This window comes from Neltuma alba, unplaced genomic scaffold (assembly GCF_004799145.2).
Source record: "Neltuma alba isolate B1F8T4 unplaced genomic scaffold, ASM479914v2 tig00012617_pilon, whole genome shotgun sequence".
Classification (NCBI taxonomy): Eukaryota; Viridiplantae; Streptophyta; class Magnoliopsida; order Fabales; family Fabaceae; genus Neltuma; species Neltuma alba.
In genome coordinates this window covers 111760-233655 of record NW_021637059.1, presented here as the reverse complement: position 1 = coordinate 233655, position 121896 = coordinate 111760, and the positions used below count along the sequence as shown (strand labels likewise).

The following is a 121896-nucleotide window of genomic DNA, read 5'->3' as shown; positions in this document are numbered from 1 at the left end:
GGTGCAGAAAACAAAATAATAATAATAATAATAATAATAATAATAATAATAATAATAATAATAATAATAATAATAATAATAAGGATTTGAGGGTGTTAATCGGTCTTACCTCAGTCAGAAAACACCATTGCATGTAAACTTCTCCCCTCCAATCACCACTTCACTGGCGATGTACTTCTGTCTAACTCCAACGTTTTCGCTCAGCCTCTCTCTGATTTTCTCTCGGCTTGCAGATAAAAATAGGGAAGGAGACCTTTTGTTAGTCCCGAGGGATGGAGGAGGATAGGTTAGCCAAAAGATGGTTATCGGTTCAAAAGGAGACAAGGTGCCCCTGCTATTTTAGGGTTGTAACATCCTAAATTGTTATGCCTGGAATTTAATTAAATTTATAAATAAATATTTTTTAGCAAAAAGTTAATAAAGGTTAAAATATAAGCAAATTTAATTAATCATGACTTTGTGTGTGAGAATATGTATGTGTAATGTTATAGAAATAAATAGCACAACATGATATAAAAATCCCACATCGACTGAATACTAAAATGAGGGAGTTCTAGGAGCCTATATATAGGAGGTAGTAGGTAGAGTTAAGAGTAAACAAATAATTTGCGCAGATATCTGAAGCAGTCTCAAACAAGTGTTAGTTTTGAGTTTGTGAACTGTTGGATTAGTTTGAAATTTGGTTAGCTAGTTTGGGACATCCAACTAGTCAATTTTAATGGTTGGATTGTCAATCTGATTCTAATGAGTTACAAGTTATTATGTACATTCTTAAAAAAATTTTCCAGATTTGATAGATAGAATCCTAAATAGTAAATTAGTGTTTTTAAATTTGTTCACTGTTGGATTGACCCAAAATTTTAAGAGTAGACTTATGACATGTAAGACATTAAATTAAATGGTTGGATCAATAATTAAACTTTTATAGTGAGAATAAATTAACTCAAATTAAATATATTTGTCTAAGTTCTTTAAAGATAGAACATAAGCTATAAATTGGGGGTTTTCTATCTAGATTACAAAGTTGGTGATTCTAATGATATAACCTAATAATTAAAGGATAATATAAGTTAAGAGAGCCTAGGATTTGAATCTAAGTCATTATACATACATATATATATATATATATATATATATGTTTTCTTACTACAAACCTTAGAAAAAGCCTCTTGAGCTAAAATTCTGAGTAACAGTGAATGGGTCAGAGGGGGAGTTAAAGGCTAGAATTTTATGAGTAACTTACTCTGCTACTATAAAGATAATATTTTAATTCCATTTGTAGATATGAACCCTATTGTGGCATGTTTGAGTACGAGTCTCGTTTATAATTGATTGTTAACAAGGAGACTAGGTAACTAAATTTCTATCTGTTTCATGTTCTGGTATGTATTAGTGCGTGGCTTTTATAATTGAATTCTTTTATATGAAGTTTTTATTTACATAAACCGTCTTGTGGAATATATTTCTTTTAAAAGGGAACTGAATAAAATGAGTATGGAAATAATCAATCATTGGAATATGATGTGTGATTTAAAGTTTTAATGAGTTATGTTCCTGTATATATGTATATTCTCCATTTGAATGTTTTGAATCATGTGCATTTGGTATGGGTTGTGGAGGAGATAACTGAAGTTATTGAAATATATATACTTGCCACGTAGTATTGGCCTCCATACGGAGCTCCATAGTTAGCCACTATTATTATTCCACTAGTTCTTCGAGCAACAATGACACTCCACTAGTTCTTTGAGAAGGGATCTATGGTCCACCAAGTGCTCTGTGATCTTTGACCAGTTCATATCACTCATGTGGTGTGCTTGTAAGAGTAATAAGTCAAATGAAAAGAGCTAAGCCCATGGATTAAATCAACGGAAATAAGGAAGATATAAGGATGGATTTGGGCTCATGGATTGCATATGACATGAAATCTTCATTGATATTTATATCTTTTAAATAAATGAAAAGTATGTTATCTCTTCTAAAATTATCAACTGCATGAGACTAGTAGAAATATTTGACTTATATGGTCATTGTGAGTTTAGCTGTTAAATAAATGTCTATTGACTGTTATTAACTCTTTATATCCCACTCGACACCTCGCTAGTCCATGCTAATGTGTGTGATAAGTAGGTATTTAGTTATTGAGATATTGTCTCACCCCTATTATTTAACATTTTCCAAGTAAAAGCTTTAGGGTGTGTTTGGTATGAGGGATTTGGAAGGGAGGGAAGGGAAGGGGAAGGATTTTAATTATTTTCCCTTATTTGGCAACACACAAATTTTAGGAGGGGAGAAAAAATTTTAAAAATTTTTTCCTCCCTTCCCCTCCTCAACCTCCCCTCCAAAATTGGGAGGATTTGGAGGGAAAGGGCAATATTTTGCCATGCGTTGACTATTATGCCCATATTTTGCCATGTTATGACCATTATGCCCATATCTTAAACAAAATAAGGGCAAAATTGTCCCTGTTAAAATATTTTCCCTCCCCTCCCCTCATAAACCAAACAAGGTAATATTAAAACTCCTCCTCTCCCCTCCCTTTTTATAAATCCAAATAAAGTAATATTAAAATCCTTCCACTCTCCTCCCCTCTACTACCCTCCATTAAAATCCCTCCCCTCCCCTTCTACTCATTGAGCCAAATAGACTCTTAGAGGAGGGACATCAAGGAAGGCCTAGCAGGAGTAAAGCTACAATAATGACTTGTGGCACCTCCTCGATCTATAAGTTATGTTGTTTCCTATATATTGCCATCACAGGACAATTTGTGTTTAATTGATTTATGCATTATCATATTTTTGTGTTCTTTTATTTGTTATGTTGTGATATGCATGTTGGTAGTTGGCTAGAAGCCTAGGATCGCTTATTAATTTATTAGTCTTACTATTTTGATTTATGAGCTATACAATATATTATTTTATAACCATATTAGATGAGACTGATCTTTTCTAATGTTGTTTGCTCTTGAATGAGTTAAGAAAAGTTTTTTTTATTTGTAAGAGGATGGATAATTAAGTGCTACTCTTTTCTATCACGGATAATCTTATTATATAATAAGTTACTTTATATGATTGTATAGATTTGAGTTTGTTGTTAGCATAGTTTGGTTATAAAAAATATATTTCTTGAACTTCTCTAAAAAAGTTAAATTTATTAATTTATTTAGGAAGGTTGTTTCAAGGGTAAGAAGGGATACCACACACTATAGTGCTGAAGTAACCCATGCCAGACTCCCAAGAAAAGCTTAAATGACCTTCAAAAAAAAGGTGCCTATACCCGAAACCAATATAGGTGGGTAGGTAAAGGATACCTAGGGTCACGAGAAGGTGTGATGGCATAATATAAGGGTGAGGGGTGAGGAAAGTACCATTTTGCACTTCTATGTTTTACTTGTTTTCAGTTTCATCCTTTTTCTCTTTTTCTAAAATTATAAGATAAATTCAGAAATTACTCCATAATGTTTAGTATGGATTTTCCTTCTCCAATAGCTCTCTTGACCCATAAAATAATTTCTCTAAAAATTTTGGGTGAAAAATCAACTCCTACTTATTTTCTTGAATTTTTCAAGAAAGTAGGTCCTAAATCCCCAAAATTATCTTTATAATTATTTGGGCTATATTTTGAGGGATTTAAATCTTGAAAATTTCTCCAAAATATTTCCTCAATCATGTCTTAATTATATTCACAAAATTTGGGACATTACAATTGTTGATTAGATTATATTGTTTGTGTGGACAAACTTGAGAGAAGGCTGCAACCAGTTGGTGGAGTGTGATTTCATGACTGCACATATTTGCAAAGGCTTGCTAGTATTTCTTAACATTACTACCTCTGATCATTAATATCAAAACTACTTTGATATTTAATTTGGTCTTTAATATAAGACTTTATTCCACTTTGTCTCTCATATTTATTTATTTTCTCACAGTAGTCCTTATAGTAGTTACACATATTAAATATTTCATTAAATGGTTGTTCTAGCTAGCTCTAATACTAAGGACTGAAGTAGTACATTTCAATATAAGCACTCAATATATAAAATATATATATGTAAGGTGGGTGATATGATCGTAAGATGAAACGGGGTGGGGAGATTCTAAAGTTTGCTTAAACAAAAAGAGAAATAGAATAGCACGTAGGCATATAGCTCTCGTATTTTTGACATATGGTTCCCATAAAAGTAGAGTTTTTTTTTTTGGGCGAGCACCAAGGGTATCCCCTAGTAGGCAAGAGACTAATCCCCTGGGGTGTCAAGCAATTCAATGACTGTGCGCCCCTTCCGAGTAGATTTTCTCTATACACGTCGTCCCAAAGATCGAAACTAGGACTAAAGACATTTAAGGGAACACATGCACTTTACCACTTGCTCCAACCCGTGTTGGTAAAAGTAGGGTTTACTACTACTAATATATCTATTTCTTCATAGATCATATATGGGTAGGTTCCCCACTCGTTTGCTATGCTGGAATTGATTTTAATGCAAATAAAAATAGATTTGGAGAATTAAAATTGCAATTCATGATTTTCATCGTTACCCTAAATATGGAAAGAGACAATACACACACACATGTATATTGTGTGTGTGAAGGTAGGCCTGCTTTTGTGTTATACCCCATGTGATTGACAACAAAAACTTGATGACATTGATGGCAAAGACCCACGACATTGATGGCGACGATGAAGATCTCGAATGGAACGAGCATGAGTATTAGGATTTAGACAAATCGCTTAGGGCAAAAACAAAACGATGACAATGTTACTTACGACAAGAATAGAATGATGACAAAAATAGGGATAGATGACAACAGCACGTCAACAGAAGGGATGTCATAAACACTCAACAATGTCCCACCACAACTCAAGAGGAGAGAGTACAGGCAAAGAGTGTTTCTTAAGGTCAGGAAATTGAGCGCGGGAGAGCCCTTATATAGCTAGGTTAAAAGATTTACCCAATTATACCTAAAGATCAGTGTCACATTGACATATTACATCAGACACGATAGAGCCATGTAATGTTCATTACTAAATCAGTTTTCATCACAATTGGTGTAAATTTCAGTCAAGCAAAACCGAGGAAATTAATAGTTCGCTTCTTACCATCAGGAAAGTTTTAGAGTTCGCTATTACCAGAGTTAAACATTAGTAAAATGCAAAAAAAAAAAAAAGACCATAAAATAAAACAAAATGGACACATCAGGTCACAAGATAGCCATATATATATATATATATATATATATAATATGAGGTTGGGGCAAGTAGGCCCTTACAAAATATTTCAAAACAAAAAAAGATTACATTTTTTTACAAGAAAAGATTACATTTTCATCGAAGGAGGAGGAGGCAGCAAGAGAGTCATCCAAAAGTCATACTGAATGTCCCAGTCATCAAGTAGGAAGTTGACTTTCTTATTAAGGGTGTAAAAGTGAGAGACCAAGCGGTAGAGGCTACACTCAATCGTAGTTACTTTTGTCAGTAGCTAGTTAAATAAGGGAGGTGAGGAGGGGGGGAGGGAATGGAAGATGCACTAAGAGAGGTTTTTGCCACTTCACCATTGGGGTTGCCAGCAGTTGAATACAATGACGATGGTGGGAAGAAAAGTTTAGTTCTGACTTTCAATAGATAGTGACAAGACATTGTGACCTTTGAAGTTCAAACACATTACTTCAGGGGAAAGAAAATGAAAGAGGCTCGTTTGTTCAGTTCAAGCAATGATTGTTTATAATAACCATTGTTTTGAAAGATAAGTTGCATTAATGTCCACTGGAAATGATAAAGATTACATCGATTGCTCTTATAATAACTGGTGTAAATATTGTAATCATTTCTTACAAAAGTGTCACCACTTCGTTTGTATCGCTGGTGCAAAAATCGGGAAAGATAAGGTGGTGTGAAAAGGGGTTTTTCTAGCGGTGTATGGATAGGTCCATTGATTTATAAAAATTTGATTTTACTCCCCTAACTTTAAAGAGTATATTTTTAATCATTTAATCCTAAAATCATTAGTCTTAAATGATGATTTTTTGTAACAATTATGGTTTTTTGAAAATTAAACTCAATATTTTAGCATTTGATAAAGTCTTATCAATATTTAAGATCTCAATATCATCATTATTTGTTAACAATCTTTGAGTTAAAGGACTTAATATACTTTTTAAAGATAACAGATCAAACCAAAATCTTGTGTAAACTTAAAGAACTAAAAATATACTTTAGCCTCTATATATTCACTAATGATAGCTAAGGATAAGAATACAATGGTATTTTTACAGGGTAATATATAAGTATATAATTAAAAAAATCATAAAAAATTATAAAAGAAATTAAAAACCACACATGAATACTCCTTGAAGTCATCACATAGAAAATAATATACCATCGTGGTGTCTTTTTCCGATTATAGATTTTCAATTTCTTCAACGCTCTTAAATCGTGTAACAAGCTCAAACAAGGATACAATTACAAGTTGCATGAAATTTATATGAATTCATATATATGTTTGTGGTTGAACAATCATTCAGATATGTGCACTACTTACATATATATATATATATATATATTAAGTTCTTTAATCATATATGATGATGTATCTTATTTTTGAAATATTAAGTATTTAATAGCATTTAATTATAAATCTACATAAAATTGAAAAAAAAAAAAGATACATAGTCATATATGATTGGAGAACTTGACATAATGAATATATAAAACTTGACCTAAGTTTTTTCCTTCAGGTATGCACATGTATGGAATGGAATAATCATGCATATAATTAATATAATATTAATTAACTATTTCATTAATTGTGTCATTGGTAGGCGTGTATATGATGAGTTTCTCTTGTCAAATGAAAGATGACACCAATAAAAAATGTGTGGGTCATCTAGACAAGTGAAAAATGAGTTTTTAGACCACTGAAGAAAACGGTAAGACCGATTTACAAAGTCATTTTCCTTCCCCGCCCCCCCTGAATTTATGTTTTTTTTTTTGTTGCATTTTTGGGTGAATTTTCATAATTACACTGGAGATTGAAATTTTTAGAAATTAAACTTTTGACCTTGGCATAATTTGTCATTCATGTAATCCTCTTCAATATCTCCTAAGGGTTTAAAAATAACTTATAAGTCCTTTTCAATTTAAAATATCCACTAAATCACCTATTATTCTACAATATCATAATATTTATTTGCATTTAAGTACCCTAAACATTTATAATTATAATTTAGGTTTTGTACACTTTTCATCTTTTTCCCCCTAAATTATACCTTTGTCTTTTACATTTAAATCCCTATTTCCTTTTATTTTGACCCTTATGCTTTCCCAAAGTCTCTGAAAATATATATACTCTATCCCAGAATATTTTTAATTTGCGAGTTGTCCCTGAGGGCCATTTTATCACTCGTGGGGCTTCTTTAATTGGACTTGATAGCACACTTAACTCAGTCTCGTTTCTTAAATTATAAACCTACAATTTAGAATATGACACAAGGACTCTTTTTTGGTCATAAGAAAGAGAATCATAACTAGATGCTCATTACCAAAGGGATCGGACTCATAATTGATCTAAAATTTTGGCTAGTGCACAGGGAAGGAACGAATATGTATAAAGGAATAGGAGTGCTTCCATCAAGACACATTAAAGTATAATGCCCCTCTTGCTTGGACTTCGCTTCTCACCATCAGATTAAAAACTTCTACTTCCTCTTATTCTAATTATAAGACCTTGTTTGTAGACTACAAACGAGGTCTTCTAATTAGGACCGGGGGTAATATTATTTAAGTTAAATTATACAAAACTCTGTGAATTTTGGACTGTGAACAAAAACCCCCTCTAATCTTTATAACTTGATAATGAATATTTCCCTGAGCTATCAAATTTGCACATATAGTGCCCATTCATTAACTATATACCCGCTTAAACTTTAAGCTGTAAGTGATCAAGAAAACTAGTTGTAAGGGAATTGTTGGTATAAATATAAGACTTTAGAGGAGTTCATAATAAAGTTTCAAAAGCTAGGGAGATTATTTGTGTTCATGAGTTACATATACGTTAGGCTATTATTTATTCAACTTTAGAAAGCTATATATGTAACTCGTTTCCGATATTCAGCCAGAGCCCAAAGTGGAAAAACATTTCTGTACATTGGATAATGGAGCATGCAATTCCTGTTGAATACGCCAGTGATTTCCTGAAAATATAAGTCACAAATTAACATTTAATTCTACCATTGATTGATTCATAAGTTTAATTAAAAAATTATTCCAGATTAAATGAGTCACCGGAAGGTACTAACTTGTTGTGGCCAATCCCCACTCTCCAACTGAGCATTGATTAAGAGTCTTGCTCCACAATGAAGAGGAGATGGATCTCTCTCAACCTTCCAATAAAATTTGATTTTAGTTTATTTTTTATTTTTAAAAATTACAAATAAACATAAATTGCTATTCACAATAAAGAATTAATAGAATAACCTGTCCAGCATATATTAGACCCATCATAGCCCATGCTGTTTGTACCACATTTGTTCTATTACCTTCAAGGGGAACATATTTCTGCATCATTTATTAGAATTCATAAGATGAGGTAACTAAAAGGGCACACAGTTATAAGTATATAAAATAGCTAAACATGTTTCTCTCCTATTTCTCCTACCAAGTAACTGGTTATAAATTTTAAAGGAAAAATTAATATTTTTATTATTATAGTTGTAGGTCAATTGTAATTTTTTTCCCCTTAAAATTTGATACGGTACAACTTAGTTATTATCGTTTTGACTTGGTTGTAACTTAATTCATAATTTTGACTCAATGTAACTTAATTCCTATAATTTACTATTTAAAAAATCAGTCCCTATATTTTAGAATATAAAATTATATATGTCATGAATTCTAGGGATTAAGATTTCAAATTGTTAAAACTATTGGAACTGAGTTAAAGTTTAGGGATCAAGTTTAGCTGAGTCAGACTATATAAACATTGAGTTGTATAAAATGAATTTTTAAGGATTAATTAACAACAGAGTCAAAACCTAGGGACTAAAATTAATATTGATTGTTCTCATTTTATATATTATATTGATAATTAAATTATATTTATGTACCTTTTTCGGACATGAAAGATAGCTCTCACCCCACCCACCATCATCCCTTTGCGATGTGAGAAGAAAGTTCACAGCTTTGCGAATGGCAAGACAATTATTGTAAGTCTTACCAGCAGCAGCAAGGCCACCTAATGCAAACCAAGTGCCATAAGTGAAGCAAACGCCCCATTTCCCATACCATCCACCATCCTCAGTTTGTGTATCTTCAAGGAATTTCACAGCTTTCTCAATACAATTCTCAATCTCCCTTGTTCTATGCCCTGGATATAGCATTGAGAATAAAACCAAAGCTTGAATTGTTGATCCAGTGCATTCTACATATTCATGTTCCACCACGATGTCTTGAAAGAATTCCGTAGGATTTAGCACCTGATCCCAAAAACAAACTAATCAAATTATTGCCAACTATATTACTCCCTCCAATCCTAAACGTAGGAGTTAAATATACAACTAATTAATAAATATTAAGAAAAATAGTTTAGTTAATTATTTGTAAAGAGTTTTAAATTTGTGAGATAAAATAGATTAGAGTCTTACATTTATGAACAAAATAAATCCCTCAACCAACCTCAACATTTAGGACTAGAGGTAGTATTTTATTTTGTTCACATAAGTTCTAATTCAAATGACATGATTCTTACTTCTAACCAATCTTGACCTTTCACTGGTTCCCATGCTGCAAATCCACCATTTTTGCTCTGTAAATATATGAATTTTAAAGTTTATATAATGAATCAATGCACAAAGGGGAAAAAACATATATAATTGTAATGTGAAATACTTGCCTGAAGTGACAAAAGAAGATTAATGGAATCATAAAGCCTTTCTACTTCCATAGTTTCACCCACAATCTCTTGTGGTAGCATTGACAAAAGAAGACAACACTAAAATAGACCAAAGCATATAACAATCAAAAGGAAACATCATAAAAGGTGAAGAGGAACAACCAAAGTGAGTTGTTTAAGTATAGCAAGTTATTTTTTGACCAAAAAAAAATGTATGGCAAGTTATTAACCTTCAAAGCCTCTGCAGTACAATCAGAAACTTGCCATCCATGGTCCTGATCAGAGAAGGTCCATGCCCCTTTTGTAATGTGACGATACATACTTTTAAAGTCACCCAAAGGGTTGTCCTTAACCTAATAAGATCATCATAATCAATATCAATTACTTAGGGGAGAAATAAAGAAAATGAGATTTAATTTGTAGCAGATTGGCGTTTCGTCGCTAATATATCAAGTATAATCCATCTCAAATTTGTTCAATTCATGAAATTTCTCTCAAAATCTACTGCAGATTACAAAATAGTCGCAATAATGGATTTGTGAAAATTTGTCCCTTTTTTTTGTTACACATTCCTTTCTGTGTAGTTGGTATGATATAAAATATGAAAATTAATTATTTAGTCCTCGTAATTTTGTCTTGGTTATAACTCAAATTGTTAGAGTCTAACTTGATGCGACTTAATTTGTCAAATTTGAGCTATTTAATCCGTTTGTCCATTACAACTTAATTAGTTCCAGAAAGATCAGATGATTTTTAAAAAGTGTGAATAAAAAATTGAATAGCTAAAACTTGGGGGTTGAGTTGAAGAAGTTAAACATTAGAGTTTGAGCTACAATTATGTAAAAACTATATAAATTAATAAGTAATTTTTCTTAAAATATAGTAAGTCACATTGTTTATAAGCCATAAATGTTGGCTCATTCCTTAAATCTTACGCAATGCGGCATTGGACTCACATCTATTCTTTTAGATATTATTGCAAAAGCATTTAAAAATGATCATATATAAGATGCCAAAAAAAACATCACATAAAAAAATTTTAAAAAAAAACTCTCATATAATTACAAGCCAATCAATTAATGTTTCTTAATTAATAAGAATGAAAAGTTGACCTGAGATTTCTTTATGAAGTCATGCCCTCTTGCAAGAGTAAAAGCAATTTCGCCAGTTTGGTTTGTGGCAAGTAAAGCTTGCACAGCAAAACCAGCATCCCATTGTTGGCTTCCAAAACTCTGCAGATAGTTAATAGCATATATGGATTAAACCCAAAATATTTCATGGAAAAAACCTAAAAAATACCTCTAAAATTTGAAAATCCTAAATCAGGAATTATTATAAAAATGTGGTGTCATCTGCTTTTCTAATATAATTAATTACCATTAAAGTGCAGTAAATAAGATTGATTTGGAATTTTGAAATCTAAGAGGCATTTTTTTTTTGGAATTTTCCATATTTATTTTCACTAAATAAATTAGTCTTGCTAAAATAATAAACTTGAAGATATATATGAGCCAATAATTTGTTTACCTGCATGGTAATTCCATCTTCAGAAACCCATATGTAATCAGGAATCCTAGCAAGATGCTTCTTAAAGGCATCTCCATTCGGATCTTCAACCCAACAAGCTAGCATACACAAAACCTGTGGCAAATGACGTAAAAGGGAAATTAAATACTGATTAATTAAAAGCATGTTCACGCCACAAGCAATAATCATATCAAAGTGCTTGGCATTAATTGAGTCATCGTAATTAATATTACCTTTTCAACGCCGCCAATAGTTATGTATCGACTAGTTTCATCTTCATAGTGAATATGCTTTATTGTTACTTGAAGAGCTTTCTTTCTTACCAACTTATTGAAGGGCCAACGAGTAAGAAGTGGCTCAGTGAATGTATATAAACTATCCCATATCAAATCTTGTATCAAGGGATGTGGATAGTAAAGATCTTCCTGTAATGATATATATATTCGACATTAATTATCCGTGATATACAATTTATTGTTCCTTAATTAGGAGAAATCAACAAGCTAACTTGTTTGTGTCAATATATATATATATAGGGATGAATTATCAGAGACTAAAGTAAAATTAAACTCACCTTTGCACAAAGGCGACGAGCTTCATTCCAATGAATTTGATGGTAAGGTTGAAGGTAGAGTTCTTGTCTGAGCTGAAGAATAAGAGGTGTGATGGGACCCACAAACCTTTTCCCATACAAATACGACATAGGCATGTAAACCAAGCGGCAATAACACCACATTTTAGCTGCATTAATTACAATATCGTGGAAGATATTATTATTAGATAATGCAATAGAATTAGTATTGAAGTTTTTTAACTTTAACACACTAATTGTCACTTACACTGAAATAACTTAACTTACCTTTGGTGGCACTCGCCACGTCCACTTATAGAGTTATGATTAGTTTTTTAGTCGCACAATATATATATATATATATATATATATATAAGATCTTATCATATATCTTTGGACTGACTCACAAAAACCTCTAATGATTAGAAAGCAAAAAACCATATATAGCATGAAAAATTACAATATAATAAAATTAAAATGATGAATAGAAAATATCAACAGAAAATTAAGGGACTCTATCTCTGATCTTTAATATAAGAATTAGCTAACTAGTTTTAGGAGATTAAAAAATTTTAGTTATTTGCAACAAATGTGTGTTGACTTCCTTAAATTGCCCTTATTCAATCATGTATATTGAAAATACACTTACATAGAAATACTTTACAATTAACAAGAAAGTTTTTGAAAATACATTATAAATTTAGGAGACAGAATGATTAAGTTCTTATATTTAGTACCAGAGATAGTAGATATCACATGAAATTAAAACACGATTAAACCTCCAAATCTAAAATTGATATTAGAAATGTATGTCCACCATTGAATTACATACCTGGATGCATAGGAAGGAACGGTGGAAGGAGCCAGAACTCTGGTGGCATTGGATTTGTTCCACTCCACTCAAACAATCCAAGTATCTACAACAACATATATATGAGACGTACCTACATACATGCCTACATACGTACGTACGTATATATATACATGCATAAAACCAAACATGGAGGGAATGAACAAAATAGAACGTACTGAGAGCCAAGTCTTTCCCCAAGAGGGTATGTAGGTGGCACCACCATGATCAAGAATCCATTTTTGAGCTCTGAAACAAGCATTGTCTTTGCCTCCGTTGGGTCCTTCTCCAAGCATTCGCATGCATATATAACTCAGAGCAGTACAGAACATGGTACTGTGTCCCTCTATGTGTAGGCCCCACCCTCCATCCTCATTCTTTTAAAACACACACACACACACATGAAAACTTAAAACCGTAACATATGACCGATACAATAAAGCAGGTTTTGATGCTTAACTATGTATATATGTCATATATACCTGGTGATTATATAGGTATCGAAGGATTTCTTTACGATATTCTTCCGGGAACACAGCATCAAGATGACCAGTAATATACATGCAAAATACCTGTACCATTGATGCCCATTTGATCTCGTTTAATATTTATTTAATATGAAAATGAAGTAGGATTAATTGGAACTTGTGACATAAATTTGATAATTCTTTATTCTTATTACAATACATATATAGCACACCCATGCGCGCGCGCGCACCTTCTAAAATTTCTAGAATCCAAAGTATTATAGAATTGTGATTAGCGTGGAAATTATGCTGATTCTTTATTACAATAGTATGATTATCTAAGGAGAAAGGAAGAAAGACATTTGCTATTGGTGGGCCCACTAAGATGTGGACCCCAGTCCCGTGCTTTTTTTTTTTTTTCCTTTTAAATTTTTATAGCATTGTACTTCTATACTCCCTTTGGTTATGAATATAGAATACAAATAATGGGATCATGTAAATTAAAAAATCAGTTAAAACCGGATAAATGCAATGTGTGTGTAAAAAAATATATTCTTTTAAAAAAATCTTATTATTTGTGAAGAGTGAAAAAAACAGGTAAAAAATTAATACAATAATGTAAGAGGTTATTAATGAGAACAAAACTTTAAAAAAAATTAAAATTTCATACATCATTTATGTAAATTTTATAAATAAGACTTCTAACTCCAAAGACCTATTTGTTGTATTTCTTATAGCACAGTAAAATATGCATATGCGTGTACATGATGGGTATATATACCAGAGGTTGCATGAAATAGAGACATCCAGCAATTTGAGCAGGCCAGTGACCATCTTTTGACTGCAATGCACTTAGATAATGACTTGCCCTTCTCACAGTGTTACCAACCTTTTCATCACTTATTTCCTCTCCTTTCTCTATCTTCACCCTTGGTATCGTTTGCTTAAAATTCTTTTCCCTCAAGAACTGCATAAAGTCAATCACCATTAATAGTTAATATATATATAGAGAGAGAGAGAGTAACAAATTAAAGTACTATTTCATGTACTTAATATAATATCTACTTAATTAAGTTGGATAGATTAAAAAAACTAGTTAAATTAATTATTTGTAAAAAATATATTTTGTTTACTCTCGAATACCTTTTTAAATTATTTGCATTGAAACTATATTCATACAAACTCTCTTATCATGTGCAATCAATTAGGATAGTTTAGGAAAAATAATAATAATTATGGGGAGCAAAATAAATTGAGATATTATATTTAGGAATGTCTGAAAACTCTGACTGGCCAGGTTGACTCAAAAACTGATGACCCGGCTTCTTGGCCTATCCGAGCAAGCAAGCAACTAACTCTGGGAAGAAGCAAACCAGTATGACTCAGGAAAACAGTGAAACTATACTCCTCAATTCAAACAATCTTAATATGTGCAACCAATAGAAATAATTTTAAAAAACTAATCACGGGAAACAATATTTATCAAACTCAACCCTTAACTAGTTTTTATTTGAGACTGGAGGAGGTAGTACAAGGCGGAAATACAATATTTGTCAATGCATCAGCTCGATTTGCCAAATATATAATTAGTTCACGGAATTGGCTGTTTCGTTAGCGTACGTAATCTACAATGTTGTGATACTTATTTGGAGAGGAAATCAAAATCAAAATATATAACTATACAAGTAAAGTAGAAGAATACACGTTAAAAAAGAAAGAGAGAACAGTTAGAGAGTTATTAACCTAAGAGAAAACAGTACTTGTACGACTCTTGGAACAAATGAAGGAAAGAGCCCCCGAAATGCCATGGAAAGCTAGCTAGGTACGTACATGAAAAGATTTATTGATAATTACGTGAACAAAATAGCGTACCTTCGCCTTGAGGTTTAAGCGATTATAGCAAATAATTAATGCATGAAAGTGGCTGCTTTGATTGAGGAAATAATCGAAATCAAAATATGCAAATACAAGTGCATATGAAAATGTGTATAATAACTAATAGTGGTAAAAAGTTGGAAACTTAATTTTTCAGATAGGTTTCATAGTTTTTCACTTGTTTCATTGAAATATGCTAAAGATAACATATAAATAAAATAAAATCAAAGTGGTATTTTAATAAGAGTATTCTTGAGGACAAGAGGAATCTAATATAATTGACTTTTCACAAAATTAGGATCATAAAAACCTTTTACAAGACATTTTATATTAAAGACAGGAGCTGAGTGTTAAAGAGAAGAGAGTCCAAGAAGTGAAAGAGTGAGGGGGGGGGGGGGAATAGAAACGTCATAGATAAAATGCGTAAAAACTTTTGTCTGAAAAAACTATCAATGGCATGCATACATACTACCTTTGGTCTTTAATATGTATATATGATTAGATAACTAAAAATGATTAAGAAAATTAGTTAAGTTGGTTATTTGTATCAAATATATATTTATTTTCTTAAACTACTCTCTTAGTTATATGCATCAAAACTACCCCTTGATGAGAACTCCTTGCTATCAATATATATATTATGGAGAAAAAAAATTATAGATTTGAGTGACAAAGTAAATTAAGATATTATATTTATAACCAAATTTAATCCTCTAAGTAACTCTTATATTAGAAAGAGCAGGGAGTACATAATGATGAGTATGTATTCATCATATAGATGCTCGAGATAGAACATATGTGGACGTAAAAAGTGAAGAAGAAATGGAAGAGAGAGACCTGAAAACGCCATAGAAGGTCTCCACAGGGCTTAAGGTTGAATCGATTGTTGTAGAAGTTTTGACGAGCAGCTTCAACTTCAGCTTGTTCTTCTGGAATTCCTTCATCAGCATGAAACTCCCATATTTGCCTTCCACTAAAGTTGTTTGTACTAAATATATAAGGATCTTTCCCTCCCTCTCCTATCTTCAGCCTCCACATTTTGATCTCTCTCACCCTCTCTTTCTGATCTGCAATTAAAAAAAATTTGGTTTATTATAAACACTAGCCAATCGCTCTTATATATGCGTGTGTGTGTCTACACACGCGTAGATTTATATATTAATAAAATATGATTGTGAATGTCAAATTGTACGTGGTGGAAATTTCTATTATTAGGGAGGCTAATATCAATGTCATAGTGAAAAGACAATTTATTATTTCATGCTAAGCATAAATACCATCAATAAAATTAAACTAAATGGGGGATACTTATGTTGAGAGAACTTTAAACTAAATATTGGGAAGAAAATTATATTTTCAGCATACTTTGATGAGTGTATGTACATATACACATATATATATCCACTATAAAGAGAAAGTTATTCAGTGATGACTTTCAGTGGCGACATTAAGAGTCGCCCTAAAAATCTTATTTTTAGTGGTGATCATAAATGTCATCATTGAAAGTGTACTTTTATTGGCAACTTTTTAGTTTTAGAGTCACCACTAAAAGTCAATTTTCAAAAGTGATACTTTTAGTGGTGATTTCTAATATCGCAATTGAAAAGGAATTTAGTGGCGATAGTTATTGTTGCCGCTAAAAGAAGCTTTTAGCGCAACTCAACATGCCACCACTAAAAGCACCTTTCACCAGTGACATTTTTGGTCATCGCTAAACGGCGGTTTCAGTGGTGACTTTTTGTTGCCATTGAAAGTTTATTTTAACTTCTTATTATTATTTTAAGTTCTTTTATAAAAAAATTATATTTAGACAATAAGTTTGTTCATTAATGTGATTTGTTATGACAAAATAAAGTATTTTTACATATTGTTATGTCGAGAGAGAGAGAGAAAGAGAAGGTTAGAGAGATAATATGGTATGTGTGAGAGTGAGAGGGAAGGAGGAAGGAATAAGTGTGTGTATGAATTGAAGGTGAGATATTATAATTGTGTGCGTGTGATAGAGTTAAATAATCATAATAAAATTTCATTATCTATTATATATATACTATTTTCACATTTCATAATTATAAATATAAATATTAAAATAAATAATATAATGGCTTAAATAATAAGAAATAAAAAATATAAAAAATAATATTGTATGAATTATATTTTCTTATACAAATTGGATATTATAAATAAATATTTTAATCAAATAAGAAAATTAAATATAATTATCTAATAATACTATTATTATTTAACAATATTTAATTTAATGGTCTTTAGCAGCAGCATTTTTAGTCGCCGCTAAAAGTAGATTCAATGGCAACTTTTTATCACCGCGGAAAGTCTATTTATTATATATTATTATTATTATTATTATTATTATTATTTGATTTTACAATAATAATCACCAACTTCATTCCAACTCAATGACAAAACGAAGGGATGCAAAAGGAGAAGCTTAGAAGTTCAAACCATGGAAGGACCATATTTATGGTGATAATATCCAGTTGATGACGTGGTGCGTCAAGGTGTGGACACGTGGCATAGGCAAAGTGGCAAGTGACGTGGTGACATCTGGCAGCCAACGATGAGGTGGTGACAGTTGATTGCCAGCAAGTGATGATGTGGCGATGGCTGACAGTGGTCCTATTTTCTCTTGTGACATTTTCAACTACGACACAAAAGGGTCTTTCAGTATAGCAACTCTTTTTATCGCCACTAATAAGTTTCAGTGATAGTTGCTACAATAATGATTTGACTATCACTGCTGAAAACTTTCAATGATGACTTTTTGGCTTTTAGTCGTCACTAAAAGTCAATCTTTTTATAGTGATCAAAATAAGCTGAAAACAAATTTTATAGCACATGGCTTAGGTTTAGCTTAAGGTTCTTCTAACGACTCTATCATACACTACCTCCGATTCTAGAAAATTCCCAAAAAAATGGGAAAAGTGTAGAGTAAAGGTTTTGGAAACTTGGTTGAGGCCTGAAAGATGGAATTTCGGTGAAAATGAACTATTATGGAATTTCCCATAAACGGAGGTTTTTCGGGAAATTATTAGGAAATTGAAGGAAAATAATTATTTTAATGAGTTAGAGGCCTCAATAAATTTGGGAGATTGATGAAAAATTCATATAAATGTTTATTTAAATTTATAAAATTGATTTTAGGTCTTGAAAGATCAGGAATTAATTTTAGGAGATTTATTTTCCCTCAGATTTACCGATAAAGGCCTAATCAGAGAAAATTCAAAATAAATACCTAGAGGTGACCAAAAATTATGAAAATTTCCAGATAATATTTTCATATTAAAAGGTGAATTATCATGGAGAGAAATGAATTTTTGGAGGTCTGAAAAAATTATAGAATGTTACTAGTAAATAGTAACCGATAAAGTTTCCAATTGGTTTGAGATAGTGATTTGGTTTGTGGGCCAGCCCAAACCATTTGTGGGTCCCACAGTGGACCTATTAAAGGCCCAATTTCGTGCACCTTCCAGGTTCCTCTATTTTTATTAAATAAAATGCAAAATTAAAGGATATTTGTGTGGAAAAATCTAGAGAAATGCCACATGGTGAGATCTAAAGGTTTGAGACACTTGATGGCTGCCACATACACCTCCTTAGGTGTCTAATTTCGTCTAAATCAGGGGGCAAGAGGGCAGATGGAATTTTTCTATAAATACCCTTAAAAATACAAAGAAAATGTTAGAAAATTGGGAAAACTAAGAGGAAACTCTACCACTGTTCATCCAGCCATTTTACACGAAATTCTTGAGGAGTTTTAGGTAAGAAATCATCCAACTTACTTCAAGGAAACACTAAGGTATGTCCAAGAATCAATATCTCTAAGTTTTACATTGATTAAACAAGGATTTTTGGTTGGGAAAATGCTAACAAATTCTGAGAAATTTGGTTGAGATGTGTGATGCTTAGGGAAGGATAGAAACCTTAATAATCAAGTGGAATAAGGAAGATTAAGTGGTGTATGGATTGATTTTTGGATGAAATCAAGGTTAGGGTTCAAAGGGAAATTTTCATCCAGCACTGTTCATGCAGAAGCAATTTGATTTTGCTTGATTTGATGATTCCAATGGCTTTAAAACATGTTTTTGTGTAGGGATATGTTGTTGGAAAGTGTTTAAAATCATTGGAATCAAAAATGGAATTTTTGGAAGTTAAGAACCCCCTATTTGGCCAAGTGATCTTCATGGGGAAGGAGTATGAATTTTTAAAATCTGATTTCACCATTGGATTCCTCATGAAAAATTATGTAGGATTGAGCCATGAGATGATTGATTCTAAAGGAGGAATCATATTGTTAAAAATCAAGGAAAAAGGGGGAAAATTGTTGAGTTAATGTTCAAGTATTGGAATTAAGTTGTTTTGTGATTAATATGGCCTATGTTTATGCTTGGTTTAATAGGCATTGAGAGGAGGAATTAAGGAGAAGCATTGCTCCTTGGAGGAATTAATTGGACAAGCTTTACAAAGGTAGCTTTGAATTATAATTTGATTGTTTATCTTGCTTGTTTAATGTGATTATGTTTGTTGCATGAATTAAGGAACTTGTGTTGTGATCTTTGTGGATTGGATGACATTGATTTATACTTTGGCCAAATGCATTGAATTGTGTTAATGTGGAAGTGGTGATGTTCCTCTCTTAGCATGATATTGGATATAATTTTATGTGGCTTGAGAATGTCTTGAAGTTATACAACATGTCGCATTTTAACTTGTTTGATTTACATGATCATTATAATTCATATGCTACTGGGATTTCTTTGAAATCTCATTCTCCCTATGTTAAATTATGTCTCAAATAGGGAATGATTCATCCGATGGCAAGGGCAAGGAAATGATTTTGGAATAGAGGAGCATTATGGAAGTGATGCTATTATGTTATGTTGTGTAATATATTAATGAACTTTATGTTGAAAATGTAATGGATTATGAATGATATGTGATGTAAATTATGCTTGTATGACATGCCCTTATGCTAAAATTATGGATGGTGCAATGTTAAAGGAGTGTAGGAAAGAAGAAAATGGGAGATAAATTAAAGAAAGTGACATTAGGGGATAGAAATTCCCTAAAAAGTACCAAACTTGTGGCACATAAAATAATAGGCAATTGTTGAAATTTGGGCATGAAATTTTACAGGAAAATAGATCTCATTTTTAGCTTTAAAACATGTAGTAATTCATTAAATTTGGAGTTGTGTGCTAAGAGTTATGCCCTTCCAAAGTTGGGCAAAAATACTAGAAATTCAAAAATTTACGAAATGAACAGTATAATTTGACAAATTTTCTGGAATTATTCTGGATGGAATTGGACCTAATGGCTATTTTTCCTCCATAGAACTCTTAGCAAGCTTTGCATAAAAATTGAAACCACATCGTTTTGATTTTTCTAGATTTAGTTATGAATTTTCAAAATTAGCTTATTTCGGATGAACAGTGTACTGATAGGATGAACAGTAAAATCCTAAATTTCAAATTTTTCATCCGGAAACGCTGCGAAACACGTTATAATGGTTCTAGTTGCCATATTATGGGTTATAAAGAGAGGTGTGACAATAATGGTCCTATATAGTTTTAGTACTTTTAACTTGAACGTTGATAAAACATTAGAAAAATTGTAATAAGGTGTTATCTAAAAGAATTAAATATAAAAAGATCATTTAAAATTATCAAATTAATCTGAAGTCTCAAATGACCTCATTATAAGATATTTTATTTGTTCAATTACCAAATTGTCCTTATTTTTTTAAGTATGCATTGACAATTGAAAGAGCAATTGTTAACAACTCAAGATGTAACGATTAACAACTATCGCAGCAAGTATTAATAACACATTTTCTCTGCAAGTCACAAAAATATAATATATGAGTTGTCAATATCTGTCATAATAGTTATTAATCATTATACCTTAAGTTGTTAATGACTACCCTTTCAGTTGTCAATGCATGCTTAAAAAAAAGATAAGAACAATTTGCTAATCAAATAAATAAAATCTCTTGCAATGAGATCCCTTAATACTTTAGATTAATTTAATGATTTCAAGGGACTTTTTTGTATTTAATTCTCTTAGGTCCTCATTGCAATTTTCCCAATGTTTTATCAACATTCAAGTTAAAAAAATACCTCTTGAATTTTAAAATTTTAAATCAATCTTGTTAATATACTTTAATAGCAATTGATTACATCTAAAAAGCAAATAACAAGAAGTTTTTGTAATAATCCCTTATTTGGGATATTGAAATTTTAGAGGCATTTTTAAAATTTTTTTTCATGAAATATTTTGGGTTTAATCAATATATGCTGTTAACTATTTGCAGAGTTTTGAAAGGCAACAATGGGATGCTGGTTTTGCTGTGCAAGCTTTACTTGCCACAAGCCAAATTGACGAAATTGCTTCTACTCTTACAAGAGGACGACTTCATAAAGAAATCGCCGGTCAACACCGCATTGCGTTAGATTTAAGGAATGAGCCACCGTTTATGTTATTTATTTAATTTATATAGTTTTTACATAATTATAACTCAAATTCTAATGTTTAACTTCTTCAACTCAACCCCTGAGTTTTGGCTATTTAAATTTTTTTTCATACTTTTTAAAAATCATGCGGTCTTTCTGGAACTAAGTTGTAATAATGGATAAAGGGATTAAATGGCTCATATTTGAGAAATTAAGTTTCATCAAGTTAAACTTTAGGAATTCGAGTTACAACCAAGACAAAATTACAAGGACTGAATGATTAACTTTCATATTTGTATATTAGACTAACTTCACAAAAAGGAATTTGTAACAAAAAAAAGGACAAATTATCACAAATCCATTATTGCAATTACTTTTTAATCTGCAGTAGATATATAAGCGACAAAACACCAATCTGCTGCAAATTAAATCTCCTTTTTTTTTTTTTTGAGTAATGATATTGATTATGATGATCTTACTAGGTAAAGGACAACCCTTCAGGTGACTTTAAAAGTACGTATCGTCACATTACAGAAAGGGTATGGACCTTTTCTGATCAGGACTATGGATGGCAAGTTTCTGATTGTACTGCAGAGGCTTTGAAGGTTAATAGCTTGTTATACTTAAACAACTCAATTTGCATGTTGATCTTCACCTTTTATGATGTTTCCTTTTAATTTTATGCTTTGATTTGTTTTAGTGTTGTCTTCTTTCGTCAATGCTACCACAAGAGATTGTAGGTGAAACTATGAAAGTAGAAAGGGCTTTATGATTCCATTAACATTCTTTTGTCGCTTCAGGCAAGTCCTTCACATTATAAGTATATATGTTTTTTTTCCTTTGTGAATTGATTCACTATATAAACTTTAAAATTCATATATTTACAGAGTAAAAATGGTGGATTTGCAGCATGGGAACCAGTCAAAGGTCAAGATTAGTTACAAGTAAGAATCGTGTCATTTGAATTCGAATTTATATGAACAAAATAAAATACTCCCTCTATTCCTAGATGTTGAGGTTGGTTGAGGGATTTATTTGCTCTTAAGTATAAGACTTCAATCAATTTCATCTAACAAATTTATAACTCTTTGCAAATAATTAACTGAACTATTTTTCTTAATATTTGTTAATTAGTTATCCATTTAACTCCTACGTTTAGGATCGGAGGGAGCGAGGTAATTGGCAATAATTTGGTTAGTTTGTTTTTGGGATCAGATGCTAAATCGTACAGAATCTTTCCAAGACTTCGTGGTGGAACATGAATATGTAGAGTGCACTAGATCAACAATTTAAGCTTTGATTTTATCAACACTCTATTAACCCCAAATGTTTATATTTCTTGTGAATCACTGAATTTAAGTTGTAAATCGTCAAATTTTTGTTGTAAATATCCAAACTTTACTTGCTCACTTACACCTAAACACTTATATTTGGTATTATAAATTTCCTTATGTTTCTTATAAATTGTTGAATTTTTATTGTAAATTACTAAATTTTACTTTTAAATTGTCAAATTTCACTTGTTCATTTATATTTGAACATTTGCGTTTGTTTTGTTTTATATATATATATATATATATCCATATATTTTCTTTGCATTACATGAATAAGTGGGTGGATACATTGGCTTAGGGTCACTTTTTTTTTTGTGTGTACCAAGGAATCATGAGTTCAAATCTTCATTGGCCATCTTATTTTAAAAAAGAAACCCTCTGGCCACTAGAAGTCGAAACTCCAACCATCAAAGGTTAGATGTTCGGCCACTAGCACTTAGGTGGCTAGGGTCAGAGGTCAACCATTCAAGCTTTGGTTTTCTCAACATTCTATTAACCCCAAATGCTTATGTTCCTTGTGAATCACTGGATTTGGGTTATAAATCACCAAATTTTTGTTGTAAATCTTTGAATTTTACTTGCTCATTCATGTTAGATTTAAGGTTTTGATGATAACAATTTAAGTAAGTTCTGGCTTAGTATGTTGATCGATCACTTGACCGATCAAAGGTTAATCGATGTTGTGTCAGATAAATTGTCATTATTTGCTAGTAAGTTGCCAGTAGGTTTGATCAATAAACTAATAGATAATTCAAATTTTATGAGTTGATCGATCATCGTTAATACTGATTTATATAGAAGCTTGTAGAAAATTATCAATCAGTTAATCGATAATCAAATGTTTGATCAGCAGTTAGAAAAATCTATACAATTCTGGTAAGCTTTTATTGATCATATGATCGATCAACGTGTTATCAATGAAAGCATAGATAAATAGTAAAGTCTTCGTACTCACTTAGTATTCTGGTTAATTCACCATTTACCGATCACTTTATCTATCAATAATTAATTGATAACCTGTTCTGACATTGCTTGATAACTTACTGGTTTATCAATATTTTTTTCTCTGTCTAAGTATGTTGTCAAGTTCCTTAATCAATCAATTGATCGATCAGTGCTTTACCGATCAAATGATCAATCATCATCATCTCACTATACTAAACTATTTTAAGTCATTTTTGGATCACTTGATCGATCATTGAGTTATCGATCACATGATCGATCATCCAAACTTCTGAAACTTCTGTCTTCACATAACATGATCGATCAAGTCTTTTCCTAACCTGCTTAAACTAAGTTCTTCAATGATATTTTATCGATCACTTAATCGATTAATCCTTAATCGATCATTTAATCGATCATCGAATATTCTGTAACTTATCTGAGAAAATCTATTTTAAACATTTTATCGATCGGTTTATCTATTATTCATTTATTAATAAAGTGTTTGATCAATGACGTTCAAAATCTTTTTCCCTCATACTTAGCTTTATCGATAATATGATCGATCAAACAATTTTTAATCACTTGTTCGATCATTGTACCAGTTCATTTCATAACAAGCTTTTCACGATCATTTCAAAATCTTTTATCCTTTTTATCTTTAAGCTTTTCTCAGCCTTTCTTTTATACATAATTCTCTTTGAAAGGATTCAAAGGCATAGATGAATTTAAAAGTTTTATTCTTGAAAAATTTCTTCTGAAGTCACTGTATTCATTTCTCATCGTTTATCGATCACTTATACGATCATCTGTTGATCCATAAGCTTATCGATAAATGTATATATATGTAACTAAAGCTTTCTCTGTATTTAATCAAAAACTTGATTGATCAACTACTTATCGATCAAGTATGTTCAGTTCATATTTAAAGAACCTAATGTTTGATTCATTGCTTTTCTAATTGGTATATGAATATCAATGATCATTATTTGTTTAGTTATCTTCACAAGTTTCCTTTTGAAAGAGAACTTACTTGTTTCAAGTATTGTTACAGATCACAAAGCAAGCTTAACAGTCACTTAGTAGCTTGTAACCTACCGTGTCAGAAACATTAATGGTGAAATATCGTTGTAACTGCTGAACACACGCAACTGATTTTTCAACAACTAGAAGCTCTCCAGCCTAACGGTTAATTAAACGTCTCCAACTATAAAAGGCACGAAGAGCATTGAATGAAGTATTGAATACGCGAGCTACCATCTGCTAAAATACTTACTGTTGCATTCAATACTCTGTTTTCTTTCACCGACCTTCAGTATTTATTACTCATTTACTCTGTAAGAGAGTTTGATATACCTTTTACTCATTTTCTGAGAGTAACTCAAGAGTGTGAACTCTTGAGAGGGATTGTAACCTTACAGGTAGTAAGGGGGAGTAATTGAGAAAATCAATTACTGTACTGAGGCGCCAAGAGCTCGTTTAATCTTGGGATCATAGTGAAAATCTTAGAGGTGTTTTGATGACTGGACGTAGGTCAAGTGGTTGAGACTGAACCAGTATAAATCTTATGTCTTTGATCTGCAGTGAAATCCTTCTAACTCAACCTTTTATATTTTATTTATAGCTCTGTTTCATTACGTAAAAATTTTTATAACTCACCCAATTCACCCCCCTCTTGGGTGAAGCTGCCATTAACATTTGATATCAGAGCAGGTCTCTTCAGTAAAGATTTAACAGTTCGAAGAGAGATCCTATGGCAGGTTTCAGAGATAGTGTGCTACCTGAAGGATGTTCGACATCAAAGCCACCTGGCTTCAACGGAGAGAACTCCACCTTTTAGAAGATGAGGATGAAGATCTTCATCAAAGCTACTAAGTATGGATTATGGGACGTAATCGAGCATGGCAACTATATTCCAATGAAAATGGTACACGGTCAACAAGTTCGTAAGGGTCCCAGGGAGTTTGATGAAGAAGATAAGAGGCTGGTGACATTGAACGATAAAGCTATCAACATACTAACCTTTGCCTTAAGTCAAAAAGAATATTTCTGAGTTTCTAGTTTGGAAACTGCAAAGGAAATGTGGGAGGCACTGGAGATTGCCCATGTAACATCACCACTTACTAAACAGAACTAACCATGATAGAAAAGATTAAAACTAGTAAACATACCCTATCATGGTTATTTAAGAGCAATCACATCATTAAAGGGCTAACCATGATAGAAAAACATTCGACCTTAATTAAGACTATCATGGTTAGAAAAAGAATAACCTATATTTGTAATCATGGCAAACATGGTTATAAAACAATACACCTTTGAATGATAAATTATAATAGCAGTTTAGACTTGACTATTTTAGTCAACACTAGCAACAACTAAACTTGCCAAAATTGTCATTATCACATCGTGGATCCACAGTAATTCAATCACATGCAATCTAAGGGCCTCAGGCCCACTACCAGCACTCTAGTCCAATGTCCAGACAAAATAAACCAAAGGTAGAAAGTATAATACGTCCACTAAGTCAAACGACATGAAAATATAAGGAGGTAAAATAAGTTCCAAATGAATGTAGTCCTGATACGTGGCAATATACGAAAAGATTACATAAAATAAGGTCCAGAAGCTCTACACTGTTAGCTACAGCTATTGAGCCTCAGGAGTCTTCCCCGAAGGTCCCGCTAACGTATTGTTTCCTGAAAATGGTAAAGCAACAGGAGTGAGACAACGTCTTAGTAACTAAATCCCTACCTATCTCACACCCTAGCATGGGCTAGCGAGGTGTCAGGTGGGATACACAGAGTTAATAATAGTTGATAAACATTTATTTAACATTTAAACTCACAATAATCATACAAGACAAATATTTCCATCAGTCTCATGCAATGGATACATTTCAAAAGAGATAACATACTTGTCATTTATTTAAAAGATGTAAATATCAATGAATATCTCATGTCATATGCAATTCCTGAACCCAAATCCATCCTTATATCCTCCTTATTTCCGCCGACTGGACCCATGGGCTAAGTTCTTTCCATTTGACTGGCAACTCTGACAAGCTCACCACACGAATGATGTGGACCGGCCAAAGACCACAGAGCACTCGGTGGACCATGGATCCCCCCTCGAAGAACTAGTGGGGTGTCGCAGTCCCTCGAAGAACTAGTAGGACAATAATAACAGCCAACCATAGAGCTCCGTATGGAGGCTAATACCATGTGGCAAGTATATGAATCTCAATAACTCCAATTACCTCCTTTCCCCACTCAAAATAGATGCACAGGGTTCAAAATGACACATTTATATGCATAATCAACAGGATTTCATAATAACACATCATAATCATGATCACCAATTTCTTGCAATACAAACTATGTCAATCCTTTTTAAAATAGCATCCCACAAGACAGTTCATACAAAACATAATATACTTTTATAGAATTAGTTCTAAAGTCGCTCACTAACTTCATACTAGAGCATGCAACAGATAGAAATTTAGTTACCTGGTCTCCTAACTATCAGTCAACTACAACCAGAGTCCAACCTCGAAAATGCCACAATAGATTTTATATCTACAAAAAAAATTAAAATATTATCTCTATAGTATTAGAGTAGGCTACTCACAAAATTCTAGCCTCTAACTCCTTCTCTAAAAGCTTAAATTTTACTCAGAACTCTAGCCTAAAAGACATTTCTCTAAGGTTTGGAATGAGAACATATATATATGTGATTTAGACTCAATTCCTAAATTTCCTTACTTAAATATCCTTTAATTATTAGATTATTTTATTAGAATCATCAAATTCATAATGGAAATAGACAAACTATAAATTTATAACTTATATTCCATCTTCGAAAGACTTAGACAAATAGACTTAGTACGAACCAAGTTATTCTCACTACAGAAGTTAAACCTATAATCTAACCGTTGAATTTAATTTCCTATCCATCATGATACTATCCTCCAAATTATAGCTCAATCTAACGGTGAATAAACTTTAAAATGCTAATTTACTATTCAGGACTCTATCTGCTAAATCCAAAAGATATAAGTTAAAAACGTACCTAATAACTTGTAACTCGGAGATCAAAAGGGTGATCCAACCGTTGAAATTAACGATTTGGATGTCCCAAATGGACTGACCAAATTTCAGTCCGATCCAACGGTTAATAAAATCAAAACTAGCACTTTTCTGAGACTACCTCAGATATGTGCGAAAATTATTTACTTACTCCAAGCTCCACTCACTAGCTCCTATATATAGGCTTCTCAAACTCCTTCACTCTAAAAATTAGTCGATGTGAGACTTCTATACCATGGTTTAATTTTCTAGAATATCATCCACACATACACACAATCACATACAAAAACATTATTAAAATAATAATAATAATAATTTGTCTATATCTAACTTCTTTTTTTTTTTACTTAATACTAAAATATATTTATTTATAAATTTAATTAAATACTAGATAAAAATAAGGATGCTACAGCCCATGAAGGAAGAACCGATGTGAAACAGAGCAAAATCAACACTCTCACCACAGAGTTCGAATTGTTTAGAATGAAGGATAGAGAAAGCATTCGAGACATGGAAGTTAGATTCTCACACCTCATCAATCACCTCACTGCACTTGGCAAGAAGTACAGTCAAGAAGATCAAGTAAGGAAAATCTTAAGCAGCCTCACGAAGAAATGGGAGCTGAAAGTAACAGTCATTGAGGAAACAAAGGGACAATCAATTGGCTCTGTTGTAGCACTATTCGAAAGCCTAGCAGAGTATGAGAGAAAACAGAAATACAAGAAGGAGATGAACAAGAAAAATCATAAGGGCATCTCTCTCAAAACTCAAGAAAGTGAAGATGACGACGAAGAAGATCTGGAGGAAGATAAAATGGGTCTTATAGTCAGAAGATTCAAAAAGTTCTATAGAAACAAAGCTGGAAGGAGGTTTCAATCAAAATGCAAGGCCTCCATTTCTCAAAATGAGCCCAAGGATCCAATCATCTGCTTTGAGTGTAAAAAACCAGGACGTATCAAAGCAGAGTGTCCTCAGCTGTCCAAGATGAAGGATAAAGAGAAGAAGAAAAAAAAAGTTCAGAAAGAAGAAGGCCCTTGTGACATCAATTTGGGGAGATAGTTCTTCAGAAGAAGAAGAGAGCGATGTTGAAGAGATAGCTAACATCTGTCTCGTGGCCCAAGAAGATGAAGATTCAAAGATAGATGAGGTAATCACTTTTGAACCCTCTTATGATAAATTACAATCTGAATACAACGTATTATATTTAGAATTAGTAAGAATTGCAAAGGAGTTGGTAAGCACTAAGAAAAAGATAAAAATTTTGGAGGAACAGCAAGTGAAGTAAACAGACACCATACCTCCAGTATGCACAGAATGTGAGCAAAACAAAAAGAAAGTCGAGGAGCTCACAAAAACCTTAGAAAAATTCACTAGGGTCAGTGAAATGCTTAAAGTAATTCTGGGAGGCCAACAGTGCTCGATGGATAAAATAGGAATGGGATATAATGCTACTCAAGATAAGACGAAAGGAAAGAAGAAAAGTGGTGGTCGCTCGTATCTTACATTTTTTAGAAATGCTGTTCATTCCTCTAATCCTTTTGCATTATGTTCTTATTACAACTGTAAAGGTCATACAACCTTTTCTTGTCATCACAAGAAGAAAGGGACTTACGGGATATTAAAATGGGTGCCCAAAGGTACTTATATATCCAGGACAAACCATACTAACCAAAAAGGACCTAAGAAGGTATGGGTACCTAAAACATGATTGTTCTGTTGCAGGTATGTCTTAAAGCATCTAGGACAAACAAGTGGTACATCAACAATGGATGCTCCAAACACATGACAAGTGATACTGAGAAATTCTCTTCACTCAAACCAAGAGAAGGAGGCAAAGTGAGCTTTACTAGAAATCAACCCAGAAAAATTGCGGGAATTGGAGAAATAAGAAGTGACAAAGGGACGAAGGTGGAAGATGTCTACTAAGTAGAAGGACTATGTCACAACCTGGTCAGTGTCAGTCAGAGTATCAACAAAAACAACTGGGTGATCTTCGATTCAGAGGAATGCCTAGTCATAAACAAAGATGACTTGCCACTAAAAAAGGAAGAATTGAACATAAAACTGAGAGCTCTAAGGGACAGTAACTGCTATACTATTCAAATTGATTCAAAACTTTCTGAAAATTGTCTTGTTAGCAAAAATGAGGAAAGTTGGCTTTGGCATAAATGTGCTTATGTTAATATGAATCAAATTTCAAAATTAACAAAAAGGGACTTAGTAATTGTTTTGCCTAAAATTCAATTTGAACATGATATTGTTTGCGATGCTCATCAAAAGGGTAAACAAACAAAGTTCTTATTTAAATCAAAGAAGACAGTCTCAACTAAAAGACCACTCCAAATGCTCCACATAGATTTAGTTGGTCCGTCTAGAGTCAAAAGTTTCGGTGGAAACTTATATATTCTTGTGATAGTTGACAACTATTCAAGATTTACCTGGACTCTGTTTCTTTCCTCTAAAGATGAGACATTTAGTGCGTTTATCATATTTGCCAAAAAGATCCAAAATGAGAAAGGTATTTCTATTGTGTCAATCAGGACTGATTATGGAGGAGAATTCGAGAACAACAAATTCACGGACTACTGTGACGAGCATGGAATTGACCACAATTTCTCAGCACCAAGACCTCCTCAACCGTATAGAGTTGTGGAAAGAAAAAATAGAGTGCTAATAGAAATGGCAAGAACAATATTGAATGAAAAAGGGATTTCTCAAGTGTTCTGGGCTGAAGCGATAAGCACGGCCTGCTATATTTCCAACAGAGCTTACATCAGAACATTGTTCGAGAAAACTCCGTATGAGCTGTACAAAGGAAGGAAGCCTAACCTGGCTCATCTAAAGATTTTCAGAAGCAAGTGCTATATTCATAACAACAACAAAGAAAATCTTGGTAAATTTGACCCTAAAGCTGATGAAGGTTTATTTCTTGGCTACTCTAACTGTAGTAAAGCCTATAGAGTTTTCAACAAACGCACCTTTACTGTTGAAGAGTCAATACATATCGTGTTTGCTGAAACTGGGTCAATTTCAAAACCTCTAGATGATGACACTGAGATAGTTCGAGTTTTGAGAAACTGAATTTAAACAAACCTTCTAACAAAGTATTCTAGAAGAAAGTTTAGAAAACAAGGATGATTTCAATGAATTCCCTTCTCAAGAAAATTTAAAACAGCCTAAAGCTTGGAGGCATAATAGAAACCATCCTCTGGAACAAGTCATTGGTAAAGTCAATGAAGGGGTTAAAACCTAGAGACACATGTTTAATGAAGTGCATTTTTCTGTATTTATTTCACAGATTGAACCAACCAACGTTGATGAGGCTTTATCCGATGAATTCTGGATAGTAGCAATGCAGGAAGAGCTAAACCAATTTAAGAGAAATCAAGTTTGGGAATTAGTACCCAGACCTAATGACCATCCAGTCATAGGCACCAAATGGGTATTCAGAAACAAGCTCAATGAATCTGCAGAAATCGTCAGCAACAAAGCCAGATTGGTAGCTAAGGGCTATAATCAGGAAGAAGGTATTGATTATGAGGAAATATATGCTCCAATAACTAGATTGGAAGCCATACGAGTACTCTTAGCTTTTGCTTGCATAAAAGATTTTAAATTATATCAAATGGATGTTAAAAGTACATTTTTAAATGGTTATATTCTAAAAGAAGTTTTTATCAAACAACCTCCTGGTTTTGAAGATCCAAATCTCCCTAATCATGTTTACAAACTGAAAAAGGCTCTATATGGTTTAAAACAAGTACCCAGAGCTTGGTATGAACAACTTAGCAATTTCCTGATAGAAAAAGGTTTTGAAAGAGGCAAAGTGGATGCTACACTTTTTATTAAAAAAAGTAGAAAGGAACTGTTAATTGTTCATCTATGTGGATGATATTATATTCAGAGCTACTAATGAGAATCTTTGCCAAGAGTTTGCTAAGTTAATACAGGGTGAATTTGAAATGTCAATGATGGGAGAATTAAACTTCTCCCTGGGATTGCAAATCAAGCAGAAGAAAAATGGTATATTCATATCCCAGACAAAGTATCTCAAGGAGTTACTAAAGAAATATGGTTTAGAGAATGCAAAAAGTGTAAAGACTCCTATGAGATGAACCATCTCACTAGACGCAGACGAAAAAGGGAAAGACGTGAATCTGACCAAGTATAGAGGAATGATTGGATCAATACTCTACCTCACAGCAAGCAGACCAAATATTCAATTCAATATAGGAATGTGTGTAAGATACCAATCAGCTCTTAAGAAATCACATGAAGAAGTCATCAAGAGAATCCTTAGATATCTTGTCAAAATGCAAACTTAGGAATCTGGTATCCAAAGAAAGGAGCAGAATATCTAATGGGATACTCAGATGCTAATCATGGAGGCTATAAGACGGATAGAATGAGTACCAGTGGACAATGTAAATTCCTAGGAGGATTCCTTGTCTCCTGGTCGAGCAAAAAGCAGAATATTGTGGCAATATCCTCTACAGAAACAGAATATATTGCCACCGCTAGTTGTTGTGCCCAAATTCTATGGTTAAAGTAACAACTATGAGATTTGGGAATCAATTTGAAGGAGATACCATCCTGTGTGACAACACGAGTACCATAAGCTTGTCCAAAAATCCAATTCATCATGCCCGAACCAAGCATATTGATGTTCGACATCATTTCATTCAAGACCATGTTCAAAAGAAAGATGTGACAATAGAATTCATTCCCAGTGAGTACCAGGTAGCAGACATATTCACAGAGCCTCTTGATCAATAAAACTTTAATTACTTTAGAGGAGAATTGGGAATGGTAAACCCTAATAAGTTGTAAGAAATCTCACATTACTCCTTTAATTTAAGCATTTAGATTTAAAGTCTTGATGATTTAAAGACTAACTTAAGCATCAGAGTGTGTAGAAAATTGTTTTGTAGGGAACTATGTTTAGACGTCAAAAAACAGAGGTAAACAGAGTATGGAATGATCGATGAAGATATCGATAATTATGCTATGAATATGGCCTCAATTATCGATTAACTGATCGATAAATAAGGCATATGGTATGGAACAGAAAAGATGGAAGGAGCATTATTGATAACCTGATCGATCACTCCATTATCGAACAACTCATCGATCAATACTAATAAGGAATGTTAGACAAGCCAGTTAAAATAGGTAACAATTATCAATAAGCTGATCGATAAACTGCAAATCGATCAAATGATCGATAAACCAAACCAAGTACGCATTTTTACTTAACATTTATTGATAACATGATTGATTATTCATTGTTCGATAACTTGATCGATAATTGCCTTCAGTGTTCTTGAATGTTCTTCTTAATTATTGAACACATGATCAATCATGCATTGATTGATAACTTGATCGATCAATCTTATACTTACAACGTTCAGATTTTGAAAAACCCCGTCAATTTCAGAACCCTAGCTCGATAAATGCTTCCCATGTTTTCTCTCAACGGTCAATATTTCACTATTCCATTAAATGACTCACTTCACTTCACTTCACTCAAAATCACTCCTTAGGCCCTCTCGATCACTACCAAACCCTTCAAACACTCAATTCACCAATCAATCTCTCAAAATCCTTTTGTGTAGCAAAAAATGGTGAGGGTTAAACAAACTTGAAGTGATCGAGAAGAGAACACTGAAAAGTATCAATCCAAAGAGATTACTCCTTCAACCACGAAAAAGAGATATAGAACCAAAGTGAGGCAAGAGCCTTTGAAGAAAAAGGGAGTACTTAAAATCAGAGAGAGCCAAGTCGAGGGCATTGAACAACCTACACCACAGAGGAGGTCTCCATGCTCAAAATCCAAGTTGCCAGTAGTAACTGAAGAATCTAAGACAGAATCTGATGAAGAATTCTCAGTTCAAAAAGTTGTGGATTCAGCATTGAACATTCCCATACCTAGACAACCACGGTAAAAGAAACAAAGAACAAGTGAAGGTGTATCTCAACAGTCTCCTGCCCAAGGTATACCATCCGAATCACCATCTGAATTCTTGGTTAGAAATCTAGATCAAGAGGTAAGCGTGATAAAGTTTAAAGCTGATTTTGCAACTCAAAAATTTTGTCCTATGGTCTCCGTGAATCTAGATATTTTGAAAAAGAATGAGAAAATTAAATTTGATTTGAGTAACCCTCTTGAACACTACTCTAACTGGCTGAGTATTGGTGGCGAATACTGCCTGAAGTAGTCAAAAGATTTTATTGCAACATGGAATCTGTTAAAGAGTATGATGAACAAGATAATTTGGGGAGTAATTATCTCACAACAAAACTCAGAGGCAGAACCATTACTCTTACTTCTGCTAAGATAAATGAACTTCGGGGAATCTAGAATATGTCAGAGGAGGGGACATGAATGACATAAAGGCATAAAAAATTCTGATGAAGAGTGATAACTACCCAGGAGAGCTAAACTTTCCACCGAAGCAAATGTGTGATTATTACCGAATAATTCACTACATTTATTCGAGGAACATGGTGAACAAGTCTGGCAATTTTTCACACTTAAACCAGGATGACTACCTCCTGTTGGCCAAAATAATCAGTGGAGATAAAATTAATATTAGAGCCTTGATCTATAGTGAGATAAAGGATTTCACTCTTAAAAAGTCCAAATCCACACCCATTCCCTATCCTGAGCTGGTCACATACTTTCTCCAAGTAAACAACATTGCACCATTTGAGCCTGGAGAAGTCAAAGTAAAGGTTCCTACATTTGGAATTAATTAGCACAATAAAATGAGAATTCTAGTACCCTTTCGACCTTTACAAAAACTGGTAAGGAAAGAGAAAGGAAAACAGTCAGTGACTAGTGCTTCAAAGGGCCAGGATGAGGCTGAGTCTTCTATAGAACCATCTTAAACCTCTAATCCCTGATTTTATGGCAACACCATCCAGAATATGTTCCAAGCTAAATTATAAGAGTTTAAGAAAAGGGTGTATGCCACTGTAAAAGATTATGGGGAAATCTCGGATAGAAAATTTGAAGGATTACACACTATCTTGGACCTCCACACAAAAGGAGGTATCCCTGAGATTTGATCTTGTGGAGAAATAGCTCAAAGAGCTCAAGGGCATGGTTGCCTCCCTCTGTACAAACTTCTCGGCCCCTAGTACTTCCTTCAGCCTTAAAAACCTCCTATCTCATCCACCCTCTCCTCCTTACCCTAATTCTGCACCACCTTCTTCACCTGTCTCTATCTCTCCTACTTCTACCTCCCCTTCTGTCCCTTCCACATTCGCTCCTCCGACTACCTTAGCCATTATCACAGTTCCTCAACTTGATCCCTCTCTTCCTCTTCCACCTATTTCTTAGACCCTGTCTCTAATTTCTCAACTTCCCCCTCTCCCTATTCCCATTACCTTGCCTACTATCTCTTCTCCTTCCCCATCTTTTGACGCCGACAAAAAGGGGGAGAAGAAGTCTGCTTAGTCCTTCTGCATTTTAGTTGTGCTTTTTATTATATTTTTTTGTGTATTATGTTTTTCTGTTTTCTGTAATTTAAATTCTGATATTTTTTTAATTTACTTGTGCTTTCTGTTATGTCTGTATTATGATAGTACTTAAATGCTATCAGTGATGCATTTCTACTAAACTTTGACAGTTTGATGGTTATTGATAAATATTTCTATCTGTCATGTGTTTTTGCTCAATTCTGGTCTTAAGGTAAGTATTTATCTGATAAAATTTGATTATTCTTACACTTATGTTTTATCATCATCAAAAAGGGAAAGAATGTTAGATTTAACGTTTTGATGATAACAATTTAAGTAAGTTCTGGTTTAGTATGTTGATCAATCACCTGATCGATCAAAGGTTAATCGATGTTGTGTCAGATAAATTGTCACTGTTTGCTAGTAAGTTGCCAGTAGGTTTGATCAATAGACTAATAGATAATTCAAATTTTATAAGTTGATCAATCAATTGATCGATCATCGTTAACACTGATTTCTATAAAAGCTTACAGAAAATTATCGATCAATTAATTGATAATCAAATGTTCGATCATATGATCGATGAACGTGTTATCGATGAAAGCACAGATAAATGGTAAAGTCTTCGTACTCACTTAGTATTCTAGTTAATTCACCATTTATTGATCACTTTATCAATCAATAATTAATCAATAACCTGTTCTGACATTGCTTGATAACTTACTGGTTTATCGATTTTTTTTTTCTCTCTCTAAGTATGTTGTCAGGTTCCTTAATCGATCAATTGATCGATCAGTGCTTCATTGATCAAATGATCAATCATCATCATCTCACTGCATTAAACTATTTTAAGTCATTTTTGGATCACCTGATCGATCATTGAGTTATCGATCAAATGATCGATCATCCAAACTTCTGAAACCTCTGTGTTCACATAACGTGATCAATCAAGCCTTTTCCTGACCTGCTTAAACTAAGTTCTTCAATGATATTTTATCGATCACTTAATCGATTAATCCTTAATCGATCATTTACTCGATCATCAAATATTCTGTAACTTATCTGAGAAAATCTATTTTAAACCTTTTATCAATTAGTTTATTTATTATTCATTTATCGATAAAATGTTCGATCAATTATGTTCAAAATCTTTTCCCCTCATACTTAGCTTTATCGATAATATAATCGATCAAACAATTTTTGATCACTTGTTCGATCATTGTACTAGTTCATTTCATAGCAAACTTTTCACGATCATTTAAAAATCTTTTATCCTTTTTATCTTTAAGCTTTTCTTAGCCTTCCTTTTACACATAATTCTCTTTGAAAGGATTCAAAGGCATAGATGAATTTAAAAGTTTTATTCTTGAAAAATTTCTTCCAAAATCACCGTATTCATTTTTCATCGTTTATTGATCACTTATCCGATCATCTGTTGATCTATAAGCTTATCGATAAATGTATATATATGTGACTAAAGCTTTCTCTGTATTTAATCAAAAACTTGATCGATCAACTACTTATCAATCAAGACATCGATCAAGTACGTTCAGTTCATATTTAAAGAACCTGATGTTTGATTCAATGCTTTCTAACTAGTATATGAATATCAATGATCATTATTTGTTCAGTTATCTTCACAAGTTTCCTTCTGAAAGAGAACTTACTTGTTTTATGTATTGTTACAAATCACGAAGCAAGCTCAACAGTTACTTAGTAGCATGTAACCTACCATGCTAGAAACATTAGTGGCGAAATATCATTGTAACTGCCGAGCACACGCAACGGATTTTTCAACGACTAGAAGCTCTCCAGCCTAATGGTTAATTAATCGTCTCCAACTATAAAAGGCGCGAAGAGCATTGAATGAAGTATTGAATACGTGAGCTATCATTTGCTGAAATACTTACTGTTGCATTCAATACTCTGTTTTCTTCCGAGCTTCAGTGTTTATTACTCATTTACTCTGTAAGAGAGTTTGATATACTTTTTACTCATTTTCTGAGAGTAACTCAAGAGTGTGGACTCTTAAAAAGGATTGTAACCTTACGGGTAGTAAGGAGGAGTGATTGAGAAAATCAATTACTGTACTAAAGCGCCAAGAGCCCGTTTAATCTTGGGATCATAGTGGAAATCTCATAGGTGCTCTGAGGATTGGACGTAGGTCAAGTGGTTGAGACCGAGCTAGTATAAATCTTGTGTCTTCGCTCTGTGATGAAATCCTTCTAACTCAACCTTCTATGTTTTATTTACAGCTCTGTTTCATTACGTTAAAATTTTTATAACTCACCCAATTCACCCCCTCTTAGGTAAAGCTACCACTAACAATTCACACCTAAACACTTGTATTTAGGATTGTGAATTATTCCTGTAAATCGCCGAATTTTTATTGTAAATGCTAAATTTCACTCGTAAATTATTAAATTTCACTTGTTCATTTGCAATTAGACATTTACATTTATTTTGTTATATATATATATATATTTCTTTGTATTGTATGACTAAGTGGGTGGATTTGTTGGCTTGTTGGTCTTTTTTTTTTGTGCCAAGAAATTATAGGTTCAAACCCCATCAACAACCTTGTTTCAAAAAAAAAAAATCTTTGGCCATTGGAGGTCACAAATCCGACCACTAGTGCTCAAGTGGCCAGTGTCAGAGGTCAAAGCTCTAGTGGCCAAAACTCCGATGATAATTAATATTTGTTTTTGAAAAACAAATAAAAGGTGGGTATTATTATATTTTAACCCTTAAATTTTAACTTCATTTTGGTTGAAAGGGAGTGAATAAAATTTTGAAATATTTTGAAGATTGACTGATATTAATTAGCTACAAAGGGAGTTTCTTGAAATTCTTCCTAGTTTTTTAATCATTTTTTCTGATAGAAAAAGGATACTCATATGAAAAATGGGTTTACATGCACTAAAAAGATAGAGTGAGAGAGGCATAAGGTACTACGCAAGCAAGCTTTTCCCCTTAACATTAAAATGGCTCCTTCATTGAAATAACAACGCCCAAACACCCCCCTACAAAAACAGCTTTTTTCCCTCTTGAAGTTAACTTGGTACAAGACCCCCCAGCTGGTATCAAATGCCTTTTTCTGGACCTGGCCTTCTAACATGATCCGGTATCTAAGCAACCAACCAGGTGAGGCTCAAGAAGTGAAAGTGCATTGTTTGACAGGTTACCTCAACTGCTCTTTTAACATTGCATCAAAACCACCCAAAAAAAAAAAGACAGAGAGAGAGAACTGCTTTTGTACAAAACAGCAACACTCCATTAAGTGAATTCTTTTCAGTCTACAAATTTGGTGAACGGTGTCGATTAGGGGAGAAGGACCGTAAAGGAAGTAGGGTCGTTCAGATAACTGCACCTCTCATTTCCAACATACCAAACAGAGCCTAGTATTAAAACATGTCATCATTTTGTCCCTAGTTGGGATAGTTGGGTACATTGCGTTGAAAACTTTCTCAAGCTACATAACATGAGGGGATTAATAAAATAAAATCTCATAGACAACTTTAGAATACTCAACCGGCGCTTCTTTTTTTTTTTTGTGTGGCCAAAACTCCACTGGCTTTTCACATCCTTAAAAGAAACTGATAAGCTAATGATAACACACACATTGTTGATGAATAAGGATATAGAATCCTCGGTCCATCTCTTAGATCAATTTTTTAAATAGATTTATTTTTTTTTATAAATAAGATTTTTTTTTTGTCTGAACATTTATTATATTATTATCTATTTTATTACTAGTTTAATATATTTAATATATTTTTTTTCTTTATTCATCTCACTATTATTCTCTCATATCTACATACCTATCTATTTATATATAGAGGTATATTTAAAAAAATTATATTTATTACATATTAATTACTTTTAATTAATTTTAACTGTTTTTTTAAATCACCTGATTAAAATGCGCATAATGCCGAGTATTATCCTTTTGTCAACGCCCATTCAACAATGGAAGTAACTGAAAATCTTATCCGAATAATGAAGCACAATTTTCATACTAGTTTCTACTTAAGAATAATGGAATCTGGAATTAGAACCTGAAAAAGAAAGCAGAGGCTTGGGGTGGGGTGGGGTGGGGTGGGGTGGGCTGGAGGGGGGGGGAACTACCTTAGTTCATTATTGACGAATACATTAAACATGTCTGGCGGGATGGAGAATCAAGAAGAAGAAGAATCGGTAACAGAGGCAACAGATTTCCAGATTTGATTAAGACTTCCAAGAATTTGAGGCATTACAGCTCCGATTCCATTAATAGCGGCGCCGGAAGCGATTCCCATGGCGAAGGTTTCGGCATATCCAGGCTTGGAGTCAAGCTTAAGGTCGAGGATGGTGAGGCCGCTGTTAAGAGCATCAATCTTTCGGGAAGAATCGGCCAATAGTCTGTCCTTTTTGCCGCGGCCGGAAGATATGACTCCGAAAAACGCCCTCTGGAGATCGTCAATGACCTTCGCGGTGGCGGCGTTGGAGTCGAGGCCTTGCGATTCGTAGTGAGCTATCAGCTCTTGTGGCGTCGGCGGCTTCTTCTTAGAAGGTGCTTTAGGTTTCGATGAGGCAGCATTTTTGGTTTTCTGCGGCTCCTCCATTTTCGCCTCTGGATTCGCCAAACCCTTATCGGAGTGGAACTGTTGAAGTTGAACTGAACTGAGAACCGTCATCATATTCGTCACTTGGCTCTATTTATCAGATTGGATTTTTTTCCCCCCCGGCCGGGTTGGATATTAAGATTCTGGTTTAATTATAATAAAATCAAAGTTAAAGTATATATTTATTCCTTTAATTTTATATAAGGTTTATTTTGATCCCTTAACTTTAAAACATATATTTTTAGTCTTTTAATCCCAAAATTATTAGTCTTAAATAATATTTTTTGTGACAGTTATGATTGTTTTGAATATTAAACTTAATATGTTAACATTTAGTAATTTTTTATTAGCACTCAAGAGCTTAATATTATTATTTTTTGTCAACAGTTTTAGGGTTAGACGACTAAAAGTTTACTTTTTAAATTTAAGATATCAAAATAAAACCTTATGTAAAGTTAAAAAAACTAAAATTATATTTTAGCCTTAAATTAAATTAAATGTCTTTGAATTTGGTGGTGACAAAGATGGTATCAATCAACCATAAACTATTATCAATCAATCAATTATCAACTATATTCTTAAAAGTTTGTAATATCTTATACGTTTAAAAATAGATGGAGTATGAGATTATAGGATCCAAATACATGTATTCAATTAATGAGATTTGAATAGCATCTTGATTGGAATTTGAATATGTTGAATTAAATGAGATTTCAACTGGAGCCTTAAATAAATAAATTAATAATTAATTTTGAATTTAAATAATATCTTAATTGGGATTGGAATATATTGAATTAAATAAGGAGCATCATAATTAAATAACATGTTAATCGGAGGCTTTAATGGAGAAATAATTAATTAATTTCTAAGTTTTATCTATTTTTTAAAATTCTATACCTCTAATTTAAATCCCATTTGAATAAATAAAAAACTATACTCTTATAAGAAGTGAATCTTAGGTCGATTTAAATAATATAATTTATTAGAATTTAAAATCTAATTAAACATGTTAATCAGTGCATCGCCAGGGAAAATATCTAGTTATATATATTAACACATAAAATAGAATATATAAAATAGTAGAACAATCATAATAATCATAATCATAATTTTTATTGTTTTGAAAATGATATGATTTTTATATAACCATCTTAGGTCAAATTTAAACATTATCAGCGCAATTGACAAATTATATCTCTGGTACTTAATATATGAGTTAGTTTGATTTTTAATTTGGTCATAAATATAAGAACCTGATTCATTTTGTCTCTCATATTTATTTATTTTTTAATATAGTTTTTGTAGTAGTTGTACGTATTAAATATTTAATATAATGATACTTAATTAGCAAGAATATTTTATGTAAGACAAAACCTATTTATTATAAATAACTAATTTAATTTATTTTTTTAATTTAGTCACATTAGTTAATTAATTTTTATCTTAACAACTAGAAGTGGTATTTTTTTTTTGGGCAAAGTGCGGGGCCTAAGCCCAATTCATTCAAGAAAAACTGGTCAGATTTAGGCAAGAAACGCCCATTGCATACATTTCTATGCGGAAGCCCTAACAAACCATCAGGCGGATGAGAAAGCAACTGGAAAGTGGAAACCAACATCTAAACCAAAGCTCCAATCGGCCAATCAGTCAACACAAAAATTCCCCTCCCCATGCGTTTGTTGGCCTCTTATATGTACGCTGCACTATTATCCATCAATCTATGCATATGCTTAAAGTGTTTATTCATTCCAATTCTTAACGGCAAAAAAAATAATTATTCATTCCAATTCTGCCTATATAATTTTTTATTTTAAAACTTAGGTTCAAGTATTCAACTTCTTAGATCTAGGCATATATAAATGATAGCTGGTGATAATATGTCATTAAATTAACAAAAAAAAAGAATATTTGAATGGTAAAACCATTTTTTTATTTGGGTTAATACAATTTTTTATGTCTAAAATTTGTCCTCATTTTGATTTTAGTCTCTTCAATTTTAAACTATATGTTTTGGTTTCTCAAATCTTTTTTTTTTTAATTTAAAACATTAGTTCCTATAATTCAATAAAAACTTGGATCATTTTGCCTCTTGAGAGACTAAAATCTATGTTTTGAAACTTAAGAGATCAAAACTAAAATGAAAGCAAACTTAAGGAACCAAAAATTATATTAACTCTTTTTATTTTTAATATTTTTCTTATCTTTTTTTTTTTATATACCAATAACATACTTCTACTTTTTGTCTGTAACGACGATATTCGGATCCCCTTTTTTATGGCTCCTAATTTCAAGCCCACTACTCTATGTGTTTATTGAAAAAAACTTTGGATGGACCGTTTACGTGATCCAATCGAAAAAAAAAGTGAGACGACACCATGCAGGGGCCGTTCACAAATCACAAGTGAAGAAAATTTTAAAAAATGACAAAAAAATACTTATTAAATTTTAAAAGAGTTAATATAATTTTTGATTCCTCAAATTTACTTATATTTTTTTTTTCCCTTAAATTTCAAATCATAAGTTTTAGTCCCTTAAGAGGCAAAATGGTCTAAGTATTTATTAAGTTATAAAGACCAATTTTTAAATAAAAAGAAACTTGAGGAATTAAAATTTATGATTTGAAACTTGATAGACCAAAATCAAAATGAAGACAAACCTAAGGGACAAAAAATTGTATTTAGTCGAATAAAAATATATAGGTGATTTTGACATGTCAAAATAATTATAAGAATAGTTGTCATTACCCATTTATTACTACCTCCGGTACTTAATATAGGAGCTCGTTTGACTTTTAATTTAGTCATAAATATAAGACTCTAATGTACTTGTCTCTCATATCTATCCATTTTTTCTCAAGGTAGTCCTTATAATAATGATAGTTCTAGCCAATACATTTGATTAACAAGGATATTTTAGAAAAAATATTTATTTATTACAAATAACTAATATAATTAATTTCTTTAATTTACTCAAATTAGTCAACTAACTTTTATATTAAGGACCAAAGGTAGTGTTTTGAAATTCAAAGGGTATTTTTTTGTCATTTTCTCAATAATTTTTGTCCACTTTTATAACTTTGATTTGGGGATTACACGTGTTGAAATGTTCATGAAAAATTAGTTGGATTATTCATGTATATTTCACATTGGTTAAATAGCTACCAACTTGTGTAGAAAAGCAAAAGGATAAATTTATCTTGTTAATGACCCAAATCATTAACAAGATATCATTGCTTACATTTTTAAATGCATCCCTACAAAAAAAAAATTTACTAAAACTCTATTCACTCCTATTCAAATAAAAACGTTTTAGTCGATTTTGGGTGTATGTTGAAGAATCCTTGTTAAAAGAGCTTTTCTAACCTACGTTATAAAAATTTTCTGCATTATTGATATAAGTACAAATTATTAAGATGACTATACACGAAATTCATATTAAACAGGCATAGAATTATAATTCATGAAGAAGTTACGTATGTGGTTTGGTCGAGTTGAAAGAGATTTAACTTATCTGAAGTAAAACAAATCTCTCGCTAGGAAGAACTTTACCATAGTTTTGGCAAGAAAACTATAGCTGTATAAGGGAGGGGAAACAATATTTAAGAATAACTTTTTCCATAAAATCTATTTTATTAAAAAAAATTTTACATAAAAATTATCCTATTTAAAATCTATTATTTTAAATCACTCTTCTCCAGAAATTAATCTAAACTCATATTAGTTACTTTAACAATCAATATAAAAAGTCAATAGCCTCACTCCTGTTTACGTAACTGCCCCCAGTCGGATTTTCTACATCACTCCCATACCACCACTGCCAATAATTAAGGTTATATTAGAAGTAACAAGGGGTTAGAGTTAAATCCAATCATGATTAATTAGGCTAATGATATGGCTAATTAGGAAAAAAATTGAACTCTTGATTATCATCATAATTTAATTTTAGAAGTGCGTGCTAGATCCAACATTTTCTATAATTATTCAAGTTTCATTAATTGAGTCAACCTGGCAGGTTTGTGTGGCAAAGGAAAGTTTTCCCCCACAAGAGTACGCCACCCCGATGCATTAATCAACCCATATCCACTTTGTAGTTTTCTTATTTAACTTTAGCGCATGGTTTTTGTGAGAGTAGATAGTACTTATATCATAAGAGAGAAGAATTTGAATTCTCTCTCTTGTCATTTGAGTTAGCCTAAAATATTCACACTTTTTAATACCTTTGATTATATAAAAGCTATCGCCCAAAAAAAAAAAAGATTATATAAGAGCTGGATAAATATAACATTAAAAAAAATAATTGAGTTGATTATTTGTAACAAATATATGTTAGTTTTTCTAAACTATAGTACTTAATTATATACATTAGAACTACTATTTGGTGAGAACCCTTAAATATGTATACAATTAATAGGGATACTTTTACGGAAAAATTAATTTGGAAAACAGAATGAATGGAGGTATCATATTTAGAACTAAATTAATCCAAACCTTCAATCAGCTCTAACATATTAAGGATCAGAAGGTAGTACCATTTAATTAAGTGATTTTCACTTTGACAATACACACATACGTGCATGCACACATGCGTGCACTTGTACATACGCACATGCACACGCAAGTACGCACATGCACACGCAAGCACATGCATTAGAGAAGAAGAGCAACAAAATTATCTTCACAGATCAGTCACAAGTTTCACAAAATTGAAGGAGAAAGTGACGTGCAAATTCCTATATAATCTATTTAGGCTTCAATCTATCCCCTTCAATTTGGCAATCTTCACCCATTTAAATTTCATAGAGTTTGACGCCGTATAGCATAACAGGGGCTGGAAGATTAAGTTTTGGAATCATCAAAAACATAACCTAACAACATATGCAACACTACAATCACTGATTTTTCTCTCTGCTTGCAGGTGAAAATGAGGAGGGAGAAGGTGTGATGGCAGAATATGAGGGTGAGGGGTGAGGAAAGTACCTGACAGATCTATGTTTTACACGCATTTTCATATCTTTTTGGTGGACTTTTATCATTATTATTGGTCCTTAATTACATTATTTGAATATAATTCATATTAGAGCATTTTACCTTGAATTAGTGCATAATAGGGGCAAAATTGTTATTATTGTGATTAATTGATCTTTAAAGACAATTAATGCTGCCTTATTTTTTAATTTTGATTGCATGTTTTTGGGAGAATTAAAAATAAAAAAGAAAAACAGAAAGAAAAAAGAAAAAATAATTAAAAAAGAAAAAAATTTTAAAAAGAGACCACAAGTAGTAAAATGGTGCATTTTACTACCTGCCCTAAATTCATAATCATCATCATCTTCAAAGGGGCAAACGAGAATGAAAGAGCAAAGAAGAGGCGAGAGAGAGAGATGAGAGGGCGGCGATGAGAAGGACCAGAGCTTGACGAAAACTACACCTCCTACCCTCTGTTTTCTTCACTCCCATCAATCTAAAGTATCATCTTCCATCTCTATTCAGATCCATCATCACTATCGACTTCGTCTTCTTCTTCTTCTCTTTGGTCTGGAGGTAGAGTGATCAGAGGCAGAGCAGTGATGGCGTGAACCTTCAATCAGACCGCCATTTCCCATTCTCTGTTGAATCTTCATCTTCCATCGGTCCAATCCCATCCAGCATCATCATTGTTCTCTCCAACCTTAGTTCAAGTCCATCCTTGTCACCATCTTTGGTACTTCTTTGATTTTCCCATTAGCTCCTTCACTGTTCTTCATGGCTGGACATGGTAGATTGCTAATGGCATCGTTTCTCATGGCAAACCGTGGCTAGGACTCTGTAATCTTCCAATTCAACAGTAATGGTAGGAGCTTGGTTCTTCATAGGGGAGTTTTAGCCACTTTAATTTCCTGCCCAATAATAGTTTAATAATTCCTAGGTCTTAGGATAGTTTCTCTGATTATTGGGAAATTTGTGTTGTTTAATCTAATTATGTTTGGAGATTATTGTGGCTAAATTACTACTTAGCATTTGACATTAGGCTGTTTATAGCTTTAATTTCAATTATAATGTTGTGGTTATGACATTGGCATTGCTTTGGAGTTAATATATTGTGATTTTCTAAGGTAGCTTGGAATCTTGGATCATATTGTCTCTTGCTAGCTTTAATTCTGTTGTTTTGGATTTAAGAGTTATAATAAAACATTGGTTTTTTAGCATCCTTAATTCTATTTTACTATTCTGGTTGCAGTTAGTTAGTTTGTTGAGCCTTTCTAGCTTTCATTTTTATCAGTTTTTGCATTTTTTGAGGTAGTTTGCATTTTTTGGGGGCTTTTCACAGCATTTCTTTCATTTGCATAGAAAATTCTTTAAAAATACAACCAAATATCTTGATTTTCCTTTGTTTCGCATATAGATATAGATGCTTGCGTGTCATTGTATCATAGCGTTGGATGTTCTCTTTGTTGTGTAAGGGTACTATTTCTCAGGTTTGAGCTGTTGAAATTTTTGAAAGTACTACCCAAAAAATTTTGATTTCCAATTCCAATGTTTAGACCACTTTTTGAATTTTTCTTTCTTTTCTATAAATTTTTTTTTCAGATTTTTCTAGATTTGAGTTTGTTTAATTGTAGTGTCCTAGTTGCATTTTAGTTCATTCATTTGTATTTTAGTTAGTATTGCATAGTTTTAGCATTTGACATCATATAATTGCATTGAAAACTCAAACAAAGAAGCATATAGGTTCTTTCATTCACTGCATATTTCATTTTCATTTACCTCTTGTATTTTCTTGGATTTATCTTGATTGGTTTTAAACATACTCGTGCATATTGCTAGAAGCTTTGACACTCATTTCATGCATAGGTTTTGGGCTTGAAAAATTTTGAGTGCATAGGCACAATTTTGAACTTGAAGGTTGGACATGTGTTTTCAATGGTTTTAAGTATAAAATTGTTTATAGTGGAATTGCAAGAAGCTTTTGAAAACCATTGTTAAAGTGCTACGCTACAAAGCTTGCTTAAGATTTTGCTTGTGCATATCCCCACATTCCTTCATACACTATTGAGTGTATAAACATCCATATTATACATACATCATACTCATACATTCTCATACACATACACTTGCACTCATTCCATTCATCTGTTTTTGCTTGAATCTTGTTGTGCAAGTCAATTTTGCACTTTGTTTCTGATTGATTGATTGTTTATGCCAAGAAGGAATAGGTCTAAAACCTTAGTTCGTTCCAATCCTAGGCTTCAAAGTTCCTTAAGAGAAGTCAGACAAGACCACAGAGTAGAAAGGATTAGTGAGGTTATAATTGAAGAGGAAAATCTTTCACATGAGTCTAACTTGTCCTCTAGTGAATTTAGTGCGTCTAGTGATCCTAAGGTTGAACTAAACAATTCAAGTGGTCTAGATTTGGTGATTGACTTAGGTGACATAATAGAAACTGTTAAGAATCCTAATGGTAACAACAATCCAATGGTGGTTATGGTAGAGGGGGCAATGGACATAATAGAAAACATGATATAGTAGATAAGAATAATGGAGGTAACCCTAGAAGAACCATTAGGGAAGCCACAACTTTTGCTACAAATTATGATCCTTTTAATGTTGCATGCCTTAATGTTAATGTCAATTTTGAAATTAAAGGTCCACTACTTAATTCTTTGCCTAAATTCTATGGTTTGACAGGTGAGACCCATACAACCATCTAAAATCTCTCTCTATGGTATGCTTTAGCATGAAGCTAGTAGAAGCTAGTTTGGATAAGGTTCTGTGAAAGGCATTCCATTTGTCTCTAGAGGGCAAGGCACGAGAATGGTATATGAGCTTGTCTAAGATGCCTATTATAACTGGAACAACCTCATAAAAGCATTCTTGGAGAAGTATTTTCCCGCTTTCTGGACTTCCACATTGAGAAAAGAGATCTACTCTACAAAGCAAGACCATGATGAGTCACTTTATGACTACTAGAACCATTTTCAAGACTTGCTTTCTAAATGTCCACACCATTAGATTTTAGATGAATAGTTAGTCTGATACTTTTACGATGGACTCAAGACTCAAGACAAGGGGATCTTGGATGCTGCTTCTAGGGGTTCTCTCATTGATTTAACTACTGAGGAGGCATGGGACCTTATTAAGAAAATGGCCTTGAATCATCAACAGTATAGCATCAGGAAGACTAAAAGTGTTAATGCAATACGTACTAACCTTTCTTCAGTCCACATTCCTTAATTGGACACATTCACCTCTCAAATTCCTACTTTGACTATACAGTTGAATAAGCTTGCATCTCATACTCCCTCTATTGACACTCGGAATCCAAATTCCATAGAGATGGCTGCACCTAGCTGTGAGCACTGTAATTTTGTTATGCACATCTCTACTGCTTGCCCTCATAAATATGAGAAAGTTTCTGCCATGTATCAAGGAAGGGCCAATCAATCTAAATAATGGAAGCCATACTTAAATACATATAATGAAGGGTGAAAAGCTAATCTAAATTTTTTATCAGAAGGAGGTGATAATAGGCAAGTTCAAGAAAGGTTTCAAGGGAATATGGTTAACCAAGAGCAATCCTCTAGAGCCATGTCTACCCCACAGCAACCGCAATCTAAGATTGATGAGCAGTTCTCTTAGATACTTAAGGGCATTGAGGCAATGACTGATCATATATCTAAGTCTGAAGCTATATTTGAAGCTAGATTTGTAGCCCTAGAGAGTAGGATAAAGCAATGGCAAACTAGAACCTCTAATTTGAATTCTTACATCACTAAGTTATCAAATGGTATAAGTAAACAACAAGCTAAGGCTAATGGTTCAATGCCTTTTAATATGGTGATAAATCCTAAATCTTTGAATGCAATCACATTGAGAAGTGGTAAGGAAATTGGTGCTAAGAAAGTGCAGTTCAAAGATGATGACAAGGATGAAGAACCTATTAATAAAGAGAGAGAAGTTGAGTCTCCTCCTTCTAAAACCACCTAAGATATTCCCAAGGCTACCCAAGAGACCTCTATTTAATCTGAAAGTGTTAAGGAGAAGAGGCTCTTGGAGCAAACCCTTAAGCAATCATTGGCTCAAGAGAAAGGGGAGTTTGAAGTTGCTAAGCAAGGGCTAATGGAGAAAGGATCACCTTCTAACTCCAAAGGTGATGACATAAACATTCATGACTTGCCTTTTTCTCATTCCTATCTCATGAGTAAGAAAGTTATTGAAAAGAGAGATAATGATGAGCTTTTTGAGATGTTTAGCAAACTTGAGGTTAATGTTCCATTACTTGATTTGATTAAGAAAATGTCCAAGTGTGCTAAGTTTTTGAAAGACCTATATACAAATAAGAGAAAATATAGGCATAGTGAGAGAATCTAACCGGGGTCTAGTGTTAGTGCTATCTTCAAGTTACAGTTACCTATTAAGTGTAAAAACCCAGGTTCCTACACTATTCCTTGTACCATAGGCAAAACAAACATTTTACATGTCTTATTGGACCTAAGTGTGGTCATAAATGTTATGCTTACCTCTATTTATGAGAGTTTGGGTATTAGCGCCTTAAAAGACACCAATGTTGTGCTAGGTCTAGCTAATAAGACTGTGAGACACCCTAAGCGCTTTCTTGAGGATGTTCTTATGCAAGTGAAGGGTCTTGTGTTTTCAGCTGACTTTTATGTGCTAAATATGATTGATAAGATTAAAGTCGATAGCACTTTGATTATAGGAAGACCTTCCCTCAGAATAGCCCAAACCATAATTAATGTGAAAGATGAGGTTATTACCATGGGCTTTGGGGACCAACAGATTACCTTCAACATTTATGATGCTATGAGTCAAGGTTGTGCAGATTGCTTTTACTTGGTGTTAATTTGATTGATTGTGTTGTTAATGATGTAGATGATTTGCATGAATCTAAGACGCATGAACATGACTAGTATGATGAGATTGTTAAGCATGATAATGCATTCACTTGTTTATGTACCCCTCATTCTTCTTCTTTTTACTCGTGTTATGGTGATGTGGTATGTGTTAACTGTTTAGAAGTTGATCACCTCCTTTCCATCTCTCATGATTTTGATGCATTATCTTGTCTTAACCTTGATCCTGCTTTGAACGTTACACTTGACGATAGCCTTGAGAAAGACAAGTTTGTTGATTTTGCAAGTACTAATGATAAAGGAGTTGTCATGCAAGCTATACCAGTAGCTTCTCTTTTAAGTTATGCTAGAACATTAGAAAAGGCTAGCAACAAGCTTACTACTGACTTAGTCACTTCCAATCCCACTCTTCCTTGTAATTTACTTAATGTTTCTGCTGATACGATTGATATTGATCCTCTTTTTTGTAGGTTATCTAAGAGTGGCACTGAGTTGGGAAGTAGAGGACATACACATCATGCTAAGCTTATATCTCCTTCCCCAAGCCACATGGACATACCACTTGAATTAAATGCACTTGATATAAAGGAATTGGTTTTTTGTTGTGCAACCTCCTGATTTAGAACTGAAACCCCTTCCACCTAACTTGAAATATGTCTTTTTTGCTGTGGAATCTAAGTTGCCTGTTATTGTTTCTAGTTCTTTGAGTAGTTTTGAAGAAGAGAGACTGATTTCTATGCTGAAGAGTCATAAAACTTGCAACCTCAGTTTGCACACACATGATCCTTTTGAATGAAGGGTCCAAGCAAGTTAGACAACCATAGAGGAGATTAAATCCTCTTATTCTAGATGTGATTAAGAAGGAAGTCTTTAAGCTGTTGAGTGTTGGGATCATCTATCCTATATCAGATAGTGAGTGGGTAAGTCCGATACAAGTAATACCAAAGAAGAGCGGTATCATAGTAGTAAGAAATGATAATGATAAACTGATTCCAACCAGAGTTCAAAATGCTTGGAGAGTGTGTGTAGATTATACAAAGTTGAATGATGTCACAAGAAAGGACCAATTTCCATTACCTTGTATAGATCAAATGTTGAAAAGAATTTCAAGAAAGTCTCACTATTGTTTTCTGGATGGTTTTTCTGGTTATTTTCAAATACCTATTGCTCCTAAAGATTAGGATAAGACTAGTTTTACATGCCCTTTTAGTACCTTTCCTTATCAAAGGATACCATTTGGGTTGTGTAATGCTCCAAGCACCTTTCAAACGTGTATGATGGCGATATTTAGTGATCTTCTGGACCAGAACATGGAAGTTTTTATAGATGACTTCACTATTTATGGTATGAGTTTTAATAAGTGCTTAGATAGCCTAGAGCAAGCTCTTGAGAGGTGTATAGATAAGAAATTGGTTTTGAACTTTGAAAAGACTCATTTCATGGTTGACAAAGGGATAGTCCTAGGTTACCTCATCTTCTAAAAGGGAATCGAGGTTGATAGAGCCAAAATTAAAGTTACCTTATCCCTTCCTTATCCCACTTATTTAAAAGACTTGAGGTCTTTCTTAGGGCATGCAATTAGTGCTTTATTAAGGACTATAGTAAAGTTGCCTTGCCTCTTTTTATCTTGTTAGAAAAGGATGTTGAATTTAAATTTGATGCCAAGTGTAAACATGCTTTTGACACTTTGAAATCTTTGCTTGTTTCACCTCCTATTCTCACCATACCTAACTGGAATTTACATTTTGAATTATCTTGTGATGATTCTAACTTTGCAGTAGGTGCCATGCTTGGATAGAAGAAGGAGAAATAGTCTAGAGTCATAGCATATACCTCCAAGATGCTTGATTCCACTCAAGTCAATTATACCACTACAGAGAAGGAACTGTTTGCTATTGTTTTTCGTGTTAGATAAGTTTAGATAATATCTGATAAACTCTCAAGTTATTGTTTTTACAGATCATGTAGTGGTTTGGTACCTATTTAAGAAGCCTTATTCTAAACCTAGACTGCTGAGATGGGCTTTGCTATTTCAGAAGTTTGATATCGAGATCAGAGATAGAGCCGAAGTAGAGAATGATGTAGCTGACCACCTTAGTCGATTACCTGAAGGCATGTAGGGAGTTGATTCCTCTAATCTTGTTATTGATTCCTTTCTTGATTTTGCACTTTTTACCTTGGTTGTTTAGGAGCCTTGGTACTCTAATGTAGTTAATTATCTTATCACTATCCTTGTGCCTCCTTCAATGTCTAAATTTTTGGTTGATAGGCTGAAGAGGGAGGAAAAATGCTATATCTAGGATGCTCCAATCTTATGGAAGCAATACAATGACTAGATCATCAAATGCTATATTCTAAATAATGAGATCCACTTTATCCTTACCTTTTCACATTTTTTATCTTAAGGGGCATTTTAGTACTAATAGGACTATTAGAAGGGTTTTAGAGTGTGATTTTTACTGCCTTTTCTATTTAAAGATGCTTATTCTTTTTGCAAGTCTTGTGATAAGTATCAGAGATTTAGGAGTTTGGGTAGGAAGCATGAGCTACCTCTAAGACCTATGTATTTTTGTTAAATCTTTGATGTGTGGGGCATAAACTTTATGGGTCCTTTCCCTTCATCTTTTGGGTTTCCATACATATTACTTGCAGTAGATTATGTGTCTCGATAGGTAGAGGTAGTGCCAACTAGGAAAGATGATGCTTTTATAGTTGTGAAGTTTTTACATTCTCATATCTTTTGCAGGTATGGCATTCCAAAAGCAATCATTAGTGACTAAGGAGCACACTTCTGCATCAGAACCCTTAAGTCTCGATTGGCTAAATATGGAGTCAATCACAAGCTTGCCACCCCTTATCACCCTCAAACAAATGGGGTTAGTTGAAGTCTCTAACTGGGAAGTGAAGCGAATACTTGAGAAGATCATGAAACCATCCTGTAAGGATTAGAGTGAAAGGCTTCAGGAAGCTCTCTGGGCTTACAGGATTTCCTGTAAGACCCCTATAAGCATGTCTCCCTTCCAGTTGCTTTATGGCAAGGTTTTCCATCTACCTATAGAGATTGGGCACCAGTCTTATTGGGCAATCAAGGCATATGATGCAGATCTTGAATCTTCACTTAACAATCGAAAGATGCAACTCCAAGAACTTGAATAAATAAGACTTGAGTCCTATGACAATACCAGAATCTACAAAGACAAGCTGAAAATGATTTATGACAAACAAATTCTGAGGAAGCAGTTTCATGAAGGTGACAAGGTTCTAAAGTTTAAAGCCTGGTTGAAGCTGATCCTTGGGAAGTTTTTCACCAAGTGGAAAGGTCCGTTTAGAGTTACTAAAGTATACTCCTTTGGCACGGTAAAGCTCATAGATGAGGAGATTGATGTAACTTCACAAGTCAATGGCCATCTGCTGAACACTATCACGAGGAGCAAAGACCTGATCACACGGTTGTTCCCTTCCACCCTACTCTTTTACTTTCTATTGTATTGCTAGTGATATTTGTTTGCTGAGATATTTAGGAGTAAGTGTGGGGGAGGGAACTTCTCCAATAGTTGTAGTTGTAGCTGTTTATTTTTGTTTAGTAGTTATTTGTTTTGTTTGCTCTTGCTATCTCTTTTGATCACTTGATTTACACTTGTCCATTTTCATTTCATGTTATCTTATCCTATCTCTCCCTTCTCTCCTCTTTGCGATAGTGATGTGTTGTGCTTCAATTTCAAATCAAACCTCACAACTTCCACTTCACCTGATAGTTTAGGTTAAGATAATGTTGTTTTTCTTACATTGACGAAAATGTATTGACTAAGTGTGGGGGAGGGATCGTTGTTGAGTTGAGCTGAAATTCAAAAAAAAAATTGCCTTTGGATTTGCTCCTATTTCCTATGCATTGCTGCTATAATTGCTCTCTTCTTTTTCTTATTGATTGATTTCTTGATTGCATCATATGATTTGAGAGTTATTCTTGTTTGGAAATTTTGCTTTTGGTTTCTATGTCATCCTATTTTTACTCGCCTTAGTGTTTTGCACTGCTGTATGGGCAATTTGCTGTTTTTTCTGTTACTGACATGACTTTTGTAATCCTTGGGCATCTCTTTTAAAATCCTTTTGCACAATGTTTGTGAATGTTGCACAGTTGAGTTTGATTGCATTAGATTTGAGTGATTCTTGTTCTTAGTTGGTTAGCATAACAGAATGTCTTTGGTGCAGTGTTATTGACCTTGTTTCATAGTATGACCCTTACAGAGGAAACATCTTGGAGGCCTTGGTGGAAGGATTTTTGAGTGGTATATTCTTTCTCATCCTGTGTGATTTTCAACTAGTTTTGGTTAACCTCTAGAACTTTTCTAGATTCTTTTTCAAAGCTACATTAATACCTAGATTGTGAGGATGATAGGGGCATTCATTTCTAAACCTTTTACCCAAACACAAGCTACTTTATTTAACCTTTGTTTTCCCTTCTGAGCCTTCACTTTCATTCCATTCATTGCTTTGCATGAGTTACATTTAGTTTTTCATCTTGAAAAGTACATCATTAATCTCTATATCTTTGCCTTCTTGGGTTTGGACACCAATATATATATATATATACACAAGAACACGAAAGAAGAAAAAGAAATGGAAAAAGGCAATAAAGAGAAGAAAATGTATAGAAAAATCCAAAGAAAGAAAGTCATAAAAAAAGAAAATAAGTTGGAACAAAAGAATAAAATTTGAAATAAGGCATTCTATGGTGGTTTGAAGAACAAGGATTTCTATTTTAAAAGTTTAAAATCTGCACATTGGTGTTGTTTCATGATTGTACTTTAGCTCACTTTGAGTTGATACTTTACTAGTCATGTATTTCACTCGTTAGTTCATTTCATTCATTTGGCCTCGCTTTCTAACATTACAACCCTTCAAGTCCTCTTGATCACGAGTCTAGGGCATGTTAGTGGTAGAGAAATTAGAATCTCCACAAGCTTATGGTAGGTGGTAATCTAGTCCACAAGCTTATGGTAGGTGGTAATCTAGGGATTGAGTGAAATTTTTCCTATTTGAGAGATGAGTGAAACACTTGTACCCTATATGAGCTCTATTATGTTTCTATTCCTTTATCTTGCTATATTTCTTGTGTTAGTTTCTTTGCACTGAAGTATTCTATGATTGTTGATTGATTAAGAATAAAGGTTGCTTGAGTTAATTAGACATTTATGGTTAGACAATTTTATGTTTGCTTACATTGAATCTCTTTGTTGGATTCTTCTTTACTGATATTTTGCCCAGGAGTACAAAAGGCTAAATGTGTGGGAGTTGACAAACCTATGTTTTACATGCATTTTCATATCTTTTTGGTGGGCTTTTGTCATTATTATTGGTCCTTAATTGCATTATTTGAATATAATTCATATTACAGTGCTTTACCTTGAATTAGTGCATAATAGGGGTAAAATTATCATAATTGTGATTAATTGATCTTTAAAGACAATTAATGCTACCTTATTTTTGAATTTTGAGTGCAAGTTTTTTTTGGAGAATTAAAAATAAAAAAGAGAAAGAGAAAGAGAATAAACAAAGACAAATAATAATAAAAAAGGACCATAAGTGATAAAATAGTGCGTTTTACTACCTGCCCTAAATTCATAATCATCGTCATCTTTAAAGGGGAGGATGAGAACGAAAGAGCAGAGAGAAGGCAAGAGAGAGAGACCAGAGGGCCACAGCAAGAAGGACCAAAGCTTGATGGAAACTACACCTCTAACCCTCTATTTTCTTTAATCCCATCAATCCAAAGCATCATCTTTGATCTCCATTCAAATCCATCATCACCATTGACTTCATCTTCTTCTTCTCTTCGGTCTGGAGGCAGAGTGCTTAGAGACAAAGCAACAATGTCATGAACCTTCAATCAAACCGCCATATCCCATTCTTCGCTGAATCTTCATCTTCCATCGGTCCAGTGCCATCCAACATCATCATCATTCTCTCCCACCTCAGTTCAATTCCACCATTGTCACCATCTTTGGCACTTCTCTGATTTTCCCATCAGCTCCTTCACTGTTCTTCATGGCTAGACATAGTAGATTGCTAATGGCATCGTTTCTCATGACAAACATTCACTAGGACTCTGTAACCTTCCAATTCAACAGCAGTGGCAGGAGCTTGGATCTTCATAGGGGAGTTTTAGCTACTTTAATTTCCTGTTGAATAATAGTTTAATAATTCCTAGGTCTTAGGATAGTTTCTCTGATTATTGAGAAATTTGTGTTGTTTAATCTGATTATGTTTGAAAATTATTGTGATTGAATTACTACTTAGCATTTGACATTAGGTTGTTTATAGCTTTAATTTCAATTATAATGTTGTGGTTATGACATTGGCATTGACTTTGGAGTTAATATATTGTGATTTTCTGAGGTAGCTTGGAATCTTGGATCATATCGTCTCTTGCTAGCTTTAATTTTGTTGTTTTGGATTTAAGAGTTATAATAAAGCATCGGTTGTTAGCATCCTTAAATCTATTTTACTACTCCTCCGGTCCTTAATATAAGACCCAATTCTTGAGTTGGTTTTGGTCCTAAATATAAGACTTATTTCTCATATCTATCAATTTTCTCTAAATTACCTTTAAGGATACTCCCTCAATCATAATCAAGTAGAAGAGGGAGAGGGGATAGTAAGAAAGATGATTATGATATTTTAGGAAAAATGTGTCACTTTTCTTATAATTAACTAACTTACCTAACTTCTTTAATCTAATCAAATTAGTTAAATGGGTCTTATATTAAGGACCGGAGGAGTATTTTGGTTGTAGTTAGTTAGTTGGGATTTTGGAAAAAAATTTTTGTGGCAATTCAAGATGGCACGATTGTTGGATTAAAAGCTTAATTATAATTCTTAATTCATTGTTTTAACTTCCATATCTGTTGAAATGAGGATTTCCTGTGCTGTTGAGTTAGAGGATTGATTACTATCATTGTCTACTTGGTTGTTTTATTTCAATTCATTCACCATCATTTGCTTAAAATCATTTTCATATAAAAACATCAGAAACAAGTCTTTTAATTTCAATTTAGTTCATGGCATTTAGTTAGTAATTCATCAAATCAAAATCCTTTTTTGTATTTTAGGTTGTTTGCGTTTATTTATTGGGATTTAATTTCATTTTCGGCTCCTTAAAGTGAATACAACCCAAATCGTGCACTATATTGCATTAATTCAGTTAATTTTTGAAGTAACTCCAAGGTGACAAATTAAGGATGTTGTTTCAGTACCATTTTGCCCTTCTAAGTTTTACTTGTTTTTACTTTCATCCTTTCTCTATTTTTCTGAAATTATAAGATAAATCCATAAATTACTCCATAATGTTTAATATATATTTTCCTTCTCCAATAGCTCCCTTAACCCATGAAATAACTTCTTTAAAAATTTTTGAGTCAAAAACAACTCATAACTACTTTTTTTTGAATTTTCCAAGACAATAGGTCCTAAATCCCCAAAATTATCTTTATATATAATTGTTTGGGCTATATTTTAAGGGATTTAAATATTAAAAATTTCTCTAAAATATTTTTCTCAATCATGCCTTAACTATATTCACAAAATTTGGGATATTATAATTGTTGGTTAGATTATATTGTTTGGGTGGACAAACTTGAGAGGAGGCTATAGCCAGTTAGTAGAAAGTGATTTCATGATTGCAGATATTTGCAAAGGCTCGCCAGTATTTCTTACATACCATATACTACCTCTGATCATTAATATAAAAACTAGTTTAATATTTAATTTGGTCCTAAATATAATACCACATTCTATTTCATCTCTCCTATTTATTTATTTTTTCTCAAGGTAGTCCTTCCAGTAGCTGCACATGTTAAATATTTTATCAAATGGTAATTCTAGCAAATACACATTATTAGCAAGGTTATTTTAAGAAATACAACACCTATATATTAAAAATAACTAGCTTAACTCATTTTATTAATCTACTCAAATTAGTCAACTAGCTCTTATAGAGTAGTATTACATTTCAATACAAGCATTCAATATATGTGTGTGAGAGAGGTGGGTGATATGATCATAAGAAGAAACCTCATGGGGAGATTCCAAAGTTTGCTAAAAGAAAAGGATAGATAGAATAGTATGTCGGCATATAGGTCTTATTTTTGACATATGGTTCCCATAAAAGTAGAGTTTACTACTGCATAATGTATCTATTTCTTTGTAGATCATATATGGGTAGGTTCCCTACTCATTTGGTATGCTGGAATTGATTTTAATACAAATAAAAATAGATTTGGAGATGTAAAAATTGCATTTCATCATCACACGAAATTTGGAAAGAGAATATATATATATCAACCTGAGTATATGTGAAGGTAGGCTTGCTTTTGTGTTATACCCCATGAAGTTGATGACAAAAACCTCATGACAGCGACGGTGAAGACCCCACGACACTGATAGTGATGATAAAGATCTCAAATAGAACATGCATGAGTATTAGGGTTTAAAAAAATAGCTTAGGGCAAAAACAATGACTATTACCTATAGCAAGAATAGAACGGCAATGAAAATAGGGACAAATGATAGCAGTAATGGCGATGTGGAAGGGACATCATGAGCACTCAACAACGTCCCACCACAGCTCAAGAGGAGAGAGTGTGCATTGAGAGTGTTTCTTAAGGCTGCAAAATTAAGTGCAAGAGAGACCTTATATAGCTAGGGCAAAGGATTTACCATAGTTACACCTAGAGATCAGTGTCACATTACGTACTACATCAGACACGATAGAGCCATGTAAATGTTCATTACTAAATTAGTTTTCATCACAATTAGCATAAATTTCATTCATGCAAAACCTAAAGAATTACCAGTTCGCGTTCTTTAAACTGGTGAAGTTTTAGAGTTTGCTATTACCAGAGTTAAACACTAGTAAACAGGGAAAAATGACAATAACATGAAACAAAATGAACACATCGATCAGGTCATAAAATAGCACTATATATATATATTATATATGAGATTGGGGTGAGTAAACCCTTATAAAATATTTCAAAACAAAAAAAGATTACATTTTTTACAAGAAAAGATTAAATTTTTTACATTTTCATCAGAGGAGGAGGCACTTGAAGGGCTGTCTAAAAAGTCATACTCGATGTCCTAATCATCAAGTAGGAGTTTAACTTTGTTGTTGAGGACATAGAAGTGATAGACCACGTGGCGGAGGCTACGCTTAGTTGCACCTACTTTTGTCACTTGTTGGTCAAATGAGGGAGGCAAAGGAGGGGGAGGCTATGATAATAGATGGTGACAAGACATGGTGAACTTTCAAGTTCAGACACGTTATTTCAGGGAAAAGAAAAAAAAAGAGACTCATCTGTTCATTTCAAACACTGATTGTTTATAATAAATGTTGTTTTGAAAGATAAGTTACATTAATATATGCTGTAAATAATAAGAATTACATTAGTGTCACTGCCTCATTTGTTACATCATTAGCGCAAAAACCGGGACAGATAAGGTTGTGTGAAAGGAGTTTTTTTCTAGTAGTGTATGAATAAACTATATATTTGGTCCTTAAATTTTATAAAAATTTCAGTTTGCTCCCTTAATTTAAAGAGTATATTTTTTATCATTGAATCCTAAAATCACCAGCCTTAAATGATGACTTTTTGTAAGAATCATGGTTGTCTTGAAAATTAAACTCTTTTACCATTTGATAATGTGTTATCAATATTCAAGATCTCAATATCATCATTATTTATTAATAATTTTTGGGTTAAAGGATTTACTATACTTTTTAAAGCTAACGGACTAAATTAAAATCTTGTGTAAAATTAAAAGATTAAAAATACAATTTATCCTCTAAATATTGACTAATGATAGTTAAGGATAAGGATACAATAGTATTTTTACAGCGTAATATGTAAATATATAATAAAAAATCATAAAAAATTATAAAGAAATTAAAAAACACACATGACTACTCCTTGAAGCCATCATATAGAAAATAATATACTAGCGTGGTGTCTTTTTCCTATTATAGATTTTCAATATCTCCAGCACCCTTAAATCGTATAGCAGGCTCAAACAAGGATACAATTACAAGTTACATGAACTTTATATGAATTCATAAATATGTTTATGGTTGAACAATCATGGACAATACTTACATCAATTTCTTTATATTTATTATATCAAATTCTTCAATCATATATGACTATGTGCCCTATTTTTGAAATATTACAATTTAATAATATTTAGTTATAAATCCACATGAAAAAAAAAGACACATGATCATATACGATCAGAGAACTTGATATAATGAATATATGAAACTTGACCTAAGTTTTTTTTGGGGTATGTAGATGCATGGAATGGAATAATCATGCATATAGTTAATATAATATTAATTAATTATTTCATTAATTGTGTAATTGCTAGGCGTGTGTACGATGGGTTTCTTTTGTTAGATGAAAGATGACACCAATTAAAAGTGTGTGGGTAAAAAAAAAGGTGTGGGTCATCTAGACAATTGAAAAATGAGTTTTTATACCACTTAAGAAAACGGTAAGACGGATTTACAAAGTCAATTTCCTTTTTTTCCCCCCTTGAATTTATGGTTTTTCTTTTTTTTTGCATTTTTGGGTGAATTTTCATAGTTACACTTAAGATTGAAATTTTTATAAATTAAACTTTTAACCTTGTCATAATTTGTCATTCATGTAATCCTCTTTAATATCTCCTAGGGGTTTAAAATAACTTATAAGTCCTTTCCAATTTAAAATATCCTCTAAATCACCTATTATTCTACAATGTCATAATATTTATTTGCATTTGAGTACCCTAAACGTTTATAATTATAATTTAGGTTTTGTACACTTTTCATCTTTTTCTCCCTAAATTATACCTTTCTTCTTTTGCATTTAAATCCCTATTTTCTTTTATTTCGACCCTTATGCTTTCCCATAGTCTCTGAAAATATATATACTCTATCCCAGAAATATTTTTAATTTGCGAGTTGTCCCTGCGGACCATTTTATCACTTGTGGGACTTCTTTAATTGGGCTTGATAGCACAATTAATTCAGTCTCATTTCTTAAATTATAAACCTAAAATCTAGAATACATATGACACAAGCACTCCATTTTGGTTATAAGAAAGACAACCGTAACTACATGGCCATTACCAAACGGATCAGACTCATAATTGATCTAAGATTTTGGCCAGTGCACAAGGAAGGTACGAATATTTATAAAGGAATAGGAGTGTTTTCATCAAGACACATAAAAGTATAATGCCCCTCTTGCTTGGACTTTGCTTCCCACCATCAGATTAAAAACTTATACGACCTCCGGTTCTAATTAGAAGACCTTATTTGTAAACTAAAAACAAGGTCTTCTAATTAGGACCGGAGGTAGCATTATTCAAGTTAAATTATACAAAACTCTCTAAATTCTGGACTATGAACAAAAACCCCCCTGAGCTTTCAAATTCTGGACTATAACTTAATAATGAATATTTCCCTGAGCTTTCAAATTTGCACACATAGTCCCCAGTCATTAATTATATACCCGATTAAACTTTAAGCTGTTAGTGATCAACAAAACTAATTATGAGGGAATTATTTGTATAAATATAAGACTTAAGAGGGATTCATAATAAAGTTTCAAAAGGTAGGGAGATTATTTGTGTTCATGAGTTACATGTACATTAGGCTATTATTTATTCAGCTTTAGAAAGCTATATATGTAACTCGTTTCCGATATTCAGCCAGAGCCCAAAGCGGAAAAACATTTCTGTACATTGGATAATGGAGCATGCAATTCCTGCTGAATACACCAGTGACTTCCTGAAAATATAAGCCACAAATTAACATTTAATTCTACCATTGATTGATTTATAAGTTTAATTAAAAAATTATTCCAAATTAAATGAGTCACTAAAAGGTACTAACTTGTTGTGGCCAATCCCCATTCTCCAACTGAGCATTGATTAAAAGTCTTGCTCCACGATGAAGAGGAGATGGATCTCTCTCAACCTTCCAATAAAATTTGATTTTAGTTTATTTTTTATTTTTAAAAATTACAAATAAACATAAATTGCTATTCACAATAAAGAATTAAATAGAATAACCTGTCCGGCATATATTAGACCCATCATAGCCCATGCTGTTTGTACCACATTTGATCTATTACCTTCAAGGGGAACATATTTCTGCATCATTTATTAGAATTCATAAGATGAAAGGGCACACAGTTATAAGTATATATAATAACTAACCATCTTTCTCTCCTATCAAGTAACTTGTTATAAATTTTATAGGAAAAATTAATCTTTTTATTCTTATAATTGTAGGTCAATTGTAATTTTTTCCTCAAAATTTGATTTGGTACAACTTAGTTATTATAGTTTTGACTCGGTTGTAACTTAATTCATGAATTTTGACTCAATGTAACTTAATTCCTATAATTTACTATTTAAAATATTAGTCCCTATATTTTGGAATATAAAATTATATATTTATGAAACTTAGGGATTAAGATTTCAAATTGTTAACCTATTGGAACTTAGTTAAAGTTTAGGGATCGAATTTTAGCTGAGTTACAATATATAAACATTGAGTTGTACTGAGTTAAAATGAATTTTTAAGGATTAATTAACAACAGAGTCAAAACTTAGGGACTAAAATGAATATTTATTGTTCCAATTTTATATATTATATTGATAATTAAATTATATTTATATACCTTTTTTGGACATGAAAGATAGCTCTCACCCCACCCACCATCATCCCTTTGCGATATGAGAAGAAAGTTCACAGCTTTGCGAATGGCAAGACAATTATTGTAAGTCTTACCAGCAGCGGCAAGGCCACCTAATGCAAACCAAGTGCCATAAGTGAAGCAAACACCCCATTTCCCATACCATCCCCCATCTTCAGTTTGTGTGGCTTCAAGGAATTTCACAGCTTTCTCAATACAATTCTCAATCTCCCTTGTTCTATGCCGTAGATATAGCTTTGAGAATAAAACTAGAGCTTGAATTGTTGATCCAGTGCATTCTACATATTCATGTTCCACCACGATGTCTTGGAAGAATTCCGTAGGATTTAGCACCTGATCCCAGAAACAAACTAATCAAATTATTGCCAACTATATTACTCCCTCCGATCCTAAACCTAGGAGTTAAATAGATAACTAATTAATAAATATTAAGAAGAATAGTTTAGTTAATTATTTGCAAAGAGTTTTAAATTTGTAAGACAAAATAGATTGGAGTTTTACATTTATGAACAAAACAAATCCCTCAACCAACCTCAACATTTAGGACTAGAGGGAGTATTTTATTTTGTTCACATAAGTTCTAATTCAAATATGACATGATTCTTACTTCTAACCAATCTTGACCTTTCACTGGTTCCCATGCTGCAAATCCACCTTTTTTACTCTGTAAATATATAAATTTTAAAGTTTATATAGTGAATCAATGCACAAAGGAAAAAAAACATATATAATTGTAATGTGAAATACTTGCCTGAAGTGACAAAAGAAGATTAATGGAATCATAAAGCCTTTCTACTTCCATAGTTTCACCCACAATCTCTTGTGGTAGCATTGACAAAAGAAGACAACACTAAAATAGACCAAAGCATGTAACAATTAAAAGGAAACATCATAAAAGGTGAAGATGAATGAGGAAATTGAGTTGTTTAAGTATAGCAAGTTATTAACCTTCAAAGCCTCTGCAGTACAATCAGAAACTTGCCATCCATGGTCCTGATCAGAGAAAGTCCATGCCCCTTTTGTAATGTGACGATACATACTTTTAAAGTCACCTGAAGGGTTGTCCTTAACCTAATAAGATCATCATAATCAATATCAATTAATTAGGGGAAAAAAAGAAAAGGAGATTTAATTTGTGGCAGATTGGTGTTTCGTCGTTAATATATCAAGTATAATCCATCACAAATTAGTTGAATTCACGAAATTTTTCTCACAAAATCTATTGCAAATTAAAAAATAATTACAATAATGGATTTGTGAAAATTTGTCCCTTTTTTTGTGTGTTACACACTCCGTTCTGTGTAGTTAGTATGATATAAAAATATGAAAATTAATTATTTAGTCCTTGTAATTTTGTCTTGGTTACAACTCAAATTGTTAAAGTTTAACTTGATGCAACTTAATTTGTCGAATTTGAGCCATTTAATCCGTTTGTCCATCACAACTTAGTTCCAGAAAAACCTGATGATTTTTAAAAAGTGTGAATAAAAAATTGAATAGCTAAAACTTAGTGGTTGAGTTGAAGAAGTTAAACATTAGAATTTGAGCTACAATTATTTAAAAACTATATAAATTAAATAAATAATTTTTCTTAAAATATAGTAAGTCACATTGTTTATAAGGCATAAATGTTGGCTCATTCCTCAAATCTTACGCAATGCGGCATCGGATTCACATGTATTCTTTTAGATATCATTGCAAACGCATTTTAAAATGATCGTACATAAGATGGCAAAAAAAAAAAATCACATATAAAAAATATTTAAAAGAACGCTCATATAATTACAAGCCAATCAATTAATGTTTCTTAATTAATAAGAACGAAAAGTTGACCTGAGATTTCTTTATGAAGTCATGCCCTCTTGCAAGAGTAAAAGCAATTTCGCCAGTTTGGTTTGTGGCAAGTAAAGCTTGCACAGCAAAACCAGCATCCCATTGTTGGCTTCCAAAACTCTGCAAATAGTTAATAGCATATATGGATTAAACCCAAAATATTTCATGGAAAAAACCTAAAAAAATACCTCTAAAATTTGAAAATCCTAAATCAGGAATTATTATAAAAATGTGGTGTCATCTGCTTTTCTAGTAATTAATTACCATTAAAGTGCAGTAAAAAGATTGATTTGGAATTTTGAAATCTAAGAGGCATTTTTTTTTGGAATTTTCCATATTTATTTTCACTAAATAAATTAGTCTTGCTAAAATAATAAACTTGAAGATATATATGAGCAAATAATTTGTTTACCTGCATGGTAATTCCATCTTCAGAAACCCATATGTAATCAGGAACCCTAGCAAGATGCTTCTTAAAGGCATCTCCTTTCGGATCTTCAACCCAACAAGCTAGCATACATAAAACCTGTGGCAAATGATGCAAAAGGGAAATTAAATGCTGATTAATTAGAAGCATGTTCGCACCAAAATCAATAATCATATCAAAGTGCTTGGCATTAATTGAGTCATTCTAATTAATATTACCTTTTCGACGCAGCCAATGGTTATGTATCGACTATTTTCATCTTCATAGTGAATATGCTTCATTGTTACTTGAAGAGCTTTCTCTCTTACCAACTTATTGAAGGGCCAACGAGTGAGAAGCGGCTCAGCGAATGTATACAAACTATCCCATATCAAATCTTGTATCAAGGGATGGGGATAGTAAAGATCTTCCTGCAATGATATATATATTCGACATTAATTATCCATGTTATATAATTTATTGTTCTTTAATTAGGAGAAATCAACAAGCTAATTGTGTTTGTGTCCCCATATATATATATATATATATATATATATATAGGGATGAATTATCAGAGACTAAAGTAAAATTAAACTCACCTTTGCACAAAGGCCACGAGCTTCATTCCAATGAATTTGATGGTAAGGTTGAAGGTAGAGTTCTTGTCTGAGCTGAAGAATAAGAGGTGTGATGGAACCCACAAATCTTTTCCCATACAAATACGACATGGGCATGTAAACCAAGCGGCAATAACACCACATTTTAGCTGCATTAATTACAATATCATGGAAGATATTATTATTAGATAATGCAATAGAATTAGTATTGAAGTTTTCTTAATATTAACACACTAATTGTCACTTACACTAAAATAACTTAACTTACCTTGGTTGGACTCGCCACGTTCACTTATGTAGTTATGATTAGTTTTTTAATCGCAGACTATATATATATATATATATAAAAGACCTCATCATATATCTTTGGACTGACTCACAAAAACCTTTGATGATTAGAAAGCAAAACGCCATATATAGCATGAGAAATTACAATATAATAAAATTAAAATGATGACAAGAAAATACCAACAGAAGATTAAGGAACTAAATAGTACCATCTATGATCTTTAATATAAAAGTTAGCTAACAAATTTAGGGTAATTAAAAAAATTAATTAAGTTAGTTATTTGTAATAAATATACATTGACTTCCTTAAATTGCCTATTTAATCATGTATATTGAAACTACACTTACATAGAAATACTTTACAATTAATAGGAATGATTTTGAAAATAGATCATAAATTTGGGAGACAAAATGATTGGGGTCTTATATTTAGGACCGAAAATAGTAGATATGACATAAAATTAAAACATGATTAAACCTCCAAATCTATTGATATTAGAAATGTATGTTCACCATTGAATTACGTACCTGGATGCATAGGAAGGAACGATGGAAGGAGCCAGAACTCTGGTGGCATTGGATTTGTTCCACACCACTCAAACAATCCAAGTATCTACAACAACAACATATATAGTAAACAATATATGAGACAGACGGACATACATACATACATACATACATACATACATACATACATACATACATACACACACCACACACACACACACACACATACATACATACGTATATACATGCATGCATGAAACCTAACATGTAGGGAATGAATAAAATAGAACGTACCGAGAGCCAAGTCTTTCCCCACGAAGGTATGTAGGTGGCACCACCATGATCAAGAATCCATTTTCGAGCTGTGAAACAAGCATTGTCTTCGCCTCCATTGGGTCCTTCTCCAAGCATTCGCATGCATATATAACTCAGCACAGTACAGAACATGGTGCTGTGTCCCTCTATGTGTAGGCCCCACCCTCCATCCTCATTCTTTTAAAACACACACACACACACATGAAAACTTAAAACCGCAACATATGACCGATACCATAAAGCAGGTTTTGATGCTTAAATATGTATATATGTCATATATACCTGGTGATAATATAGGTATCGAAGGATTTCTTTACGATATACTTCCGGGAACACAGCATCAAGATGACCGGTAATATACATGCAAAATACCTGTACCATGTATGCCCATTTGATCTCGTTTAATATTTATTTAATATGAAAATGAAGTACGATTAATTGGAACATGTGACATAAATTTGATAATTCTTTATTCTTATCATTGTACATATATAGCACACCCATGTGTGCGCCCGCACTCTCTAAAATTTCTAGAATCCAAAGTATTATAGATTTGTGATTAGCGTGGAAATTATGTTGATTCTTTATTACAGTAGTATGATTATCAAAGGAGAAAGGAAGAAAGACATTTGCTATTGGTGGGTCCCACTTGACATGTGGATCCCAGTCCCCGTGCTTTTGTTTTTCCTTTTACATTTTTATAGCATTGTACTTCTATACTCCCTTTGGTTATGTATGAAAATACAAATAACTGGATTATGCAAATTAAAAATCAGTTAAAACCGGATAAATGCAATGTATGTGTAAAAATATATATTCTTTCAAAAAAAATCTTATTATTTGTGAAGAGTGAAAATAAGAGGTAAAAAATTAATACAATAATGTAAGAGGTTATTCAAGAGAACAAAACTCTAAAAAAAAATATTAAAATTTCATACATCATTTATGTATATTTTATAAATAAGACTTCTAACTCCAAAGACCTTTTGTTATAATATTGAACTTGAGGAAGTGTATTTGTGATAGGTGGGTATCCCTTAACATTTGTGGTCCACCAATGAATAATATCTATTTGTTGTATTTCTTATAGCACAGTAAATATGCATATGCGTATATATGGTTGGTATATATACCAGAGCTTGCATGAAATAGAGAGGTCCAGCAATATGAGCAGGCCAGTGACCATCTTTCGATTGCAATGCGCTTAGATAATGAGTTGCCCTTCTCACAGTGTTCCCAACTTTTTCATCACTTATTTCCTCTCCTTTCTCTATCTTCGCCCTTGGTATTGTTTGTTTGAAATTCTTTTCTCTCAAGAACTGTATAAAGTCAATCACCATTAATATTTAACATTAGTTAATATATATATAAAAAAAGTAACAAAGTAATATTTCCAACACTTAATCTAAGATCTATTTAATTAAGTTGGATGGATTAAAAAAATAGTTAAATTAATTATTTGTAAAAGATATGTTTTGATTAGTCTAAAATATCTTTTTAAATCATTTGCATTGAAACTATACTCATACAAACTCTCTTAACATGTGCAATCAACTACGATAGTTTAGGGAAAAAGATAATTACGGAAAACAAAATAAATTGAGATATTATATTAAGAAATATTTGAAAACTTGGATTAGACCGGCCAAGTTGACTCAAAAACTAGTGACTCGGCTTCTTGGCTGGTCCAAGCGAGCAAGCAGCTAATTCAAGGAAGAAGCGAACCCGTATTACTCAGGAGCAAAAGTAAAACCATACTCCTTAATACATACTCTCTTAACATATACAATCAATAGGAATAATTTTAAAAAATGATAATTACGGGAACTAGTATTTGTTAAACTCAAACCCCTACTAGTTCTTATATTAAAGACCAGAGGAGGTAGTACAAGACGGAAATATAATATTTGTCAATGAATCAGCTCAGTTTGCCAAATATATAATTAATTCATGGGATTTGCCGTTTCTTTACTGTATGTAATCTAAAATGTTGTGATATTTATTTGGAGAGGAAATCAAAATCAAAATACTACCTTCAATCCCAACTATAAGACCTCGTTTGTAGTCTACAAACGAGGTCTTATAATTATCACAGGAGGTAGTATATAATTATACAAGGAAAGTAGAAGAATACACGTTAAAAAAGAAAGAGAGACAATTAGAGAGTTATTAGCCTAAGAGGAAAACAGTACCTGTACGACAATACCTTGAAATGCCACGGAAGCTAGGTACGTTCGTACATAGTATAGGGCTTGAGGTTTAAGCGATTATAGCAAATAATTAAGGCATGAAATTGGCTGCTTTGATTGAGGAAATAATCGAAATCAAAATATGCAAATACAAGTACATATGAAAATATGCGTAATAAGTAATAGCGGTAAAAAGTTGGAAACTTATTTAATTTTTTAGATAGGTTTCATAGTTTTTCATTTGTTTCATTGAAATATGCTAAAGATAACTTATAAATAAAATAAAATCAAAGTGGTACTTTAATAAAAGTATTCGTGCGGAAAAGAAGGATTTAATATAATTGACTTTTCACAAAATTAGGATTATAAAAAGCTTTTACAAGACATTTTATATTAGAGAGAGGAGCTGAGTGTTAAAGAGAAGAGACACCAAGAAGTGAAAGAGTGAGGGAGGGAGTTAGAAATTTCATAGACAAAATGAGTAAAAACTTGTATCTGAAAAAAACCATCAATGGCTGTTCGCCAAAAAAAAAAAAAATCAAATGGCATGCATACATACTATCTCTGGTCTTTCTTTAATATATATAAGACTAGATAACTAACTTAAAAAGATTGCAAAACTATTTAAGTTGATTACTTGTAACAAATATATATATTTTAAACCATTCTACTTAGTTATGTGCATTGAAACTACCCCTTGATAGGAATTTCTTACTATCAATAAGTATATTATAGAGAAAAAAATTATAAATTTGAGTGAAAAATAAATGGAGATATTATATTTATCAACAAATCTAATTCTCAAACTAACTTTTATATTAAGAACAACAGGTAGTACATAATGAGTATCTATTCATCATATAGGTGCGTGAGATAGAATATATGTGGAGATAAAAAGTAGTGAAGAAGAAATGGAAGAGAGAGAGACCTGAAAACGCCATAGAAGGTCTCCACAGGGCTTGAGACTGAATCGATTATTGTAGAACTTTTGACGAGCAGCTTCAACTGCAGCTTGTTCTTCTGGAGTTCCTTCATCAGCATGAAACTCCCATATTTGCCTTCCACTGAAGTTGTTTGTACTGAATATGTACGGATCCTTCCCTCCCTCTCCTATCTTCAGCCTCCACATTTTGATCTCTGTGTGTGGGGTGTGTGTGTGTGTGTGATGTGAAATATCAAACTTAGTTTATACCCACACACACATTTATATGCTAATACGCACCGGTGAAACATATTAACGTTTCTCGTACAAATGCTAAACCTATTAAAGAAAACAATTAATATGTAAATCCCTATATAATTTCACCTCTTTTTTAATCAAGCTCTTATAGTTTTTTATTGGATCATTCTATTTCTGATCTTTCAACATAATTTGTTAAATTGTAAGAAAAGGAGTTTGGTCATACACATGAATTAATCTTACCCCATCAATCTAAATAGAAATCAAAATCAGGTTATTGACTGTTGCTATAATAGACTATACATATCATGTTTATATATATATATATATATATATATATATATAATGGTGTAAAATTAATTAAAATGGTGAAAACTTCTTTTGGTGGGCCGAAATGGGGACATAATTTCCTCGGATCTGAATTTGTTTTTTCTAATCCTTAATTGTGTTGCTAAAACTTCAGGTGGTAAATAATGCAGCTCATTTTTATGCTTGCTATTAATTTGTCCATTATTTTGATGCAGAAGACGAATTGTGACAAGAAGATTATGTTTTTTCAATTTCCATTTTTGGTTGGTTAATTTTAAGGATGCAAATATGATCAAATGAAATATCATGCCCCGTATGTGGAATAACAAACTTAATTATTGTTGATCAAAAATTTGTGCATGATTAATATTGGAAGTATAGAAAAATATTTCTATGAAACTTTAAAGCTTATCAAGATGTGTACGTAAAGTCTGCGAGAACTTTATGTAATGTAACCTAATTTGTATCAAAATTTTACTTGGTTTTGAGATTTTTGAAACGCGTCATATATCTAGGTGATTTGGTTGATTACTAAAGATAAATTGAAATGAGAATAAGCTCGTGATGCTCTAACAAGATATATATCCTCTATTGCATGCCACAAATTAAAAATTTTATATATTAATGGGAGAGCTGGCCGTCCAAAAGTAATCCCACAAAAGCTTGATCTAGATTAATTGGTTGCTCGGATAATTAATAATATGATCTAGAAAAAGCGCCACCTTAGGGGTGGCCAAAGGGTTATCAAATACATACATATATATAATATAACAAAATTTATATCAAGTTACCCATATCAATAATGTTAAATTCATAGGTAAAGTTCCAAAGTATACATATGCATTTTAATGACTTACAATAGCAAAATAATAAATATTTATATAAGTGAAATTATATATATAATATAACAAAATTTAAGCCAAATTACTTATATCAATTATGTTAAATTCGTAGATAAAGTTCCAAAGTATACATATGCATTTTATTGACTACAATAGCAAAATAATAAGTATTTATATAAGTGAAATTATAAGTGCACAAACGCATTTTAACAACTAAAATCAGTAAATGTTTCAGTTTTAATTTTTCATAAAAATATTGCCAACACGTTGTAGGGGAAGAAAAGTTATAGTTATCTTTGCAACGATGGTTAAGTATGACATTAATGATCAAAAGTGTAATGTAGGTTACTGTTATTCTGGCAAAAACAAATATAGGTTACTCCATCCTGTTGGGTGGGAGGTTATTAAATGTGAGAGTAACTATTAATAGGCTAACAAAAAGTCAAATTTGGTGGTTCAATATTTATCAATCACCCCCCTCCTGTTGGTTGGGCAAATTAATTAGTACAGTGGCGGTCCATGGTAATCAAACTCACGTTTCAACGCGTTAAACTCATCGAGTTCATGTTTTCAGCTCTGGAAAATGTGTTAACACACATATAAAATCGCTTTTATTGAAAACTCATAAATAATGGCGTGTTACCCGTTTAAACTCAGTGAAACTGTATTAACTCGGTAATTTATATACAAGTTGAAACCAACAACAGAACTCACCGAAAGCAACCAAATTTTGAATTTTTCTCCTATGCCACTCAGTGCGTCATAAAAAATACTTGAATATTTTAAAAAAATCTATGCAATAATATTCCCAACTCATAAAATTTTAATATACAACGATAAAATCATTTTTGTTAAAATTACGTAAAATATTTATTAAAAAATTGAAATATTTATATCAAAGAATGCGTAAAAGACAGTTAAATTTTTAACTGTAAATACCTTTAAAATATTGAAAATCCAAATCAGTGTTCTAAATTATAATTTTTATTAAATTTATGATTATTTTATTATTTGATTATGTATAATGACTTTTTGTATGAATTTCATAAAAATATCTATATTGAGTATGATAAAATATGAATGTTGGCGGGTTTAATTTTAATTATTTGGGTTTAACTTATATTTTAACAAAATTTTTGTCATTTTTTATATTTAAATTATTTAATTATATATTTTTAATAATTATTTATTGATAGAGGTAAACTTTTACGAGTTTATGATCTGACTTCAAGTTTAGTACATATTTTACTTAAACTCATGAGTTTGACAACCTTGGCAGTAGTTCTCCAAACAATTGAAGAATAATAAATACTGTATGCATTTGTACCAATAGTTATAGAACTTTAATTTATTTCAATTATTAGTTTTACTAGACGCTTACTAATATAATTGATATGAAGCTTGCAACTTCTAACTAAGTATTTAATAGAATTGATTATTGATCTTTTTTATACAAAGAATTGATTACTGAATACGATGGTCTAGATATTAAAATCAAGTAACCTATGTAGATGATTAAAAAATATAGGGTTAGCTTACAAATCTATTTACAACATAAGTATTTTATCATAAGAATCTAAGAATCTGACACTATAAACTTCTTTTCGATGCAAAATTTATACATGACATTAATAAAAAAAAATAGTACGAAATGTTGACTATTTAGCAAACATATAAGTTAAAAAAATGATGTGAAAATAAAATTTTTTAAAATGGTACAAAAATGTCACAGTCATTGGAAATGTCATGCTTCCTTTTGCTCCATTTTTTGGTTGACATGTTTGTTAAACAGTCTACATTAGGAGGTGTTTGGAAAAAAAACTAAACTATGGTTTAGAGAACAACTTCTGGGAAAGTTATTTTTGAGAATAGATTTTGAAAGAATAGATTTTGTAAAAAAGTGATTCTGATAAACTGAGAGTGTTTAGATAGTTGTTATCACAAACACTTTTTATATGTACAAATTACTAAAAAAGACATAAGGTAATATGATAATTACAAAAAAGATAGATTTTATAATATATTTTTATTTGAAATAATAAATTTGTTAATAATATATTTTTAGCCAATATAATAAATAATATATAAAAAATGTAATTAATAAATAATTAATGTGTATATGTATTTATAAAACATAAGATTAAATATGTTTTTAGAAAAATGATTATTTTTTTCCAATATAAAAATATTATTTTGCCTTAAGGATTTTAAACATGAAATCCCAAAACATTTTTAATTTTCACAACTAGTTTTTTTTTTTAACAACACACTATCTTTGATCTTTAATATAAGAGCTATTTTGATATTCAATTTGGTCCTAAATAGAAAACCCTAATCCATTTTATTTTTCATATTTATGTACTTTTTTCAAAGTAATCCTTTTAGTAGTTACACATGTTAAATATTTCATTAAATGGTGCTTCTCTCACATATTTACTTTATATCTTTCTCTGCATTTATTAAGTCAATAGGAGTAAATTTTGGGGGGGTCATTAATTAGCTTATAAGTGACTTATATTTAGAAAGAAATTTTCTTCCTGACCCATGAATAGGAGCAAAGTGGCATATGATGTATATATGTATGCATGTATGATTCTTACTTCCAACCAATCTTGAGCTTTGACTGGCTCCCGTGCAGCTAAACCACCTTTTTTACTCTGCAAATGTGTGAATTTGAGTTATATATGCTACTAATCAAATCAAAACACAAAGCAAACAGTACCCTAAAGAAATGGCTTTCTGTCAAAGGAAAAAACCATGAAAAGATAACCTCTAGAGAGAAAATCCCCTAAGAAATTCAATGAAAGGTTCTGTATAATTTGAATTAATGAGATATTTCTACGAAAAAATCATTGTTTTATTATTATAATGAATCATAATTGCAATGTAAGATTACTTACTTGAAGTGACAACAAGACATTGACAGAATCATAAAGCCTTTCAGATTCCATCTTTTTACCCACAATCTCTAGTAGTAACATTGATAAAAGAAGACAACATTAAAAAAGAAAACCAAAAGATATATATATATTAAATGGGAACATAATTTAATAAGGTGAATTTGATAAAGTAAAAAGGTTAATCACTTTCAAGCCTTCTGCCGTGCAATCTGAAACTTGCCATCTATGGTCTTGATCTGAGAAGGTCCATGACCTTTTGTAAATGTGACGATACATACTTTTAAAATCACCTAAAGGATTCTCCTTAACCTGATAAGATCATCAGTTTTAGTTAGTACTACAAGAGGACTTATGCATTAATATACACAAATATAACAGCTCTCAACTAGTTACTAAAATGTTGACCTAAGATTTCTTGATGAAGTCATGTCCTTTTGCAAGAGTAGAAGCAATTTCGTCAATTTGGTTTGTGGCAAGTAAAGCTTGCACAGCAAAACCGGCATCCCATTGTTGGCTTCCAAAACTCTGCAAATAGTTAATGGCATATATTGACTAAACCCAAAATATTTCTCGGAAAAATCCTCAAAAAAAATCTTTAAAATTTTAAAATCTCAAATTAGGAATTATTATGAAAATGTGTTGTTATTTGCTTTTCGGATGTAGTAAATAATATTGATTTAGAATTTTGAAATTCAAAACGTATTTTTTGGTATTTTTCCATATTCCTTTTTACTAAATAAATTATTCTTATTAAAATAATAAACTTGAAGATATTTATGAACAGAGTAATTGTTTACCTGCATGGTAATTCCATCTTCCAAAACCCATATGTAATCAGGAACCCTAGCCAGATGCTTCTTTAAAGCATCTCCATTTGGATCTTCAACCCAGCGAGCTAGCATACACAAAACCTATCGCAAATGATGCAAAAGGGAAATTAAATACTGATTAATTAGAAGCATGTTCACACCGAAATCAATAATCATATCAAAGTGCTTGGCATTAATTGAGTCATTCTAATTAATATTACCTTTTTGACGCAGCCGGTGGTTATGTATCGACTAGTTTCATCTTCATAGTGAATATGCTTCATTGTTACTTGAAGAGCTTTCTCTCTTACCAACTTATTGAAGGGCCAACGAGTGAGAAGTGGCTCAGCGAATGCATATAAACTATCCCATATCAAATCTTGTATCAAGGGGTGTGGATAGTGAAGATCTTCCTGCAATGATTTATATATTCGACATTAATTATCTATGATATATAATTGTTCCTTAATTAATTAGGAGAAATCAAGAAGTTTATTGTGTTTGTGTCAATATATATATATATGTATATATATAGCGAGGAATTATCAAAGACTAAAGTAAAATTAAACTCACCTTTGCACAAAGGCGACGAGCTTCATTCCAATGAATTTGATGGTAAGGTTGAAGGAAGAGTTCTCGTCTGAGCTGAAGAATAAGAGGTGTGATGGGACCCACAAATCTTTTCCCATACAAATACGACATAGGCATGTAAACATTTTAGCTGCGTTAATTACAATATCATGGAAGATATTATTATTAGATAATGCAATATGTCACACCTCCTTTGTTATCTTATTATATATCTATTGGAACCATTTAAAGTCATTATACAAGGCTGAAGGGTGGAAGAATTTCAACTTTAAAATTTTCATTTTGGATTTCTGTATACTATTCACAGCAATTTGGGTTAACTTTGAAAATTTATAACTAATTGTAGAAAAATCAAAACTGAGCGGTTCTAAGTTCTATAGAAAGTTCTTGACATTCTCTTTCAAAAAAAAAATACTCATTCGTATCCAAATCTCATACATCAATCCTAGATTTCGTTCAAAATGATACTATTTATTTGGTCATTTTTTAATTTTTCAGGATTTATGTCCAACTTTAGAAGGGCATAACATTCTATACAAAAATCCAAATTTAATGAATTACTACTTGTTTAAAAGATAAAAATAAGATCTATAAGCATGCCAAGTTTCATATCCAGATTCGTCCAATTGCTTAAAATCACATTGGTCAAACTTTACTCCCGAAAAGTCAACTTTTATCCCTTTTTCATACCATTCTAGCCTTTTCTTTTCCTTTTCCTTTCATCTATCTTTTCTAGTCATATGACAAATACTTAATCATGATTCCTTAACCAATTATTCACATGTAAGGCGCCCTTATCACTGATACAACAATTTGATATAATTTCATACATACATATAACAATGTATATAATTACATAGTATTATTTCAAAAATAATAAACTTTCTCCTCTTCCAAGTAAATCCCTTTTCTTTCTCCTTGCTCTTATTGACACCACCTGGGATTCCTATTATTGTTTATATATTGAGGGGAGTGAGATTTTATTGAAATCTCAGTAACAATGAATTACAATCGTCATGTAAATCAAGCAAGTATAATGTGACATGTTATAAACCTTCAAACATCCTCAAGTCACATAAAATCATATTTTTTATCATACCAAAAGAGGAACATCAACAATTTCACATTGACATATTTTTATGCATTTGACCAAAGTACAAACAAATGTCATAAAGTCAACCATTATCACCACATAAATTCTTCAATTCAAGCAATCAACATAATCACATTGAACAAGCAAGATAAATAATCAAATTATAATTCAATACTACCTTTTTATACTTGATAGTTTAGGTCTCCTCAAGAGATAATGATTGTCCTTGATTTCTCCCCACAAAGCCTATTAATTCAAGCATAAATATAAGCTATATTAATAACCAAACAACTTAAACATAGTCCTTTATCTTTAACTTAACATGTTCCCCTTTTTCTTTGATTTTTAATAAAATAATTCCTCCATTAGAATCAATGATCTCTTGGCTCAATCCTACACAATTTTTCTTGAGGAATCCAAATACCCAATCAGTTTTTCAAAAATCAAACTCCTTCCCCATGAAATTATAGTGACCGAATAGGGGGTTCAAGCTTCCAAAAATCACATTTTTTATTTCAATAATTTTAAACACTTCCCAATAGCATATCCCTATACAAAGACATATTTTAAACCCATTGGAATCATTAAATCAATGAAAAACAAACTCCTCCACCAAGAACATCCCTTGACCGAAATGAACATATATAGCCTTAGGTTGGTTTTCTTCCAAAAACCATTTCATACACCACTTAAACAAGTTTGTTCCATATCATATTTAAGGTTTCTATCCTTCCCTAATAGCCAAGCATGTCAACCAAATCTGTGCAGCATTTTCTCTTAACTTTTCAAGCCACAAACCCTAACTAACTAACTTGAAATTTAGGGATGAGAAGGCTTAAGCATACCTTGATGTTTTTTTGATATAAACTGAATGATTCCTTGCTCAAAACCCTCTCAAATTCAGTGTCCCTTGGTCTGGAATGAAAATGGCAACACCTCCCCTTCTTTTTCTAATTTTCCAACATTTTTTTGTATTTTAGGGAGGGGTATTTATAGACAAATGGACCTGCCATTCCTCTCTTAATTTGGACATCAAAAATGGCAGAAAATAAGGTGATTTGGCAGCCATCAAATGCATCATAACTTCAAATTTAATGATGTGTCCAAACTCTAGAGTTTTCCAACAATTATCCCTTAATTTTCATTTTATTTTAATTAAAAATAGAGCTGTCCAGAAGCTGCACGAAATTGGGCTTGAATTGGGCCTAATATAGGCCCCACAAATGGTTTAGGATGGCCCAAAAAGATGGCCCACAATTCAAATCAAAATCTCAAACCAATTTAAAACTTTACTGGTTATTATTCACTAGTAACTTTTCATAATTTTTTCAGACCTCTAAAAAACCATTTATCTCCATGGTAATTTACCTTTTAATATGAAAATATGATCTAAAAATTTTCAGAATTTTTTGTCATCTCTAGGTATTTAATTTGAATTTTCTCCCATTAAGCCTTTATCAGTGTTACTGCAGGAAAATAAATTCCCTAAAATTAATTCCTGAGTCTCCAAGGCCTAAAAATAATTTTATAAATTCAAATAAATATCTAGATAATTTTTTTATATTTTTTCATAATTATTAAGGCCTCTAACTAATTAAAATAATTATTTTCCTTTGATTTCCCACTAATTTCCTAAAAAACCTCCGTTTACGGAAAATTTGATAATAATTTATTTCCACAATAATTCCATCTTTCGAGCCTCAACCGTATTTTTAAAACTCTAATTTTCATTTTTTCCATTTTTCAAGAATTTTCTAGAATTTTTCTCAAAATTTCCTGTTTTGCCCTTCTTGGACCGATAAATTTAAAAATGCCGGTCCGGACCCTTTTTGGGTTTCACACCATGTTTAGTTTTCTTAGCTAATCTTCTTTTCCTATTGGTCCTTAACCAAATTTTTTATCCCTTCTATCAATGCTAAATTTGGCAGGATGTGACACAATAGAATCAGTATTGAAGTTTTTTCAACATTAACACCCTAATTGTCACTTACACTAAAATAACTTAACTTACATCACGTCGACTTATATAGTTACGGTTAGCTTTTTACTCGCACAATATGTATATTTATATATAAGATCTCATCATATATCTTTGGACTGACTCACAAAAACCGCTAATGATTAGAAAGCCAAAAAAACCATATATAGCATGAGAAATTACAATATAAGTTAAAATGATGAAGGGAAAATATCAACAGAAAATTAAGGGACTAAATAATACTATCCTTGGTCCTTAATATAAGAGTTGGCTAACTAATTTGGGAAGATTAAGAAAATTAATTTAGTTATTTGTAACAACTATATGTTGACTTCCTTAAATTGCCCTTATTTAATTATGTATATTGAAACTACACTTGGATAAAAATACTTTATAATTAGCAGGAATGTTTTTGAAAATACATTATAAATTTGAGAGACAAAGTGATTGGGTTCATATATTTAGAACCGGAGATAGTAGATATGACATGAAATTAAAACATGATTAAACCTACAAATCTAAAATTAATAAAGTCATAAAACGTCACTTTCTTCTTTTTCTATTTATGTTTAAGTGCCAAATCGCGTGGCTTTTGATACCTAGTCGATTATGCCAAACTAACTAAAATTGCTTTGGATTGACTCCCAAAAACCTCGATGAATGGTTAGAAAGCAACAAAAAATATATATAGAGCATGAAATTACATAATTAACAAAATTAATTACAATAAAATTAAAATAATGAAGAGAAAATATCAACAGAAAATTAAGAGAGTAAATAGATATGACATGAAATTAAAACTTCAAATAATAAACTGATATTAGAAATGTATGTTCACCATTGAATTACGTATCTGGATGCATAGGAAGGAATGATGGAAGGAGCCAGAACTCTGGCGGCATTGGATTTGTTCCGCGCCACTCAAACAATCCAAGTATCTACAACAACGTATATATATGTATATATATGAGACATGCATACATACATACCTACATACATACATACGTATATACATCCATGCATAAAACCTATCATGTAGGTAAATAAAATAGAACGTACTGAGAGCCAAGTCTTTCCCCAAGAGGGTATGCAGGTGGCACCACCATGATCAAGAACCCATTTTCGAGCTCTGAAACAAGCATTGTCTTGGCCTCCATTGGGTCCTTCTCTAAGCACTCGCATGCATATATAACTCAGCACAGTACAGAACGTGGTACTGTGTCTCTCTATGTGTGGGCCCCACCCTCCATCTTCATTCTTTTAACACACACACATACATGAAAATTTAAAACTGTAAAATATGAGCAATACAATAAAGCAGGTTTTGATGCTTAAATATGTATATATGTCATATATACCTGGTGACAGTATGGGTATCGAAGGATTTCTTTACGATATTCTTCTGGGAACACAGCATCAAGGTGCCCAGCACTATACATGTAAAATACCTGTGCCATTTATGCCCATTTGAATTCGTTTAATAGTTATTTAATATGAAAATGAAGTAGGATTAATTGGAACTTGTGACATAAATTTGATAATTCTTTATTCTTATTACAATACATACATATATATATTTATATATATCACACCCACACACATTCTCTAAAATTTCTAGAATCCAAATTATTAATATTTAATAGAATTGTGATCAGCGTGGATATTGTATTGATTCTTTATTACAGTAGTATGATTATCTAAGAAGAGAGGAAGATAAAGATTTGTTATTGGTGGGCCCCACCTAGCATGTGGACCCCAATCCTATGCTTTTTTTTCTTTTAAATTTTTATAGCACTGTACTTCTACTCTCCTTTGGTTATGTACATTAATTCACTACAAAAAAAATTAACTTTCAATGGTGACAAAAGCCACTATTGAAAGCCTCAAAGTGTTTCAATGGTGACAAAAGCCGCTGCTGAAAGCCTCAAAGTCTTTCAACAGTGATGAAAAAGTCGCCGCTATAGCGACTATGGCTGAAAGTATTGGCAGCTACATTTTTGAGTCGCCGCTAAAAGTGGACATTTAGCGGCGACAAACAGTTGCCGCTGAAAGTGAGGCCAACTTCTTTTCGAAGAAAATGTAGCCGCTAAAGATAGTGTATCAGTTGCCACTAAAAGAATGATCTGCGGTGACAAATTTGTAGTCACTAAAAACTGTATAGGCGGCAACTACTTGCCATCGCAAAAAGTATAATCTATGGCATTGTCGCCACTAAATGAATTATCTACGGCAACATCATTGTCGCCGTTAAAGGCGGCGACATGATTCTTGTTTTCCGCGATGACAATTGTTGCTGCTGAGGATCGAAATTTTTTTTGGTTAAAAAAATTGTTAAATGAAATGAAAACCTATATTCCTAATAAATATAATAATAAAGCACTGAAAAATTAAAGTAATAAGCAATTATAATATATTAGGTCATAATATTCATAACATTCTTTAAAACTACCAAAGCATTTCAGTCTCTTTAGAAAAAAAATAAAAGAAATTGTTCTCTATAAGATACATTTTATAAATGAACTCCGAAAACTATGATGAAGGACTAGTACACGGGACACTAGAAGTAGGAGTAGATGTAGAGATGGATGTAAGAGCATTTGTTTGCAATTTCTGCATGAAAGCATTAAGCTGAGCTTGCATTCTCTACTCCATTCTTTGCTCAAGTTGTGTACGTTCTTCTTCCATCTTTACATGTTCTAATGCAGGACTTGCTTCTGTCTTTTCCCACTCTGTTGCAAGATTTGCTTCCATTTTTTCTCACTCCTCTTGAATTCTTCTATCAAACTCTTCTTGCAATTGAGCACGCACATTGTCAATTGAATTTTGACTGGATTGAGTGTTAGCTCTCTTCTTAGGAGGCTCGGCTCTGTAGCCTTTTCCTCTTACATATCCTGACCTCTCACCAAGAAAAGCAGTTAATATTTCATCAAAGGTCATTCGAGCATCACTCTATAATTCTTGTTGTTGAATGACTTCTTTCATGCGAGCCTACAATTAAAGCATAAAGCTAACAGAACAAAAATGAATTCATTAAGTGAACCTAGAAACATAAAAACATAATGCATACGTCAATCTGTTCAGATTGTGGATCTACCCACACTAACTGTCCATCTACTGTCTTTCTAGTATGCGTTAACTCCCACATCAGGTTAGGGGGTGCAGGCTGTCCAGTTGTGGGGTGTCTTTAAAAAGGATAATATACAAAGACAAGAAATAGCACGGCCAAAGATAACAAATGAGTAAAACATAAGTTAAATGAATGGGAAATTAAACTTACTACATAGTAGTTAATTTTTGCAAATGAACGAGGACCATAAGTATGCTTCGTAACCTATTTTCCTCGATTTTGTGTGTTTCTTACACTCTTATTCTATAAAAAATTTGGGTAAGTAATGCAGATTTAATAAATGCAATAATAATATGATCGAATTGAAAGGTTAGTAAGATACCTTAAAAATGTCAGACTAAAAGTATGTCAATAACCACTCCCAATCTTTAGAACTAACATTTTGAGGTGGATTAGCTAACCTTTCTTCATCAGTGTCATATTTCTTATAGTGGTTATGCAAGCTGGTCTTCCAATTTCTGAAAGCATTTTGGAAAGTAGTTGTTACAACTTTTAGAAACATTTCTTCATCAGCTGCAACAGCAGGTTCAAATTTTTCCTGAAACAAACATAAGCACAAGTACTTGTTATAAAAACATAATTATAATTATTGAAATAAATAGTACCTTCACTTTTAAGGTCATCTCAGTACCATACTCTTTCTACACATCCTTCCACTCAACACAACATCCAAAACATACTGTGGTTCTAACAATCAAACCACAATAGTTAGATAGATTTCTTGCTTCTGATCCTATTGTTCTTGTCATGTCATTTGTAATTTTAACTGGAATCTTTGCTCCAAGTTTGGTTCTCAAGTCTATTTTAATTGACCTATAAACTCCTCTACCTTTCCTAATTGTAGAAGAAGCACCTATGACCCATGTAAGATAACTTACTCCTTAATGAAATGCAATATATGTCTTTATGACAACAAGGGCAGGCAAACTTGCCTTTGGTTGACCATCCTAAAAGGTTTCTATATACAAGAAGGTTATTTATTGTCCACAACATTGGTGCATGCATGGTAAAATTTGATTGAGAGTGTACATCATATTTTTGCACCCCTACTTCCCACAATTGTTTTACCTCCTCAATCATTGGTTGCAAATAAACATCTATTTCATTGCTCAGACACTTTGGACCAAGAATAAGAAGTGTCATCATGAAGTACGGGCTTTTCATGCAAAGCCATGGTGGAAAATTATATGGTACCAAAACAACAAACCAAATGCTATGATTGTCACTCATATTCCCAAAAGGTTGAAATCCATCACTTGCCAAACCTAATCAAACACCTCTTACATCAACAAAAAAGCTAGGATATTGTTGGTCAAAGTGTTTCCAAGCAAGAGAATCAGCCGGATGTCTTAATACACTATCATTTGTGTGGTTTTCCTTGTGCCATCTCACTTCTTTAGCTGTGTTTTAAATATAAGATTCCAATCCATATTGTCTCATATTTATCTATTTTTCAAAAGCAGTCCTTATACTAGTGGCACATATTAAAGATTCTATCCAATGGTATTTAGCTAATACATATTTAATAAGGGTATTATAGGAAATTCAACTCATATTTGTTACAAATAACTTTTTTTCTTGATATGCTTATCTAATTGGGTTAGATTTGATTATTGTTGGGTTAATTCAGGATAATTACCTCAGAGGCGTTTTTCGCATTTACACAAACTCAAACTCAAGGTTTTATACTTTAATGACTAAAGCCCTTTCACTAAGACTGACTCTGTTGGTCTCATTGATTATAAATTTTGCCTGACTTAAGATCAAAGTTAGTAATAATCAATTTTGTCTTACTTGTTCATTATTTTAAATATGCTCTATTGAGATCATGATACTCAACTTCAAAACCAAATTATTCATTATGTTTTTTTTTGAACAATTTAAACCCATCCCCTTAAAGAACATTTTATAATAATGAAGTTATAAAATTTTCAATTGCATAACATTTTAGAGGAAAAGAAATTACACAATACTTCATTTTATAACCTTCAAAAATCATATTATATTTATAATTATTTAATATTTCTAATGAATTTTTAATATAAAACATTTATTTAATTATCATCTTAAATTAAAGTTTTCTAAAAGAAAACACTAAAATAAAAAAAATAGAAAAATGACTTTTCAGTGGTGACAGTTTTTGTCACCGCTAAAACCATTGTTGTGGCGACAAAATGTCGCCGCTAAATATAACTTTCGGTAGTGACAATGAGTGTCGCTACTAAAAGTTGAACTTTCAGTGGTGACTATTTATAATCGTTGCTAAAAGATCTTTTTGCAGCGACAAAATGTCGCTGTTGAATATAACTTTCTACGGCGACCTTTTGTGTCGCTGCTAAAAGTAGAACATTCAGCAGCAACACTAATTGTCGCCACCAAGAGTTAGTGTCGCTACTAAAAGTTGAAACCTTTTAGCGGCAACCTTCATAGTCGCCGCTGGATGTAGAACTTTCAACAGTAACTCCTATTATCGCCGCTAAAAGTCACCACCAAAAATCTTTTTTTTTTTGTAGTGATTGGATTATGTAAATTAAAAAATTAGTTAAAACGGGTTAAATGCATTGTATGTGTAAAAAACTATATTTTTACAAAAGCAATCTTATGCAATCTTATTATTTGTGAAGAGTGAACATAAGCAAGAGGTAAAAAGTTAATACAATAGGATAAGAGGTTATTAAGAAGAACAAAAATTTTATGGAAAAAAAACTTTTAGACATCATTTATGTATATTTTATAAAGGATTAATACAACCTTTGATCTTTTAAGTTTGCCTTCATTTTGATTTTGGTTCCTCAAGTTTTAAATCATATGTTTTAGTCCTTCAAATTTCTTTTTATTTAAAACATTAATTCCTATAATCCAATAAAAACTTGAACCATTTTGCCCCTTGAGGGACCAAAACCTATGGTTTAAAACTTAAAAAATAAAAACCAAAATGAAAGTAAACCTAGCAACCAAATATTATATTAACCTTTTTTATGAATAAGACTTCTAACTCCAAAGACCTCTTGTTATAATATTGAAGTTGAGGAAGTATATTTGAGATAGGTGGGTCTCCCTTAGCATTTGGGGTCCACCAACTAATAATATCTATTTGTTTTATTTCTTATAGCACACTAAATATGCATACACATATATATGATTGGTATATATACCAGAGGTTGCATGAAATACAGAGGTCTAGTAGTTTGAGCATGCCAGTGACCATCTTTTGATTGCAATGCGCTTAGATAATGAGTTGCCTTTCTCAAAGTGTTACCAACTTTTTCATCACTTATTTCCTCTCCTTTCTCTATCTTCATCCTTGGTATCGTTTGCTTGAAATTCTTTTCCCTCAATAACTGCATAAAGTCAATCACCATTAATATTTAACATTAGTTAATATATATAAAGTAACAAAGTACTATTCATGTACTTAATATACACTTTAAAAAAAACATTAATATTTAACATTAGTTAATATATATATAAAGTAACAAAGTACTATTCATGTACTTAATATACACTTAAAAAAAAACCACTTTCAGCGACGACTTTTATTGTCGCCACCAAAAGTGAGACTTTTTAGCGGCAACATGAAAGTCATTGCCAAATGTAGGAATTTCTGTAGTGATTGCATGTGGTTGCCACTAAAAGGTACAATATTCGGTGGCAACAAATAATGTCATCACTGAAAGTATGAGTTTCGACAGTGAGATTTTGTCACTGCAAAAAACACCTTCAGTGATGATACAAGATAGTCGCCACTGAAAGTATGTTAAATGTCGCTGCTGAAAATGTTTTTCAAATTTCTTTCGTTATTTTTATTAAAGGTTATTATATTCATATCGTAATTGTTTTTATTAATATAATTAACTCTAAATAAATAAAGCTTTTTTATGTGTTATTGTGTTAGGGGGAGAGTTAGAGAGAGATAATGTACTGAGTGAGAGAGAAAGAAAGAGGTAGAATGGGTGGGGTGTGTATGAGATAGAGATGTGTTATAATTATATATGTAAGATAGAATTAAGGATGTGTGTGAGGAATGGGGTGCAAGCATAGATGAGAGAGAGATGTACGTTTGAGAGATAAGAAAAGATGGGAAGGTAGTGAGAGATCGAGTGTGTGAGAGAAAGATGTAATATGTAATTAAAATATAATTGAAAGTGAGATGGTGTGTGAGAGGGAAATGTATTATAATTAGTCAACTAGTTTTTATATTAAGGATCAGAAGTAATAAAATACCACTATATCTCAAATATATCTCATTTAACCATAGATTATGTATTTATATATTAATTTTTGCCCATGATTTAAAATTTAGATTTTTATTTTATTTTATATATATTTTTTCTGAATTTTGTTTTATATATTATATGGCGGTAATTAAGTTGATTTGAAATTTGATTATATAATTTATCATTTTAATGATAAGTTTGATTTTTTACAATAATAGTTTTGTTTATTATTTACTTTTGACATATGCTGATAAATTAAATTAATTAAAATTCTAATTTTTCCATTAAAGTAAACGTTTAATTTTATATTTAGATGTGTGTGAAAGATCATATCCCTACACAACATTTGCATGTTCCGTCCATTTAAAAAGGTAAATTGTATTTTCCCTTCACAAATTTCAATTCCCTCTCTTTAGGGCCTTTTCTCCGGTTGTTTTCAGTGATATGAGTCACTACAAAAAAATTGACTTTCAGCGGCGACAAAAGTCGCCGCTGAAAGTACAAAAGTCGCCACCGAAAGTTTTTTGCGGCGACAAGTCGCCGCTGAAAAGTCGTTGCCGTAGCAGCCGTGGCTGAAAACTTTCAGTGGCGACTAAAAAGGTCGCCGTTAAAAGATACTTTCAGCGGCGACTTTTAGAAGTTTCAGCAGCAACAAATGTCGCCGCCGAAAACACTTTCGGCGGCGACAAAAAAGTCGCCGCAGAAAACACTTTCGACGGCGACACTCTTGTCGCCGCTGAAAGACTTTTTGGTAGCGACATTTGTCGCCGCCGAAAGTGTTTTCTGCGGCGACTTTTTTGTCGCCGCTGAAAGTAATGCCTAAGAAGAATTGGCTTTACCAATGCCACGTCATCACCGCCGGTGCCACGTCATCGTCTCCGGCCGCCACGTCAGCACCGTCGACCTCCACGTCATCGCCATCGGCGGCCACGTCATCACCGCCGACCGCCACATCATCACTAGCCACCTCCACGTCATTGCCACGTCATTGCCACGTCACTCCTCCTCGCCACGTCATCGTCTAAATATTTTCACCTTAAACGTGTCTTCTTCCAGGTTCGAACTCGTGACCGCCTCCCTTCGTGTCCAACCTTCTTGCCGCTGAGCCAGATTGAATTTGTTTATTAATATTGTAAAATAAAATATATATTATTATATTATACTTTCAGCGGCGACAAAAAAAGTCGCCGCTGAAGGTCCACTTTCGGCGGCGACAAAAAAAGTCGCCGCTGAAGGTCCATTTTCGGCAATTTGTTTATTAATATTGTAAAATAAAATATATATTATTATATTATACTTTCAGCGGCGACAAAAAAAGTCGCCGCTGAAGGTCCACTTTTGGCGGCGACAAGAAAAGTCGCCGCTGAAGGTCCATTTTCGGCAATTTGTTTACTAATATTGTAAAATAAAATATATATTATTATATTATACTTTCAGCGGCGACAAAAAAAGTCGCCGCTGAAGGTCCATTTTCGGCAATTTGTTTACTAATATTGTAAAATAAAATATATATTATTATATTATACTTTCAGCGGCGACAAAAAAGTCGCCGCTGAAAGTCCACTTTTGGCGGCGACAAAAAAAGTCGCCGCTGAAGGTCCATTTTCGGCAATTTGTTTACTAATATTGTAAAATAAAATATATATTATTATATTATACTTTCAGCGGCGACAAAAAAAGTCGCCGCTGAAGGTCCACTTTTGGCGGCGACAAGAAAAGTCGCCGCTGAAGGTCCATTTTCGGCAATTTGTTTATTAATATTGTAAAATAAAATATATATTATTATATTATACTTTCAGCGGCGACAAAAAAAGTCGCCGCTGAAGGTCCATTTTCGGCAATTTGTTTACTAATATTGTAAATAAAATATATTATTATATTATACTTTCAGCGGCGACAAAAAAAGTCGCCGCTGAAAGTCCACTTTGGCGGCGACAAAAAAAGTCGCCGCTCAAAGTCCACTTTTGGCGGCGACAAAAAAGTCGCCGCTGAAAGTCCATTTTCGGCAATTTGTTTATTAATATTGTAAAATAAAATATATATTATTATATTATACTTTCAGCGGCGACAAAAAAAGTCGCCGCTGAAGGTCCACTTTCAGCGGCGACACTTTTGTCGCCGCTGAAAGTCTTGGTTTCAGCGGCGACTTTTTGGTGTCGCCGCCGAAAGTGGACTTTCAGCGGCGACTTTTTTTGTCGCCGCCGAAAGTCGTCGCCTAAAGTCTATTTTTTTGTAGTGAGTATAGGACCCGGGGTGAAAAACCCTATGCTAGGGCTTTTCCTCTTCATCGACGGTGCGGCACAACGGCTACCTCCGGTGAGGGTGAATGATTTATTCACCAAGATAGGCTCGGCCGAGGAGCTTTTATAAATTTTCCTTCTCTCTTTTGTGGGAGGTCTCCGATGCGAGGAGCAACGCAATGGAGGCGCCTTTTTCCTGGTGTGAACTAGGTTCGGGTTTGCGTCTTGTATGGGTGGGTATGTTGGTTTGTACGCACGTGGTTTAGAGGATGGAAGGGGCGTTTGGGAAGCAGGGACGAGATTTGGGAAGGAACCGGTGAGGTTTGGGCTTCAAGGAAAATATGAAGAGAGGGGGGGCGCTATTTTCTTTGAGGTTGATGAAGATCTACAATGGGTGCCCCCTGGATTTATGAGGATGACTAAGGCTTTGAAGGTGGGGCCTGTCACATCCCAAAAATTTTCACCTGACTATAAAGGATTAAAACTTAGGATGAGGGTCAATATAGGAACTAGACAGGGAGATAAAGCAACTTTTGATGTGAAATCCTGATAAGGTCCGGGCTGGTATTTTTGTAACAATCGGTCTAAGAAGGGAAAAAAAGAAAAATTTGAGAAAAATTATAAAAAAAATTCCAAAAAAGGGGAAAAAGTATAAATTGGAAGTTTTGAAAACTCGGTTGAGACCCGAAAGGTGAAATTTTGGTGAAAGCAAATTATTATGGAATTTCCCGTAAACAGAGGTTTTTCAGGAAATTGAAGGAAAATAATTATTTTAAGTGGTTGGAGGCCTCAACAAATTTGGAAGATGGATAATTTATCTAAATATTTATTTAAATTTACAAAATTGGTTTTAAGCCTTGAAAACTCAGGAATTAATTTTAGGGAATTTATTTTCCCTCGGATTTACTGATAGAAGTCTAATCGGAGAAAATTCAAAATAAATACTTAGAGGTGGCAAAAAATTCTGAAAATTTTCAGATCATACTCTCATATTAAAAGGTAAATTATCATAGAGAGAAATGAATTTTTGGAGGTCTGAAAAAAATTATGGAAGGATACTAGTGAATAGTAACTAATAAAGTTTCAAATTAGTTTGAGATAGTGACTTGGTTTGTGGGCCAGCTTTTTGGACCAGCCCAAACCATTTGTGGGACCCACATTGAGCCCAATAAGGGCCCAATTTCATGCAGCTTCCAGGTCCCACTATTTTCATTAAATAAAATATGAAATCAAGGGATAATTTTGTGGAAAAATCTAGAGAAAAGCCACTTGTTCAAATCTGATCATTTTCAGCACTTGATGACTGCCACATACACCCCTTGAGGTGTTTGTTTTTTGCCAAATCAGGGGGGAGAGGGGCTGATGGATTTTTTCTATAAATACCCCCTTAGAAAATACAAATAAATGTTGAAAAAATTGAAAAAATAAGGGGAGACTCTGTCACTGTAGCTCCAGCCCTGTTTCTTCAAAATTCTTGAGTGTTTTGGGCAAGGAATCATCCAACTTATACCAAAAAAACATTAAGTTATGTCTAAGCATCATTATCCTTAAGTTTTACATTGATTGGATTAGGATTTTGGCTTGAAAAATTATGGAAAAATACTATAAGTTTCGGTCCAGCCATGTGATGCTTAGGGAAGGATAGAAACCTTAATAATCAAGTGAAATAAGGAAGATTAAGTGGTGTGTGGATTGATTTTTGGATGAAATCAAGGTTAGGGTTTAAGGGGAGGAAATTCAGTCAGCACTATTCATGCAGGAGCTGATTTTTTTGGCTTAATTTGATAATTCCAATGGCCTTAAAACATGTTTTTGTATAGGGATATATGATTGGGAAGTATTTAAAATCGTTAGAATCAAAAATAGAATTTTTGGAAATAAATACCCCCATTCGGCCAGTCACTGTTTATGGGGGAGGAGTTTGAATTTCAAAAATCTGATTGCACCATTGGATTCCTCATGAAAAATTGTATAGGATGGAGTCATGAGGTTATTGATTTTAAAGGAGGAATCACTTGGTTAAAAATCAAAGAAAAAGGGGGGAATTATTGAATTAAAGTTTAAGAATTGTGTTTAAGTTGGTTAGTGATTAATGTGACCTATGTTTATGCTTGGTTTAATATGCATTGTGAGGAGGAACCAAGAGGAAGCTTTGTTCTTGAAGTAACTAATTGGACAAGTATTAAAAAGGTAGCTTTGAATTATAATTTGATTGTTAATCTTGCTTTTTTTAATGTGATTTGTTATTTGCTTGGATGGAGGAACTTGTGTTGTGGCATGGATTGGTTGAATGACCTTGGTTTATGCTTTGGCCAAATGCATTAAATTATGCCATTGTGGAAGTGTTGATGCTTCTCTTTTAGTATGACATTAAGCATGATTTTATGTGGCTTGATTGTGTCTGGGGATGTGATAACATGTCACATGATAACTTGCTTGATTTGCATGATAATTGTAATTCAAATGCTATTGAGATTTCCATGAAATCTCATTCCCCTATATTAAATTATGTCTCATTTGGGAAGTGGCTCAACCATGAACATTGGATAATGTTATGATGTACATTATATTGTCATGACATGCCCTAGTATTGAAATATTGAATGGTACAATGGCACAAGGTTAAGGACAAGGAAAAAGGGAAACAAGAATTAAAAGAAATAGAATTAGGGGATAGAAATTTCCTAAAGGAGGCCAAACTTGTGGCACATAAAATAATGAGCATTTATTGGAATCTGGGCATGAAATTTTACAGACTCAGAGATCTTATTTTTAGCTTTAAATCAAGTGGTAAACCATCAAATTTAAAGTTTTGTGCTAAGAGTTATGCCCTTCCAAAATTGGGCAAAAATACTGAAAATTGAAAAATTAACCAAATGAATAGCATATTTTGTCAAATTTTCTGGTGCTTTTCTAGATAGAATTGAGTCCAGTGAATATTTTTTCTCTATAGAAATCTTAGTAAGTTTCGTGTGAAAATTGAAACCACATCGTTTTGATTTTTTTAGAATCAGTTATGAATTTTCAAAGTTGGCCTAAATTTGGATGAACAGTGTACGAACAGAATTAAATGTGAAATTTTAAAACTGAAATTTTTCATCCGGAAACGCTGCAAAACACGTTATAATGGTTCCAATTGACGTATCATGGGTTATAAAGAAAGGTGTGACAAGACCTCCGCAATCTGTGCTAGAGATTCGGGAGAAACAGGGGAAGTGGCAAAGGATAGTTTCAGTAATGAGTACTCAAGAAACTTTGGATATTGTGTTGATGATAGAAGAACAAGGGAGACCGCAAGACATTGGCATTCAGAGTTACTGATCTCTTTGTGGTATGATCTCTACAACTCTCACTCTCTTATTGCCATGAATCTGAAATGGTCAGTTATGGATCTAGATTACTGGTTTGGTCAATTTTGTTCAATCTTCTTGATTCTATGGTTGATTTGAAGGGGATTCAATTTAGAGGGTTTAATGGCAGGAAACTTCAAAATGTGATTCTAGTTATGGATGCTCTCTTTTCCCCTAACTACATATGCATGAGCTTGTGGTCTTTTTTGAATTGCTTGAGGTACTGTCTGGGCTATAATGGGGTGTATCTGGTTAATCTTGGTAAAAAAAATTAAAGATGACTTGAGATGGGTTCCCCCTTGGAATAAGCAACTGATTGTGTGCTTGGTGAAAAGGATTCTTATGGTTGTGAGTATGTCTAACTATTTTCCATTGGCGCAAGTTGTTCTAATTATGTCAATCTCTTTGGCAATCTTGGCGAAGCTGTAAAGTGTTCAATGTTGCAGTGGATTCCCAGACATGTTTATCTAGCTGTGGAATGGTTGTTCTTCTTAGCTTTTAGAGGGATGTGCTCGAAAGACTGGGTGTCAAAACCCCCTTCTCTCTATACTGTTTTCCTTGTATTCATTATTAAATTGATCAGGAGTTTTTGTCTCTTTTTCTTTTGTTTTTTATCTGGTTTATTCCTGGCTTCATTTTTGCTTCCTTTGACATGTCTAGTTTGGTTAAGTAAGAAAGATGCTGATGTTTGGTGCCTGTTGAAGGAAGTGGTTTCAAGATTGCTAAAAAGGGTTCCTGGAGGTTCAAAGATGGGTGAATTTATTGTAGTTTAATTTGCTTCATTCTCTTACTATTTTGATTTAGCGCCTCAAGTTTCCTGAATGACATTCAAGTATAATAATCTAACAACTCAAACAGCTTACATAAACTTTAACCCATGCCCTCTATTTTATATTATGACGCTCATTCTATTTTGACTTAAAAGCACAATGGATGATGTTAGAGAAGCTAAAAACATGGGATTGAATAGAACCTGTAAAAAATTCCGCCTATGATCTTCAGCATATTATTAACGGTATAAAAAACGGTACTTCACGGAATTTTTTGTTTGTTTTAAAGGATGAGAACACTAAATTAAAAATCTATTGTCTTTGGACTATCAGACTTTGCCAAACTAGTTTTTCCTTTATAGAGAGGAAGGTGAAATGGATTGTACATAAATCTTACAAGAAGGGCATTGAAAACTATGATACTAATGAAAATTTGGTCTATTGGATTTTAATAAAATGTTGTATAGGTGAAGTTTAACTTCCCTTAATTGTCGCTTTGGGGTTACTCCAAAAATTAACCAAATTAATGCAATATAGTGCACAACTCGGGTCGTTTTACTTTGAGGAGCCGAAAACGAAATTAAACCCTAGTAAATAAATGCAAATAACCTAAACTATGAAAATGATTTTGATTTTGAGGAATTGCTAATTAAATGCCTTGAATTAAACTGAAATTAAAATATTTTTTTTGGTTATTTTTATATAAAAAATGATTGAAATAAATGGAGATTAAAGAAATGAAAATGAGACACACAAGTAACAATGATAATAATCAATCCTCTAATTCAACAACGCAGGCAATCATCACTCTAAAAGATGTGGGAGTTAAAAACAATGAATTAAGAATTATAATTAAGCTTTTAATCTAACAACCGAGCCACCTCGAGTTGCCACAAAATATTTTCCTAAAATCCCAACTTACTAACTGCAACCAGAATAGTAAAATGGGATTAAGGATGCTAAAAACCAATGCTTAATTAGAACTCTTAAATCCAAAATAACAGAATTAAAGCAAGCAAGAGACAATGTGATCCAAAATTCTAAGCCACCTTAGAAAATCACAATATATTAACTCCAAAATCATTACAAATATCATAACCATAACATTATAATTAAAATCAAAGTTATAAACAGCCCAATGTCAAATGCTAAACAATAATTCAGTCACAATAATCTCCAAATATAATCAGATTAAACAATATAATTATCCCAATAATCAGAAAAACTATCCTAAGACCTAGGAATTGTTAAACAATTATTGACTAGGAAATTAAAGCAACTAAAACTCCCCCTTGATCTAAGCTCCTGCCATTATTGATGAATTAGAGAATTGTGAAGCTAGCCACGGTTTGCCATAAAAAATGCTGCAATCAACGCTCTGTTACGGTTTGCCATGGAAGAAGACCGTGACGGAACTGATTTTGCTGTCTCACTCGTTCTGGTTCCCTCAGCAGCGGCGAGCTCTCTGGCACCTCTCCTCTGGTGCCGTCGAGAAGGAGAAGAAGATGATGGATGGTGCCGCCCTCTGTGTTGCTCTGTTTTTTTTTCTCCAGGTCCGTTGCTCGCCGCCCAGCGTCTTCTCCCTCAGCGCCGCTTGCATCTGTGTCTTTTCCGCCTCCCGCTCGCCCCTGTTACGAAGATGATGGTTAATTGAATATTAGGTTGGGGCAAAACGCAACGTTTTGCCCCCACCATTATTTTTTTTTTTTTTTAAATTTATTTATTTTTCTTTCCTTCCTTTTTTTTTTCTTTTTTTTTCTTTTTACATTTTTGAATCTTCCAAGAACCTGCAAGCAAAATTCAAGGATAAGGTAGCATTAATTGTCCTTAAAAATCAATTAGTCACAATTAAACCAAAATATGACAATTTTGCCCCTATAAAATAATAATTCAAAATAAAATAAAATAAATCAATTAAGGCAAAAAGAGACCAATTAAGTTGACAAAACTCATATAAAAGATACCAAAATATATAAAAATAATTGAGTTTGTCAATAGGTGGAGGTTAAGTTGATGCAATTATATATATTTTATTTTTATAATTTTGCTATTCATATAAAAAAAATACGATATTTTGTGTCTTATTTTTGTTCTATTTCTATCTATTCCTTTCTCTCAATGCTCATGAGTATTGCTTATCTCTGTACATGTGCACTTTAATTTTACAAAATAGTTAGCCATGAATAAGTTTGATTTATGCTTGTTATTCTATTTTCTGAGTACTGCTTACAAGGGGGTAAGCAGTTTTGGAAAGAAGTTAATCATGAATAAGGTTGATATTTATGCTTGTTATTTTATTTCTCTAAGATTGCTTTCAAGAGAAAAAGTAGTTAGTTTATTCTTGTCGATTGAAACATTCAGTATTAATTCATGTATATTTCGTATGGATTTTATATATTATAATGTTTGTGATTTTTATTTATTCATTAGTTAATTTATGGCTCAATTTGTTTCTCCACAATGACATTCAATTTGCTGTGAACTGAGCTCCAACCACTTGTGTACCCAAACAATGGTTCTAAATAGTTTAGCAATTTAGGAGATTTAACATTTGTTGGGATTATCTTTATTGATGTATTTATCTTTCGATTGTATAATTTTGTACTCTCTTTAATGAAATTAAATTATTTTTATGATTGTAAAAAATTATGTGAATATTGTATTTGATATATTATTAATATTAATGGTTAATTCTCTCACATGACATGTATAGTGATTTTAATTTAGTTATTCATTATTTTTTATATATTTAAAACAATGTATATTTTAAATTTAACAACTTAATTTATATATTTTAAAAATATTTTTTTTGGAAATGACAGCAAAATACCATGTGAATTTCAAAAAGACAAATAAGGCACCTGAATAAGCAAAATGACAAATAGGGCACTGGGTACCAATTTGGAATTTAGATTTTTAGCCCAATGACCGAATTGCCCTGATGAGTGAGGTAAAAAGAAGCTGAAAGTGAGAAGAAAGCAAACAGAGAAAGATGTTGATGAAACACGGGAAGAAGGAAAGAAGAATGTTGGAAATGCTATTATCTTACTCCTTTGCATCACTATTCTGTAGACATTGTTGATTTGATGGGTTTTGGTTGTGGGAAAGAGGATTTGTAGTAAGAGAGGGAGTGAACCTATAGGATTACGTGAGTGAGTAGAAGTTGATGGCGGGATTTAGATTATTCATTTTTGTAGCTGCTTCATCGTGAAATAGGAGCAGGATTATTGCATTTGAGGGTTTATATTTAGTATTTGGTGAATGATGAAGCAGAAATCAAAAAATAGTGGCAAGTAATTACGTAATGTAACTGCTGTCATATGCCTGTTAGTTTTTGGTAAATCTCATTACATGAATGGTAGATTTTATTATACATGTAGTTAATTATGAAAGTTAATAGTTCAATGTTTATTGTGATATACTTTAGATGCACGTTCACTTAATGATTTATTTATGCTTACAAGTTGCCCTTCTGGTGAAAACAGGTTTACAAAACCCATTGAAGAAGTGGTCACTTTCACTATAAAAGTTGTAAATCTCATTATGTGTTTTATAAAATTCAGCGTGAAATTTTATTGGTGGTGAAAAGTAAGTTACTCATCCCCCAAAAATATGTTGCAAAACCTATTAACAAAGCGGTCACTTTTACTACAAAAATTGTAAATCCCAGTATATGTTTTGTAAAATTCAGCATGAAATTTTATTGGTTTTTAGAAACAAGTTGCCCATTCCCTGAAAACAGGTTGCAAAAGCCATTTAAGAAGTGATCATTTTCACTATAAAAGTTGTAAATCTCACTGTGTGTTTTGAAAAATTCAGTGTGAAATTTTATTGATTTTTAGAAACAAGTTGCTCATCCCCTGAAAAGAAGTTGCAAAACCCATTTAAGAAGTGGTCATTTTCACTACAAAAGTTGTAAATATCACTACGTGTTTTGTCAAATTTAGCGTGAAATTTTATTAGTTTTTAGAAACAAGTTGCTCATCCCCTGAAAACAAGTTGCAAAACCCATTGAATATGTGGTCATTTTCACTACGGAAGTTGTAAATCCTACTATATGTTTTGTCAAATTTAGCGTGGAATTTTATTAGTTTTTACAAACACGTTGTTTATCTCCTAAAAACAGGTTACAAAACCCATTAACAAAGTAGTCACTTTCACTACGAAAGTTGTAAATCACAATATGTGTTTTGTAAAATTCAGGAAAAATGGTTTAATAATACTAGAAAACCAGGCAGCTTCACATTCTCTGAAAATGGTTTTATGCAAAGAACAGAAACAGAACCAAAAAGAGGAATGCTAGATAATAACATTTTAAGCTGTGGGGACCCATCGAAAATGCTCTATATATGAAGAATAATATTTAAGCTTCCTACTTGTTTATCACAATTGGTGTTACTTCAGTGACCTCTTCGATGGCAACAATCTCAGGGAGTATGAGTTATTTCAAACAGGGCAATGTATTAACTTTCATACTTAACTACATGTATAATAAAATCTACCATTCATGTAATGGGATTTACTAAAAACCAGCAGGCATATGACAGCAGTTACATTACGTAATTGCTTGCCACTATTTTCTGATTTCTGCTTCATCATTCACCAAATACTAAATATAAACCCTCAAATGCAATAATCCTGCTCCTATTTCACCATAAAGTAGCTACAAAAATGAATAATACAAATCCCGTCATCAACTTCTACTCACTCACATAATCCTACAGGTTCACTCCCTCTCTTACTACAAATCCTCTTTCCCACAACCAAAACCCACCAAATCAACAATATTTACAGAATAGTGATGTGGAGGAGTAAGATAATAGCATTTCCAACATTCTTCTTTCCTTCTTCCCGTGTTTCATCAACGTCTTTCTCTGTTTGCTTTCTTCTCACTTTCAGCTCCTTTTTACCTCACTCATCAGGGCAATTTGGTCATTAGGCCAAAAATCTAAATTCCAAATTGGTACCCAGTGTTCTATTTGTCATTTTGCTTATTTATGTGCCTTATTTGTCTTTTTAAAATTCACATGATATTTTGCTGTTATTTTTCTTTTTTTCTTTTTTTTTTTACTTTCAGTGGCGACTAGATTGTCGCCACTGAAGGTAAACTTTAGTGGCCACAATTTAGTCGCCACTGAAAGTAAATTTAACAATTTAATTTATAATTTATAAATTAAAAAAACTACTTTCAGCGGTGAATTAATTGTTGCCACTAAAGGTAACATTCAGCGGCGACATTGTCGTCGCTGAAGGTAGCCTTTATATATATTTGGTGGCGATTTAATTTTTAGTGGCAACAATTTTTAGTTTTAGCAGTGACTTGATGAGTATTAGCGACAACTACTGCGGCAGGAACTTAGTAACGATTTTTTGTCGTCGCTGAAAACTCTCACAGGCGACTTTTTGACTTTCAGCCGTGACAAAAGTTGCAGCTGAAAGTCAATTTTTTTATAGTGATAATATCTACTTAATTAAGTTGGATGGATTAAAAAACTAGTTAAATTAATAATTTGTAAAAAAAAATACATTTTATTACTCTAAAATTCCTTTTTAGATCATTTGCATTGAAACTATATTCATACAAACTCTCTTAACATATGCAATCAATTATGATAGTTTAGGAAAAAAATAATAATTATAGGAAACAAACTGACTTGAAATATTATATTTAGAAATATTTGAAAAGTCAGATGGGACTGACCAAGTTGACTCAAAAATTGGCCACCTGGCTTCTTAGCCTACAGCAAGCAAGCAACTAACTCAGGGAAGAAGTGAACCAGTGTAACTCAGGAAAACAGTAAAACTATACTCCTCAATTCAAACTCTCTTAACATATGCAATCAATAGAAATAATTTTAAAAAGCAATAATTACAGAAAATAATATTTGTCAAATTAAACTCAACCCTTAACTAATTTTTATTTTAGAGAGCGGAGGAGGTAATACAAGGCGGAAATACAACATTTGTCAATGAATCAGCTCGATTTGCCAAATATATAATTAATTTATGGAATTGGCTGTTTCATTAGCGTACGTAATCGAAAACGTTGTGATACTTATTTGGAGAGGAAATCAAAATCACAATATATACCTATACAAGTAAAGCAGAAGAATACACATCAAAAAAAGAGAGAGCAGTGAGAGAGATATTAGCCTAAGAGAAAACAGTACTTGTGCGACTCTTGGAACAAATGAAGGAAAGAGACCCTGAAATGCCATGCAAAGCTGGCTAGGTACGTACTTGAAAAGATTTATTGATAATTACGGGAACAAGATAGCGTACCCAGGGCTTGAGGTTTAAGCGCTTATAGCAAATAATTAATGCATGAAAGTGGCTGCTTTGATGGAGGAAATAATCGAAATCAAAATATACAAATACAAGTACATATGAAAATATGTACTATAATTAACAGTAGTAAAAAGTTGGAAACTTAATTTTTTAGATAGGTTTCATAGTTTTTCATTTGTTTCGTTGAAATATGCTAAAGATAACTTATAAATGAAATAAAACCAAAGTGGTATTTTAATAAGAGTATTCTTGTGGAAAGGAAGAATCTAATATAATTGACTTTTCGCAAAATTAGGAGCATAAAAACCTTTTACAAGACATTTTATATTAAAGACATTTTACAAGAAGAATCTAAGACATTTTATTTTAAGGAGAAGAGAGTCCAAGAAGCTAAGTGAAAAGGGGGGGGGGGAATAGAAACGTCAAAGATAAAATGCGTAAAAACTTGTGTCTGAAAAAACCATAAATGGCATACATACATACTACCTCTGGTCTTTATCAATGTGTGTGTGTGTATATATATATATATATATAAAAGATTAGATAACTAACTTAAAAAGATTAAGAAAAATTAGTTCAATTAGTTACTTTAAATAACTATATATTTATTTTCTTAAACTACTCTCTTAGTTGTATGCATCGAAACTACCCCTTCATGGGAACTCCTTATTATCAATAGATATATTATGGAGAAAAAAATTATAAATTTGAGTGACAAAATAAATTAAAATATTACATTTATGACCAAATCTAATCCTCTAACTAACTCTGATATTAGAAACAGCAGGTAATACATAATGATGAGTATGTATTCATCACATAGATGCTCGAGATAGAATATATGTGGAGGTAAAAAGTGAAGAAGAAATGGAAGAGAGAGACCTGAAAACGCCATAGAAGGTCTCCACAGGGCTTGAGGTTGAATCGATTATTGTAGAAGTTTTGACGAGCAGCTTCAACTTCAGCTCTTTCTTCTGGAGTTCCTTCATCAGCATGAAATTCCCATATTTGTCTTCCACTGAAGTTGTTTGTACTGAATATGTACGGATCCTTCCCTCCCTCTCCTATCTTCAGCCTCCACATTTTGATCTCTCTCTCTGATCCGCAACTACAGTAAAAAAACTTGGTTTATTATAAACACTAGCCAGTCGCTCTTTTGTGTGTGTGTCTACACACGCGTAGATTTATATATTAATAAAATATGATTGTGATGGTTGCTAGGTGCATCGGTAAAATGGATGTTTCATGCGAATGTCAAATTATAAGTGGAATTTGTATTATTAGGGAGGCTCATATCAATGTCATAATAAAAAAGACAATTTATTATTTCATGTTAAGCATAAATATCATCAATAAAATTAAACTAAATAGGGGATACTTATGTTGAGAGAACTTTAAACTAAATATTAGGAAGAAAATTATATTTTCAGCTTATTTTGATGAGTGTATACATATACACATATATATCTACTATAAGAAAAAACTTTCAGTAATGACTTTCAAAAGCAATATCGTCGCTAAAAGTGTATTTTTAGCCGTGACTTTTTAGAGTCGCCGCTAAAGGTCAATTTCAAAAGTGATACTTTTAGCGGTGACTCCTAATGTCACCATTGAAAGGGAATTTAGTGGCGACAATTATTGTTGCCACTAAAAAAAGCTTTTAGCAACGATTCAACATGTCGCCGCTAAAAGCACCTTTTAGCAATGACATTTTGGTCGCTCCTAAAGGGTAGTTTCAGCTGTGATTTTTTGTTGCCGTTGAAAGTTTATTTTAACTTTTTATTATTATTTTCAGTTTTTTAATAAAAATATCATATTTAAATAATAATTTTGTTTATTAATGTGATTTGTTATGACAAAATAAAGTATTTTTACATATTGTTGTGTTAGAAAAAGAGAAAGAGAGGGTTAGATAGACAATATGGTGTGTGTGAGAGTAAAAGAGAGGGAAGGAGGAAAGCATGAGTGTGTGTATGAAAGTGAGATGTGTCACACCCCAAGTTTTGGGCCTAAGAATACATGGGTTAGCCTAAGATATATAGGTGGGCTACTAAATCCCTATGAGCAGGAGTCCCAGAAATGCAAAAGGAATGTTGAAGTGTTTTAGGGACTAAACTGTAAATAGAGAAATGTAAAGAAAGTTAGAAGCTCCAGTGAAGTCTCGAGACCCAGAAATGAGAAAAGAGGTTAGTTTAGACCAAGGTTATGATAGAGGCCATAACAGGGTGATTTATGAGGTTTACTTGGCCAGGGGCAAAACCGTAATTTTGGAAAAGTTTCACGCCAGGAATGGGTAAAAATGGAAGTAATACCCAAAAATTCTAGAAAATTCCAGAAAATGGAAAATGACATTTTAAGGCCTGTATATGAGGAGAAATGATGAAAATGCCCTTGGGTTGACTTAAAAGGAATTTATAAGTTTATGGCTCAGTTTGAGATGTATAGGTAGATTTAATTGTTTGAGTCATAAGGGAAACCTCAGAAAATTATGGTAAAATGGGGACATATGATCTAAGAGGCTATAGAATTTATAAAATTAGTCTCAATCCTAAAAGGCCAGCAGAATGGCTTTAATATTTTTTTAGGCCAGAACCGCAGTTTATGGATTTGTTATGGGAAATTTAAAAGAAATACTTATGGTCTAAGTTATGATTTGAGAAAATTATATATTTTCTACAGAATTAAACAAATTTTATGGTATAAATAGATAAATTTTTGGAGTTCAGGATTGGATAAAATGCTCCAATCAAATGTTAAATAATTAATGTCCCATAATTAGGAGACAAAGTTAGAAAATATCTCAGATATTTTGAGGAAGACAAGTTCAACTTGAATTCTCTTCTTCTTTCTCATATGCTTCATTTATGAGGGTGATGAGTCATCATATGAGTTACCAGAGATATTTTATGGGCAATAGAAAAATTAGAATGCAATACGGGTAAGTGTTAGACAGTTCTCTATCTACCCAGTAGAGCAAAATTTCTACTATGTGACTCAATAAGGTTGGCTAATTGGTCAATAGTGTTGACTATTTTTTCCCCTCTGCTCCTCTAAGGTGGCATCATATATGTGCCTTTTATTGGCCAATGTCAATTATTAAAAATACCTAGAGATCTCAAAAAATTGTGAAAAATTAAAGGAAATTCATTTAGGAATTATGGAGATTTATAAAATTATTTTCAACCTAAATGATGAGGAGGTTAACTTTAATTGAATTTAAAGCTAAATTAATATCGGTAGATTGTCCGTTTTTACGGAAACAGAAATTTAAAGAGTTATATGGGGAGAAAAATTATGAAATTAATCAAGAAAGTTCCCTTTACTGAGATATAATTAATGGTGATCTAATATAAGAATCCTGAGATACTAGAATTTTTCCGCTATCAGATAAAATATACCAATATTATATTACGATTCAGTAGACGATTCAGTAGACTGTTAGGACACCGAGATGGTAAAATTTCTGACAGAATGTCAAGGACACATGTCACACCCAAATTAGCCAAGAAAGGCAAAAAGAAAATAAAAAGAAAAAGGAAAAGAAAATACTAAATCAAGTTAGATTAAAATTTAATTAAGGATAAGTAAAATGATTATGGTTAAGTCATTTTCCATAAGATTGTGACACGTGGCAAACATGGTTCATTAGATGGCTAGGATTTAACCATATATCTTTGAAAGGTCAAAAGTTTCTAGAAGGGTAATTAGCCAAGTTAATCAAGGAATTAGGAGAGTTAACCTTGATTAAAGCCTAATTAATCTTAATGGATAAGAAAGATGACATAAGCCCTAATGACTCACCATCCAAGTGTCAACATATTAAGCCACATAGCCTAAGATTTATACATGTGGAAAGAGGTAAAAATTGGAGGGCTAAGATTAAGTCTTATGCAAGAAGGGAAAATGTGGAATTAATGAAAAAGGAAGCCTATAAATACCCCCTCCCACATGTTCATTTTGTCTGAAACCTTTCAAGTAGGAAACCTCTTGCAAATTTTCGTTAGAAAGAGAAGATTTCTAGTGAGAGAAAGTCATTTGGAAGCAAGGTAAGCTTCTACAACTCTCCTATTTCAAGTATAATAATGATATGTGGATTTTATACTATTTTAATGATGATGGAAAGTCATTTTCCTAAGAAAAAGTGCTGCCCAAATTTTATCAAAATGATAGGGAATGGTTTAGATGAAGTATGGTTAAAGGTTAAGGATTAAGTGATTAGATGTTAGTTTTGTTGAGAATCCTTTTCCCTATAATTATATATATGGTTCGCCAAATTGAGAAATGTAGGAGGGAAGATATTTCAATTCAATTTGATGCTTCCAATGAGTTTAAAGATGATTTAGTGTAGGTATATACCAAGAAAGGGATGTTGGAAGCATTAAAAATTGAAATGAAAATTTTGAACCTATTTATTCCTATGGTTCGGCCAAGTCAAGTTCAATGGGAAGGGATTGGATTTTCATAAAACTAAAATGATAAATGGATTCTACATGAAAAATTATGTAGGAAAGGCCCAAGAAAGTTCAAGAATCAAAGCTAGAAAAATAAACCCTAAGAGTCAAGAAAAAAGGGGTTTAAGGGGTTATGTTAAGTTATGGAGTTGAAGTAATGCTTAATGTTGTGTCATTGGTTGCCTAATAGGCTATACACAACAAAAGGGCAAAGATCTAGTCAAGAGAAAAGAGTTCAAGAGGAAGGAAGCCAACAAGGTAGCTTTTGCATTCCATTGCTTGTTAGAGTTACTATACATTGTATGTTCATTGCTATATGCTATGATGTTATCCCATGATGCCTCCATGCATGTATACCTTAGTTTATGCCAGGTTGAGATGATATGTTATGTTATGATGTTATGTTTTTCCATGGCAAGTACATAATACTCAAGTATGTATGTATGCATGTAGCTTGAATTGCATTGTGATGTGTAACCATAGTAATGTATGCAATGTGCTACTAAGATTCCTAAGAATCTTACCCCCATACTTAACAAACCCTGAGGCCTTCAACCTACAAGAGCAAAGAAAAAAAAGTAGCTATAGTGGAGAGTTAAGTTTGCCTCAAGAAGAAGAAGAAGAAGAGAGAATGAAGAAAAACCTTATGTTGGATAAACGTAATTAAGAGTATGCTTTAAGGTTTTAAGTTATGGATATATGCTAGCTTATGTGTTAATATGTGAAAGCATGCTAGTGTTGTCCAATATGCATGATTATATGGTAGGAGAATTAGTATGCAAGTAATTGGTCAAGTAAGACAATTTATCCTTCCAAGGGGGATAAAAGTCAACATTATGGACATAAACTTTGACCAAAGTCAAATTAAGCAATCGAGTGAATATAACCATGAGATTCAGTGAGCAAATAGATGGGATTTTTCTCTTTAAGATGAGAGTTGGTTCACTTGAATCTGATAACCACACAAGAAGTTATGTCTTTTCAAAGTTGGGCTAAAATAAGTGAAAATAAAAAAATGACCATATGAACAGTAACTTTTCCAAGAAACACTGGGCTCAAATTTTAAGGCAATCAGTTCGGAAACTATTTTCTTTCAAAATTTTATCCAAAGAGCTTTCCATAGAACTTGGAATCACTTGATTTCAATTTTTCTACAATTAGTTATGAATTTTTGAAGTTTGCCACATTTTTGGGTTACAATGTATAGTAATCCACAAAAGAAAATTTTCAAACTTGATTTTTCATAACTTATAGTCTTCAAAAGTAATTCCAAATGCTTCCGCAAGGCAAATTAATTAGTATAAACTTAATGTGTTACAAGATGTTATAATTATGTGTGTGTGTGAGAAAGTTAAATAATCACTATTTTCATATTTCATATTATAAATATAAATAATATAATAGCTTAAATAATTAGATATAAATATAACAAATAATATTGTATGAATTATTTTTTTATACAAAATGGATATTATAAATAAATATTTTAATCAAATAAGAAAAGTAAATATAAATATTTAGTAATACTATTATTATTTAGCAATATTTAATATAAGAGCCTTTAGCGGCAATATTTTTAGTCACTGATAAGGTAGTTTCAAAAGTCACCACTAAAAGTTTATTTTAATATTTTATTATTATATATATATTTGATTTTATAATAATTATCACCAAATTCATTCCAACTCAATGACAAGTAGAACGGATGCAAAAGGAGGAGTTCAGAAATTTGAACCATGGAAGAATCATATTTATGGTGATAATATCCAGTTGGTGACGTGGTGTGTCAAGGTGTGGACATGTGGCATAGGCGAGGTGGAGAGTGACGTGGCGACATCTGACGACCAGTGTTGAGGTGGTGACAATTGATTGCCAGTCGGTGATGATGTGGCAGCGACTGACGGTGGTCCTATTTTCTCCGATGACACTTTTAGTGGAGACTTTTGTGTCGCCCCTGAAATTTTACTTTCAACAGCACCTCTTTTTTATCACCACTAATAAGTTTCAGTGACAGTCACTATGGTAATAACTTGACTCACTACCCAAAAAAAAGGGGATTATTGATGGAATTTAGTTCCGTGCTAGTCCCTCGTAAATTTCGTCACTAAGATTAGCAACGGAATTTAGTGACAGAAAATTTTCGTCACTAAATCAGTGATGGATTAGTAATGGAATTTTATTCTGCCACTAAAGTAGCGACAAAATTTCGTCACAAGTCGATCGATAATTCTATTTTAAATTATTAATGACGGAAATTAGTGACGAAAAATTCCGTCACTAATCTGTCACTAACTCTCATTTTGTGATGAAGATTAGGGATGAAATTTTTTTGTCACTAATCCGTCACAAAAAATATAATATAAATATATAACAATTATTTTTAAACTTATTATTAAAATAAAAATATAATATATCATAATTTTTAAATAATATATTATATAAAATAAAATAAAAATATAATATACTTATTATTTAGTTAAATATTTGAATAAAAATATAAATTATTAGAAATTTTTTCCTAAAATATAAAAATTAAATTCAAGTAAATATTAATATATTAAATTATGTATATAATATTTATTATATATATTTGTATTTGTTATTAGAAATATTATATATATTTATTTTTGGATAAAAATTTCGTAGGTGCTTCTCAGCTCAACTAGCAAAGGTTTCAGCACGCATGCAGGAGGTCTTAGGTTCAAACTAACACTTTTTCACAAATTGAGCCAATTTGTGATGTGGTGATGATGTGGACATGGCGGCTTATAATAGTGGACATGTGGTGATGACGTGGCTGCATAGGAGAGAGGAAGAGTTGAGGTGGCGGCCGGTGATAACGTGGTAAATCAGAGTGATGGACACCTGGTGATGACATGAATGAAGAGATGACGTAGTAACATAGGAGAGAGAAGAGTTGGTGTGGTGGCAGCCATTGATGACGTGATGGCTCATAATGATGGACAAGTGGCAATAATGTAGATGAGGGGATGACATGGTGGCATGGGAGAGAGAGGAGAATGTGAGGTGGCAGCTAGTGATGAGATGACAGTCACAGACATAACATGTGGTAGCAATCAATGGTTGCTATGTGGTATTTTAAATTTACAAAATAAAAAAAATTTAGCGACAAATTAGTGACGGAATTTTCCGTTACCAATTTGTGATAAAATTTTTGTGGGATATCCGTCATTAATTAGTGATAGATTAGTGACCAAAAATTTCTGTCACTAATTTTTATCATTAATTTGTTAATAATTCGTCGCTAATTAGTGACAACATTTTAAATTTCATCACTAATTATTTAGTGACAGTGGAATTAGTGAAGGAAAAAATTTCGTCATTGACGAAATTTCATCACTAATCCATTACTAATTTTTATTAGTGATAGAAATTTCATCAGTAAATTCTATCACTAATTCGCTGTTTTTTTGTAGTGACTATCACCACTGAAAACTTTCAATGGTGACTTTTTGGCTTATAGTGATCAAAATAAGCTAAAAACAAATTTTACAACACATGGCTTAGGTTTAGCTTAAGGTTCTTCTAACAACTCTATCATACACTACCTCTAGTCCTTAATACAAAAACTTATTTGACTTTTACTTTGGTCCTAAATATAAAACCCTAATCCATTTTGTTTATCATATTTATTCATTTTTTCTCAATGTAGTCCTTCTAATAATAGTAGTTCTAGCCAATACATTTTATTAACAAGATATTTTAGAAAAAATAACACTCATTTATTACAAATAGCTAACTTAACTAATTTTTTTAATCTACTCAAATTAGTCAATTAACTCTTATATTAAGGATGAGAGGTAGTATTTAGTTTAACTAAAAATCTTTTTTTTTTAATTGAATTGGCCTAATAGAACCGAATCATGATTATTTAACTATATTTTTATATGGCATACAATGTAGAGGAATTTTTATGTCCACGGGAGATTTATTGAACTATTAAGATCTGACAATAACTCCACTAAATTTTTAAATTTATACAAATAAATAACTCACTTTCTTTTAATTTGTTTATTATTGAAATGTAGTAAGATTAATTATTTATTTCTATCTTTGAAGGGTTGTAAGTTAACTTTAAGGTGGCATATGATCAAATGAAAAAATATCATGCTCAACACATTTTGATCTATACATCTCTGATATTTAATATTTATCAAATATAATTTATAATAAATGCAATGCACGGATGTTTTCATGTACATAATTATTAAATATTAATTATTATTTACGTTATTGTTGATACGAGCGATATATAATACGGTGAAAGCCATGCATAATTGTATACGTCTAGCTAAATTAAATGACATACAGATTTTTTTTTTCAAATTATTATTAAGAAGACACGTGCTTGACAGCAATCAACAAAATTTAATGTTAAGTTTTTTGTGATGATTATATAGCGGTTTCAATTATTATTATAATACTGTAAAATTAAATTATAAATAATGGGAAACAATCTAAAGTTTTTTTTAAAAAACAAACCTAAACCTTATTTTATTCATATCCATTCTATCTGCAACAAGCATATATAACGGGGGAAGCGAGGTGGCGCAATTAAAAATAAATAAATAAAACAGAAAAAGCGCGAGCCATATGTGCCACCCCAGATTAAGGCGTTTTGGAGGAGAAAATAAAGCTTTAAGTGTAACAACTCAATTTATAAATTTGGGAGTTGTTTATCAAAGTTTTTGTCAATCTGACTTGGAGGTTAAACGCTGCTTTTTTAAGTATGATTGTAAAAGCTTGTAAAACTTACTCATAACTTATGCAAAAGTAGCTTTTTATAATTAAAAGACATTTTTCATTGTTTTTATGTTTCTCTCTCTATATATATTTTTTGTACTTCCCAATCAGTTTTAAGTTATTTATTTTTAATATTTTCTTAAATAAAAATCATTTTTAACTGTTTCTATAATATTTTTAATTTTTAATATTATTTTTTATTATTTAATAAAAGTCATACCTATTTTAGTTATTTTACAAACTAAACTCACTTATTTAATCATAATTCAAATAACATTTTTAGTTTACAACTAACTTTTATAAAAGTCAATCCAAATACTTTACTAAAAAAAAAATCAATTCAAATACAAATCACATTACCTAATTTAACTTTTTTTTTTAATAAGATTACCTAATCTAACTTTTGTCTAATCTTATTTTGCTAAAACTCAAATTGAAAATAAATTATTTTTTCTATCGCTAATCTGAACGGACTCATAATTTAATGTTGTGGGGTTGAATCTTTCTTATTCTCATATGCCAAAAAAAAAAAAAAGAATTTTCCCCTTCTCGAGGAGAATAATGGTCCTATATAGTTTTAGTACATTTAACGTTACATAGGTTACTTTTAACTTGAATATTGATAAAACATTGGAAAAATTGTAATAAAGTTTTTTAAAATCATCAAATTAATTTGAAGTCTCAAGAAATACTATTATAAAAGATTTATTTATTTAATTACCAAATTATTCTTATTTTTTTAAGTATGTATTGATAACTGAAATAGCAGTCGTTAAGAATTCAAGGTGTAATAATTAACAATTATCACAGCAAGTACTAGCAACACATTTTCTCAATGAGCCACAAAAACGTAATGCATAAGTTGTCAATATCTGTCACGATAGTTATTAATCATTACACTTTAAGTTGTTAACAACTACCCTTTTAGTTATCAATGCATACTTAAAAAAGATAAGGACAATTTGGTAATTAAATAAATAAAATCTCTTGCAATGAGGTCTCTTGATATTTAGATTAATTTAATGATTTTAAAAGACCTTTTTGTGTTTAATTCTCTTAGATTCTCGTTGCAATTTTTCTAATGTTTTATCAACATTCAAGTTAAAAAAAATATCTCTTAAATTTTAAAATTTCAAATCTGTCGTGTATACTATACTTTAATAGCAATTGATTACATTTAAAAATCAAATAACAAGAAGTTTTTTTTTTTTTGTAATAATCTCTAATTTGGGTTATTGAAATTTTAAAGGCATTTTTTTTAAATTTTTTTCATGAAATATTTTGTGTTTAATTAATATATGCTATTTTTGGAAGGCGACAATGGGATGCTGGTTTTGCTGCGCAAGCTTTACTTGCCACAAACCAAATTGACGAAATTGCTTCTACTCTTGCAAGAGGACGACTTCATAAAGAAATCGCCGGTCAATGCCGCATTGCGTAAGATCTAAGGAATGAGCCACCATTTATGATATTTATTTAATTTATATAGTTTTGACATAATTATAACTCAAAATCTAATGTTTAACTTCTTCAACTCAACCCCTAAGTTTTAGCTATTTAATTTTTTTCACACTTTTTAAAAATATCCGGTCTTTCTAGAACTAAGTTGTAATAATGGACAAACTGATTAAATGGCTCATATTTGAGAAATTAAGTTGCATCAACTTTAAGAATTTGAGTTATAACCAAGACAAAATTACAAGGACTAAATAATTAACTTTGATACTTGTATATTATACTAACTACACCGACGGGAATTTGTAAGGAAAAGAGGGACAAATTTTCAGAAATCCATTATTGCAATTATTTTTTAAGCTGCAGTAAATATGTAAGCGACGAAACACCAATCTGGGGAAAATCAAAACTCCTTTTCTGTTTTTTCTAAGTAATGATATTGATTATGATGATTTTATTAGGTAAAAGACAACCCTTAAGATGACTTTAAAAGTATGTATCGTTACATTACAAAAAAGGCATGGACCTTTTGTGATCAGGACCATACTGCAGAGGTTTTGAAGGTAAATAACTTGTTATGCTTAAACAACTCAATTTGCTTGTTCTTCACCTTTTATGTTGTTTCCTTTTAATTTTATATGCTTCGGTCAGTTTTAGTGTTGTCTTCTTTTGTCAGTGCTACCACAAGAGGCTGTGGGTGAAACTATGAAAGCAGAAAGGCTTTATGATTCCATTAATCTTCTTTTGTCACTTCAGGCAAGTCTTTCACATTACAATTATATATGTTTTTTTTTCCCCCTTTTGTGCATTGATTCACTATATAAACTTTAAAATTCATATATTTACAAAGTAAAAATGGTGGATTTGCAGCACGGAAACCAGTCAAAGGTCAAGATTGGTTAGAAGTAAGAATCGTGTCATTTGAATTTGAACTTATGTGAACAAAATAAAATACTCCCTCTAGTGGCCTAAATGTTAAGTTTGGTTGAGGGATTTATTTTGTTCCGAAATCTAAAACTTCAATCGATTTCGTCTAATAAATTCATAACTCCTTGCAAATAATTAACTGAACTATTTTTGTTAATATTTGTTAATTAGTTATCCATTTAACTCCTACCATTAGGATTGGAGGGAGTAATGTAGTTGGCATGGTTAGTCTGTTTTCGGGATCAGGTGCTAAATCCTACAGACATCATGGCGGAACATGAATATGTAGAGTGCACTGGATCAACAATTTAAGCTTTGGTTTTATCAACACTATTAACCTCAAATACTTATATTTCTTGTGAATCACCGAATTTGAGTTATAAATCGCCAAATTTTTGTGATAAATATCCAAATTTTATTTGCTCACTTATACCTAAACATTTACATTTTACATTATAAATTCCCTTGTGTTTCTCATAAATCGCCAAATTTTTATTGTAAATTACAAAATTTTACTTATAAATCGTCGAATTTTACCTGTTCATTTATACTTGGACATTTATATTTGTTTTGTATATATATATATATATATATATCTATATATATTTCTTTGCATTATATGACTAACTAGCTGGATTCATTAGCTTGGGGTTTTTTTTTTTTTTTTCTGTGGCAAAGAATCATAAGTTCAAACCTTCATTGGCCACCTTATTTTCAAAAAGAAATCCTCTGGCCGCTGGAAGTAGAATGTCCAACCACCAAAGGTCAGATATCTAGCCATCGGTGGTGCTCAGGTGGCCAGTGTTGGAGGTCAACAATTCAAGCATTAGTTTTATCAACATTCCATTAACCCCAAATGCTCATGTTTCTCGTTAATCACCAAATCTAAGTTATAAATTGTCAAATTTTTATTGTAAATCTTCAAATTTTCCTTGCTTATTCACACATAGATATTTGCATTTAAGATTGTAAATTTCTTTATGTTTCTTGTAAATCACTAAATTCTTTTCAGTCTACAAATTTGATGAACGGTGTCGATTAGGGGAAAAGGACCGTAAAGGAAGTAGAGAGGTTCTGCTAACTCCACCTCTCATTTCCAACATATCAAACAGAGCTTAGTATTAAAATATGTCAGCATTTTGTCCTTAGTTGGGATAGTCGGATTGCGTTGAAAACTTCCTCGAGCTACATAACATGAGAGGATTAATAAAATCTCATAAACTTTAGAATACCCCACTGGCTTTTTGTTTTTTTTGGGCCAAAACTCCACTGGCGTTTCACATGCCTAAAAAAAAACTGATAAGCTAACGTTAGACACACATCGTTGATGAATGAGGATAAAAGAATATCCTTTTTGTCGACACCATTCAACAATGGAAGTAACTGAAAATATTATCCAAATAATAAAAATTTTGCACAGACCCATTACAAAGACCCTTATGGCTGTTGCTTTGAAAGATCATCTTACCAATTTATGATGTAAAATGAAACCAACTAGAACAAGAAGAATAATTTATTCGCACTCTGCTATCCAGATTAGCTCATCAGGATTATATTAGGCAAACCAGACCATTTCTAAATTCACTCAAAAACTCGTAAACATTGGAACATTTAATTTTGTTACTTCATTCCATTCTATACACACACATTCATATTATCAACACGAGCAGTTATTTCGAACCCTAAACGGTGAGTCCAAGTAACATGATGTTTGGGGGCGCATTGCCTCCCCAGATTCACATTTTGAATAAGATGCTTTTGCTTTTTGCTTTGATTTGAAATGCAATGGGGGTAAAAAAAACACAGCTTAAATCGACGAAACCAATTTAAGTATTAGACAACCAGAAAAAAATTACAAAACAGGGGGGGAAATTCATTTGAAACATTATCCTGTGTTTGAGTCATACGTGATAAATGAAATCAAAACTTATCCAAAGCCCTGAATTCGTATGCTCTCTTCGACAGAAAAAATTAAATTCATTTTTTCACAACGAAATTTAACTTTTTTTCTGGAAAAAATATATCATAAACCAGATTAATCCATAAACTCTATTTTAATCTCTGAATTCTAACCCCTAACATCTTGAGTTTTGAGGATGAAGTACAATTTTCATACTAGTTTCTACTTAAGAATAATGGAATCTGGAATTAGAACCTGACAAAGAAAACAGAGGCTGAGAAGGTGGGGGAGCTACCTTTGTTCATTATTGATGAATATGTTAAACATGTCTGGCAGGATGGAGAATCAAGAAGAAGAAGAATCGGTAACAGAGGCAACAGATTTCCAGATTTGACTAAGACTTCCAAGAATTTGAGGCATTACAGCTCCGATTCCATTAATAGCGGCGCCGGAAGCGATTCCGATGGCGAAGGTTTCGGGATATCCAGGCTTGGAGTCGAGCTTAAGGTCGAGGATGGTGAGGCGGCTGTTGAGAGCATCAATCTTTCGGGAAGAATCGGCCAATAGTCTGTCCTTTTTGCCGCGGCCGGAGGATATGACTCCGAACAACGCCCTCTGAAGATCGTCGATGACCTTCGCGGCGGCGGCGTTGGAGTCGAGGCCTTGCGATTCGTAGTGAGCTATCAGCTCTTGTGGCGTCGGCGGCTTCTTCTTTGAAGGTGCTTTACGTTTCGATGAGGTAACATTTTTGGTTTTCTGCGGCTCCCCCATTTTCGTCTCTGGCTTCGCTAAACCCTTATCGGAGTAGGAACTGTTGAACTGAACTGAAAACCGTGATAATATTCGTCACTTGGCCCTATTTATCAGATTGGATTTTTTTCTGATTGGATATTAAATTATTAATCCCTTATCTGCGGAATTATAATTTATAAGATTCTGGTTTAATTATAATAAAATTAAATTAAATGTCTTTGAATTTGGTGGTGACGGAGATGGTATCAATCAACATAAACTATCATCAATCATCAACAATCATCAATTATATTCTTAAAAACTTATAATATGTTATACCTTTAAAAATAAATAGGGTATAATATTATAGGATTCAAATATATTTAATTAATGAGATTTAAATAGTATCTTGATTGGGATTTGAATATGTTAAATTAAATGATATTTCAATTGGAGCCTCAAATAAAGAAATTAATAATTAATTTTGAATTTAAATAATATCTTAATTGGGATTTAAATATATTAAATTAAATAGGGAGTATTATAATTAAATGATATATTAATTGGAGGTTTAAATAGGAAAATAATTTTTATCTATTTTTCCTAAATTCTGTTTCTCTAATTTAAATCTCATTTGAATAAATAAAAGATCATACTCGTATAAGAAGTGCATCTTGAGTCACCTTAAATAATACAATTGATTAGAATTTTAAATCTAATCAAATATGTTAATCCATGGATCGTGAGGGAAAATATCTAGTTATATATATATTGACACATAAATTAGTAGAACAATCATAATAATCATAATCATAATTTTTATTGTTTTGAAAATGATATGATTTTTATATAATCATCTTAGGTCAAATTTAAACATTATCAGCACAATTGACAAATTATACTACCTGTATTTAATATAAGAGCCAATTTGATCTTTAGTTTGGTCATAAATATAAAAACCCAATTCACTTTGTCTCTCATATTTATTTATTTTTTTCTAATATAGTTTTGTAGTAGTTACACATACTAAATATTTAATCTAATAATACTTAATTAGTAAGAATATATTATGTAAAACAAAACCTATTTATTATGAACAGGCTAAAGTATACATTTGGTCCCTTAACTTTGTACAGAGTTTTAATTTAGTCTCTTAACTTTAGAAAGCATATATTTTGTCCTTTAATCCTAAAATCATTAAGCTTCAATAATGATTTTTTGTAACAATTATGGATTTTTTAAAAATTAAACTGAATATATTAGTATTTGAGAATGTTTTAGGGAAAATGACAATAAAATACCACTTGAATTCCAAAAAGACAAATAAGGCACCTGAATAAGCAAAATGACAAATAGGGCACTGGGTACCAATCTGGAATTCATATTTTCGGCCAAAAGACCAAAATGCCCTGATGAAATGCGGGAAGACCGACGCTGAAAGTGAGAGAAAGGAGAGAGGAAGACCGACGCAGTGAGAGAAAGGAGAGGGGAAGACCGACGCTGATGAAATGCGGGAAGAAGGAAAGAAGAATGTTGGAAATGCTATTATCTTACTTCTTCGCATCACCATTCTGTAGAGATTGTTGATTTTGGTTGTGGGAAAGAGGATTTGTAGTGAGAGAAGGAGTGAACCGAAACGGAAAGATGAAGCGGAAATCAGAAAACTGGCAAGCAATTACGTAACGTAACTGCTGTCATATGCCTGCTAGTTTTTGATAAATCCCATTACGTGAATGGTAAATTTCACTATACATGTAGTTAATTATGAGTTTTACAAAATACATATTGTGATTTACAACTTTTGTAGTGAAAGTAACTACTTTGTTAATGGGTTTTGCAACCTGTTTTCAGGAGATAAACAACTTATTTGTAAAAACTAATAAAATTTCACGTTAAATTTGACAAAACGTATAGTGGGATTTACAACTTCCGTAGTAAAAATGACCACTTATTCAATGGGTTTTGTAACTTGTTTTCAGGGGATGGGCAGCTTGTTTCTAAAAACTAATAAACTTTCCTACTAAATTTGACAAAACACATAGTGAAATTTACAACTTTCGTAGTGAAAATTACCACTTCTTAAATGAGTTTTGCAACCTCTTTTCAAGGGATTGACAACTTGTTTCTAAAAACCAATAAAATTCCATGCTGAATTTTACAAAACACATAGTGAGATTTATAACTTTCGTAGTGAAAATTATCACTTCTTAAATGAGTTTTGCAACCTCTTTTCAAGGGATTGGCAACTTGTTTCTAAAAACCAATAAAATTCTATGCTGAATTTTACAAAACATAGAGTGATATTTACAACTTTTGTAGTGAAAATTACCACTCCTTAAATGAGTTTTGCAACCTCTTTTCAAAGGATTGGCAACTTGTTTCTAAAAACCAATAAAATTCCATGCTGAATTTTACAAAACACACAGTGATATTTACAACTTTTGTAGTGAAAATTACCACTTCTTAAATGAGTTTTGCAACCTCTTTTCAGGGGATGAGCAACTTGTTTCTAAAAATCAATAAAATTTGACGCTGAATTTTACAAAACACACAGTGATATTTACAACTTTTATAGTGAAAATGACCACTTCTTAAATGGCTTTTGCAACCAGTTAATTCAACGTGACTACAAAAGTTGTCACTTTTATTAGTTTTTACAAACAAGTTGTTTATCTCCTGAAAACAGGTTGCAAAACCCATTAATAAAGTAGTCACTTTCACTACAAAAGTTGTAAATCACAATATGTATTTTGTAAAATTCATAATTAACTACATGTATAGTGAAATTTACCATTCACGTAATGGGATTTACCAAAAACCAGCAGGCATATGACAGCAGTTACGTTACGTAATTGCTTGCCAGTTTTTTGATTTCCGCTTCATCTTTTCGCTTCGATTCACTCTCTCTCTCACTACAAATCCTCTTTCCCACAACCAAAATCAACAATCTCTACAGAATGGTGATGTGAAGGAGTAAGATAATAGCATTTCCAACATTCTTCTTTCCTTCTTCCCGCATTTCATCAGCGTCGGTCTTCCTCTCTCCTTTCTCTCACTGCGTCGGTCTTCCTCTCTCCTTTCTCTCACTTTCAGCGTCGGTCTTCCTGCATTTCATCAGGACATTTTGGTCTTTTGGCCGAAAATATGAATTCCAGATTGGTACCCAGTGCCCTATTTGTCATTTTGCTTATTCAGGTGCCTTATTTGTCTTTTTGGAATTCAAGTGGTATTTTATTGTCATTTTCCCAATGTTTTATCAACATTTAAGATCTTAATGTCATCATTTTTTTAAAAAACAATTAGGGTTAAAAAACTAAAAATATACTTTTTGAAGTTAAGGGATCAAATTGAAACCTTTTACAAAGTCAAAGAACTAAATATATACTTTAACTTTATAAATAACTAATTTAACTAATTTTTTTAATTTAATCACGTTAACTAACTGACTGTTATATTAACAATAGGAAGTAGCATTTCTTTTGTTTTTGGGCAAAGTGCAAGACTCAAGCCCAATTCATTCAACAAAATCTAGTCAGATTTAGGCAAGAGACGCCCATTACATTTCCCTGCAGAAGCTCTAACAAACCATCGGGCGGATGAGAAAGCAACTGGAAACCAACGAAAGCTCCAATTAGCCAACCTGTCAGCACAAAAATTCCCGGGAAAATTTTGATTTGAGGACCGCAGTTAAGAATTTATTTCAAATAACCCCCAAAACATTCTGAAATATTACTGCAGGACCAAAAGACCAAATTAAAATTAAAATTAAGAGTAAGATTACAATAATACTCATCATTTTTATTTTTTAAAAAATAAATATTAATGATTGCCGGAATTCCTGCTATTGGAGGTTAGAGGTCTAGCCACTAGCTCTCAGGTAGTTGCCGTCGGAGGTTGGAGTTCTGGTGGCCACTATTATAGCACACCAAAAGTGATATAATCACCAAGTCAAACAAATCATTTAGTCATATAATGCAAATAAAAATATATATAACAAAACAAATGTAAGTATCCAAGTGTAAGTGAACGAATAAAATTTGACAATTTATAAGTGAAATTCAACAATTTATAACAAAAATTTAGCAATTTACAAATAACATAATGGAATTTACAACCCCAAATACAAGTATTTAAGTGTAAATGAACAAGTGAAATTTGAAGATTTACAACAAAAATTCATGAATTTACAACCCAAATTTGACGATTCACAAGAAATAAAAAGGAATTCACAGCCCAAAATGTAAATGTTTGAGTGTGAATGAACAAGTGAAATTCAGCTATCTACAAACTAAATTTAGCGATTCATAAGAAACATAAACATTACAAAGCCAATAAGAGAATTCACAACTTCAAATACAAGTATTCATGTTTCTTATGAATCGTTGAATTTGGGTTGTAAATATCTTAATTATTGTTGTAAATTGCCAAATTTTACTTGTTCATTCATTCTCAAACATTTACATTTTAGGTTGTGAATTCCCTTTCATTTCTTGTGAATCGCCAAATTTGGGTTGTAAAATTCATGAACTTTTATTGTAAATTTTCAAATTTTACTTGCTCGTTTACACTTACACACTTGCATTTGGAATTGTGAATTTCATTATATTATTTGTAAATTACCAAATTTTTGTTGTAAATTGTTAAATTTCACATGTAAATTATCGAATTTCACTTGTTCACTTACGTTTGCTTTGTTATATATATTTTTATTTGCATTACATGATTAAATGGTTTGCTTGACTTGGTAGTCACATCATTTTTAGTGTGCTAATGGATCATGAATTTAAACCTTTCTTTAGCCACTTTATTTTTAAAAAAAAAAAAATCTTCTAGCCACTGAAGCTCCAACCTCCGGCGGCAACCACCTGAGCGTTGGTGGCCAAAACTCTAGCGACCACTAATATTTATTTTTTAAAAAAATAAAAATGATGGGTATTATTATAATCTTATTTTTAATTTTAATTTCAGCTTGATCTTTTGGTCTTGCAGTGACATTTCAGAATGTTTTAGGGGCTGTTTGAAATAAATTCTTCACTGCGGCCTTAATCGAAATTTTCCCAAACCCCTCCCGCCCCCAAATGAGTATGTTGGACTCTTATATGTACAGTATTATCTATCAATCTATCTATATGCATGGTTAAAGTGTTTATTCTTTACACTCCTGCCCTGTACAATTTTTTATTTTAAAACTTACGTTCAAGGATTCAACCCCCTAGATCTAGGCATATATAAGTGATAGCTGGTGGTAATATGTCATTAAATTAACTTAAAAAAAGAATATTTGAATTGTAAAACCATTGTTTTTATTTAAGTTAATACAATTTTTGGACTCTAAAATTTGTTCTCATTTTGGTTTTGGTCGCTTAAGTTTTAAATTATATGTTTTGGTTTCTCAAATCTTTTTTTTTACAATTTAAAATATTGGTCCCTATAATTCAATAAAAACTTGGACTATTTTTCCTCTTGAGAGACTAAAATCTATGCTTTGAAGTTTGAGATATCAAAATTAAAATGAGAACAAACTTGAGAAATCAAAAATTATATTAACTCTTTTTATTTTTAATATTTTTCTTATCTTCTCTTTTTGGGATACCAATAACGTACTTCTCCTCCTCTTTTTTGTCTGTAACAACGATATTCGAATCCCGTTTTTTATGGGTCCTAATTTCAAGCCCACTACTTTATTTGTTTATTTAAAAAAATTGGATATACAATGGGCTTTATGGCCTTTACATGATCCAATAAAATAAAAAAGAGTGAGGCGACATCGTGCAGGGGCCGTTCACAAATCACAAGTGAAGAAAATTTTAAAAAATGACAAAAAAATACTTATTAAATTTTAAAAGGGTTAATATAATTTTTGATTCCTCAAATTTACTTACATTTTGGTTTTTTCCCCTCAAATTTCAAATCATAAATTTTGGTCCGTTGAGAGGCAAAATGATCTAGGTATTTGTTAAGTTATAAGGACCAATTTTTTAAATGAAAAGAAACTTGAGGGATTAAAACTTATAGTTTGAAACTTAATGGACCAAAATCAAAATGAAGACAAACCTAAGGGACAAAAAATTGTATTAAGTTGAATAAAAATATATAGGTGATTTTGACATGTCAAAATAATTACAAGAATAGTTGGCATTACCTGTTTATTACTACCTTCGGTATTTAATATAAGAGGTCATTTGACTTTTAATTTAGTCTTAAGTATAAGACTCCAATATACTTTGTCTCTCATATCTATCTATTTTTTCTCAAGATAGTCCCTTTTTTTTTTTTTAATATACTAGAAAGCAAAACAAAACTTAAAAGCCAAAACTATCAGTCGCCTGTGTCTGATTGCATGATGCTACCACTAGTTTCAGGTTGCAGGAGATGCAAACCAATGCCAAGTGCTAGTGCATTCTTCGCCAAAGCATCTGCCATCACATTCTCATCCCACGGAATATAACAGTATTGCACTCTCTAGCCCCGTTTCAGTGTTTCTTTAATCTCCATGATTAGTCGATGATTTTCATGCAGATCGGACAGCTCATTTTGGATGCTAGATAGGGCCTCTTGTGAATCGCTTCAGAGTGTGATCTTTCTAAAGCCATTATCCCATGCTCTTTTCAACCCCATTAGACAACCCCATAACTCAGCTGTGAGTTCATCTCCAGAAGGAAGCTTTAGTTGAAACCCTTCAACTATTTAGCCACACCTGTCTCTAATAACACTTCCGCAAGCTGCAATCTGGTTAGGCCTAGAGAAAGCCCCATCAACTTCGATGGTACTCTCATTATCATTCGGTGGAGGAGGTTCCACATTACCAAGACTTCTATTTCCCTGAATATTCGCGTCGGTAAACTTCTTTTGAACATTCATCATACTGCCTAGAATTGCAGTAGCTCAAGTATGTGTACTGTTCACACTAGGTGCCGCCTTCGTGTGTACCCATTCGTTCCGGTCTCACCGAAGAAGCCAACACATAATAGCAAAGAGCCCCTTCTAGTAACAATCCTGCTGGCTTACTTTGCGTGACATATTAAGGTGAACCTACTCAATTATATTACTGTCGAAAAAACTGTTATGGAACAACAGCTTAATGAGCGACGCCCACATCGTCTTTATTTCTTCACAAGCCCTAAGAGCGTGAAGAGCATCTTCACAGGACTGTTTACATCTGTCACACAAACCGGTAGAGTGAAGAGTCATGCAGTGCTTCCTTTGATTTGTAATGAGACGCTCATGCATCAACGTCCACATGAAGGACTTGCATCATTGTGGGATCTTAAGCTTCCACAGTTCCATCCATCACACCCCATTGCTAATCGGGCCTTGTTGTAAAAAGCGGCAAGCTGAGCAAACAGAAAATAATCCACTCTTCTACTATTTCCATCTTGCTTGTACCTCGCCGTTACTATCATGGACTTGGTCAATGCCATCGTTCACTTCCTTCCAGTTCCGTTTAATGCCATTCCATGCATTAGAACCTGGTCTGTTTGGGCTAATTTTTGGTATCAAGTCATTGCCACATCTGTATTTCACACAAATGACCCGAGCCCATATGGAATACCAGTCATTCACAAGCCCCCAACCAAGTTTCATCATAAAAGCACTGTTCCGTAGTTTCATATGCCTTAAACCAAGGCCACCAAATTTCTTCTCACTACACACTTTCTCCTACGCAACAAGATGCATCGTCCTTTTCTCATCTAAAGAAACCCATAGGAAATTACAGGCTCTTTTCTTAATAGTGTCGCACATGTGAGGAGGGATGTTAGCTGTTTGCATGGAGTAGGTCGGCAATGCAGAGATGACAGACTTGACAAGAGTACCATGACACACAAATGATATACAAGAAGTGTTCCAAGTGCTCAACCTATTCCGAACCTTATCAAGCACAAACTGGTAGGTCTTTGAGGTAACTCTATCATGATGAAGCGGGGCTCTCTGGTACTTCCCTAGACTGGCAGTGCTGGCGAAACCCAAAGCCTCACTCATCTGGGTACTCCTTGCATGAGTGATATTAGTAGAGCAAAAAACCCTTGCTTTGCTGCTACTCACTCTCTGTCCTGAGGCTTTACAAAATTTATCTAGGCATTTTTTGATGACTTCCACTTGATCCGTGTTAGCTTCTGCAAAAAGTAACAAATCATCAGCAAAAAAAATGGGAGATCGGAGGGCCATCCTTACCTAATCTTATCGGTTTCCAGCATTTGTTGTCTATTTCTTTTTGGATGAGGTGGGCTAGTTTCTCCATACATATTACAAATAGGTAAGGGGATATTGGATCTCCCTGTCGTAAACCCCGCGTAGGAGGAATTCTTCTGCCTTACTCCCTTCCCAAAGAATTTGCACAGACAGGGAAGAGATACAAGCCCGAATAATATCTTTAAGAGAGGGCAGAAAATTGAGCTCGGTAAGGCACTCCATAACAAAATCCCACCGAACATGATCATAAGCCTTTTCAAAATCAATTTTGAAAGCCATGAAGTCCTCTTCTCAAGATGGTCCTTATAATAATGATAATTTTAGTCAATACACTTGATTAGCAAGTATATTTTAGGAAAAACAACATCTATTTATTACAAAAACAACATAAAGAATTTACTTAAATTAGTCAACTAACTCTTATATTAAGGACCGGCAGTAGTATTTTGCAATTCAAAGGGTATTTTTTTGTCATTTTCTCAACAATTTTTGTCCACTTTATGACTTTGATTTGGGGATTACACGTGTTGAAATGTTTATGAAAAATTAGTTGGATTATTCATGTATATTTCACATTAGTTAAATAGCTACCAACTTGTGTAGAAAAGCAAAAGGGTAAATTTATCTTGTTAATGACCCAAATCATTAACAAGATATCATTGCTTACATTTTTAAATGCATCCCTACAAAAAAATTTACCAAAACTCTAATCACTCCTATTCAAATAAAAATGTTTTAATCGATTTTGAGTGTATGTTGAAGAATCCTTGTTAAGAGAGCTTTTCTAACCTATGTTAAAAAAAAATTCTGCATTATTGATATAAGTACAAATTATTAAGATGACTATACACGAAAATTCATATTAAATAGGCATAGAATTATAATTCATGAAGAAGTTAAGTATTGGTCGAGTTGAAAGAGATTTAACTTATCTGAAATAAAACAA

At 32.3% G+C, this 121896-nt stretch overlaps 3 protein-coding genes and 1 pseudogene across 4 annotated transcripts; all 4 read right to left on the bottom strand.

Moving 5' to 3' along the window:
• Positions 1 to 7959: 7959 nt before the first annotated feature.
• Positions 7960 to 69978, bottom strand: LOC114729250 (beta-amyrin synthase-like). 2 transcript variants are annotated; one of them, XM_028916241.1, is made up of 33 exons: positions 69767 to 69978; positions 67783 to 67968; positions 66932 to 67021; positions 66629 to 66826; positions 66356 to 66440; positions 65522 to 65688; positions 65162 to 65353; positions 64929 to 65042; positions 64517 to 64636; positions 63632 to 63754; positions 63435 to 63533; positions 63291 to 63347; positions 62648 to 63016; positions 62034 to 62114; positions 61855 to 61938; positions 61654 to 61749; positions 30816 to 30833; positions 16011 to 16217; positions 14080 to 14265; positions 13314 to 13403; positions 13011 to 13208; positions 12814 to 12898; positions 11985 to 12151; positions 11644 to 11835; positions 11411 to 11524; positions 10996 to 11115; positions 10114 to 10236; positions 9884 to 9982; positions 9740 to 9796; positions 9099 to 9467; positions 8470 to 8550; positions 8292 to 8375; positions 7960 to 8186 (listed from the first exon to the last, which is right to left on the bottom strand). In XM_028916241.1, the coding sequence occupies exons 1-33, from the start codon at positions 69965 to 69967 to the stop codon at positions 8070 to 8072; spliced, it is 4569 nt and encodes a 1522-aa protein (XP_028772074.1). In that variant the 5' UTR covers positions 69968 to 69978; the 3' UTR covers positions 7960 to 8069. The 2 variants fall into 2 exon arrangements, with proteins under 2 accessions (XP_028772074.1, XP_028772073.1); XM_028916240.1 differs by lacking the exons at positions 16011 to 16217; positions 30816 to 30833; positions 61654 to 61749; ... (12 more) ...; positions 66932 to 67021; positions 67783 to 67968.
• On the bottom strand, positions 39590 to 40093 carry LOC114729255 (uncharacterized). The gene has a single exon (XM_028916246.1). The coding sequence runs from the start codon at positions 40070 to 40072 to the stop codon at positions 39647 to 39649; it is 426 nt and encodes a 141-aa protein (XP_028772079.1). The 5' UTR covers positions 40073 to 40093; the 3' UTR covers positions 39590 to 39646.
• Positions 69979 to 73633: 3655 nt separating the features above from the next.
• LOC114729246 (beta-amyrin synthase-like) lies at positions 73634 to 99624 on the bottom strand (annotated as a pseudogene).
• Positions 99625 to 112139: 12515 nt separating this feature from the next.
• On the bottom strand, positions 112140 to 112855 carry LOC114729254 (uncharacterized). The gene has a single exon (XM_028916244.1). The coding sequence runs from the start codon at positions 112797 to 112799 to the stop codon at positions 112374 to 112376; it is 426 nt and encodes a 141-aa protein (XP_028772077.1). The 5' UTR covers positions 112800 to 112855; the 3' UTR covers positions 112140 to 112373.
• Between the last annotated feature and the right edge of the window lie 9041 nt (positions 112856 to 121896).

Bases quoted from the DNA above. Each gene is read 5' to 3' on its own strand.
- LOC114729250 (XM_028916241.1), bottom strand. From the start codon at position 69,967: ATGTGGAGGCTGAAGATAGGAGAGGGAGGGAAGGATCCGTACATATTC. The intron at 65,354-65,521 runs GTGAGTTTAATT...ATATCATTGCAG, and splicing joins CTCGTGGCCTTTGTGCAAAG to GAAGATCTTTACTATCCCCA. The intron at 9,983-10,113 runs GTTAATAACTTG...GGTCTATTTTAG, and splicing joins GTACTGCAGAGGCTTTGAAG to TGTTGTCTTCTTTTGTCAAT.
- LOC114729255 (XM_028916246.1), bottom strand. From the start codon at position 40,072: ATGGAGGAGCCGCAGAAAACCAAAAATGCTGCCTCATCGAAACCTAAA.
- LOC114729254 (XM_028916244.1), bottom strand. From the start codon at position 112,799: ATGGGGGAGCCGCAGAAAACCAAAAATGTTACCTCATCGAAACGTAAA.